Raw genomic sequence first — 111,589 nt, forward strand, 5'->3', positions numbered from 1 at the left:
TTCCTTGCCATCCCCACCGCCTCTCGCTTGCTGAGCGTTGCTTCCCAAGACCAAGGCCAGAGGGTGGAGGAGACATGAAGGCATTAGACCATTAGACAGCTCTCATCTACTGGGTGGCCTTGGGCTCCCACCCTGGCTGGTTTTACAGCTGGCTTTTCCTGGGTTTGGTCACTTTGCTTGTGTTATGGATCAATTCTGTTCTCCCAAAAGACTTTTTTTTTTTTTTTTTACAGAGTCTCACTCTGTTGCCCAGGCTGGAGTGCAGTAGCATGATCTCAGCTCACTGCACCCTCTGCCTCCCAGGTTCAAGCAATTCTTCTGCCTCAGCCTCCTGAGTAGCTGGAATTACAGGCGACTGCCACCATACCTAGGTAATTTTTTGTATTTTTAGTAGAGTTGGGGTTTGCCATGTTGGCCAGGCTGGTCTCGAACTCCTGACCTCAGGTGATCCACCCACCTTGGCCTCTCAAAATGCTGGGATTATAGGCATGAGCCACTGCGCGCAGCCCCAAAAGACATGTTGAACTCCTAGCCTCAGTACCTGTGAATGTGCCTTTATTTAGAGAAGAGCTCTTTGCAGATGTAATCAAATTAAGATGAGGTCAGACTTGGGTGTGGTGGTTCACACCTGTAATCCCATCACTTTGGGAGGCCGAGGCGGGCAGATCATTTGAGGTCAGGAGTTTGAGACCAGCCAGACCAACATGGTGAAACCCCATCTCTACTAAAAATTCAAAAATTACCCCAGTGTGATGATGGTGTGAGCCTGTAATCCTGGCTACTTGGGAGGCTGAGGCAGGAGAATCGCTTGAACCTGAGAGGCAGAGGTTGCGGTGAGCCAAGATGGTGCCACTGCACTCGAATGAGGTCATACTGGAATATGATGGGCCCTAAATCCTATGACCGGTGTCCTTACAAGGAAATTTGAAAACACAGAGGAGACACAGGTGAAATAAGGCCATGTGAAGACAGAGGCAGGGCTTGCATAAGCCAAGGAATGCCAAGGTTGGCAACCAAAGGAGTTAGAAGCAAGGAAATATTATTCCCTAGAGACTTTAAATTCCCTAGAGAACATGGCTCTGCTGACACCTTGATTTTGAACTTTGAGTCTGTAGAACTGTGAGACAAGTTTCTGTTGTTTTAAACCACCCAGTTTGTGGTAAGAAACGAATACACCCGATCCAGACCTTCCCAGCTCTGGGGATGTGTCTCTTCTGCTGCACGCTGTTATCTGGTCCCCAGGGATGCCAGCTCCAACTGCGGCTCCCAGGAGCCCAAGCAACACATACTCCTGCAATTGGGGTCCCTCACCTTTGCCGCTGGGTCCACTTGGCAGGACTTGCATTCCTCTGCCCTAAGTGGTTCAAAGAGTTTGAGTGGGTACACTGTGGTACTAGAGAAAATCTGAAGCAATTCACCTAGTTGGATGAAAAGGACTTACATACCCTTGATTTATTAAAATTCATTGTTCTTTTATATACATTTCTCTTTAAAACTCTGAAATGAACATGTTTATGCAGTATGACATGAATGATTTAATAATTTATATGACAAGCTTAATAAGGCTGACATTCAATGAACAGAAAAGTAATTTAGTAATCAGAAAAACTTTCAATCCATTTTTATCTTATTTTTAAGTGTCTGTTATTAAAGCTTGTGATTTTTATTAATGTAAATAAGCCAAAGGGTGATTGTTTTTGACACACGGCATTGTGCCATAGTGTAATGGGTAGTTTCCTTCTCAGTTAACCTTCAGTACTCTGTACACACTATTCTGAAATACTGTGGTGAAGTAAGGCCTGGCATCTTTGAGCAGGACGCTACATAAAGGAGGGTTAGCTGCATTGGAAGGGTCTTCCACATCCCAGATTTCAAGCATACTGCAACCAGGCCTGAAAAAAGATAGACATATATATCCATATTAGAAATGTATTCCTGTCTAGAGAAAATAGATACATAACACACATCTAGATTTTCAGACAAATTTATTTAATAAGTTAAATATTTTAAAGTGTCATTTCAAAAAACATAATTTCAATGTTTAGAAATTTAAAAAATAGAATGAAATTAAGTATGTTGCCTTTTCACATCTCATTTAACCAAATGAAAGACATATCCTAATAATAAAGCTTCAATATACATTCATAAATATGTATTTAAAAGCTCACTTTCAAGATGAAACAAACATAAATATACTTTCCAAGTGCCATCACCATCTAAACATAAGGCCCATTTGTAGTAAAATAAGACAAATTAAAACCTAATTCAATTCCTGATGAATTTCATATTTTTTAGCATAAACTGCCTTGGATTAGCATGAAATCATCCAAGGCAGGGAGAGGAGGCTCTTATGGCAATTTGTTTTCTTCAATTCTTTCCCATTTTGGGTGGCTCTATGACTGGGCTAAATGAGACACTATTCCTCCCTACAGAGTAATCCTGCATGGCAGTCATTAAAGGGAAGGAGTCAGACAAAATTGATTTCTAATTTTTTAACATCTATATTGAAGTATAAGTTATACACAATAAAATTTCACCTATTTTATGTGTAAAGTTTGCCAGGTATGGGCAAATGTGTATAGATGTGTAAGCACTACCACAATCATAATACAGAAAATTTCCATCACTCCCACAAGTTCCCTGTGCCCTTTTGCAATCTACCACCTTCCCCAAACATGGCCTCAGGCAACTACTGTGCTTTCTGCACTATAGTTTTGCTTTTTCTAGGATTTCATATAAATATATTATATAGTCTTTTCATTTTTGGCTTCTTTACCATAGCATGTTTTTGATATTCATATCTGAGCTGTAGTTCCTACAACTTCTGTTGTGGTTCAGTAGTTCCTTCCTTTTTGTTGCTAAATAATATTTCATTGTATATAGAGAACACAATTTGTTTATCCATTTGCAAGTTAGTGAACATTTGAGATGTTTTGAGTTTTTGGTGATCATGAACAATGCCACTATAAACATTCATGGACAAGGCTTTTTGTGGACATATGTTATCATTTCTCTTAGGGAAACACCTAGGAGTGGAATTGCTGGGTTGCATGGTTATGTATGATTAAGTGTGGATTTATCTTTATAAGCAAGTTCAAAACTGTTTTCTAGAGTAGATGCACCATTTTTCATTTCCACCAACAATGCATGAGAGTTTAAGTTGTATCAGTTTTTGTAATTTTAATCATTATAGTATGGTTATGGATGATTCAAAATATCTTCTTTGGTGGAATGTCTATTCAAATATTTTGCCAAATTTTGTGTTGTTTCTTATTGACGTGTGAGAGTTCTTTGTATATTCTGGGTAAAAGTCTGCCATATTTTTTTAGCAGATGTATTAAGGCGTAATTGTTCAATAATTACTCAATAAGCTGCACATACTTAGTATCCACTTTGATACATATTAACATATGTATACACCTGTAAAACAGCAGCCACAATAAAAATCATGAACATATCCATCTCTCCCAAAAGTTTACTTCTGCCTGCTTGTAATCCTAATTATTGCATGCTTCCTTTTTTGGCTGGCTTCTTGTCCTCAGTAGAATTATTTTGAGATCCATCCATATTGCTGTTCAATAGTTTGTTCATTTTTATTAGTGAGTAGTATTTACACTGTTTGGATATTCTAATAGTGTGTTTATACATTCATCTGTTGATAAATAAGTGGGTTGTTTCCAGTTTGGGGCTATTACAGAAAATAAGGTGCTAGGAACATTTGTGTACAATTACTGGGATGGATATATGCTTTCTTTTATCTTAATAAATATAGTAGTTGTATGTTTAACTTTTAATAAAATTGCTAAACTGTCTTGCAGAGTGGTTGTACCATATTACTTTTGGACCACTGGTGTATGAGAGTTCTAAGTCCTCCATAGTGTCAGCAACACTTGGCATGATCAGTTTTTTTTTTCAATTATAGCTATTTTATTGTTTAGTGATATCTCGCTGTAATTTGCATTTGCATTTCACAAATCACTAGTAACAGCAAGCATCTTTTTGTGTGATTATTTGCCATCTGTCCTTTTGTCTTTTGTCTTTTTTTTGAGACAAGGTCTTGCTCTGTCGCCGACTGGAGTGCAACGGCACAATCTCGGCTCACTGCAACCTCCGTCTCCTGGGTTCAAGCGATTATCCTGCCTTAGCCTCCTGAGTATCTGGGATTATATGCGCCCACCAACACGCCTGACTAACTTTTTGTATTTTTAGTAGAGATGGGGTTTCACCATGTAGGCCAGGCTGATCTCAAACTACTGACCTCAGGTGATCCACCCGCCTTGGCCTCCCAAAATCCTGGGATTACAGGTGTGAGCCACCCACTGCGCCCAGCCTATTTTGTCCATTTCTAATTGGGTTGTTTTATTATTATTGGGTTTTGAGAGTTCTTTATACATCTAGAGAAAGTCCTTTATCAGACATAGGCTTTGAAAATATTTTCTCCCAGACTGTGGTTTATCTTTTAATTCTAACACTGTTTATAAAAAAGCAGAGGTTTACAGTTATGAAGTCCTATTTATCAATGTGTTCTCTTGTGGATCATGATGATGTTACTGTATCTGAGAAATCTTATCCTAATCCAAGGTTACAATAATTTTCTTCCATATTTTCTTCCAGAAATTTTATATTCTTAGATTCTTAGTAGCAAGTTACCTTCTACTCCTAGTTTGCTGAGAGTTTTTAATCAGTTATGGATACTGAATTGTGTCAAATACTTTTTCCTGAACATACTGAGAGGATGATGCAAGATGATGCGGTCTTTCTTTTTCAGTTTGTTACTATGGTGAATTCACCTGATTGGTTTTCAAATAGTGAGACAACTTTGCATTCCTGGGATAAACTCCACTTGCACATTATGTGTTGTCTTTCTTTAATATATTGCTGGATTCATTTGTTGCAATTTTACTTAAAAATTTCACATATGTGTTCATGATAAATTTTGATTGGTTGTTTGCTTTTATTGTAATGTTTCTCTCATGTTGGTATCAGGATAATGCTGACCTCACAGAACCAGTTGGGAAGTAATCCCTCCTTTTGAATTTTCTGGAATAGTTTGTAGAACTGGAATTATTTCCAGTGAAGATACCTGTCTTAAAGTTTTCTTTGTGACAATTCTTTTTACTACAAGTATAATTTTATTAATAGATATAAGGTCATTCATAATAAGGTAATAGATATAAGATTTTCTATTTCTTAAGTGAGCTTTGGTTTTGCATCTTTCAAGGAACTTGTCCATTTTATCTATTTTGTCCTACTTAGTGGAGTAAAGTTGTTCCTAAAACTCCCTCATTATCCTTTTCATTTCTTCAGATCCTGTAGTGATAAAATCTTTCTTATTCCTGATATTAGTAATTTCTGTCTTCAATCTTTTAGTCTGGGTAGAAGTTAATCAATTCTATTAATCTTCTCAAGAATCAGTGTTTGGTTTTATTGACTTTTCCCTGTTTTGGGGGGAAATTCACACTGATTTTGATTCTAATCTTTATGCTTTCTTCTCCTTACTTTGGAGTTTACTTGTTCTTTTTTTCTAGTTCCTTAAGGTGAAGCCGAGTGACTGATAATGAGGCCTTTCTTCTTTTTCTATTATAGGCATTCAACATAAAAACAAATCTCTCTACTGCTGTATCTGCATCCCAAATAGTGGGATGGTGTTCTCATTTTCCCTTAGGTCAAAATACATTGAAACATACCCTCGTTTTGTTTCTTCTTGACCATGGATTATCTGGAAGTGTATTACTTAGTTTCTAAACATTTGAGGGAATTTCCATATAAAATTCTGTTACTGATTTCTAATTTAATTTCATTGTAGTCAGAGATTGTACTTTACATGATCTAAAGTATTTTAAATGTGTCAATACTTGTTTTGTGGCCTAGAAAATGGTCTTTTTTGATAGTCTGTGTGTGCTTGAATGTCTATTTTGCGGTTCTAGGGTGGTGTGTACTATAAATGTCAATTAGGTCATATTGGTTGATGGCGTTATTCAAGTCTTCTGTATTCTTGCTAAATTTCTTTTTATTCTACAAATTATTTAGAGAAGGCTATTAAAATTTCTAACTATATTGTAGATTTGTCTATTTTTTCATAAAGTTCTATCAGTTGTGCTTCCTATATTTGAAGCTCTGTTATGTAAGTGCATAAATGTTCAGGGTTGCTACATCCTCTTGAAATATAGATCCCTTCTTCATTTAAAAATCCTTGTTTAACCTTGATAATATTCTTAGCATTCAAATGTACTTTGATGTTATTACAGCTACACCAGCTTTCACTGACTAGTAGTAGCATCACATGCCCTTTTGCTATCTGTTAACTTTTAACCTCTTTGTTTCTTTACATTTAAATACATTTCTTGAAAGTAGCCTATAATACGGTCTTGCTTTGCTATGCAATCTGACAGTTCTTGCTTTTCATTTGTGGTGTTTAGAGCTATATTCGTTTCCTATTGCTGCTATAACAGATTACCATAAACAGTTGCTTAAAGCAACATGTATTTATTCCCTTTCAAATTTTGGAGCTCATAAGTCTAAAATCACGGTATTGGCAGGACTCCAATCCTTCAGGAGGCTCTAGAAGAAAATCCACTTCCTTGCCTTTTCCAGCCCTAGAAGCTGGCCTCATTCCTTGGCTTGTGGCCTTGTATCACTCCAACTTCTTCTACCATCACATCACCTTTTTGATCTCTTACTCTTTTGCCTCCTCCTTATAAAGACTTTGTGATTACATTTGTCCTACCTGGATAATAAGGATAATCTCCACATCTCATGAGCATTAACTTAATCACATTTGCAAATTTTCTTTTTCCATGTGAGTAACGTAATTCACAACTTCTGGGAATTAGGACACAGCCATCGTGGGGGGCTCATTATTCAGCCTACCACAAGTCCATTTACACTTAATGTGGTAATTGATATGGTTAGATTTAAGTCTGTCATCTCGGTGTTTTCTCTTTGTTCCACCTGATCTTTGTCTCCCTTTTCCACTTCTTCTGCCTTATTTTGGATTGAGTGATTTTTATAATTCCATTTTAATCTTGTTTGTTGCCTTTTGGGTTCTGTCAATTTTTGCTTCATGTATTTTGATATTCTCTTTTAAGTTCATATGCACTCAAATTATTGTATCTTTCTCCTGTACTGAACTATTTTGCCTTATAAAACATAGTCGTTTCTAGTAATATTCTTTGTCTTAACATCTATCTTATCTAATATTTTTACATTTTTCACTTCAGCTTTCTAATGTTTACTCACATGCTATCTTTTCCATTCTTTTTCCTTCAGCCAATATACATATTTGTATTTAAAATGCACCTCTTGTAGGCAGCCCATAGATAGATTTTGCTCTTGTATTCAGTTTGCCAATCTCCGCCTTTTGTTAGGAAGAATTTAGTCCTCTTTCACTTTGAAATTACTGATATGGTTTGATATAGGCTTGCTATTGTGCTTTTTTAAAAAAAAAATTATTTCAAGACATTTGGAGATCCACATTAAGTGAGAAATAATACAAGTAGCTCTTGTACAGTCTTTAGATAGTGTCCCTCGCCACGGTAACATCTTGAACATTTGTATATCACAGCCAGATAATTCACATTGATAGAATGGTGATAGAGAGCATTTCCATCACCACAGAGATCCCTTGTACAGCCACACATACTATACTTCCCCCACATTCCCACCCCACCCTAACCCCTCGCAACCACAAATCATTATCCATATCTATAATCTTGTCATTTGAAGACAGTTATATAAATGGAATCATACAGTATGTAACCTTTGGGGATTGTCTTTTCTTCATTCAAACAATTATCTGGAGATTCATGCAGGATCTTGAGTGTATCAATAGTTTGATCCTATTGCTGAGCAGTATTCCATGGTATGAATAGATCACTATTATTTAACCATTCACCTTGCGAAAAACATCTGGGTTGTTTCAGGTTTAGGCTATTACAAATAAAGCTGCTAAAGACATTTTTCTACAGAATTTTGTGTGAACACAACTTTTCACCTGTCTGCGAAAAAATGCCCAGTACAATTGCTGGGTCTTAAGTTGGTTATATGTTTAGGTGTTTTCCCCTTTTATTTTTAGTTGGCAAGTAATACTTGTACATATTTAGGGAGTATAGAGTGATATTTCAATGCATAATTACAATGTGTAATGATCAAATCAGGGTAATTAGGATATCCATCACCTCAAATGTTTACCACCTGTTTGTGCTGGGAACATTCAGAATCCTCTGTTCTGGCTTTCTTGGCATATACGATAAGTTACTGTTAACTAATATTCACTCTACAGTGCCAGAGAACACTAGAACTTATTCCTTCTATTTATCTGTAGTTTTGTATCTCTTAACCAACCTCTCCTTATCTTCTTCTCCTCCCTACTCTTCCCACTCAGCCTCTAATTACCACAATTCTGCTCTACTTCTGTGAGCTACTTCTTTGAGCTTCCACAAGAGTGACAACATGCACTATTCATCTTTCTGTGGCTGACTTATTTCACTTAATGTATCCAGGCTCATCCATGTCTAGGCTTGCCATTATGCTCTTTTTTTGTCCACTGTTTTATTTATTTTTTGAGTGGTTTTGATAGGGATGACAACAAGCATCTTTAACATATCATGATTTACTTACCATTTAAATTGCGTTATTTCTAGTAAATCATACATTTCCATTTACTCAATTTTTGTGCTATTGTCATGTGTATTTAATTTCTGTCATAAAGTAAAAAATATAATGGTATCACCTTTGCCTTAAATAATGTCTTTTAAAGCTTTTCAGAGAAGAAAAATGTATAGTGATTAATATCCACATATTTACCATTTCCAGCGCATTTCAGTATTTCTTGTATATCTGAGTTACCATCTGGCATCATTTCTCATCAGCTGACAGAACTTCTTGTCCATCCTGAAGTATAAATCTGTTACCATCAAATTATCTTATATTTTGTTGATCTGAAAAATGTATTTTTGGCCTCCATTTTAAAAAGATAATTTCATTAAATATAGAATTCTTGATTTTTCGTCTTCAGCACTTTGAATTATCATTCCAGTGTCTGTTAATTTCCACTATTTATGTTGAGAAGTCAGATGTTTATATAGCATATCATTTTTTCTCTTATTTTCAAGATTTTCTCTTAATCTTTGATTTTACCATTTTGACTACATGTGCCTTGCTTTGGTTTTCTTTGGGCTTCACCCAGTTGGATTTGTTGAGCTTAGCAGATGTCTAAGTTAGCAGCTTTTATGAAACTTGAGAAATTTTTGGCCAACATTTCTTGAATATTTTTTCTGTCATGTTCTTTTTTTCATTACATCTAATACTAAAATTATGCATGTGTTGAACTACTTAATGTTACGTAGGTCTGTGGCTTTGGTTATTTTTCAACCTTTTTGGCTCCTGTTCTTTTGATTAACTATTCTCTCTTGATCTATCTTCAAATTCACTGCATCTTCTGTTCAAATGTTCTGTTTTCATCTCAGAATTGTTGAGTACATTTAAATGATTTTCATTTCATTTATTATACTTTTCAGCTCTAGAATTCCCATGGGGGCTGGAGTGTTTCTATTTCTGCTGAGATTCCATAGCTCTTCACTCATGGATACCATGTTTTCTTTTAATTCATTGAATATATTTTTCTTAAGCCTTTGAATGTATTTGTAATAGTGGCTTTGCAGTCTTTGGCTGCTAAATCCAACATCTGGACCTACTTGAATCGGTTTCTATTAACTTATTTTTCTCAGTGTTGGTCATACTTTCTCATTTTAGTTTGCATCTCTGAAACTTTTTGCACATTGTAAATGATATACTGAAGTGACTGCAGAACCTGTTTTGTTCTTCTGATTGCCAATGTGTTGTTCTAGGAGACAATTAATGTGCCTGAATTTCTGGTCATGTGCAGCAGCTAGTATCTGTGCTTAGGAGTCTAAACAAAGGACTCAAAAGATCCATTACACATCTTAGAATTTTATGATTTTTAGAGATTCAAAATTTAGAAATTAAAAAATTTTAATTCGGAATGTTTTTCTTATTATGTCATTTTGGTTTTTGTCACTTTTAAGTCTTTTTTTTATTTATTTTATTATTATTATTCTTATACTTTAGGTTTTATGGTACATGTGCTCAATGTGCAGGTAAGTTACATATGTATACATGTGCCATGCTGGTGCGCTGCACCCACTAACTCGTCATCTAGCATTAGGTATATCTCCCAGTGCTATCCCTCCCCCCTGCCCCCACCCCACAACAGTCCCCGAAGTGTGATGTTCCCCTTCCTGTGTCCATGTGTTCTCATTGTTCAGTTCCCACCTATGAGTGAGAATATGCGGTGTTTGGTTTTTTGTTCTTGCGATAGTTTACTGAGAATGATGATTTCCAATTTCATCCATGTCCCTACAAAGGACATGAACTCATCATTTTTTATGGCTGCATAGTATTCCATGGTGTATATGTGCCACATTTTCTTAATCCAGTCTATCATTGTTGGACATTTGGGTTGGTTCCAAGTCTTTGCTATTGTGAATAATGCCGCAATAAACATAAGTGTGCATGTGTCTTTATAGCAGCATGATTTATAGTCCTTTGGGTATATACCCAGTAATGGGATGGCTGGGTCAAATGGAATTTCTAGTTCTAGATCCCTGAGGAATTGCCACACTGACTTCCACAAGGGTTGGACTAGTTTACAGTCCCACCAACAGTGTAAAAGTGTTCCTATTTCTCCACATCCTCTCCAGCACCTGTTGTTTCCTGACTTTTTAATGATTGCCACTCTAACTGGTGTGAGATGGTATCTCATTGTGGTTTTGATTTGCATTTATCTGATGGCCAGTGATGGTGAGCATTTTTTCATGTGTTTTTTGGCTGCATAAATGTCTTCTTTTGAGAAGTGTCTGTTCATGTCCTTCGCCCCCTTTTTGATGGGGTTGTTTGTTTTTTTATTGTAAATTTGTTGGAGTTCATTGTAGATTCTGGATATTAGCCCTTTGTCAGATTAGTAGGTTGCCTGTTCACTCTGATGGTAGTTTCCGTTGCTATGCAGAAGCTCTTTAGTTTAATTAGATCCCATTTGTCAATTTTGGCTTTTGTTGCCCTTGCTTTTGGTGTTTTAGACATGAAGTCCTTGCCCATGCCTATGTCCTGAATGGTATTGCCTAGGTTTTCTTCTAGGGTTTTTATGGTTTTAGGTCTAACATTTAAGTCTTTAATCCATCTTGAATTGATTTTTGTATAAGGTGTAAGGAAGGGATCCAGTTTCAGCTTTCTACATATGGCTAGCCAGTTTTCCCAGCACCATTTATTAAATAGGGAATCCTTTCCCCACTGCTTGTTTTTCTCAGGTTTGTCAAAGATCAGATAGTTGTAGATATGTGGCATTATTTCTGACTGCTCTGTTCTGTTCCATAGATCTATATCTCTGTTTTGGTACCAGTACCATGCTGTTTTGGTTACTGTAGCCTTGTAGTATAGTTTGAAGTCAGGTAGTGTGATGCCTCCAGCTTTGTTCTTTTGGCTTAGGATTGACTTGGAGATGCGGGCTCTTTTTTGGTTCCATATGAACTTTAAAGTATTTTTTTCCAATTCTGTGAAGAAAGTCATTGGTAACTTGATGGGGATGGCATTGAATCTGTAAATTACCTTGGGAAGGATGGCCATTTTCACGATGTTGATTCTTCCTACCTATGAGCATGGAATGTTCTTCCATTTGTTTGTATCCTCTTTTATTTCCTTGAGCAGTGGTTTGTAGTTCTCCTTGAAGAGGTCCTTCACATCCCTTGTAAGTTGGATTCCTAGGTATTTTATTCTCTTTGAAGCAATTGTGAATGGGAGCTCACTCATGATTTGGCTCTCTGTTTGTCTGTTATTGATGTATAAGAATGCTTGTGATTTTTGTACATTGATTTTGTATCCTGAGACTTTGCTGAAGTTGCTTATCAGCTTAAGGAGATTTTGGGCTGAGACAATGGGGTTTTCTAGATATACAATCATGTCATCTGCAAACAGGGACAATTTGACTTCCTCTTTCCCTAATTGAATACCCTTGATTTCCTTCTCCTGCCTAATTGCCCTGGCCAGAACTTCCAACACTATGTTGAATAGAAGTGGTGAGAGAGGGCATCCCTGTCTTGTGCCCGTTTTCAAAGGGAATGCTTCCAGTTTTTGCCCATTCAGTATGATATTGGCTGTGGGTTTGTCATAGATAGCTCTTATTATTTTGAGACGTCCCATCAATACCTAATTTATTGAGAGTTTTTAGCATGAAGGGTTGTTGAATTTTGTCAAAGGCCTTTTCTGCATCTATTGAGATAATCATGTGGTTTTTGTCTTTGGTTCTGTTTATATGCTGGATTACATTTATTGATTTGCGTATATTGAACCAGCCTTGCATCCCAGGGATGAAGCCCACTTGATCATGGTGGATAAGCTTTTTGATGTGCTGCTGGATTCTGTTTGCCAGTATTTCATTGAGGATTTTTGCATCAATATTCATCAAGGATATTGGTCTAAAATTCTCTTTTTTTGTTGTGTCTCTGCCAGGCTTTGGTATCAGGATGATGCTGGCCTCATAAAATGAGTTAGGGAGGATTCCCTCTTTTTCTATTGATTGGAATAGTTTCAAAAGGAATGGTACCAGCTCCTCCTTGTACCTCTGGTAGAATTCGGCTGTGAACCCATCTGGTCCTGGACTTTTTTTGGTGGTAAGCTATTGATTATTGCCACAATTTCAGCTCCTGTTATTGGTCTATTCAGAGATTCAGCTTCTTCCTGGTTTAGTCTTGGGAGGGTGTATGTGTTGAGGAATTTATCCATTTCTTCTAGATTTTCTAGTTTATTTGCGTAGAGGTGTTTGTAATATTCTCTGATGGTAGTTTGTATTTCTGTGGGATCAGTGGTGATATCCCCTTTATCATTTTTTATTGCATTTATTTGATTCTTCTCTCTTTTTTTCTTTATTAATCTTGCTAGCGGTCTATCAATTTTGTTGATCCTTTCAATAAACCAGCTCCTGGATTCATTAATTTTTTGAAGGGTTTTTTGTGTGTCTATTTCCTTCAGTTCTGCTCTGATTTTAGTTATTTCTTGCCTTCTGCTAGCTTTTGAATGTGTTTGCTCTTGCTTTTCTAGTTCTTTTAATTGTGATGTTAGGGTGTCAATTTTGGATCTTTCCTGCTTTCTCTTGTGGGCATTTAGTGCTATCAATTTCCCTCTACACACTGCTTTGAATGCATCCCAGAGATTCTGGTATGTTGTGTCTTGGTTCTCGTTGGTTTCAAAGAACATCTTTATTTCTGCCTTCACTTCGTTATGTACCCAGTAGTCATTCAGGAGCAGGTTGTTCAGTTTCCATGTAGTTGAGCGGTTTTGAGTGAGATTCTTAATCCTGAGTTCTAGCTTGATTGCACTGTGATCTGAGAGAGAGTTTGTTATAATTTCTGTTCTTTTACATTTATTGAGGAGAGCTTTACTTCCAAGTATGTGGTCAATTTTGGAATAGGTGTGGTGTGGTGCTGAAAAAAATGTATAGTCTGTTGATTTGGGGTGGAGAGTTCTGTAGATGTCTATTAGGTCTGCTTGGTGCAGAACTGAGTTCAATTCCTGGGTATCCTTGTTGACTTTCTGTCTCGTTGATCTGTTTAATGTTGACAGTGGGGTGTTAAAGTCTCCCATTATTAATGTGTGGGAGTCTGAGTCTCTTTGTAGGTCACTCAGGACTTGCTTTATGAATCTGGGTGCTCCTGTATTGGGTGCATATATATTTAGGATAGTTAGCTCTTCTTGTTGAATTAATCCCTTTACCATTATGTAATGGCCTTCTTTGTCTCTTTTGATCTTTGTTGGTTTAAAGTCTGTTTTATCAGAGACTAGGATTGCAACCCCTGCCTTTTTTTGTTTTCCATTTGCTTGGTAGATCTCACTTTTAAGCCTTACAAATCCAATATAATTCAGCTGTATAATACAGAATGTCAATATCTCACTTTGTTGTGAATTCAAATCCATATTTCAGATATCTAATAAAAATTTTCATAAATATTTCAAAAATTATGAAAAAAAACTAAGTAGAAGATGTTAAATTGAAAAATCAGGATATTAAAATATACTATAATGTTTGGAATTAAATTCTACTTCATTGATAGTATAATTTTACTCCTCTAGATGAAATAATTTAAACTAAGATACCGGGATAATATTTTAATGAATTTAAATTAAAATTTCTTAAAGAATCAGGACTACTGTAATAAAGTGAAACATCTGTTGCTTAAAAATATACCATATCAGATAGCATAGGGTTAATACTCACTTAGTTCTCACAACACACCATGCCTCTTCTAAAACACAATAATTCACATGTAACTCCAACAATTTATCTCTTACTTCTTTGGCAGATTTTCGACTATATGTAGAACAAACTATTTTTGTCTGGGCCCTTTAAATTTAAACAATAGTTTAAAAGATTTTAAAATGAATAATAGAATAGACTAAAAAAATCTTACTAGCAAATTGAAATCTCAGTACTCACTGGAAGGGACACTGATATACAGGATTCAAAACAGCATCAACTATTTTGGGGATGGCAGTTTCCACATTCCTACTTATATTTTGAATGTAATAAAACTTACAGCAATTTTAATTTTGCATATACTGCTCATTAGTATATAAAATAGTCTAAAGTTGTACTGGGTAGCAGAGAACAGCTTAGGATATAAAGTTTTCTTCTCATAATTCACAAAGTTTTCAGAGAATATATTCTGACAGAGACTGAATGTAATGAAAAAATATCTTTCAATGCTTAATTTCATCTAAAGAAGCTCTGACAAATACATGAATTGAAATTGAGTGTATCAAGTAGAACACTTAGACAATGTGCATCCAGGGTGTCAGAAGAGGTAGGAAAATCACCTTCACAGAATCTTGAGAAATGGGGATGGTCACCAAAATATGGTACAATAGGTGATTTGACCGTAGTGGGAGTTCTTACAAAATCCTGACAAGCTATCACTTATGCATTGGATGTTGCTTAGAATTTCAAGCATATGATGCTCAGTCACCACAGTGGTTTCCATGCCAGTTCACTGCAGTAGAACAGAGAGAGCATCAGGTACATTTCTAAGGTGTCTGACTCCAACCCTGGCTCCTAGACAGCAGACCTAAAACTTATAAATGATTTAAAGATTTGCCTCTAACAATAGGCCAAAAATCCACTTTAAAAAAAGATTACCCTGAAAATTACTAGAATAAGCAAAATAATTTTTTAAACCAGCCATTTAAGGAAAGCAAAACTTTTAGACATCAATGGAAACTAAAGTTCTCATAATCAGCCAGCAAAAATACTCTAAATTTTCATGAAAGCACGTAGTGTGTAATAGCAACTTTCATGTACTTTTTCTACCTGTCACAAAAAGCTAGTCATTGGCCACCAGCAAGATCTAGAAATCATTTCTTAAATCAGAGTGGGGCTTGCAGTGTAGAGCAGGGGTTGGCAAACCATGGCTGTGAGTAAAATCCATCCTACCTCCTCTTCCAATTACCTAGTAGTTTTACTGGAATACACACACACATCATAAATATGTGACACATTTGTCACTTTGGGAAAACTGGCTTTTGCATTTTTCAGTTTTCAGAGGTCTGCTTGCTCCAGAGGCAACAGGTACGTATTGTCATTTCTGGATGGTTATTGTCAATTTTTTTTTAACTTCCAGCATGAAAATGAGGACGAGTTGTGTGTGTGTATGTGTGTCTGTGTGTGTGTAAAAATTTCCCCAATTCCTAAGAATTGGGAGTCACCAAGTGAGTCTTGATGAAATACTCATCGGCCGCCAACCTCAAGTCTGCATCTTCATAATGTGAATGATTCACAATGGGATGAAGTGTAGACAGCTTGACGCTTGCCATTGTAGGCATGGCACCTGCGAAGACAGCATCTGAAAAAAAAAAGGCTATATTCTTCAATGAAATGTTTTAAAGAAAATCAGAAGTTGAACTTACCTCTAATATGTGAACCCGAATTAAGAAGGATGATGCCTATTTACATGATCATGGACCTCCTTCTCTCATTGACTCAATAGTTATTCATTGTCTACTATAATAATAGCTGACTTTTGTTAAATGCTATCTTGCTGCTAGAAATTGTGCTCCATATTTTAACAAGAAATAACTTAATTTTCACAATTCTAAGGGGTAGGTCCTCTGTTCTTTGTAGAATCTACAAACGGAGCATGTGAGGGGTCTGGGTTGTGCACTCATTAGAATCTAATGCCTGATGGTCTGAGGTGGGACAATTTCATCCAGAAACCACCCCCCACCCCCCAGTTCTGTGGAAAAAAATGGTCTTCCACGAAACCAGTCCCTGGTGCCAAAAAGGTTGGGGACTGCTGTTATAGATGATGAAGAGACACAGCCAAGTTAAGTGACTTGCCCAAGACTGCACAGCTAGGAAGTTCCAGAGCCTGCCCTTTTAGCTGCTTCACTAAAGCTTCCTGCTATGCCAGAGCACCATGCTAACAGCAGGACTACAGACACACATGAAACAAAAAGAATGTAAAATGTCATATCTGTTCCAATAATGTGAAATGCCAGGAGCTGAGAGACTGCTATGAAGGGCAAGTCTCATGGGACATTTTTTCAAATGACTTTTGTGGCTTGTGAACTGTGGTCCTGTGGATGTGCCACAAAAAAAGGAAAGCATTGTTTTCCTCCCTCAGATCATCTTTAATTAAGTTCTCAGAGTTACCATTTGACTTGACACCATTTATACATGCCATGAAATCATTTCACTACTTGCTAGTAGTACTTTTTGGTGTAATGACATGTATAAATTTGGTCATAACTAGAGATACATCAAAATGTACTATCTGGCTTCCATTTCATCTCTTGAAGCACCAGAAGACCAAATGCTTACTTCCTGGTACTTTGGTCTAAAAAACAATTATATACTTGTGAAGGTTACCATTTTTAATCAGCACAATAAAATCAGTAATAAAGACAAGACATATTATTCAGATCTACTGTAAAAAACCGTATGTTGGAGAGGAGGTGGAGCATGATGACCAAGTAGAAGCCTCCACTGTTCATCCTCCCCTCAGGAACACCAAATTTTATAATGATCTACACAAAAAGCACCTTCATAAGAACCAAAAATCAGCTTAGGTACCAGCTTGGCCGCAGTGGGGAGCAGCACCAAGCAGGCTTTTGTGGTCCCCGATTCCAGGCCTTGGCTCTTGGGTGGCATTTCTGGACCTGCCCTGGGCTGGAAGAAAGCCCACTGCCCTGAAGGGTGAGTTCCAGGCCTGGTAGCACTCACCACAAGCTGACTGAAAGGCCCTTGGGCATTAAGTGAATGTTGACGGTAGCCAGGCAGTACCTCCCATGGGCCTGTGGTAGTGGTGGAAATGAGGAGAGACCCCTCTGCCTGGGGAAAGGGGAAGGAAGGGTGGGAAGGACTTTGTCTGGTGGTTTCAGCACCAGCTCAGCTGCAATAGAATAGAGCATCAGGTAGATTTCTAAGGTGTCTGACTCCAGGCCCTGGCTCCTGGACAGCAGCATCTCTGGACCTATGACCTGGGGGATCTTGCCACTGTGACGGGAAGGTCACCAGCCTGGTTTGCTTTGCCACCTGCTGACTGTTGAGCCCTACACCTTGAGCAAACATAGGTGGTTGCCAGGCAGTAGTTACAATGAGCTTTGGGCAAGACCCAGTGCTGTGCTAGCTTCAGGTCTGACCCAACACATTCCCAGTAGTGGTGGCCACAGAGGTGCTTATGTCACCCCACCCCCAGCTCCAGGCAGCTTAGCACATAGAGAGAAAGAGAGAGAGAGAGACTCCATATGGGAGAGAGTAATGAAAGAGAACAAGAGCTTCTGCCTGCTAATCCTGAGAATTCTGGATTTTATCCAAGACCACCAAGGTAGTACCTCTAAGAGTCTTTAATAGCTTCAGCGTTACTGGGCATGGGGTGTCTCCTAGTGCAGACACAGTGACCAGAAACTTACATCACAACACCAAAGTCCCTTTGAATACCTGGAAAGCCTTTCCAACAAGGATGGGTACAAACAAGCCCAGACTGCAAAAACTACAATAAATACCTAACTCTTTAATGCCCAGACACTGACAAACATCCACAAGCATCAAGACCATCCAGGAAAACATGACCTCACCAAACAAAATAAATAAGGCACTAGGGGGCCAATCCTGGAGAGACAGAGATATGCGGCCTTTCAGACAGAGAATTCAAAATAGCTGTGCTGAGGAAAGTCAATGAAATTCAAGATAACACAGAGAAGGAATTGGTAATCCTATCAGATAAAGTTAACAAATAAATTGAAATAATTAAAAAGAATCAAGCAGAAATTCTGGAGCTGAAAAATGCAACTGCCATACTGAAGAATGCATCAGTCTCTTAATAGCAGAATTGATGAAGCAGAAGAAAAGAATTAGTGAGCTTGAAGACAAGGAATTAGACAGAGAGATAGCAGTAGGAAGTTTATTCAAAAGTATAACAGAGAATTTCTCAAAGCTAGAGAAAATATCAATATTCAAGGTTCTAGAACACCAAGCAGATTTAACCCAAAGGCTAACTCAAGTCATTTAATATCAGACTTCCAAAGTTCAAGGATAAAGAAAGGATCCTAAAAGCAGCAAGAGAAAAGAAACAAATAACATACAATGGCGCTCTAAGACATCTGGCAGCAGACTCTTCAGTGGAAACCTTACAGGCCAGGAGAGCATGCCATGACATATTTAAAGTGAAGGCAAAAACCTTTTACCTGAGAGTAGTGTATCCGGAGAAAATGTCCTTCAAACCTAAAGGAGAAGACTTTCCCAGACAAACAAAACTGTGAAGTTTGATCAACACCAGACCTATCCTATAAGAAATGCTAAAGGAATTTCTTCAATCTGAAATAAAAGGACATTAATGAGGAAGAAATAATCGGAAGGTACAAAACTCACTGGTAATAGCAAGTACACAGAGAAACACAGAATATTATAGCAGTGTCATTATGGTATATGAACTACTTATATATGACAAGTAGAAAGACAGATGAACCAATAAAAAATACTACAATAACTTTTCAACAGACAGAGAGTACAATAAGATATAAATAGAAACAACAAAAAGGTAAAAAGTGGGAAGATGAAGTTAAAGTTTAGAATTTTTATTAGCTTTCTTCCTTTGGCTTATTTGTTTGTTTATGCAATCAGTGTTGTCATCAGTTTAAAATAATGGGTTATAAGATATTATTTGCAAGCCTCATGGTAACCTCAAGTATAAAAACATACAATGGATATACAAAAAATAAAAAGCAATAAGTTAAAACACACCACCAGAGAAAATCACCTTCAATGAAAGAAAAAGAGGAAGGAAGAGAAGACCACAAAACAATGAGAAAACAAATAACGAAATGGCAGGGGTAAGTCTGTATCAATAATAACACTGAATGTAAATGGACTAAACTCTCCAATCAAAAGACAAAGAGTGGCTGAATAAGAAAACAAAACCCTAAGAATCTGTTACCTACAAGAAACACACTTTACTTGTAAAGGCAAATATAAATGGAAAACAAAGGGATGGAAAATTATATTCCATGCAGAGGGAAACCATCAAAGAGCAGGAATAGCCATACTTATATCAGACACAATAGATTACAAGACAAAAACTATAAAAAGAGACAAAGAAGGTCATTATGTAATGATAAAGGGGTTAATTCAGCAAGGGTATATAACAATTGTAAATATATATACACCCAATACTGGAGCACCCAGATACATAAAGCAAATATTATCAGAGCTAAAGAGAGAGACAGAGAGAGACAGATCCCAATACAATCATAGCCTGAGACTTCAACACCCCACCTTCAGCAGTGGACAGGTCATCTAGACAGAAAATCAACAAAGAAACACTGAACTTAATCTGCACTATAGATCAAAAGGACCTAATAGATACTTACAGAACACTTCACCCAACAGCTACAGAATACACATCCTTCTCCTCAGCACATGGATCATTCCTCAAGGATAGACCACAAAACAAGGATAGGCTACAAAACAAGTCTTAAAACATTTTTTAAAAATTGAAACAATATCATGTATCTTCTCTGACCACAATGGAAAAAAAAACTAGAAATCAGTTGCAAAAGGAATTTTGGAAACTCTACAAACATAGAAATTAAAGAATATGCTCTTGAATGACCAGTGGATTAATAAAGAAATTAAGTCTAACATTTAAGTCTTTAATCCATCTTGAATTGATTTTTGTATAAGGTGTAAGGAAGGGATCCAGTTTCAGCTTTCTACATATGGCTAGCCAGTTTTCCCGGCACCATTTATTAAATAGGGAATCCTTTCCCCATTTCTTGTTTTTGTCAGGTTTGTCAAAGATCAGATAGTTGTAGATATGTGGCATTATTTCTGACGGCTCTGTTCTGTTCCATTGATCTATATCTCTGTTTTGGTACCAGTACCATGCTGTTTTGGTTACTGCAGCCTTGTAGTATAGTTTGAAGTCAGGTAGTGTGATGCCTCCAGCTTTGTTCTTTTGGCTTAGGATTGACTTGGAGATGCGGGCTCTTTTTTGGTTCCATATGAACTTTAAAGTATTTTTTTCCAATTCTGTGAAGAAAGTCATTGGTAGCTTGATGGGGATGGCATTGAATCTGTAAATTACCTTGGGAAGGATGGCCATTTTCATGATATGAGATACCATCTCACACCAGTTAGAATGGCAATCATTAAAAAGTCAGGAAACAACAGGTGCTGGAGAGGATGTGGAGAAATAGGAAGACTTTTACACTGTTGGTGGGACTGTAAACTAGTTCAACCCTTGTGGAAGTCAGTGTGGCAATTCCTCAGGGATCTAGAACTAGAAATTCCATTTGACCCAGCCATCCCATTACTGGGTATATACCCAAAGGACTATAAATCATGCTGCTATAAAGACACATGCACACGTATGTTTATTGCGGCATTATTCACAATAGCAAAGACTTGGAACCAACCCAAATGTCCAACAATGATAGACTGGATTAAGAAAATGTGGCACATATACACCATGGAATACTATGCAGCCATAAAAAATGATGAGTTCATGTCCTTTGTAGGGACATGGATGAAATTGGAAATCATCATTCTCAGTAAACTATCGCAAGAACAAAAAACCAAACACCGCATATTCTCACTCATAGGTGGGAATTGAACAATGAGAACACATGGACACAGGAAGGGGAACATCACACTCTGGGGACTGTTGTGGGGTGGGGGGACGGGGGGAGGGATAGCATTGGGAGATATACATAATGCTAGATGACGAGTTGGTGGGTGCAGCGCACCAGCATGGCACATGTATACATATGTAACTTACCTGCACATTGTGCACATGTACCATAAAACCTAACGTATAATAATAATAATAATAAAAGAAAAAAAAAAGAAATTAAGAAGGAAATTGAAAATTTTCTGGAAACAAATGATAATGAAAAACACAACATATCAAAACCTATGGGATACAGCGAAAGCAGTATTAAGAGGGAAGTCTATAGCTGTAAGTGCCTACATCAAAAAAGAAGAAAAACTTCAAATTAACAACCCAATGATGCATCTTAAAAAACTAGAAAAGGGCAAACAGAACCCAAAGTTAGTAGGAGAAATGAAATAATAAAGATCAGAGCAGAAATAAGTGAAATTGCAATGAAGAAAACAATATAAAAGATCAACTGGTTTTCTGAAAAGATAAAATTAACAAACCTTTAGCCAGACTAAGAAAAAAAGACAGAAGGCCCAAATAAATAAAATCAGAGATAAAAAAAGGAGACATCACAACCATATCGCATAGATTAAAGGATCATTAGAGACTACCATGAGCAACTGTATGCCAATAATTGGAAAACTTAGAAATGGATAAATCCCTAGATACACAAAACCTACCAAGATTGAACTATATAGAAATCCAAAACCTGAACAGACCAATCACAGGTAATGAGATCAAATCTCTAATGAAAAGTCTCTCAGCAAAAAAAAGCCCAGGACCTGATGGCTTCACTGCTGAATTTTATCAAACATTTAAAGAGAACTAATATAAATCCCACTCTAACGATTCCATGAAATAGAGGAGGAGGGAATACTTCGAAACCCGTTGTATGAGACCAATATCACTTTAATACCAAAACCGTACAAAGACCCATCAAAAAAAGAAAACTATGGGCCAAAATCTCTGATTAATGTTAATGCAAAAATCCTCAACAAAATACTAGCAAACTGAATTCAGTAACATATTAAAAAGATTATTCATCATGACAAAATAGGATTTATCTCAGGGACACAAAGATGGTTCAACACAGCAAATCAACGTGATATGTCATATCAACACAATGAAGGGGAATAAATCATATGATCATCTCATCTCCATAGATGCAGAAAAATCATTTGATAAAATTCAACACCCTTTCATGATAAAAACCTTAAAAAAAAACTGGGTATAGAAGGAACATTAATGAACATAATAGAAACCATATACAGCAAACGCACAGCTAGTATCATACTGAGTGAGGAAACTGAAAGCCTTTCTTCTAAGATCTGGGACATGACAAGGATGCTCACTTTTTACCACATTATTCAATATAGTACTGGAAATCCTAACTAGAGCAATCAGACAAGAGAAAGAAATAAAGGGCATCCAAATTTGAAAGGAAGATGTCAAATTATCATTGTTTGCAGATGATATGATCTTATATTTAGAAAAACCTAAAGTCTCCACCAAAAAAAAACTATTAGAACTGATAAATTCAGTAATGTTGTAGGATACAAAATCATACAAAAATCATTAACATTTCTATATGCCAACAGAGAACAACCTGAAAAAGAAAATTTAAAAAGTAATTCCATTTACAGTAGCCACACATAAAATTAAATATCTAGAAATCAACCAAAGAAATGAAAGATCTCTAGAATGAAAGCTATACAAAACTGAAGAAAGAAATTGAAGAAGACACAAAAAAATGGAAAGCTATTCCATGTTCAAGCATTGGAAGAATCACTATTGCTAAAATGTCCATATTATTCAAAGCAATCTACAGATTCAATGCAATTCCCATCAAACTACTAATGATATTCCTCACAGAAATAGAAAAAACAATGTTTAATTATATGAAAACACAAAAGACCTAGAATAGCCAAAGCTACCCTGAGCAAGAAGAACAAAACTGAAGGAATCACAATACCTGACTTCAATTATACTACAAAAGTATAGTAACCAAAACATCACGGTATTGCCATAAAAACAGACACACAGACCAGTGGAACAGAATGGAGAACCCAGAAAGAAATCCATACATCTACAGTAAACTCATTTTTTACAGCAATCTCAAAAACTACATTGGGGAAAGGGCAATCTCTTCAATAAACGGTGCTGCGAAAACGGGATATCCTTATGTGGAAGAATGAATCTACACCCCTATCTCTTGCCATATACAAAACTCAAATCCAAATGGATTAAAGACTTAAATCTAAGACCTCAAACTCTGAAATTACTACAAGAAAACTTTGGGGAAACCCTCCAGGACTTTGGATTGGGCAAAGATTTCTCGAGTAAATGCCCGGGAAGCACAGGCAACCAAAGCAAAAATGAACAAAAGGGATGACATCAAGTATAAAAGCTTCTGCACAGCAAAGGAAACAATCAGCATGGAGTATTGGGTTCGTGGAAATTCTCTCTACTGTCTTCACAATTTTTCTATAAATCTAAAACTATTCTATAAAGTAGAAGTCACAAAATAAAATCAAATATTCTACTTACAAATATAAAATGTAACTTGAAAACTACTATTAGGTACTTACTATGCTCACTACCTGGGTACAATATACCCATGTAACAAGCTTGTACATGTGCCCCCTGCATCTAAAATAAAAGTTGAACACTAAAAAACCTGTCATTTGAGATCATATTTCCCTCAGAAGGAAATTTTCATCACAATTTACTTCTTGGGTCCTATAGCAATTTACTTATGTGTGACTGATATGATAACATTTTGCTGGCATCTGCTTATGCTAGTGACATTACTAAAACCATCCAGAAATCTTATACGATAAATAGTTTTAACAATAAGTTTGGAAAAAAATTTATAAATATTCAGAAACACAAATAATTATACCCCCTCTGAAAGTTAAAAAAGAGAGAAAAAGAAAAGCCTGACCAACATGGTGAAACCCCCTCTCTACAAAAAAAATACAAAAACTAGCTGGGCATGGTGATGCACACCTGTAGTCCCAGCTGCTTGGCAGAGCTGAGATGAGATGATCGCGTGAGCCCAGGATGTCCAGGCAGCAGTGAGCAGAGATCATGCCACTGCACTCCAGCCTGGGTGACAGAGCAAGACTCTGTCAAAAGAAAGAAAAAAAAGAAAAGAAAAGAGAAAAGAAAGGCAAGGCAAGGCAAGACAGAGACAGAGAAGGAAGGAAGGCAGGAAGGAAGGGTGGGGGGGAGGAATTCCAAAAATAAATCTTTAGCTTACTGACTTTAAATTCTAATGATAAATTATAATTTATCAATTTAAACTTTGAGTTAGTTCACAAATATAAATATCTCCAAAACAAGTCCAAATACATATAAGAAATCTGTAAGAATAATATTTTTAAGAAAACATCTGCTTGGTTCATATCTCCTGTCTTAATCATAATGCTAAAGTTTAATGCATATTCATTTGAAAAATTAATATTACAGTAAGTTATTTAATAATTGAATACAGTATGTTTTAAAAATGATGATATAATTACCTTAGATAAGTGTTTGTAGCTAAAACACATGAAATATCACGAACAGTCTGTGAATAGAATCAAATCAATGAAACTTTTCTAAGGAATACTGCAATATTTAAAATGCTCTGATTCATTAATGTAAACACTCCGCCAAGGAAAGAAGTATTTTTTAATGTTTAAGGGAGTCCTCAGGAACAGGACGATCATACTATATATGCCTTCCTTTTCTCCCTCCAAGAAGTGACTTCACATCATTGAAAACTAAATGACCATTAAAGCAGCAAGGAAGGAGTGAAACTTGGCTGGCTGCAGGGATGAGAGAGAGACAGAGAGAGAGAGGTGTGTGTGTGTGTGTGTGTGTGTGTGTGTGTGTGTGTGTGTGTGTATGAAACTTGGCCGGCTAGAGGGATTAGTGTGTGTGTATGAAACTTGGCTGGCTGCAGGGATGAGTGTGTGTGTGTGTGTGCGCGCACATTTGTGTATGTGTGTATGAAACTTGGCTAGCTGCAGGGATGTTTGTATGTGTGTGTGCGTGTGTGTGTGTGTATGAAACTTGGTTCGCTGCAGGGACGTGTGTGTGTATGTGCGCATGTGTGTGTGTACGCACATGCCCCTGCTAGTGCACATGCATAGTTCAGGTTGTGGTGTGTTTGGAGACTAGTAATGTGTTTATAAATCTTGGATCTTAATTTTTTAAAATACAGCAGTTGCAGAGCTAGCTATCAGTTTCTCCCACATTGGCTGACTCTCCGCTGAATAGTTAATTCATGCATTGGCCCCTCTAAGTGGAGCCTTATAAGGATAACTTGACATTTTGCCTTGATGGAAAAGAAACAGGCCAGTAGAGAAAATCTTCATTCTAGGCCAGCATGGGCCGAAAGGATGCAGAGCAGTAAACCTGCTCACATTTTACTCATGTTTCCTGGTTTCCTTTATCCTGACCCTTTCCACGTGGTCCCCAGGGAACTGGATCAAGGGTGAAACAACAGAGATGTCGAGGGAGATACCTTTCTCACTCTTAAATTACTCACATCTCTGTGTAAACAAAGGAGTGAGAAGTGTGGCAACTAAAACTACATAGAGAAGATACGCAATTTGACTTTAAATACAGAAAACTCCTTTCAACGAGAACACAACTGGTACGGTGGTAGGGAAATCGCATTATTGTTATCTGCTTAAAAGTATACAATAAATACATACTGGCTTAAGACTTGATAGCTCGTAAATAATATAAATAAAGATGGCTCAAGACTGCTAAAAAAAAAAAAAAAACCCACTGTCTTTAACCATGCTTTTAGATAAACTCCACCCAGACCAAGAAAACCTGCCCAGTGGTATTTTAAGGATTGTTTCTTTCATTGAGATATTATTTTCTTCTGTCATGAAAACAGTGAACATGTAGAAAACAAGAACATTTTTTAATTAGCTATACAGATTTCTTCTACGCAGGCCCACTCAAAATAGATCAAGACTTCACCGTGCTTTATATTTGAAAGATACTAACATTGTTGTCACTGGACTTTTCTTTCATAGCACCTATAAAAATTTTAATTCTTCAGACATGTGTGCGATTATTTGCTTCATGTTTGCACCCCCACCCCCCAATAATCCAGGATTCTAAGTTCCAAGACAGGAGTGGCCACGTTTTATTTGTCTGGGTGTACCTACAATGTTAATGTAGTCCTTGATACACAGTTGGTGACCGGTATATATTTTTTGAAAGAAAAAAAAAGAATACCTTTTATCATGGCTTTTTATAAAAAGATCGATAATGAAAGATCTAAATGAAAAGCAAACTTTTAGAGAGAGAAAGAGTTCATCCTAAAAATAACATGGAATTCTGAGCAATTTGCATTATTATAGTCCTTATATTGATGCCAAAAACAAATAATAATTTGTTTAAAAATACCTTTTTAAAGATAAAACATGTAATCACCATAACAACTGGAAGCAATAATGTCTTTGTGTATCTCAGCGGAGTCTGAAATATACCAAATTATTCAAAATAGTTACTTACGATTTTTACATTAAATTAGTAAACATCTATGTCAAACTAAGTGCCATGATAACATTCCTTAAAAGTAAAAGGTAAAATTTCTTTGTCATCAGCAGAATATATATTTATTGTCTTCCATGCCTTAATGAAATAATTAAAATTATAAAAATAGTTATAAAAAGTATTCCAAAAATTTAATGAAAAATTTATTACTTTAATAAAACTAGAATTGCTATATCTATTATGTTTTTATTTTCTTTTATTTACATAATACTAAGTTTTAAAATGTGTGTTTACCGATTCCTGGGTCCTACATTATAATTTTCTGTACTACATAGCTCCATTATTTTCATTAGTGAAAGTAGAGCTAAAAAGAAAGCAAGCTAACCAAAGTTAATTACTAAAACTATGAATAAGTACAGAAATAACATTGGCTAACTAATTCTGATGACCTGTTATTGTGATAAGGAGTAATTTGCCATGTAACTAAATTATACATTTCTTAAAAGCAAGAAACCAGTTCATTTTCCTCTTTGTCGTGCTACAGCAAACTGCCTCATGGATAACTGTAGTCAATAATAGTTTTTGAATGAATGGATGATTGGTTGGATGGATAAGAGAAGAATGTAAAATTTTATTATTTACCACTAATGCAGAATTCATAATAATTACACAAGAAATAATCAATCCAGTAGCAACTTTGTTATGTTCTATGAAAAAAATTAAGCTACAAATAGAGGAAAGCCCTGGATTGAGAGTTCTAGAATCCATTAGAATCCATGTCCTGATCTTGGCTTGTGTGTGCTTTAGGCAAATCTCTTCAACTTTTCTTTATCTGCAAATGAAAGAACTATATGGCATGGTCTCTAAGAGCCCTTCCTGATCTTATGTTCCATGACTCTACAAAGAAGCCAATTTTTTTTTTCTTTTTTTGATACAGAGTCTCACTCTTTCGCCCAGGCTGAAGTGCACTGGTGCGATCTCAGCTCACTGCAATCTCCGCCTCCAGGGTTCAAGCAATTCTCCTGCCTCAGCTTCCTACTCAGGCTGGGACTACAGGCATGCATCAACATGCCTGGCTAATTTTTGTATTTTTAGTAGAGATGGGGTTACCACGATGTTGGCCAGGCTCGTCTCAAACTCCTGACCTCACGTGATCCACCTGCCTCAGCCTCCAAAAGTGCTGGGATTACAGGGATGAACCACCACGCCCAGCCTATGTTTTAAAGCTTTATAGCATGAACTTTTTAAAAAGAATAATACCTTGCATTTGTATAATTTAAAATGAATTTTTATATGTTCATTAAAACTCATCAGTAGCATACCTTTCTTGGTAACACCTTGTTAAAAATGTTATAATATTTGGGGTGTTAACTGTAATAAAACTGAATTTCTTAAAAACAGAAACAAGAATTTAGACTTTTTCCTGAATGGTCCCATATTTCCAAGTGACCTAGATTATTAAAAGTAGTTGATTGGTAATAATAATTATTATGGGTCATATAGTATGTTAAACACTCTTCTCAGATTATCTCATTTAACCATCATCAATAACTCTATAAGATATGAGGCTATCTTTTAATTTTACAGATAAAAAAACAAGTGAGGAACATGGATTAGCAAGTTACAGTAAAAAAATATAAAATAAGTTGACTGTTTCTGAGTAAAAATTTTGAGTTTCAGATTAAAAAAAAACTAGAGCAAAAACTCATATTAGTAGAGAAGGAAAAAAGAAACATTCATACTGCTTTTTCCATGAAGTCAAATTTGGGAGCACAGGTGTATATTAAAGTATCAAAATCTGTATACCTTAAGATTCTGGCTGCTGTAAGATCACTCAGGCGAATCTGGGAGAAAATAAAGTAAAATGAATTAAAATTACACAAATGATTATAGCCTATAGCCAGTAATACTTTATTGATGTAAGAATAACAGTTTATAGAGCAGATAAATCCAATGTATTTAGACATCCCTCTAAGAAAACAAAAAACTACAGTGAACCAAATATACGATGTGCTGACTTCTCAAGATAACTGAAAATTAAGAGAAATATCATGAAAAATGAAAAGTAGAAAGAAGTCAGAAAAAAATAAAGAGAAGATGATAAAGAGTGAGCTAAAATCAATATCTGCTGAGAAGAAACCACCATGTAGTTAATTACATTTTATAATAAGACAATTTATCATGAAAAACTATTTTACTTAACCTCTTTCAACATACATTGTAGGTCATAAGCTTTCTGTGCATTGTCAATTTCACAAAGCCTCACAGACTGATTACAATATTTGGTATTTCTTGATGTTTTACAGACATATATTCAAACCACTGAATATGAGATCTGATCCTCATAAGAATTACAACAATCATACATACCACTTAGATCTTCGATTTAGCTATTTGATCTCCAAGGCTAAAAATAGATACTAACAACCAAATCCAATGCAGAACTTCTATTTTTCTACTGATTATTTACAACCTGCTCTTGGTGAGACAATTATTTTTCCACAGCATCCTCAGAAGGCCAGAAAAAGGAAAATATCTGGCAAGTAAACTCTTAATTTAAATTATTTTATAGGGAAAGAAATTATCTTATAGGGACAGAAATTATCTTATAACAAATTTGATGATTATAAGTGGTTTTCATTCAATTATTTTTCCTAATCTACCAGTACTCAAGGATAATTTAGAGTTGCATTTTATTTTTCTAATTTAGAGTAGGCCTGGTGACTAACACTAATTTAACCAAACCACTATAATTTCAGGTCTTCCTCATAACTGTCACATAAAGGAAGTCACTCAGGACTACCAACGAAGTGTGTTTGTATTTTTTGTTTGTTTTTTAAGATTTGTAGGGTAGACATGGTGGTTCACACCTGTAATCCCCGCACTTTGGGAGGCCAAGGCAGGTGGATCACTTGAGGTCAGGAGTTTGAGACCAGGCTGGCCAACATGCTGGAATCCCATCTCTACTAATAATACAAAAATTAGCCAGGCGTGGTGGCACGTGCCTATAATCTCAGCTACTCAGGAAGCTGAGGCACGAGAATTGCTTGAACCCAGGAGGTGGAGGTTGCAGTGACCCAAGATTGGCCACTGCACTCCAGCCTGGGTCACAGAGTGAGACTGTGTTTCAAAAAAAAAAAAAAATTTTGTAAAGAGCTGGGGGTCAATGTGAAGTAAGGCAAGAAACATAATCATAAACAAACTTAACAGATAAATAACTTAGAAGGTCTAAATAAAATTTATCATAAGACATATATAATAAAGTTAAAAACAATAAAAAGGAAAGGAGAATGGGGAAATGTGTCAGACATACCAGAGAACAGCAGCAACAAATAAACTAATAAACCACCACGCAAAGCTAGCAATAAATGGCAAACGCTTACATTTAGAAATTTTATTTAATATAAACATGTTGTATGTTATATTGCATAGAGATAGCATTTGACCTTTTAGAGAAGTAATACTATAACCCCTTGTCAAAGTACAAAATTTCAGCAGCAAACAGGGCCCTAACTGGATAGCATTAAATGAGGTAAATTTCAAAATTGGTTATTGTATGATATACTCATGTATGCTTATTTCTAAACAGAAAGTGCTAGAAATAAAAAGCAGATTCATGCATTATTTTCTATTCCCTAAACCAGTTAGTTAAGCAGGGACTTAGGCCTTGAAGAGGGCTACTCTTTAAGACATTAACAAACAGAAATACCACGAGAGATAAATGCTCTGCATGTATTTCCTAGAAAATGAAAAGATCAAAATTTTTTAACATTCTCTTTTTATATAACGAGAAAGGCCTTAAAACATCAAATCATACATTGACTTTAGTCCATAGTTATAAATAAATAAAACAATACTGAGATTTTAAGAGTTCTGTATTTTCAAAGCTGAGGACAGCCTCCCATATGTTAATATCTGCAATAAATGGATAATTTATGACGTAAACAACTAATTATTTGTATTTTAACTGAAATATAAACAAATAATTACTTAACAAACTTTTTAAAAGTTAGTTAAAATAAAAAACAAAGTTTTTTTTTTTCCTAAAAGGCCAAGTCAGCCTTCACAAATATTCTTTCTTTTTAGTGGGTTGCAATGATCACTGAACTGGAAGACTTTATTATTGATTCTGCCAATAACTTGTCTAGAGACCTTAAAGAAGGCACTTAACTTCTGTAAAATGAGATAAGAATAGATGGTTTCAAAGTTTTCATTCAGCTACATATTTATAAGAACTTTTATGTTTTAACTAAAAAGTACTTACGTGGTCTGAAACACCTAAGATTTTAGATGTCAGAAATTTCAAAATGATTGTTCCACACCACCAGGCACTACCTTGAATTAGCTAGAAAATAAAATAGAAGTCCAGTATTCAAAACTACAAATCACCCAGTTAAAGTATTCAATTACATCTATAAATGACATAGAAAAATTTTAATTATGTGAGGTATAAATGGTGAGGTTTTTTAAAAAAGTTCCTTTAGAAAATCTTGTTTAAAAGCTAAGAATTAAAACTGATGACACTGGTATAAAATACATAGCAACACTAGAATTCTACATATCCTAAATCTCTTTTTTTTTTTTTGTCTTAAGGAGTGAAAAGGTTAATAGGCAAGAAAGAAAGAAGGAAGAAGAAAACATCTCCCCATACAGAGACAGAGGGAGGGGGGATATGAACAAGGAGAAAACCCTGTGTGCGTCAGAAAAGTGGCTGCTCATACATATCCTAATATAAAGGAAGTTTTAAAAGTTACTTCTTTTTTATTTCTGTTAAGAAAAGGGAGTGTTTATGGGTTTGTTTCCAAATATTACTTCTCAGCCGAAAATCCATTTTTCAAAACACTACCTTAAAAGTTCTTCTACCACTCCTGTGGAAATATATGAGCCCATCTTCAAGAAATAAGTTTGAAATGTGAAAACTTAAGGTTTCCTTTAAGAAAGAGGAATATGAACTAGAACTGGCAATGAGGCTTCTGTTTTGTTGTTGTTGTTGTTGATTTTTTGACTAGCCTTGATTAAAAAGGGAACAATTGTGTACTTCTGGTTAGCCTGGGGAAAGTTACAGCAACCTAAATTCAAATCTCTGCATATATCAACCAACAAGTAGAACAATACAATCACATATATGGAAAAAAGGTAACAGCACAAACTTCAAATTACCTATGAATCGAAAAGGAGGCAACAAATATATAGAGTTATACCTCGTCCCTGACCTAAGCCTTTGCAGAGAATGAGGGGAGACCCATAAAAGGATAAAGAAGAAAAGGAAAGACAGGGGTCAAAATTGGAACTAAAATAACCCAAGAAAGAGAAAAGTCCATCCTATATGTAAAAAGAGCCCTGGGAGATTGGTAAATGGGAGTACAGAGCAGGGCCTAACAGTGAGTAGAGACAAAAACACTGTTGTCAGAAAGGCATCATTTCTGGAAAGAAAGGAGGATAAAAAGGGGAGTGCAAGAAGGAAAAAGTATCCAGCAGGAAAAATGAGAACCCAAACCAAAAGACTATCCATCACTACTGCTATCAAGCACAAAAAAAGAAAAAATTATTCACAGAAAAAAATCACACTATGCTACATTTTCAGAAGAGGTTTGCACTTGGACTAGAAAACACAAAATAATTAATAGATGAAAAAACGCCTATATAAATATCCAAAGCTTCTTTAAGAAGTTAACAAACATGAAAGTCAAATATTTCAGCTAATGAAATCCACACCACTGAATGACAAAATCTCACAAAGCAGAAGAAAATTATGCAGAATTAAAAGTTGAATTAAATATCCTCAAACGAGCATTCAGAAATATTAAAAAAGCAATTTAAACAAGAAATTCAAAAACCAAGAACAGAAATGGGGAAAAAATCAGAAAGAAATAAAGAGTTTATTAGGCATAGAAAGGGAATGGAAGAAACGGAGAATATTATCAAAAATAAAAATGAAATCACAAGATGATTAAAAGAAAAGAAATTCAAATAAGTTAATGAAGGAATTGAAGTAAAGGCACTAAAACAATGATGAATGAAAATGATACCAGAGAAAGAAGTGAGAAGTATCAGAGAAAGTGGTAGAAATGGAAGAAAGGCACATAATTATAACTGGAGTGCCTGAAAAAAAAACCCACAGCAATGAATCAAAACTAGTGTTTAAATTATAATCCAAGAAAACTTTCCAGAAATAAAAGGAATCGGGATTTGGAAAGGATCTAGGGGATACTGGAAAAAAATTAATCTGGTATGGTAAACTAACTCAAGACATCCTTCAGTAGAACTATGAAAAATGAAGAAAAATTTCTCAGAATTTATAAGGGACAGAATAATTTGGCTAGCATCAGACTTGTTAAAAGAAACATACAAACCAAAGCAGTGGTGTAGATGCATTTTTAAGAAACTTTAAAAAGTGAGAACCAAGGATTTTATATCTAGCCAATCTGTCATTCAAGTATAGACGTTATAAAAAAAGTTTCAAATATGCAATAATTGAGGAAATAATAGTAACCTTCCTAAATTCAAAAAGTTTTAAAGAGAATCATATACAGAAACAAAGCAAATATAGCCAAATACACATAAAACTTACAACAAAGGTTTTCACATTATCTCACAAAGCAAAGACAGACTCAACTTATGCTACATAGGGAAGACAAATAAAAACAGATTCAGAAAGGTGAAAAATAGAATGATGGCAGCAAGCATGGCAGGCAAATACCATTTCCATATGGAAACTAAGGAAGACATTTAAAGCAAGGATAAGAAGCAAATTCATGGCCTCAAAAGCTTTATCAATAAAAATGAGTGAAAATAAATGAATTAAATCCTTGACTTAAAAATCTAAATAAAGAATAACAAAATAAAGAAAAAAAGTACACAAAAGGAAATACTCATGAGAAGAATAGTCTATTATATCAACCCCTCTGTGTATCTATTTTGCTGTTTTATATTTCTTCCCTATATTCTAGGATTCTTTCATTTTCTTTTTGTTTTCAGAAGTTTTTAAATTTTAAGTTCGGGGTACATGTGCAGGATGTGCAGGTTTGTTACATAGGTAAATGTGTGCCATGGTTGTTTGCTGCACCTATCAACCCATTACCTAGGTATTAAGCCCAGCATGCATTAGCTATTTTTCCTGATGCTCTCCCTCCCCATACCCTCCCCTGACAAGCCCGTGTGTGTTGTTCCCCTCCCTGTGTCCATCTGTTCTCACTGTTCAGCTCCCACTTATAAGTAAGAATATGTAGTGTTTGGTTTTCTGTTCGTGCATTAGTTTGCTGAGGATAATGGCTTCCAGCTCTATCCATGGCCCTGCCAAGGACATGATCTCATTTCTTTTATGACTGCATAATATTCCATGGTGTATATGTACCACATTTTCTTTATCCAGTCTATCATTCATGGGCATTTGGGTTGATTCCACGCTATCAAAAAAGAGCTCATATAGCCAAGACAATCCTAAGCAAAAAGAACAAAGCTGGAGGCCTCAGGCTACCTGACTTCAAACTATATTACAAGGCTACAATAACCAAAACAGCATGGTCCTGGTACAAAAACAGGCACACAGACCAATGGAACAGAATAGAGAATTCAGAAATAAAACCACGTATCTACAACTATCTGGTCTTCAACAAACCTGACAAAAGAACTTCAATTAACCATTCTTTAAGGTTCTCTGCTAGCCACAAATTATCTTAATTTTCCTTGATTGGAGAATGTCTATTTCCCCTTCATTCCTAAAGGAAACATCCACTGGATATGTAATTCATCTTGACAAATGTTCTGCCACAACCTTCTGGCTTCCTTACTTTCACATGAGAAGTCTGCTACAATTTAAGTCAGTTTTGCCCCGTAGGTGATGTGTCATTTCTCTGTACCTGCTTTCAAGATTTTTTTCTTTTAGTTTTAAAAGTTAACTTATAATGCATCTTGGCATGGATTTCTCTGGGTTTGTCTTACTTGGGAATCGCTCAGGGTCTTCAGTCTGCAGGTGTGTCTTTCACCAAATTTGGGGTGGTTTTAGCAATTACTTCTTAAAATACTATTCAGCCCCACTCTCTTTTTCCATTCCTTCTGAAATTTTGATGATACAAATATTAGATCTTTTGTTACTACACCATAGGTCATGGAGGTTCTGTCCTTTTTCCTGTGATTTTTCTCTCAATTTAGATTGGGAGATTTCTATTGTTCTATCTTCAAGAGCACTGACTGCTTCCTCTGTAATATTCACTCCACTACCAAGTCCAGTTACTGAATTTTAATTTCAGTTATTGTATTTTTCAGTTCTATAATCACCAAGTTGTTCTTTAAAAAAAAAATTCTTTGGTGAGATTTTATAGCCTTTTCATTTGCTTCCAGAGTATTTAAAACTGCTCACTGAAGTGTTTTTATGATGACTGCTTTAAAATCCTTGTCAAATAATCCCCACATCCTATTCATCTCAGTGTTGACATCTGTTGATTGTCTTTTCTCATTCAAGTTGTTATTTTCTCCATTCTTGCTATGATGAGTGGTTTTTCTATTGTGTCCAGCACATTTTTCATATTATGTTAGAGACTGTGGATCCTATTTTAAATTTCTATTTCAGCAGACAGTCACTTTGTTTTTAGGTTTATCACGCAAGTCCTGGCCTACTTCTGTGTGCTATAGTTACAATGACAGTTTAGTTTTCAGAGTCTTTGCAGTGCTAGTGCTATTCTGGTCAGCTTGATTCATCTTGTGCCCTTGTGCTCCATCTCTGCCCCAAATCATGCTGCCGATGCAGGAAGAATGTACTTCCCATGTCCTGTTGCCATGAGGTGGAGGGTGAAAGATACCAGGATTGTGGGGTGGGGGTCTGCAGAGAGCAGAGGGCTCTTTCCTGGGCTGCCTAGTCCTAGCAGGGCACCTGTTAGATCCCTGCTGCTGCTACCTGCATGGGCAGCCTCCCTGGAGGGAATAGTAGATACCAGACCCACAGGATGGACAGCATTTCCCTGGACCCTCTTTCTGAGTGTCTTCTGCCACTGGATGGAGTTTCAGGAGATGGCAGCCTGTGGTGTTTTTCTGTGAGTTCTGAGGTACCTAACTAGTCTGCCTTTCTATAGCATTGGGCGGGGATTGGAGCTATAGTTATGAAATCATGATTTCATACACACACACACACGTGTGCACATACGTGCAGTGAAAGGGCCTAGAAACAAGGACACACTGGTAGTAATGAGTGCACATACCACTCAGGTCTTGGTTTCCAAATACCATTCTCCTCTAAAAGGAACCAGGGCTCCTTGGAAAAAAATGGCTGATTCCAAGGCTAGCACAAGGAAAATCAAGAAAAGCCTGGAGCACTATAAATTTATAAAGACATGTCAAAAAGACATCCAGCTTAGGAACATTCAAAACGGCTAGGCCTGGAACTGATATTTGTGTATAACATACGGTTTTTCTCATATAGATAGACTATTCCAGCATCATTTAGTGAAAAGTGACCTGCAAGACAACCTTGCTGAAATTGCTTTGAATCTGAACATCAACTGGGGAGAACTGCATTACATGAACCTTCATACACATAAATGTGTTTTATTTTTCTATTTATGTCTTAGAATTATTAAAATAAATTTTCATACAAATACTATATATATTTTGTTAGATTCATTCAGATCCTATGCATTTTTCTTCCTAATACATAAGGCATATTTTAAAAAAATATGTTTTCTGTTTGTTGCCAAAGAATAGAAATGCAATTGATTTTTGAAAATCAAACTTATATCTACCCATGGTATTGAATTCTTCTAATTCCTAATAATTTGTCAATTATTTTATTCTTTCTAGGTAAATATTGATACTATAATAAATTTTCCTTCTGTTTCTTTCCTTTTCCTATTATTTACTTTTCTTGCATTACTAGGCTAGTTTGGACTTTAATAAAATGTGAAAAAGCACATTTATCTTTATCTTGATTTTAAACAGAACACTCTAAATACTATCAGTAAGACTAATGACTACTGAAGAATTTTACTGGGTTGAGAAAAATGTTATTTCTATTGTGTTACACGTTTTCATTATAAATGGGTGTTCAATTTTACCAATTTTATTTTCTGCTTCTAATGGGATGATCATAAGATATTTTTCTCTTTTAATCTGTTACTGTGATAACTTACATTTTTGGATTTTCCAGAAACATCTTTGGATTCCTAGAATAAGCCAGAATTATCACAAGTAGATTATCTTTATCACATATATGGCTGTTCTTGAGTTACTAATCTTTTATACTTTCGTGTGTAAGGAATGTTTTTAATCTAGGTGAAATTTTGAATCTATGCTCACAAGTAAGAATATCCTTTCTCAAACTATCCTTATCTGGCCTTAGTACTGAGCTTTAGATTATCTTGGAGGTTCCATTTCCCTTCTTGTAATGATTCTTATGCCTCATGGCACACACAAAGTTCCCCTTTGTAAATTTCATATGAGCTCAATTCAATAATTACTTTGCCACCAAAAACTGGAATCTCCCATTAAACAGTGAATTTGCTTCTATTGATGTTAAACTCTAAAGTGAATCACTTAGAACTAAAAATACCTTGTTCAGGTTGTGTGTAATAAATACTTACCTTTGCCAAAGATATACAGAGCTAAAAACAGAAAATAATACCTAGGGAGGCTTAAAAAACATGTAAGCTGAACATTTGGTTAAATCTCAACTTTTCTCTCCTTAGATTTTTTGTTTCTTTGATATCCTTGAATTTAAAACTTACTCAATTCATGTTCTTTCCAGTCTACTACTGAAAATATTATTGAAAATGAAGACAGTAAATTTTCCTTAGAGTGCAGCCTTGGCAGAATTTTTTTGATGTTTATGGACACTCTTCTGTTTACTGTCATTTTTCAATAGTTTGCAACTGAAATTCTGATCTTCTTTTGAGTTATTAAATTGCTCAATTTTTCTGAAGTGAAAGAATTATATATTACAAGTATAATGTCAATATGTGAATTTCTACAAAGTCTGCATGCCTAAAGACAGGTGGCCTGGGTAGAGTCAAATTCGTAGAACCAATAAAGAATAACAGACAAAAAAAGCATAATGTCATTCATTCGACAACTTAGTGGACAAATCTTTCTATATTTTCACCATAAAGGATGGGAGAATGCCTCCAACAAGAAGAAAATAGCAACTCCTTCCATTTTGTTCTCTTGTATTGTGGGTAGGAACCTACCTCCACAACTTGTAACATTTCCAGACTTATCCTCTCAATATATAACATGAAAACATACAGTTCATTTCTTCTGTCACCCAGGGTGAAGTGCAGTGGGGTGATCATGGCTCACTGTAACCTTCCTGGGCTCAAGCAATCCTCCCACCTCAGCCTCCTGAGTAGTTGGGATCACAGGCTCATGCCACCATGCCCAACTAGTTTTTCTATTTTTTGTAGAGACAGGGTTTTGCCATGTTGCCCAGGCTGGTCTCAAACTCCTGGGCTGAAGCCCTCTGTTCGTGTTGGCCTCCCAAAGTGCTGTGATTACAGGCGTGAACCACTGTGTGTGGCCCAGGGTTTATTTTTTAATAGAAGTACATCACAGACCTGAGAAAAAGAATATCATCTGTCTCATATTAAGAGAATTTAGGAGTTGCACTACCTGCCTAATAACTTATTTTACTAGGAAACCATGGAGGTAATACGGGTCATCCATCTGCATATTTGGGAAGAAGCCAAACAAAGATTAGGTAGTGGCTGAGTTCAAATTAGAAGGGGCTGGGAGACTGTAAGGAAAATGTTAAAAGGACAAAAGTAATAGAGTCTAAAGTTGGAAGCAGAAGGAAAGAGAGATAGATGATGGATAGATGCAGAGGAAAGAAAGGAGAAAGCTGGAAAGAAACTACAAACTTGAGTTATGTTGAAGGGAAGGTTAACTGAAGCTAAAGAGAGAAACTCGAGACAAACAAATTTTAAAAAGCAAGGCTGTATGGATATAGCAGAATGAAACATAGAGGAAGAGTGGCCTGAAAGTTAGTTGTGAAATACGTGAGCTAACTTCTTGAAAATGATTTCTAGTCTTTGCTAAGGACTATTTCCTTACATATCTATCTACCCTAGATAGTAGCTATTTTTAAGACAGTAGCTATTTATTAACTATAAGTCATTAGCATTTTAAAGCATATTAACTGTGTTTAGTTTATAGAAATAAAAAGTAGAATTTAAATAAACTGCATTAAAAACACTGAATCTTACCCAAAAGTTGAGTTCAGATATTCCGTTTTTAAATTTTATTTCCTTTAGAATTATTGCCTAAAATGCACATAAGGGAAAATGAAACAATTCAATTCAATTAACATTTATATTTTGTATAAATGGTACATTCCAAAAATTACATAGTCACCCTGTTCCATCTCAGCTATCACCAGCCATTTTCCTCCTTAACTGTTATTTTTCAAATTCTGGACACAGCAAATTTCCTTGAGGTGAGAGTTAAATGGTTTATGTGTCAAAAAGCTGCCTCTTGAATCAAGTTATTTCCTCACTTAGACAACCTGGCCATCCATGCAAGTCTGTATGTGAGTTATCCAGCAACATTAGTGAACTAAACTAACATGAAAATCCTTCCTCTCCAAACTGCCAAATAAAATATTTAAACATGTTTAAAAAATGTATACTCATGTGAAAGAGAAGGAACTTCTGATGCTAGAAAAAAGATGAATTTTTAAAAATACAATATTAATTAGCAGAGAGCCACCACCCCTGGCAGTCTTTATAAAGGCCTGTAGAATAAGGTCACAATTATAGGCTTGTATTGTAAAGGGAGGGCAGCAGAAGAGGCCTTGGGTCTATGCAAGGTAAGAAGTTGGAATTAAGACTAATACATAAAGCTAGGGTCCTCAAAAACTGTACCTGCAGTGCTATGGACTGAGTATTTGTGTCTACCTCAAATTCATAGACTGAATCTTTAATCCCCAGTCTGATGGTGTTTGGAGGGTGGTGTTTGAGTCATGAGGGTGAAACCCTCATGAATGGGATTAGTGTGTCCATATTATAAGAGACTAGAGAGTTGATGTCTCTCTCTACCATGTGAGGACACAGAAAAAGACTTCTGTCTGCAAACCACAAAAAGGGCTTTCACCAAGAACCAAATCAGCTAGGACCTTGATTTTGAACTGCTCAGCCTCCAGAACTGTGAGAAATAAATTCCTGTTGTTTAAGCCATCCTGTCTGTGGTACTTTTGTTATAACAGCCCAAACTGACTAAGACACACAGTGACTAAGAATACTTCACCTACCATCTCTACAAGTTGATAGGTTGTTTATTCCCAAGTTTGGGGTGAAAATAGTGCTCACATGAGAAACTGAATTCTTGGACTTGTATATTATTTAGACTTGGATTCGAATTTTGTGTCATTTAGTTGGTGTAGAAATTCCCAAAGTGAGCCAGGATTACTAAACTTCCAATAGGAAAATATAATGTATCAGATTATTTATTGCAACATTGTTTGTAAATGCAGAAGTTAGGCAACAACCTAAATGCCCAGACATAGGAGAGTGACTGAATTACAGTAAATCCACAGTAGAACACTAGGAAACTACCAGAAAGAATGAGGAAAATCTCTACGAACTGATATCCAGAATAGGTTGTTAAATGAAAAAAAAGTGCAAAAGACTATCTTTAATACAAGAAGAGGAGATATAAAAAATATACATGTAACAGTTATTAGTACTCAAAAAAGCCCAACTAAATGGGTCAACCAAAAAACTAGTAAGATTTCTTACCTACAGGGAATAGGCAGTAACAGGGTGAAAAGAAAGGTGGAAAGAATGGGCTGGAAGGAAAAGTGGGGAATATTTTCTGAGTATAATTTTATATATATATATATATATTTCTTAGTGGGGAATATTTTCTGAGTATAATTTATATATATATATATATATATATTTCTTCCTCATTGAAACATGGTAATGTTTCACCCAAAGTAACTAAAATCCATCAGAATGAAACTTTAGCTTCTGTCCAAGTTTGTATAACAGGAACCACATTTACTTTCTCACCCTAAAAAACTAAAATACCAAGCAAAATAGATTATAGAGACAGCTATGAAGAATTATATGCCAACAAATTAGATAATTTATAAGAAATAAATTTCTAGAAACATACAACCTACCAAGAGTAAATTATGAAAACACAAAAAAACTCAACAGACCTATAACTAAAGAGATTAAATCAGTAATAAAAATTTTCTCAACAAAAGAAAACCTCAAACCAGATGGCTTCACTGGAGAATTCTATGAAACATTTAAATAAGAATTAACACCAATCCTTCTCAAGCTCTTCCAAAAAACTGGAGAACACTTCTATACACATTTTATGAGGCCAGCATTACTCTGATACCAAATCCAGAAAAAGATACTACAAGAAAACTACAGGCCAGTATCTCTGATGAATATAGCAAAAACAAAACAAAACAAAACAAATATTTCTATTAAAAATGAGCAAAGGACTTGAATAAACATTTCCCCCAAGAATAAATACAAATGTCCAACAGGTATTTAAAATGATGTTCAACATCACTTATCATCAGGGAAATGTAAATCAAAACCACAATGAGATACCACCTCAAACCTGTTAGGATGGCCATTATAAAACAAAACAAACAAAAACTAAACCAGAAGTAACAAGTCTTGGCAAAAATGTAGAAAAATTGGAATGCTTATGCACTGTTGGTGGGAATGTAAAATAGTGCAGCCAAAGGGCACACCAGGTAGTCTACAGAGAAGAGTTTGTTTCAGAGTGCAGCAATATTAGCCATAAACTAACCACTACTTTAATTCCAGCTAACAGATCTTAAAAGCAAGACCCGAAAAGATCAGCCTATGTTCAAGTAACTTAACTGCATCACAGAAAAAAGCTCAAGAATATCTATCAGAATAAGAAAATATCCAGCAGCTAAGAAGGTAAAATTCACAAACAATTAATTGAAACTGACACAGATGACAGAATTAGCAGGTGGAGGCACTGGGGCAGTTACTGTAACTGTATTACACATGGTGAAGAAGTGGTAACAGAGAGAGAACACGTTAACTAGAGACAAAAAATACTTCAAAGATACAAAATGAACTTTTAGATATGAAAACTACAATGACTTAAATGAGAAATACACTGGATGTGATTAACAACAGGTTAGATACAGCAGAAAAACAACCAGTGAACTCCTGAAGACACAGCAATAATAACTATCCAAAATTAAATAAATAACAAAAATAAACATAGGCTCCATGAACCACTGAATATTTTCAAGCAGCCCAATATGCATGTAATGAGAGTCCCCTAAATGAAAGTGAGGTGGGGAGGCAGAAAAATGTTTGAAGAAATAATGGCCAAAATTTTTCCAAATTTCATAAAAATTGTAAACCTAAAGATCTAATGATTTAGGATTCATTTCAATGAATGAATCCTAAATACAAGAAAGATAAAGAAAGCTATAGTAAGGCACATTATATAAACAAACTGCTCAAAATCAGTGGTAAACAGAAAATCTTATCTCTAGCTGGGAACAGCTAGAGAAGTAACATATTATTTACAGAGGAAAGCATAGGGATGTCAACAGATTTCATAAGAAAAAAATGCAAACAACAAGACAAGTCAAGCAGCATCTTTTAAATTCTTAAAGAAAATTGCTGTTAACCTGCAATTCTACACCCAGGAAACATACCTTTCAAAAATGAAGGCAAAATAAAGACTTCATGACCAGGTGATTTGCACTAAAAGAAATGTTAAAGGAGGTCTTTCAGACAGCAGGAACACAGTAGGTCAATCTGGCTGTACACAAGTAAAGGGCACTGAAAATTGTAACTACGGGGTAAATATATAACATTTTAAAAATTTAAAATATTTTTAAAAGGTAATTTACCGTTTAAATAAAAACAAAAATTTATTGAGATTTCTATATCATATGTTTAAGTAAAATGTATGATAATAACATGAAATAAATTTAAAAATGCACTTTATCAAAATATGTGGGATGCTGATAAAGCAGTACTTTGAGAAAAGTTTATAGCACTAAACACCTGTGTTTAAAAAAAAAAAAGAAACAAGAAAGGTCTCAAGTCAATGACTTTGCTTTATACCTTTTTTAAAAAAAAACCTAGAAAAAAAGGAGATCAAAACCCAAAGTAAGCAGAAGAAATGAGGTAATAAAGATTGAGTAGAAATCAATGAAACAGAAAACAAAAACAACAGAGCAAATCAATGAAACCAAAAGTTGGTTCCTTGAGAAAATTAATAAAATTGATATACCTCTAACCAGACTGATCAGAAAAAAAAATAGAACACAAACATCTAATACCAGGAATGAAAGAGGAACTATCACTACAGATACTATAGATACATAAAGAAAGAAAATATTATGCCTTTGACATCATAAATAAAATTTAAAAATTCCTCGAAAGATACAACCAAAGTTCACTCAAGAGGAAATGGATAACACAAATAGCCTTATATCTTATTAATGAAACGGAACAAAGCTTTACTAACTTTTTATGTTTTTAAGGAAGCTATGTTTGGGACCTAAGCCAAAAACAAAATTGCAAGAATATAAAATTTCAGTTAGAGTGTCATATTCAGGCAAAATGCTAAAAATCTCATGTCTGAGAAAGAAAAGGCAGTTTTAAAAGTAGTAATAATAAGTAAAACATAAAAACAAAAGTTTTAGACAGTAAAACACATATACAGTCTAGTTGAAAGTATAATCTGTTATAATATGACATCTATAATATACATTTCCAGTTTTCCTTCTGGATATCACCAATACCATATGTATTAAATATTACCAAAGAGGAGGTACCCTATAAAACAGAATCACTTCAATTTTATAAACTCTGAGAACCTATCTTAATATTTGACTTATATAAATTAAAAATGTTACCATGTTCAGATAAATGATCTTCCGAAATTTGCTTGGTTTAATGTATCCCACAACATACATGGGAAATAATGATGCTATCTGAAATAATATAAAAAAGCAAAAGTGAAAAAATACAGAAAACTAACACTTTACTATTCACAGGGAAAGTACATATAAGAGGAGGGCTACAGTTCTAGTAATGGTAAGCAAAGGAATTTGAACCAACCTTCCCACTAAGAACTAGAATGGCTAGGAAAAATATAAATATATAAATAAAAATATTTTAAAAATATGTATAAAAGCCACAGACTATTAACAAAGCAAATGAGGAATTAAAAAGATAGATGGCAATCTATATCAATGAGCATGACATTTTGGGCCACTTTTCTCCCAGAGGTATCTGCCAATTTCAACAGAGGCAGATGCCTGCCAGCTGAGAGGCAGTTGGGAGACCAACAAGCTGAGCAGGCATTTCAGCAGATTCAGCAGTCAGAGTGCACCAAGAAGGGTGCTTTAGTTTGGAGTTTCAAAAGGCCATGCTATAATAGTGAACCAGAAATCAAGCAGCCCTGAGAAAGACTGAAACCCATCTACGGATCATCTCAATCTGATTGCATGAAGGTGGTTCAAGATTTATTAGTGCTTTTTACTTGCCTCTCCAATTTTTCATGTGTAATGTCCAGCACCAAATCAAAAATAACCCAGCATAGATGGAGATAAGACACTATCACTAACACAATAGAAACAGATCCACAGAAGATTTAGATCAGGGATTAGCACATTTGTTATATAAAAGGCCAGATAATAAATATGTTATGCTTTGTTGGTCACATACAGTCTCTTGTATATTCTTTTTCTATTTTTGTTCTATAACCCTTTAAATATATAAAAACTATTCTTAGCTTGGAGATCACTCAAACACTTGCCTGACATAATCAGATATGTCTTTAGTTTTGCTTCAAATGCTCAAGGAAATAACTGATAGGATTGAAAATTCCAGGAGAGCATAGAAGTCATAAAAAAAAAATTGGGCCAGGCATGGTGGCTCACGCCTATAATCCCAGCATTTTGGGAGGCCAAGATAGGAGGACTGCTTGAACCCAGGAGTTCAAGAGCAGCCTGGGCAAGATGGTGATACCTCATCTCTAGAAAAAATTTAAAAATTAGCCAGGTGTGGTGGCACAATGAACTAATTTTAACCTTAATCTATGAAAAACACAATTAAGAATAAAATCTTAAAGTACTCTCAGAAAATAACATTGAATTATTCCTCTGTAAGCATGAAATGCACACATACAAACAAAACTATATACATTAGTAAAGAAAAATAAAAGCCTAGTATATATCCAGAGAATGGCTAGAAAATCATCACAACAATATCAAACTTACCCAATAGCTTCTTCTTCTTCTTTTTTTTTTTTTAACTGAGTCTCGCTCTGTCACCCAGGCTGGAGTGCAGTGGTGCGATCTTGGTACATTGCAACCTCCGCCTCCCCCTGGGTTCAGGCAATTCTCTGCCTCAGCCTCCCGAGTAGCTGAGATTACAGGTGCCCGCCACCATGCCCGGCTAATTTTTTTGTATTTTTAGTAAAGACAGGGTTTCACCATCTTGGCCAGGCTAGTCTTGAACTCCTGACCTTGTGATCCACCTGCCTCAGCCTCCCAAAGTGCAAGAATTACAGGCGTGAGCCATCGAGCCTGACCCCAAAGAGTGTCTTAGTTTCATCAGTACCACTGGATTAATAAATTTGCTTGCAATGAAGTGATGCTCATTAAAAATCTATTCTACTCTGTTGGCATGTGCAAATAATGAAAACCATAGAATAATGTCTGTGTTATAACCTGAAAGGGGCCAACTATCATGAAGTAAAACAGAGGGAATACTTTAAACATGCAGCACCAATTGAGCTGGGGTTATAATTTCGTTCTTTGTAGGCTATTGGCAGCATGAGACTTCTTGGCAGAATTTCTCACTTCCAATATAGAATATTATTATTATCATCAGCATTTGTTATGCAGGCAGGAGCTCTGATGGAAAATCTTAGTATCATGAAATTTCATCAAAATTCTCCATTTACTCTCTGCTTCCCCAATTCAGTTTCTTGGTACTAGTTACGTAGTTGCTTTGGAAACAGGATATAGGCTCAGCTCACTTAAGCAATGATGAGCTTTATGATTAAAGCTCACAGAAATGGTGCCAGGTAAAATTCTGCTCCACAGACAAAACAGCCAACATTTAGCTGGATTAGACACAGAACATCCTGCTGTGAAGAGTAGGATTGGCCCTTAGCATGCTGTGTAGCTTGGCACCCAGAATGATTCCCAGGACAAAAGGAAAATCTATAGGTAGATATATACAGATATTATCTCAAACACCAAAAATAACATTTGTGAATAAAAATAACAGAAAAACTCTTTCACATGTCGAGCCTTAAAATCTGTCAAACTAGTCAATACAGTAAAAAAATGTGGAATTATATTATTTCATAAAAATAATACCTTTAAGTAAACTTTATTCCCTATTTTGAAAATCTTTTAGGGCATAAATGTAATCATATTTAAAAATTTCTAAGGGAACAACCAAGTGCATCTTGCATTCAACTTAATTAATATATGCAAAGGAATATAAATCATTCTATTACAAAGACACGTGCACCCATGTCTTCACTGCAGCACTATTCACAATAGCAAAGACATGGAATTAACCCAAATGCCTATCAGTGATAGACTGGATAAAGAAAATGTGGGACATATACACCATGGAACACTACACAGCCATAAAAAGGAATGAGATCAGGTCCTTTGCAGGGACATGGATGGAGCTGAAGGCCATTATCCTCAGCAACAGGAACAGAAAACCAAACACCACATGTTCTCACTTATAAGTGGTTGCTGAACAATGAGAATACATGGACACAGGGAGGGGAACAACACACACTGGGGCCTGTCGGGGGATGGGGTGGGGAGAGCATTATGCAAAATAGCTAATGCATGCTGGGCTTAATATCTAGGTGATGGGTTGATAGGTGCAAAAACCACCATGGCATACATTTACCTACATAACAAAGCTGTACATCCTGCACATGTACTCCAGAACTTAAAATAAACATAAAAATGAATTTAAAAAATCATCTTACCTGTGTAAAACGTATAAACTGAGCAAATTGCCAGGGAAGCATAAAAGCAACATTGGAAAGACAGAGTGCAATGAAGGGCCTTCTATCGTTGCTCGAGGTCCTTAATAGAATTGATACCAATAAGTTTCACCCTAAAAAAACAGTCTGTCACTGAAAAGAAAGACTAATTGCAAAATGATAAAATCTAAATTATTCCATTACCTTTACTATAATACAACAAAATATAGTTAACTTTTTAAAGTATACTAAAAAGAAATTCAAATATTTCATGGTTTGCATGAAGCAATCAAAATTAGAGTTTTAAAAATAACATTGTAATTTACCATTAAATATTTTAAATACAAAAGCTCCTTTTCCTCTACATATGCATGACATTAGAAATTTAATACTCCAGCAAGGAGGTCAGAAAACAGGACACAGCGCTGCCCCTGCACACCTCAATATGCTTCTCCTGTATGTGTAGCAACAACTTTTATATAACAGCACTCTTCTGTTTCAAGAAACATTGAAGAGAAATGTAAGTGCTGACAAAGTCATAAGTTAACAACTATGGGAAAAATTTAAAGAAAAAGAATCTTAAAAAATTAAAAAATCATTCTAGAATTCAGCTGAAGCATGTGGAAGTTTAAATTGTCCATTCTGCATTACTGAGATGTATTGGGAACCAATACCTTTTACCACAGAGAATTATAGTAACTTTTAGATAAGAAAAAAGACCACACAAACATTTTACCTAAATAATAAAACTGTAACTGCTCCTTTTATAAATGCTGTGTTGGATTTTGATGAATCTTTGTACAATCGCATATAAATTTTCAAAAACAAAATTCTAAATGTTCATATTGTTTATTAATGTTATCATAAAACTCATTATGTACTTTGTAATATTTTTCAAACAAAAATTACTTTTGACTAATATACAGAGTATAGCACATGCACTGAATGATACAACCCTAAATGTTCTCATTAAGACATTTTATTCCATGAAACCCATGACTGACGAGACTGGTATCACCTCAAAAAAAAAAAAATAACCCACCTTCCTAGGGATTAAACTGGGAATGAATAGCAAGGGGTGATGAAGAATAGGCAGCTTCCATCACCTAATCTTTGAGAGAAGGCAAAGTGTAGAGCAAAGATATAGAAATCTGAATGAGGAGGAGGTTCCTAAATCCAAATTCAACCCCAGAATATACTTGTCAGGTTGGTAAGAAATCAGAAGTTAGCCTGCTCCATTCTCAAGGTTTGTGCCACCCCAGTACACTACTATTTACCACTCTTCAATTAGCTTTATCTGAGTGCCACAAATATTTGCATGGACGTGTGCAGTGTTCTGTGGTTAAAGAGATAAATATGGCATGGTCCCTGTTTCCAGTGGTACTTTTAAATACATATAATTGGCTGGGCACAGTGGCTCACACCTGTAATCCCAGCATTTTGGGAGGCTGAAGCGGGCAGATCACTTGAAGTCAGGAGTTCAAGACCAGCCTGGACAACATGGCAAAACCCTGCCTCTACCAAAAATACAAAAACTAGGTAGGGGTGGTGGTGTGCTTCTGTAATCCCAGCTACTTGGGAGGCTGAGGCAGGAGAATCGCTTGAACCCGGGAAGCAGAGGTTGCAGTGAGCCGATCGTACCACTGCACTCCAGCCTGGGTGACAGAGCAAGACTTCATCTCTAAAGAAATAAATAAATAAAAATTTGTGTATGTGTGGATGATTCATAAATTTACTGTTTTAAAAAACAAGGAAGAAAAACAAATGATTTTTATATATGGCAGAATCTGCCAGGGACTAGTAGGTGAAGAATGGGGTCCTCTGGGAGTTTGGAGGAGATAGTGATCCTTATTTCATTCAGTGAGAGTTCTCATTAGTATTCTATCAAACTTATTTCTCTGATAAGGCTATTTATACTATTCTACCACATATGGTTTTTTTTTGTTCATTTCTCAGACCTCTTAAATATCTAAAATGCTTATAAACGTAATCCCTACAAAAAAAGTGTATCCAAAAAAAAAAGTTTGAAATGAAACTGGTTGTCCTGTTATAAACATTGGTTGTTCAGAAATGCTTCATAAATACGTGAATATATGTACTCTTTATCCATCTTACTCCGCATTTCCCAAATTCATTTGCACACAGAACACTTTTTTCATGGCACATTCATCAAAACCACAGGTTAGAAAACAATGTCAGAGTACCTAAACTTTGAAGAGAAAATGTAATTGTTTCTCAAAAACTTTTGAATCTTGGCAAACTATATACAAACACATACCTTTTGGTTTATTAAAATATTGTAGTTATCTAAAACCTGTAGCCTACACTCTTAAATGGAGAGCAATTTTTACATAGGAATTTTGAATTATTTTCTTAACTCTATACTCAATTTACTTTTAAAATAACTAAAAAATGGTCTAAATTTGGTAATTACAACTTCATAGGTTGAAGTATATATATAAAATATATATATTTACATATTTTTTTTTAGAGGGAGTCTCACTCTGTTGCCCACGCTGGAGTGCAGTGGCACAATCTTGGCTCACTGCAACCTCCGCCTCCCGGGTTCAAGCAATTCTCCTGCCTCAGCCTCCCAAGTAGCTGGGATTACAGATGCACACCACCAGGCCTGGCTAACTTTTGTATTTTAGTAGAGACAGGGTTTCACCATGTTGGCCAGGCTGGTCTCGAACTCCTGACCTCAAGTGATCCGCCCACCTCAGCCTCCCAAAGTGCTGAATTGAAGCATATTTTAAGAAACTTGGGGGGAGGAGCCAAGATGGCCGAATAGGAACAGCTCCGGTCTACAGCTCCCAGCGCGAGCGACGCAGAAGACGGGTGATTTCTGCATTTCCATCTGAGGTACCGTGTTCATCTCACTAGGGAGTGCCAGACAGTGGGCGCAGGTCAGTGGGTGAGTGCACCGTGCGCCAGCCGAAGCAGGGGCGAGGCATTGCCTCACTCGGGAAGCGCAAGGGGTCAGGGAGTTCCATTTCCAGGGGTGACAGACAGCACCTGGAAAATCAGGACACTCCCACCCGAATACTGTGCCTTTCCGACGGGCTTAGGAAACGGTGCCCCAGGAGAGTATAGCCCACACCTGGCTCAGAGGGTCCTACGCCCACGGAGTCTCGCTGATTGCTAGCACAGCAGTCTGAGATCAAACAGCAAGTTGGCAGCGAGGCTGGGGGAGGGGCGCCCGCCATTGCCCAGGCTCGCTTAGGTAAACAAAGCAGCCTGGAAGCTTGAACTGGGCGGAGCCCACCACAGCTCAAGGAGGCCTGCCTGCCTCTGTAGGCTCCACCTCTGGGGGCAGGGCACAGACAAACAAAAAGACAGCAGTAACCTCTGCAGACTTAAATGTCCCTGTCTGACAGCTTTGAGGAGAGCAGTGGTTCTCCCAGCACGCAGCTGGAGATCTGAGAACAGGCTGACTGCCTCCTCAAGTGGGTCCCTGACCCCTGACCCCCGAGCAGCCTAACTGGGAGGCACCCCCCCGCAGGGGCAGACTGACACCTCACACGGCCGGCCAGGTACTCCAACAGACCTGCAGCTGAGGGTCCTTTCTGTTAGAAGGAAAACTAACAGAAAGGACATCCACACCAAAAACCCATCTGTACATCACCATCATCAAGACCAAAAGTAGATAAAACCACAAAGATGGGGAAAAAACAGAGCAGAAAAACTGGAAACTCTAAAAAGCAGAGTACCTCTCCTCCTCCAAAGGAACGCAGTTCCTCACCAGCAACGGAACAAAGCTGGACGGAGAATGACTTAGACGAGCTGAGAGAAGAAGGCTTCAGACGATCAAATTACTCCGAGCTACAGGAGGATATTCAAACCAAAGGCAAAGAAGTTGAAAACTTTGAAAAAAATTTAGAAGAATGTATAACTAGAATAACCAATACAGAGAAGTGCTTAAAGGAGCTGATGGAGCTGAAAACCAAGGCTCGAGAACTACGTTAAGAATGCAGAAGCCTAAGGAGCCGATGCGATGAAATGGAAGAAAGGGTATCAGCCCTGGAAGATGAAATGAATGAAATGAAGCGAGAAGGGAAGTTTAGAGAAAAAAGAATAAAAAGAAACGAGCAAAGCCTCCAAGAACTGTGGGACTATGTGAAAAGACCAAACCTACATCTGATTGGTGTACCTGAAAGTGACGAGGAGAATGGAAACAAGTTGGAAAACACTCTGCAGGATATTATCCAGGAGAACTTCCCCAATCTAGCAAGGCAGGCCAACATTCAGATTCAGGAAATACAGAGAACGCCACAAAGATACTCCTTGAGAAGAGCAACTCCAAGACACATAATTGTCAGATTCACCAAAGTTGAAATGAAGGAAAAAATGTTAAGGGCAGCCAGAGAGAAAGGTCGGGTTACCATCAAAGGGAAGCCCATCAGACTAACAGCGGATCTCTTGGCAGAAACCCTACAAGCCAGAAGAGAGTGGCGGCCAATATTCAACATTCTTAAAGAAAAGAATTTTCAACCCAGAATTTCATATCCTGCCAAACTAAGCTTCATAAGTGAAGGAGAAATAAAATACTTTATAGACAAGCAAATGCTGAGAGATTTTGTCACCACCAGGCCTGCCCTAAAAGAGCTCCTGAAGGAAGCACTAAACATGGAAGGCACAACTGGTAGCAGCCACTGCAAAATCATACCGAAATGTAAAGACCATCGAGACTAGGAAGAGACTGCATCAACTAATGAGCAAAATAACCAGCTAACATCATAATGACAGGATCAGATTCACACATAACAATATTAACTTTAAATGTAAATGGACTAAATGCTCCAATTAAAAGACACAGACTGGCAAATTGGATAAAGACTCAAGACCCATCAGTGTGCTGTATTCAGGAAACCCATCTCACATGCAGAGACACACATAGGCTCAAAATAAAAGGATGGAGGAAGATCTACCAAGCAAATGGAAAACAAAAAAAGGCAGGGGTTGCAATCCTAGTCTCTGATAAAACAGACTTTAAACCAACAAAGATCAAAAGAGACAAAGAATGCCATTACATAATGGTAAAGGGATTAATTCAACAAGAAGAGCTAACTATCCTAAATATATATGCACCCAATACAGGAGCACCCAGATTCATAAAGCAAGTCCTGAGTGACCTACAAAGAGACTTAGACTCCCACACATTAATAATGGGAGACTTTAACACCCCACTGTCAACATTAGACAGATCAACGAGACAGAAAGTCAACAAGGATACCCAGGAATTGAACTCAGCTCTGCACCAAGCGGACCTAATAGACATCTACAGAACTCTCCACCCCAAATCAACAGAATATACATTTTTTTCAGCACCACACCACACCTATTCCAAAATTGACCATATACTTGGAAATAAAGCTCTCCTCAATAAATGTAAAAGAACAGAAATTATAACAAACTCTCTCTCAGATCACAGTGCAATCAAGCTAGAACTCAGGATTAAGAATCTCACTCAAAACCGCTCAACTACATGGAAACTGAATAACCTGCTCCTGAATGACTACTGGGTACGTAACGAAATGAAGGCAGAAATAAAGATGTTCTTTGAAACCAACGAGAACCAAGACACAACATACCAGAATCTCTGGGATGCATTCAAAGCAGTGTGTAGAGGGAAATAGATAGCACTAAATGCCCACAAGAGAAAGCAGGAAAGATCCAAAATTGACACCCTAACATCACAATTAAAAGAACTAGAAAAGCAAGAGCAAACACATTCAAAAGCTAGCAGAAGGCAAGAAATAACTAAAATCAGAGCAGAACTGAAGGAAATAGAGACACATAAAACCCTTCAAAAAATTAATGAATCCAGGAGCTGGTTTTTTGAAAGGATCAACAAAATTGATAGACCGCTAGCAAGACTAATAAAGAAAAAAAGAGAGAAGAATCAAATAGATGCAATAAAAAATGATAAAGGGGATATCACCACCAATCCCACAGAAATACAAACTACCATCAGAGAATATTACAAGCACCTCTACGCAAATAAACTAGAAAATCTAGAAGAAATGGATAAATTCCTGGACACATACACCCTCCCAAGACTAAACCAAGAAGAAGTTGAATCTCTGAACAGACCAATAACAGGAGCTGAAATTGTGGCAATAATCAATAGCTTACCAACCAAAAAAAGTCCAGGACCAGATGGGTTCACAGCCGAATTCTACCAGAGGTACAAGGAGGAGCTGGTACCATTCCTTCTGAAACTATTCCAATCAATAGAAAAAGAGGGAATCCTCCCTAACTCATTTTATGAGGCCAACATCATCCTGATACCAAAGCCTGGCAGAGACACAACAAAAAAAGAGAATTTTAGACCAATATCCTTGATGAACATTGATGCAAAAATCCTCAATGAAATACTGGCAAACAGAATCCAGCAGCACATCAAAAAGCTTATCCACCATGATCAAGTGGGCTTCATCCCTGGGATGCAAGGCTGGTTCAATATACGCAAATCAATAAATGTAATCCAGCATATAAACAGAACCAAAGACAAAAACCACATGATTATCTCAATAGATGCAGAAAAGGCCTTTGACAAAATTCAACAACCCTTCATGCTAAAAACTCTCAATAAATTAGGTATTGATGGGACGTATCTCAAAATAATAAGAGCTATTTATGACAAACCCACAGCCAATATCATACTGAATGGGCAAAAACTGGAAGCATTCCCTTTGAAAACTGGCACAAGACAGGGATGCCCTCTCTCACCACTTCTATTCAACATAGTGTTGGAAGTTCTGGCCAGGGCAATTAGGCAGGAGAAGGAAATCAAGGGTATTCAAGTAGGAAAAGAGGAAGTCAAATTGTCCCTGTTTGCAGATGACATGATAGTATATCTAGAAAACCCCATCGTCTCAGCCCAAAATCTCCTTAAGCTGATAAGCAACTTCAGCAAAGTCTCAGGATACAAAATCAATGTGCAAAAATCACAAGCATTCTTATACATCAATAACAGACAAACAGAGAGCCAAATCATGAGTGAACTCCCATTCACAATTGCTTCAAAGAGAATAAAATACCTAGGAATCCAACTTACAAGGGATGTGAAGGACCTCTTCAAGGAGAACTACAAACCACTGCTCAAGGAAATAAAAGAGGATACAAACAAATGGAAGAACATTCCATGCTCATGGGTAGGAAGAATCAATAGCATGAAAATGGCCATCCTTCCCAAGGTAATTTACAGATTCAATGCCATCCCCATCAAGTTACCAATGACTTTCTTCACAGAATTGGAAAAAACTACTTTAAAGTTCATATGGAACCAAAAAAGAGCCCGCATCGCCAAGTCAATCCTAAGCCAAAAGAACAAAGCTGGAGGCATCACACTACCTGACTTCAAACTATACTACAAGGCTACAGTAACCAAAACAGCATGGTACTGGTACCAAAACAGAGATATAGATCAATGGAACAGAACAGAGCCGTCAGAAATAATGCCACATATCTACAACTATCTGATCTTTGACAAACCTGACAAAAACAAGAAATGGGGAAAGGATTCCCTATTTAATAAATGGTGCTGGGAAAACTGGCTAGCCATATGTAGAAAGCTGAAACTGGATCCCTTCCTTACACCTTATACAAAAATCAATTCAAGATGGATTAAAGACTTAAATGTTAGACCTAAAACCATAAAAACCCTAGAAGAAAACCTAGGCATTACCATTCAGGACATAGGCATGGGCAAGGACTTCATGTCTAAAACACCAAAAGCAATGGCAACAAAAGCCAAAATTGACAAATGGGATCTAATTAAACTCAAGAGCTTCTGCACAGCAAAGGAAACTACCATCAGAGTGAACAGGCAACCTACAAAATGGGAGAAAATTTTCGCAACCTACTCGTCTGACAAAGGGCTAATATCCAGAATCTACAATGAACTCCAACAAATTTACAAGAAAAAAAACAAACAACCCCATCAAAAAGTGGGCAAAGGACATGAACAGACACTTCTCAAAAGAAGACATTTATGCAGCCAAAAAACACATGAAAAAATGCTCAACATCACTGGCCATCAGAGAAATGCAAATCAAAACCACAATGAGATACCATCTCACACCAGTTAGAATGGCAATCATTAAAAAGTCAGGAAACAACAGATGCTGGAGAGGATGTGGAGAAATAGGAACACTTTTACACTGTTGGTGGGACTGTAAACTAGTTCAATCCTTGTGGAAGTCAGTGTGGCGATTCCTCAGGGATCTAGAACTAGAAATTCCATTTGACCCAGCCATCCCATTACTGGGTATATACCCAAAGGACGATAAATCATGCTGCTATAAAGACACATGCACACGTATGTTTATTGCAGCATTATTCACAATAGCAAAGACTTGGAACCAACCCAAATGTCCAACAATGATAGACTGGATTAAGAAAATGTGGCACATATACACCATGGAATACTATGCAGCCATAAAAAATGATGAGTTCACGTCCTTTGTAGGGACATGGATGAAATTGGAAATCATCATTCTCAGTAAACTATCGCAAGAACAAAAAACCAAACACCGCATATTCTCACTCATAGGTGGGAACTGAACAATGAAAACACATGGACACAGGAAGGGGAACATCACACTCTGGGGACTGTTGTGGGGTGGGGGGAGGGGGGAGGGATAGCATTGGGAGATATACCTAATGCTAGATGACGAGTTGGTGGGTGCAGCGCACCAGCATGGCACATGTATACATATGTAACTTACCTGCACGTTGCGCACATGTACCATAGAGCCTAAAGTATAATAATAATAATAGTAATAATAATAATAAATAAAAAATAAAATAAAAAAAAAAGAAACTTAAATTATAATTTATTTGCCTTTGTTTTATCAATCGAAGTTACCTGAGAATCAAAGTTAAAGTATACATCTGAAGTACAAGGAATGGACAGGAAAAACTTTCACGGAGAGGTGGTGTCCACATCACACGGGTGGCCTGAAATCAACAAAATGCCCACTTTACATCATGTTTACTACAACAAACATATTTAAAAACCAGGAGTGAGTTTATTTTAGTAATTTCAATACTAGGCTCACTAGACCCATTTCTGAGTGTCTGGCATAGCTTCTCAGTTTCTGAAGCTCTCTTAACTCATGAGGCCATTATGTAGAGAGCAATTAACTACCATGTCCAGAAACCAGCAACAGATATATCAGACCGAACAAAAGGAAACCCAAGGGACAAACAAGATTGTACGTATAAGAGCTGTGAGAATTCTGGGACTGACCAACTAGATCCGCAGCCCAGCCCTGCAGTATGATCCTGGCATATGATCCTGGCATCCCAGGCTTTGGGATATATGCATGCCGAGACAAATACCTAAACACATGTCACCTAGGTCATTCACAAGCACGAAGAGAGTTTCTACATAACAAGTATGAATGAATATAAATACACACTCTCAATAGCTAAGATTGCCTCAGATTTTGTAAAATGTACCTTAAAAAAGGTTAAGTATATATTTTAAAAACAACTAGAAGTATTTGGGAACTACAAATGTGATGCATGTAATGAAAGTATTAAATTTTCATACAAACTTTAAAATTACTTCTAAGACATATGGGTCAGAGTATTAGAAAAATTTTCCATCAAAAATTCTGAAATTCTAGAAAGAATGTGAACTCTTATTACTTTGCAAGAGTCTTAAAAGTTATTGCTCCCCTTCCAAGATACCAAAATTGTAAATGTTGGAAGAGGAATTATGATGCATAAAAGAAAGTCAACTTATAGCAACAGTTGTCTGGCACATTCAAAGAAAAAGCTTTGTCTTTATATCAGCACATTGTTGAATGTCAATGCATTTGTTTGCTTTAAAATAATATATATGGCTTTTATGTATAATTTTTATGATTCCTTTATCTAACTGATTTTTAAAAATTAACCCAACAGCAATGGATAAAAGTACTTCTACCCTGGCTGGGCGTGGTGGCTCACGCCTGTAATCCCCAGTACTTTGGGAGGCCAAGGCGGGTGGATCACGAGGTCAGGAGTTCGAGACCAGCCTGGCCAACATGTTGAAACCCCATCTCTACTAAAAATACAAAAATTTAGCTAAGCATGGTGGCACATGCCTGTAATCCCAGCTACTCAGGAGGCTGAGGCAGGAGAACTGCTTGAACCCGGGAGGCAGAGGTTGCAGTGAGCCAAGATCACGCCATGGCACTCCAGCCTGGGCGACAAAACAAGACTCCATCTTGAAAAAAAAAAAAAAGTACTTCTACCCTATGAAACCTGTGTCATAACATATTAAATATTTTGCTCCCAAGAGCTAGGAGTCAGAATCTCTCTCTTTTTCATTGCCACATCCTCAGCATCTAACAGAGCATGGACATGGTATGTAACAATATTTTGTTGAATGTATCCATCATATTTGAAATAAGCTTCTATGAGCTCTATTTTAGGTGGACTGTTTCATTGGGATGAATCAGTAAGTTAATGTCTATTTTGAATTCAGCATTTTGCACTATTGAACAGACAGCATGATGTAACAAAGAAGTGAGGGAGCAGGTGGCAGTGTCTTAACTGTGTCCCTGCTGTCAGGCCTGAGGCCTCTTTCATTGTTGTTAAGGGGAGTGCAATGTATACAAAGTTTCAGTTAGGCAAGATGAATAAGTTCTAGAGATCTGCTATACAACGTTGTGTTAATACTGTATTGTACACTTACAAATCTGTTAAGAGGGCATATCTCATGTTATTTATTCTTACCATAATAAAAAAGTTGAATATATATGTTACATATATAAAATATATAAAAGTTTTTATAAAATATAACTATAATTTTATAATTAATAAAATATAAATTAATATATATGTGAGGTTTTAGAGGCAGACAGACATAGAATAGGAAACCCAGCTTCATCACGTAGTAAATGTGGAATGTGGAAAAGAAACTTAATTTTCTCTAAATTTAAATTTAATAACTTGTATGGTGAGGCTACTACCACCCATAAAAAAAGTTTAGTGGGAATATATCAGATAATGTGCATGACGTGATTCAACTGAACAAGTACAGTATTTCCTTTTCCCTACAGAATATATGTATATATTTACTAAATAAGGCAAGAGATTTCATGTTTGAAATTCTAGCTATTTAAACATTTCGATCAGCATGATTAAAATATCAACTTATAACACAAGGGTCTTTAAAATATTGTGAAGTCCTAAGTAGTACACAATTACATATTGTTTTGATGAGTATATTTCCTTGTTCCTCTATAACCCCTTCTATTTCTTAAAAATTGCTTTCTAGAAAACAAACCTCTCCATGGTTGAAAAAGCAGCACAGTGCTGTAATAAGACCTCCTAGTTGAGTCCCACTGTAAAAAATAATAAGAGTATACAATCAAAATTCATGTAAAATATAGTGAGTTTTTCACAAAATTACCTCAGAATTTAAAACCATAGTTTAAATCTTATTTAAAACATAATAGTACTAAACCATACCCATGTGGTTGATGTTTAAATCCTGAATGTACAATTCTAAAAAGTGTACATATAAATTAATCTCAATTTTATAATGTATCATAGCTAAAATACTTTCTAAATAAAATACATAAGGTGTGAACATATATATATATTTTTTTTTTGAGATGGGGTCTTGCTGTGTCACCCAGGCTGGAGTACAGTGGCAAAATCTTGGCTCACTGCAACCTCCGCCTCCTGGGTTCCAACGATTCTCCTGCCTCAGGTTCCTGAGTAGCTGAGATTACAGGCATGTGCCACTATGCCCGGCTAATTTTTTACTTTTAGTAGAGATGGGGATTCACCATGTTGGCCAAGCTGGTCTCAAACTCCTGACCTCGTGATCCACCCGCCTCAGCCTCCCAAAGTGCTGGGATTACAGGTGTGAGCCACCGCGCCCCACCACACAAAATAATTTTTAAGAAACAGGCTAGTACTTTAGAGTCCAGATCACATCCTTTGAATAACCTGAATAAAGGCAAATTTTTATCTTTTGAAATTGGATTTAAGGGATTGAGAGATGAAGACAAGATTCAAACAGTTTCATGTAGCATTAACTTAGAACTGTCTAAACTACTGCAAATATTCTTTACTTGAGTCCCAGAGAAGTAATAATGCAGAATACAAAAATCAGATGAAAGATAAAAACCATTTTTTTGTTGTTGTCTTTTTTGTTTGTTTGTTTGTTTGTTTGAGAAGGAGTCTCGCTCTGTCACGCAGGCTTGAGTGCAGTGGCGCGATCTCGGCTCACTGCAACCTCCGCCTCCCCGGTTGAAGCCGATTCTTCTGCCTCAGCCTCCCGAGTAGCTGGGATTACAGGCGCCCGCCACCATGCCCGGCTAATTTTTTTTTGTATTTTTAGTAGAGACGGGGTTTCGCCATGTTAGCCAGGATGGTCTCAATCTCCTGACCTCATGATCCGCCCGCCTCAGCCTCCCAAAGTGCTGGGATTACAGGCGTGAGCCACTGCGCCTGGCCCAAAAACAGAACTTTTTTTAAAAAAATAGAACATTTTTCAACCTGCCCGAACAATCTCAAAGCAATCCTTTTCCCTCAAAATACTTCAATGAGCTTATATTTTTCTATACGGCATATAGAAAAGTGCATAAAATTTCTAGCTTATAGAACTATTGTAAAGGGAATGTCCATGTAGTCACCATATAATTAATTGAAATAGAGAAATGATTATACTCAGTCTTCACTTGCCAGCCTCCAAGGTAAGAATCAGCTACTGACCTGATTTTTGAGATTATCAACATAACTCTTTCTATACACATATCAAACTATGATTTACTTTAATCTGTTTTTAAACAACATACAAATGGAAGAACACATTATTTTTTAAAATTTTGTACCTGGATTCACTCATTCAAAACTATAGTTGTTAGATTCAACCATGTTTTATGTAGCTGTACAGTTCATTCATTCTCATTATTGTATACTGTTCCACCATGTTAATAAACCAAAATGTATTCATTTCTCTGTTAATGGATATTTGGGTTGTTTCCAGTTTGAAGCTATTGCAAATAATGCTACTATATCATTGCATGTACTTCCTAGTACACATGTGCAATACTTTTTTGGGAATATATACGTTAAATTAGAATTGCTGAGTTATAAGGTATCTATACCTTCAACTTTACCAGATAATATACACTGTTTACCAAAATAGTTGTACCAATTTATATGTCCACCTGTGGTGGATGAAAGCTCCTTTATCAATCTATTAGATGTGGGTTGGTGTTTCACTGTGGTCTGAATTTGTATGTTCTTTATGACAAATGATGGTGGTCAACTTTACATATGTTTATTGACCATTTGGTGTTCTTCTGGGAAATATCAGTTCATAAACATTTTGTCCATTTTTCTATCAGGTTGTCTTTCTTCTTTGTCTTTATCTTCCCACTCTAATATAAACTTCACAAGGACAGAGATTTCTGTATTCCAAGCACCTAGAACAGTGCTCCTGGTCACACAAAAGGCTTTCAATAAATATTTATCAAATTAATGAATGGAATTTCTGGATAGTAGGTGGGGTATATACTTTGTAAATATCTTCACTCACTTTCAGGTTTTTTTTTATCCTACAGTTCTTTTGAGGTAAAATTGATAAATTCATCAAATTTATCAGTTTCTCTTCATGGCTGGATTTTTGTATCTTGTTTAAGAAATCATTTCTTATTCCAAGTGACTTTTTCTATATTATATGCTGAACACTTTTATAAATTTGTCTTTCATATTTGAGTGTTTAATCCAGCTTGGATTTATTATTTATATAGTTCCAAGTTCTCTTTGTTCCATATGATTTCCCAATTATTCCAGCACTATTTATTAAAATGCCTGTCCTTACCCACCAATCTGCAACACCCACTCTTCCATATATCAAATGCCTTTAAATGTACATTTCTGCTTCTGGGCTCTATTCTATTTCAGTTATCTATTTGTCTATTCCTGTGCCAATATCATAGCGTCTTTTTACATTAGCTTTATAATATAGCAACAATTGATAGTGCAAATCCTCCTTTTTCAAGAATACCTTGACTGTATTTGGCCCTTTGCATTTCTGAATAACTTTTAAATCAGCTCATCAAAGTCAACAAAAAATATGTTGGAATTTTGACTGGTAGAGCATTGAATCTATAAATCTTTTTAATATCAAGTTTTCAATCAATCAATGTGGACTATCCCTCCACTTAGCTTTTCCTAGACATATCTCAGGAATGTTTTAATCATTTTCCCATAGCTGTCATATATATCTTTTGTTGGATTTATTCTGAGGAACGTCATGCTTTTAATGCTATTCTAAATAGCATCCTTTCAAAATTTCATTTTCTATTTGATCCTAAAGTATAAAATTTATAATTTTGAATTTTAGTATTAATGTTTACATCTAGTAACATTGTACATTTTCTTATTGCAAATACTGTATCCATAAACTTGTAAAATTTTTCTAGATATACGATGTAATCTACTTTTAAGAACACTTCTTTCTTTTTTTTTTTTTTCAAGTTTTCCAATCCTTATACTTATTACTACTTTTCTTTTTATGTACTGTGCTGGGTAGTATCTCTGGTACAACACTGACTATGTTACTAGTTTTCATTGATTCTATGCTAGTCTTTTTTATGCTGAAAACTTCCTAAAACAAAGAGTGTGTATATTTACTAATCTCTATATTGACATAAGCCCTATGAAAACTCAACAAATATTTGTTGAAAGAGTAAAGCTATTAATTAATTTTAATTTTAAATGTTGTACATGACAAGAATAACATTGTAAAGAAATCTGATGATTCAGCTAGGAATATGTTCCACTGAAAGAAACAGAAAACCTAACAAAAGTAGCTTACACAATAAGGATGTTGTTCATTATATCATTCAACAAGAAAATGAAAGATAAGTATCTGTTGGCATTGGTTCAGCAGCAGAAGGATGGTAGGCCGGATATATCTGCTATTTTTATGGCCTTTCCCTTATGGTCACAAGATGACTGCTACAGTTCTGGGCATGACATCCTAGTGTAATAAAACAGGAAGAAACAGAGAAGGGGCAGCTAAGTCTGTCCTTTTGTGAGAAAGGCAGATACTTTCCTAGATGTAACCAAAACTGACTTCACCTTAGTTTTCATTGACAAAAACTTGCTGATTTGGCTATCTCAGGGAGCAATTAAGTGTGGGAGCAAAACACATGACTGCTGAAATTAATTTCAACTTATCACCTGAGACCGGTCTCACTGCTTCTTCATTGTGGTACTCTTATCAAGATAGGCAGGCCAGCAGATGTAAGTGCCTGCCACATGTGATACACAGTTTTTCCTACTGCTTTCTTAATTTCATCCTTAGAGAATACAATTAGAAATAAGCTGCTGTTACTGCTAACCAAAGATCTCCTCCAATGTTTTATTAATTTTACACATGAACTAGGACATATTCCATTAAAGCCTTTGTTAGGAAATCTTAATTAGTTAAAAAAAAATCCTTACAGGATAAAAGGGATGCCTTTGAGATAGAATTTTAGTGACATCTCCAGTTTCTGGTTACATGATATTGGTTAAGCTTCTGAAAAAATCAAATAAATCCACAAACTTTCCTGATATGAATCTAATCTCGTTAATTTTCCTTTCCATTCAATCAAAAAATATCAGCCAGTCTGTATAAGCCCACTGAAAGGTCTCTTAATTCAGTAGTAGTCTTACCTCAGGTATGCTCCATACATGAAGAACAATCCCATCATTAGTCCATTTAAAATAAAGACTACACCAACATAAAAGCAAGCAGGATCTCCCAATCCTTTGAAAAGATACAGATAATCAGTGTTTAATGAATATATGACTCGAAAGCAATTGGGCATAATTATCTCAGTGCTTTGCAATCAAGAGCTCATGAATTTGCTGAAAGCATTTGCTTTCTAGATTGCTGCTGTGTTTAATTCTTTACTCTTATAAGAGTTTGTGTGTGTGTGTATGCAGACACATATGTGTGTGTGTATATGTGTGTATATATATGTGTGTATATATGCACATACACATATGTAAGCTCACCCTTAATGAGCAATTATATAGTTACACTTATACTTTATACTTTTTATAACTGCATTTGTACTTTCCTCTGATGAATTACTATTATACTGTAATGATTTGTTGGGGATTCACATTTATTTAGGTGATGCTGCTAGTGTTCAGTGTCTGGAACTGTCTGTAGAACCACTTAATGAATACAAAAGAAAATCCATTGCATTATTTTTATCTTTTGCTAGGCTCTAGGAAGAGTTAAGATACGGTTTTGACTTCAGGGTACAGCTTTAGTCTATACAAAATGATCCAGTCATTTGATCCATTATTATGTATAGCTAGAATCTTAGTATATTCCATATAGATCACACATGTGTGTGGCAAGATGTACTTTACAATCATCCAACATTTTTCTCAGAACAAGTTTATGATATTAGCTGGTATAAAAATACTTTTCTTATGATTAAGAAAACAGAACACAGAATATTCAACTTGTCAAAGGTTACTTCACTTTAACTGGCTGGAGCCAAGGTCTGAAGGCTGGCCTTCTGATTCCCCCTGCCTCTCTGGTCACTCCTTTCAATCAGTTCCAGTAACTTCTCTTGTTTTATGTACCACTCTTTAATACTGGACCACCTTGGGCTCTGTCATATGCCCCCTTCATTTCTCCATCTGCACATTCTCCATAAGGAAATCCTTCCACATCCATGACTCCAATGATCTATATACAGATGACTCCAACTCTACATTTAATCCAGAACTTGCTCCTTATTCTTATACCCAGATGGCCACTTGATGTCCCCACTCTGAGGTCTCTCAAGTACCTCAAATTCATGCATACACAATGAAACATAACAATACAAACCTGCTGCTGTTCAAATGTTTCCTACCATTCAAAGGAGCTCAGTTACTTAAGCTAGAAACCAAACTGTGTTTCACATGATTCTTCACTCACCTTCCCCTCTCTTAACAAACAATTACCAAGTTTTGTCCATTCTACTTCCAAAATCTCTCTCAAACCCAGGCATTTGCACATTATCTTTCCTGCAATCACTTGCTGAGAATATAATAGTCTCCTACCTGGCCTCCCTGAACCTAGTTTTGTCCCTTTACTAATATTCTTTCCATACCATTGACTAAATAATGTTTTAAAATGAAACTCTGTTAAAATTCTTCAATGGATAAAGTATAAAATCCTTCACCAGTGCACCCCTTTCATGATCTGATCCTTGCTTATATTCCCAGCACCATTTCACATCATTTTTCTTCTCCATTGCTTCCAGGAATTCTAGCCTTCTTTCAGTTCTCTCTTGCTTCAGGATATTTGAATATGTTATTCTCTATTCTTAAAATACTTATCCTCTCTTAATCCTAATGTCGGTAATCTTATTTTCTTATTTGTAATATCCATCACAGTTGTAACTGCTAACAGCCCCCTTACAGCATAAACTCTATGAGGGTAAGGTCCCATGTCTAGCTGGTTCATCTCTGTGTCCCAAGTGCCAAACACTAACTTATCACTTATTGGGAATGTAATTAATACCATATTTAGGTGATCATTTTCACCACTCAGACAGGGTCACACCTTCTAGCTGATTGACTCATTGAAAAGCATCTCATTTTATGAGGCATTTTCTCCAATCCTTTACATTGTACACAAAAAAGTATAACTGCCCATCAAACATCCTCATCAATTCTATTTTTACTGAGGGAATCAGTAAAAAATGTAAGGAAAATAGATTTAGTTTATATTCCAAGAGTTGAATGTTGTTACAAACAAGTCTAAAAATTTATTCATAAAATATAATAAGTCATGTTGTTAAGAATTTGAAGAAATGTAGAAAAAACAACAGTGCTAGTGTTATGAAAAGAGATACCTGTGGCTCTGAACGAGAGTCTCAAGGGACAGCACCATACTTGAATTGTAAAAGTGCTGAAATGCAAACATCTTAAATGGAAGTGACCACTATGTATCCTGGAAAGCTGTTAGATGATTCCAAAAGCGGTTCTTTGACAAAGAAACCAACGTAGAAGATAAATAGGAAGAGTTTTATTAATACTACTCATGGACTATGAGCATATATAAAAAAGTAATGTTTCTAAATCCATCTATTATTGCATATCCTATTGTTAAATATGTATGCATAATTAAATTTATACATTAGCTATTACAAATAGATATCTGACTAATCTATCCTCTAAATTTATATATTGAAGCTACCCCAAAAAACATCTTTCTGTATCTTCACATTCTGAAATAGAAGATTAACTTATAGTCAAGATTGCCTTACAATGGGATATGTTAATACTCAAATTCCAAAATTTATACTCAAATTTGTAAGTACACAGTCTTCTCAGAAAACTACTTTAAAATGTAAAATACTCATTGAGGTGAGTCAGTTCTAATTTGTTTTAAATCAACAACAGTATTTTACAATAATTCTTAATATTATTAAATCATAATATTATTAAATGTTTATGAATGTTTACAAATGACAACATTTTTGGAAGAAACATGCCTTCACAGCTTTGAACTTCATTAAGAGGTTCTATTCTGGTGACATTCCAGCAGGTCTTAGTTTCTAGTCCAAATATAAATTCATTATTCCCATGGATGTGCAATACCAGGTGGCTATGATTACCTTCAAAAAGATCAAAACAAAGAGATAATGGAGGAAAATATATTCTCTTCATAATAATAATCTTTCCAAAATACCATTTTGTGATGGTTGCCTTAGACATTATAAACTCTGACAAATTTATTTAGATCATTTCACTTAGGAATCAGTCACTTCAAAATTATACATTATGCCTCTACATAGAAAAATATATATGTGGTAACCAATTCTGTAATATAAATAATAGTAAGTCAATATAAAAGTATATAATTAAAATATGGTGATTAATAGAAAAATACAAAGATTTATAGAAACATTTCATAATTCACTTCATTTAGATCCTTGAATTTATTCCTTCATAAAATATATAAAATATATTATAAAAACTGGAACAGAATGGAATAATAGCACCTGTGCCCGTTACAATTTTAACCAAGCAGAAGATTTAATTGACCAATTGTTTCCAATCTGCAAGCTATTTTTAAAAGTTCAAAGACAAAGAAAAAATAACAACAGAAAAAAATTTCCAACAGAATGTTCATGTCTCAGAGGTTTTTTGAAAATAACACTATACATTCTGGGAAACTAATGTGAAATCACTGGGGGGAAAAAGTCAAAAAATAAAGAGTTGAAAAGAGAAAGTAAGCACCTCTTAGAGCTAACCATTTTAAATATTTTGGTGATTGGCCACGTGCGGTGGCTCACGCCTGTAATCCCAGCACTTTGGGAGGCCAAGGCGGGCAGAACACAAGGTCAGGAGTTCGAGGCCAGCCTTGCCAACATGGTGAAACCCCATCTCTACTAAAAATACAAAAATTAGCTGGGCATGGTGGCAGGCGCCTGTGATGCCAGCTACTCAGGAGGTTGAGGCAGAAGAATCACTTGAAATCGGAAGGCAGAGGCTGCAGTGAGCCAAGATCACCCCACTACACTCTGGCCTGGGCGACAAGAGCGAAACTCCATCTCAAAAAAAAAAGAAAATGTTGGTGATTATCTCTCCAGTCCTCCCCCTAGGCATTTAAAACATGAAATTAGAGTTACTCAATACTACCTAATGAGATCATATTATCAATACTAATGTAATATGCATCACTAAACATCAGAAACATCTTTCCACGTCTCACAAGTGTAGTTTTATTATGCAGGTTGACATAGTAGGCAAAGCATAGCTTTGATGTCAGAATTGAACTCAAATTCTGACTCTGCAAGTTATAGTTTCCATGGTCTCAAGTAATCCTTCAACGGCTGTCAATCACTTCACCTCTCAAATGAGTTTAATAATAACCATTCTACAAGAGAAGTGAGATAAGCGCTCACATATACTGTCCTATATGTCCTAAGTATAGTGCTGGCATATAATATGCAGTGAATGCTTTTACCTTTTTAAAACATTCTGTTCTAAACTTACATTTTTATTTGTAAATGAGAAATTAATCCCCTCTGAAATTAATCTCGCAGGGGGAGCGAAGCGACGGTTGCCGGGAAGCGCCGCGCCACCCCTCCCTCCCATTCTTCGTCCTCCCCTCGCGCGCCACCCGTTTTTCCTCTTTCTCCGTTAATAACAGCTGGGTGGCTGCGGAGAAGGGAAGGTGGCTCCCGGCGGAGTCTGGGCGGGCGCCTCCCACTCAGCCTCCAGTCGCCGTGGGAGCCGGAGGATGGCGGCGGTAGCAGCGGCTGCCCGAGAGGAGGCAGTGCCGAGGCCCGGGGCGCCAAGCGCGGCGGCAGAAAGCGGCAGCGGCCCGTCGTGGCGCACCAGAACCAAAACCAGCGGCAGTCGCACGGCCCCCTGAGCCGCCCCTTCCTGCTGGAGCCAGCGAGGGGTGCCTGCAGCCGGGACACCTTCCTCTCCGCGTCTCCTCGTCTCCCGCGCCCGCGTCAGGTCGCCAGCCTTGCCACCGCCCCGAGAAGAGCGCGCGGGCGCCGACTGCCCCTCGGGGCGCCGGGCGGCGGCCCTGGACGTGACGGGGCCTCTCTGGGCCGGCCGCGGCGCCTCGGCCCTGCCCTCCAGCTCCCGCGTTCGCTCCTGCCTTCTCGGCCCTCGGGGCGCAGCGCGCGGCCCGGTCCGGGGTAGGGCGGACATAAGCGCCAAGCAGAGCGGCCTGGCCGCCGCTAACGGCGCACGCGCGCGTACTCGGCTCGGATCTACCTTCCAGTAGCAGCGGAGGGGCCAATGGGACCGGGACCGGGGCCGGGAGCCCAGTGCCGGGGGCCGCCGCCGCCGCGGGGAGGTTGCCGGCTCAGGTGCCTAGCGCGCAGCAGCCCAGCGCCTCGGGCGGCGCCGCAGCGGCCTCGGCAGTACCGTGCAGCTGTTTCCTCGGGGGGGCGTGGCGTCGGGGACCCCCGCGGCGCAGTCCGCCTTCAGCATCCCGAACAGCAGCAGAGGCCCGTACGGCTCGCAGGACTCGGTGCACAGCAGCCCTGAGGATGGCGGCGGCGGCCGGCACCCGCTGGTGGGCGGGAGCCACGGCGGGCCGCGCCTGGTGATCGGCTACTTACCAGCTCACCTCTCACCGCACGTGTTTGGAGGTACGGACCCCTCTGCACGCGCCCGCGCTGGGTCCTCCAGCGGCTGCACGTGGGGCGTGGCCGCCGGCTATTTTTACCCTTATCCTTTTCTCCTTCTGCCAGGGCGCCGGGGTCTGCTTCGCCCGCGCCGGTCTCCATCCTGGGAAGAAACCCGGCACTTAACACTGCGGTGTCGCTACCGCGTAGACACGTGGTTTTGTTTTTAAACATCGTGAGCACCCACACCTCAGCGGCTGCACAGTAGAGATAGTCTATTTTCCAGTGAGTTGACTGGAGCAAATGTTGTTTTACAGCAAACCCACGAAACAGCCCTTGTGGTTGTGGCTTTTAGTACCAGGAAGTCAGGAGGAGACCCGTTGCTAAATGTAGTTCTATCTGGGGACTCGAGTGGGGAACAATTGTTAAAAGCCAAAAGTCAAAGGGTCTCAAATGAACTCTGAGTTCATCTTTGGACCGACTTTTAATATAAAGCTGTAATCCTTAAATCTGTGTCAGCAGTCCCACTTACTATGTCACTTTAATTGGATGAATGCGTTAATGAAAAGTTTGTTTTTAAACGTCACTAAACTGCTACTTAAGATCACAGTTAATGTGCGTCCTGCTTAATTTGGAAACCATTTAAAAAATGGAAAAGTTTCTTAGGGAAGTAAAAATTTTGCAACTCTGCCTACAAGGTACAGTAATTGGCTAGGTTCTTTTGAAGAGCAGTGTTGACTAGAGTTGAGGAAAAGTCAGTTGTGAAAAATGGACATTTTTAATAGCAAAATGATGTGCTTTACTATAGAAACAGGAGGAAGGGTGCATTATCCTGGGGAAAATGAATTCTTCTTCAGTTATGTTTTATGCTGATCTACTTTATTGCAAAACACTAATAGTAAATGAATCAAGACCACCTCCCCTCCCCGCTTTATGAAAATAAATAGAAGTATAGAAGATAAGCATTCCCATTTCATTGCATTATGTATCTCATATTAGAAGAATTCGGTACTGAGCACAGATGAGCAGCGAAAACACCATTCCCTACATTTTTGTGCCTCTTTTACTTATATATTTGTAAACGTAGGAACTTTGAGTGGAGACTTAGTAAAGTGGAATACGTAGTAATTTATCTGTTCTGATGTTCTGTACTATCAGCATACACGCCAGCATAAATTAAAAATAGGAATGTCATGTTTAGTTTTTCCCATCTTTTTAGTAACGCTTTGTACATTCAATATGGAATGACGCTTGACTTTTAATTAGCTACCTTGTTTTAAAGTAATTTTTGCTTCTTAAAAATATTCATCCCTCTTAAAATTGGGCCATTTTAAATCATTTGCTTTTGGGTAAAAGAACTCTACTGGTGTCCTTAAAGTGATTTGATCACAACTAACCTAACAGTTGAAGTTGCTGTAGTCCATACTGAAGAATATAAAAGGCAGTTTTTGAGAATTGGTGATTAGTGCGAGAATGAAGGGCAAACTGGTTTTTAGTCTTTATCTTTTTAAAGTGAAAATTTGCATTTAGCAGTTATCAAAAGATGAATATTTAAGTTTGCTGAAGAAGGGTGAATAGGAAAAGCCTTGTCAAGTTAATAGTTAATATTTATTTGATATGCTGATTTTTAAAAATTCATTTTCTAAGAGCTGATAATTCCCTTTGAGAAACATTATATTTCTGTGGGTTTGTTAAGTAAATGCATTCTATTCAGAGCAAGAGACAGTTGAGCCCCATGCTATTCCTAGTAAGTAAAAATACCTAGTTGCTTAAAGTTGGAGATAAAGCATTTATCTTTTTTCTTATCTAAATTCTAGATTTGTTCACTCATTATAGTTCTTTTAGTGCTGTTGGGGTTGGGTGACTGGGGCCTAGTAGTACAGTGACACTTTCTGAGGAACTTAGAGCAGCCTTTCTCACCCGGCTTTCTGGAGAGAATTGTGCCATAGTGTGCAATGAATTTTAACTTTTAGCACCAGTGCATTTAAGACGGTTTTAGTTATGTATCATTCTTGGAACAATTGAGAAAGGTCACTGAAATAATTTCCTGTGTTTGGTGATTCAGATGAGGAACCTCAGTTGAGAATTGCTGGAAAGGGATCAGAGAAATTACCTGTTCTTATTATATGACAGGATCAGATGAAAGTGCCACATCCTGAAATCTCTGTTGAGGCAGGGAGATGGAATACACTTATGTAAAAACCCATCTTAGTGGCATTGCCTTACTGAGATTTTTACCTATATTTTAGTGGATGGGTTATTAGGAAAACAATAGAAGCATGTTTCTCATCATCTTGAGATTTAGGGAGCTAGATGAAGAATCTTATGATTAAAAAGATTAGACTTGACTATACATCACATTTACTTAATTTTTTAGTATCTATTATGGCATTGTGTTTATTCAGTTACAAATTGTATAAATGGTTATATACAAATAACTCCATCTGAAAATTGGTAAAAGGATTATTTCAGAATTAATGGAAAGTTCATATTGTTTCTTGTAAAACTGTTGTTTTAATTGTTGTTTATATTATTAACGTCTCCTAATAAGAAAATATGGTACTAGTAAGATTCAAAATTATTCTCTTGTGAGCTCTCATGTAATTTATAGAAAATGAAAAACAGTCCCCCGCCTTTTATTTTTAACACTTAAGAGTCTAGCAAGTGGAATTGTTAGTAGTTCCCTCATAATGAATTGCCACATTGAACGAGGAAGTTTTCTGTGTTGGTTTTATGTTTTGCTGTCTTTTGGACATCTATTTTGGCTATATACACTCTTATTCTCTCTAGAGAACTGGAAGAGAAATGCCTAATCCAGATATTTCAGTGTGTAGAAATTTCCTAGAATTGAGTGGCCGGACATCAGAATGTGATTATATTTATATAGGAGTTTTTAGGTGAAGTAAATCTTGTCCTTGTTATTCTTTTCAGACTGAGGAGTGTTAAAGTGAACAGACGCTTTCTTGACTACTGCTAGTGTTGTCCATCACCTTTGTTTTAAAACAGGTCTTAAGGGTATTTCCTAATATTTAAAAATCTTGATGATATCTTAGAGAGGGTTTGTTTGGCTTTAATTTACGTCTATGTTTTTTTCCACTGTCAAGTAGCTACTCATAAGAGCATAAAATGAGTTGTAAAATAGCCTTTAATGATGCAGCAAGGATGGGGTAGATGAATTGGGCTATAGAAATGTACCAATACATGGAGATTATTTCCAGAGAAATCATGTGGACTTCTATAATGTATCCTTGAGTCCGGAAGTGAAAATGTAAAATGACTTAATCTAAGACAACCAGTGGTGCTGGGTTGCTTTTGGCCTCCTGATTTTCTTGAGCTTTTTTGGGTGTGGCTTGCTCATGAGTATTTCAGTAGTCTGATTGTAATTCAGGTGCCTTGCTACTTGTGAAACATGTTTTCTTATATTGAAGGAGTGTGGGTTATCTCTTAAAACTGAATATGTTGAATAAGACCTGTATTTCTAGGAAGATTTCTCTTAATTTTTAAGGCAGATGTGAAGTTTTATGGTGTTAGGTTATCTTCATTAATTAACCATTATGGAATCGGTCTCAGTTATCACTTCTTACCAATATCAAGTGCCAAAATGTTTGAATTTGGGATACTGTAATTAATCTACTTCCTATTCCTGAATGTTATTTTGTGCCATTGAAGGCTTTTATGGGGAGTGGCAGAAGAGGAATGTTTGCCTCTTTCTAAGAAAAATGAGCCTTCTAACCACAACCCTGCCACTCCTGAAGTAATAAGAATTTTGGTGGTTATTGTTTCTCACTTGTAATTTCATACCTTTGTGTTATATGTTTTGCTGTGTGTAAGTGTGGCCTGTGTCATGGAAGTTTCTGCTTTGGGAATTTTTTGGAACTATTGTTGACTGCAAGGTGGGGAGGATTGGTGAGTTGCACAGGGCGTCACCTGATCTGAGAGCAGCGGGACCTAAGAACCTGGTATTTTGATGCTTTGCTGGCTGGTGCAGTGCCTGAGGGAGTAAGAGCCCTGTTGTTGTAAGACAGTGTCTTACTCCCTCAGGCACATCTCCAACAAGTCTCTTGCTCTCCTCCAATTTGATTGCTTTGCCTGGCAACCAGTAATTAAGTTCTTCTGATTACCAAATATCATTGATTAGATATCAACTTTTAAACTATTTATTATTATTTGGGTTTGTAAGAAGAATTGCCCTAATATTAAACTGATTACATGTACTAGGTATTATGTACAATTGGGTATATTGGCAAATGTGTTAAAAGAGAGTGTAGGAACTGCTTTATGTAGCAAATTACTTCCTAAGTTTTACCTTATGTAAATATTCTTAAGAACTATTGTTTATTTGAAATGTTAGTCTGTGTTTCAATTTTGCATATACATGACATTTATTTGTTTAGAAATTGGACAAAACATAGGCCTTTTTTGAACAAAGGGTTCAGAAATACCTTAGGTTCTGATTTTATTCATTTTCTTTTTTTTTTATTTTATTCGTGTTCTAAGCTGCTTATTCACAAATGACTACAAATTTAGCTGTTCTAAGCAACACATTTATTACCTCGCAATTTCTATGGGTCAAGAGGCTGGGCACAACTTAGCTGTGTCCTCTGTAAGACTGCAGTCAAAGTGTTGGCCAGGGCTGGGTTGTTATCTAGAGACTCAACTGGGGAAAGGTCTGCCCTCAGACTTCCTTGGGTTATTGGCTGAATTTATTTCCTTGTGTCTGTTAGGTTCAGAGCAGCTTGATTCTTCAAAATCAGCAAAGGAAGAGAGTCTATCAAAGGTGAACTGGTGCTATGTTCTTACATAATCGTGTACATGTAATCACATACAACTCATTGCCTTTGCTGTATTTCATTGATTAGAAGCAAGTCATAGGTCCAGTTCACGTGCAAGGGGAGGGAATTATACAAAGGTTTAAACACCAGGAAGTGTAGGAATCAAGAATAGTCACATCAGTTCTGTCTGCCACATGGATTATAGACTTAGATTGACAGCTGAACATGTAACTTTTTTTTTAAACTCAGTTTTTATTTACTTTTAAAAAGTTGTACTAATGCATATGGTAAGTATAGTATTAATAAACATGAATTGAGCCCCTTTTAGGGGCTGGGCATTGTAGATATTCAGGGTTCAGATGTGGGGCTTCTTTATGCACTGCTCAACTCTCCATTGAATTTGAGAGATGGATATATGTGATCATTATACAGTGCAACAAATTCTGTAATAGAACTGTTAACAAAATGCTTAGTGAAGTATCTTTGTCTAGGCTGGTCAAAAAATGCTTCACAGAGGAGGGTATGTTTGAACTGTAGTTTGAAGGCTTTAGAAGTTTTATGGAGAGAGGACACTATAGACTAAAGAAAAATCCACAAAAGTGTGGGTTTTGATTGGGCATACTGAAAAGTTAAATATGTCTGGATTGTAGGGTGCATAGAGGAATGATGAGAACCTGAAGCTAGAAAAATAGAAAGTGGAGCCAGTTGAAGGATTTTATAGTGCTGTAGGTTTATCTAATGAAGTTTGAAAGCAGGGGGAGTATCATGATTAGGTCATTGGGCACAATTAACACTCATAGTTTATGTGGATGGTGACCTTCTCTAATGGTGCAGACTTCAGGCTGTATGCAGCAACCCTGATCAGGATTCAGTTTTCAAGGAGGAGAGTGTGATAGCAGGAGAATAAGTTAGGATTCTTTTAAAATATAACTGATAGAAGATGCCTATGTTGAAAACATGGCATTGGTGAGGGAGAAGAAAAGTTAGATTTGATTGAGATTTCTAAGGTAGAACTGATAGAATTGAGAACCTGGGTACATGGTGATGTCTTTAACCAATATTAAAGATGAAAAGAGCAAGTTTTAGGAAATGATAATGAGTTCCTTTTAGGCCTGTTAAATTTGAGTGGCTATAGGATTTTCATCTGGATAGAAGTATACTTTAAGTGGTTGGAAACATGAGTCTCTAATTCAGGATATTACAAAAAACTGAGAAATCAATTTGCACGATATAAATGATTCCAGAAAGTGGATAAGATTACTAAGGGATGAATATAGACTGACGAAGGACAAGGATGGACTCCAGAGGAGCAAGTATTTTAAGAGACAGGTGGAGGAAGAGGCCAGCAGTTAGAATTCAACCAAGGGAAAGGAAGTTTTTTAAAACCTTTTTTTTTTTTAAATTATAAAAATAATACCTGTTCACTAGAGAAAAACTAACATACAGAAAAGCAGTGGCTCACGCCTGTAATCCCAGCACTTTGGGAGGCCGAGGCGGGCAGATCACGAGGTCAGGAGATCTAGACCATCCTGGCTAACACGGTGAAACCCCATCTCTACTAAAAATACAAAAAAGTAGCCAGGCGTGGTGATGGGCGCCGTAGTCCCAGCTGCTTGGGAGGCTGAGGCAGGAGAATAGCGTGAACCTGGGAGGTGGAGCTTGCAGTGAGCCGAGATGGTGCCACTGCACTCCAGCCTGACTGACAGAGTGAGACTCCGTCTCAAAAAAAAAATCGCAAATCGCTTGCCACTAGAAATAACCACTAGAAATCTTACCACTAGAAATAACCAGAAAAAAGTGTTAATGTCTTTCATATATGTATTTGTTTTAGACACAAAATTTGGAACATTCATTTTTATATTGTTTTGATTTTAACCTTTCTGATGTTCTAATACAAAGTTTTAAAGCTACAAATTTTCCTCCAAGAATTACTTTACCTGAATCCCACTGATTTTGAAGTGTTCTTGTTAACATTCAGTGAAAAATGTATTTTAATTTCCCATATGATTTCTTCTTGATCCATAGGTTACATATTCTTTGATAACATGCTCTTTCCATTTCCACCAGTTTCTAACATCACATTAAAATTTTTTATAACATGATTTAAAATTATTACCCAGTATTCCAAAAATCACTCAAATATTTAATGAGGACCCGCTCTTCCAAACACTATTCTGGGGATACAGCAGTGAATAAATAAGATAAAAATCCCTGCTTTTAGGGGCCTTATTATTCTATTTGGGAGAGATAGTAAACAAACAAGTAAAATACATAGTGTGTTAGGGCATTGAGTGTAATGGAAAAAAATGGAGTGCAAAGGCTGATAGAGATTCTGGGGTGGAGCCCTGTCTATAGTTGCTATTTTAAATCGGGTTTTAAGGATGACCTCACTGACAAGGTGACAATTCAAGCCTCATAACCACTGACCTGTGGTTTCTGGCTTTTGTTTTAAAGAGGGATGGGGAGACACTGGAGTATTTTTGTGCAGAAGATTGACATAATCTGACTTGGGTTTTAAAGGATTACTCTGGCTATTGTGTGAGGTGGCAAGAGTCAGCAAGAAGGCAAAAATCCAGATGAAAGATAACAGTGGCTTGGACTAGGGTGGCAGTGCTGGAGGTGCTAAGCAGTGGCCAGATTCTGGATATCCCATGTTTTGAAGATAGAGCCACCTGGATTAGATGTGGAGGTATGAGAGAAAATGAAGAGTCTAGGATTTATTTGGTTGTTCCTTATGGTTGAGCATTTAGTTTGTTTGCAGTTTGGTACAGTTGTAATAAAATACTGTTGCCGTGAACACCCTGGTAAGCAAATTTTTACAGTTTTTTTTTTTTTTTGGATGGAGTCTCGCTCTGTCGCCCAGGCTAGAGTGCAGTAGTGTGATCTTGACTCACTGCAACCTCTGCCTCCCAGGTTCAAGCGATTCTTGTGCCTCAGCCTCCCAAGTAGCTGTGATTACAGGTGTGCACCACCATGCCTGGCTAATTTCTTTATTTTTAGTAGAGACTGGGTTTTGCCATGTTGGCCAGGCGAGTCTCAAACTCTTGGCCTCAAGTGATTCGCCCACCTCAGCCTCCCAAAGCGCTGGGATTACAGGCGTGAGTGCCCGGCCAGTTCTTAGAAATTTGTCAGTGACATGGGATTGTCAGCAACAAAGATATGCTTTTGTTCAAGGCATTTGATCTTTATTGCCAAATTGCTCGTTAGAAACAGAAACAGCTTCTAGCAAGGTATAATCTTTAGGACTATGTAAAATTTTTTAACCAATAAAAACTTGTGAGATTTTTGATATTTATAAGTGCAGATTGGTAGATATATTTCGAGTAATATCACCTGTCAGAGTCATTATTTCATTCAGGGCTCTTTTTTTTAGCCACGAAAAGATTTAGTGTGTCAGAAAATTATAGGTATATTTAGTCATTTGAATTTCATAAGTTCTGACCATGTGGAATATCCTAATTTTTGCTTGAATTGTGATTAGTGTGTAATAGTTCTTTAATTTACCTATTTATATATGAGCTGAGGAAAAAAAAAAAGAAGAAGCCATATATACATAATGGGTTATTTATTATGTATAATATGTTTCAGAGAGCCAGTGCTCAGTTGAACAATAAATTTTGCTATTTTTGTTGGTTTTTAGTTTTTTTCTACTGTTACCTCTATTCTGTTCTTTCTCATTTTGTAAAGTTAATTTTGTTCTTTCTCCTAGCTTCTTAGTTCTTTTATTTTTTATCTATTATTTTTTAACAATAAAAGTATTTAAGGCTGTGTTTACTTCCCATAGCTTTGGATACTTACCATTTTCATTATCATTGAATACACATTTTTTTTCTTTTAAAAGTCAGTTCTATCGAGGAATAATCATGTTAACTGCATTTTGATATTTTCTTTATTATTATTATTATTATTATTATTATATTATTATTATACTTTAGGTTTTATGGTACATGTGCGCAATGTGCAGGTAAGTTACATATGTATACATGTGCCATGCTAGTGCGCTGCACCCACCAACTCGTCATCTAGCATTAGGTATATCTCCCAATGCTATCCCTCCCCCCTCCCCCCACCCCACAACAGTCCCCGAAGTGTGATGTTCCCCTTCCTGTGTCCATGTGTTCTCATTGTTCAATTCCCACCTATGAGTGAGAATATGCGGTGTTTGGTTTTTTGTTCTTGCGATAGTTTACTGAGAATGATGATTTCCAATTTCATCCATGTCCCTACAAAGGACATGAACTCATCATTTTTTATGGCTGCATAGTATTCCATGGTGTATATGTGCCACATTTTCTTAATCCAGTCTATCATTGTTGGACATTTGGGTTGGTTCCAAGTCTTTGCTATTGTGAATAATGCGGCAATAAACATACGTGTGCATGTGTCTTTATAGCAGCATGATTTATAGTCCTTTGGGTATATACCCAGTAATGGGATGGCTGGGTCGAATGGAATTTCTTGTTCTAGATCCCTGAGGAATCGCCACACTGACTTCCACAAGGGTTGAACTAGTTTACAATCCCACCAACAGTGTAAAAGTGTTCCTATTTCTCCACATCCTCTCCAGCACCTGTTGTTTCCTGACTTTTTAATGATTGCCATTCTAACTGGTGTGAGATGGTATCTCATTGTGGTTTTGATTTGCATTTCTCTGATGGCCAGTGATGGTGAGCATTTTTTCATGTGTCTTTTGGCTGCATAAATGTCTTCTTTTGAGAAGTGTCTGTTCATGTCCTTCGCCCACTTTTTGATGGGGTTGTTTGTTTTTTTCTTGTAAATTTGTTGGAGTTCATTGTAGATTCTGGATATTAGCCCTTTGTCAGATGAGTAGGTTGCGAAAATTTTCTCCCATTCTGTAGGTTGCCTGTTCACTCTGATGGTAGTTTCTTTTGCTGTGCAGAAGCTCTTGAGTTTAATTAGATCCCATTTGTCAATTTTGGCTTTTGTTGCCATTGCTTTTGGTGTTTTAGACATGAAGTCCTTGCGCATGCCTATGTCCTGAATGGTAATGCCTAGGTTTTCTTCTAGGGTTTTTATGGTTTCAGGTCTAACATTTAAGTCTTTAATCCATCTTGAATTGATTTTTGTATAAGGTGTAAGGAAGGGATCCAGTTTCAGCTTTCTACATATGGCTAGCCAGTTTTCCCAGCACCATTTATTAAATAGGGAATCCTTTCCCCATTTCTTGTTTTTCTCAGGTTTGTCAAAGATCAGATAGTTGTAGATATGTGGCATTATTTCTGAGGGCTGTGTTCTGTTCCATTGATCTATATCTCTGTTTTGGTACCAGTACCATGCTGTTTTGGTTACTGTAGCCTTGTAGTATAGTTTGAAGTCAGGTAGTGTGATGCCTCCAGCTTTGTTCTTTTGGCTTAGGATTGACTTGGCCATGCGGGCTCTTTTTTGGTTCCATATGAACTTTAAAGTAGTTTTTTCCAATTCTGTGAAGAAAGTCATTGGTAGCTTGATGGGGATGGCATTGAATCTGTAAATTACCTTGGGAAGGATGGCCATTTTCATGATATTGATTCTTCCTACCCATGAGCATGGAATGTTCTTCCATTTGTTTGTATCCTCTTTTATTTCCTTGAGCAGTGGTTTGTAGTTCTCCTTGAAGAGGTCTTTCACATCCCTTGTAAGTTGGATTCCTAGGTATTTTATTCTCTTTGAAGCAATTGTGAATGGGAGTTCACTCATGATTTGGCTCTCTGTCTGTCTGTTATTGATGTATAAGAATGCTTGTGATTTTTGCACATTGATTTTGTATCCTGAGACTTTGCTGAAGTTGCTTATCAGCTTAAGGAGATTTTGGGCTGAGACAATGGGGTTTTCTAGATATACTATCATGTCATCTGCAAACAGGGACAATTTGACTTCCTCTTTTCCTAATTGAATACCCTTGATTTCCTTCTCCTGCCTAATTGCCCTGGCCAGAACTTCCAACACTATGTTGAATAGAAGTGGTGAGAGAGGGCATCCCTGTCTTGTGCCAGTTTTCAAAGGGAATGCTTCCAGTTTTTGCCCATTCAGTATGATATTGGCTGTGGGTTTGTCATAAATAGCTCTTATTATTTTGAGATACGTCCCATCAATTCCTAATTTATTGAGAGTTTTTAGCATGAAGGGTTGTTGAATTTTGTCAAAGGCCTTTTCTGCATCTATTGAGATAATCATGTGGTTTTTGTCTTTGGTTCTGTTTATATGCTGGATTACATTTATTGATTTGCGTATATTGAACCAGCCTTGCATCCCAGGGATGAAGCCCACTTGATCATGGTGGATAAACTTTTTGATGTGCTGCTGGATTCTGTTTGCCAGTATTTTATTGAGGATTTTTGCATCAATGTTCATCAAGGATATTGGTCTAAAATTCTCTTTTTTTGTTGTGTCTCTGCCAGGCTTTGGTATCAGGATGATGCTGGCCTCATAAAATGAGTTAGGGAGGATTCCCTCTTTTTCTATTGATTGGAATAGTTTCAGAAGGAATGGTACCAGCTCCTCCTTGTACCTCTGGTAGAATTCGGCTGTGAACCCATCTGGTCCTGGACTTTTTTTGGTTGGTAAGCTATTGATTATTGCCACAATTTCAGCTCCTGTTATTGGTCTATTCAGAGATTCAACTTCTTCCTGGTTTAGTCTTGGAAGGGTGTATGTGTTGAGGAATTTATCCATTTCTTCTAGATTTTCTAGTTTATTTGCATAGAGGTGTTTGTAATATTCTCTGATGGTAGTTTGTATTTCTGTGGGATCAGTGGTGATATCCCCTTTATCATTTTTTATTGCATCTATTTGATTCTTCTCTCTTTTTTTCTTTATTAATCTTGCTAGCGGTCTATCAATTTTGTTGATCCTTTCAAAAAACCAGCTCCTGGATTCATTTATTTTTTGAAGGGTTTTTTGTGTCTCTATTTCCTTCAGTTCTGCTCTGATTTTAGTTATTTCTTGCCTTCTGCTAGCTTTTGAATGTGTTTGCTCTTGCTTTTCTTGTTCTTTTAATTGTGATGTTAGGGTGTCAATTTTGGATCTTTCCTGCTTTCTCTTGTGGGCATTTAGTGCTATAAATTTCCCTCTACACACTGCTTTGAATGCATCCCAGAGATTCTGGTATGTTGTGTCTTGGTTCTCGTTGGTTTCAAAGAACATCTTTATTTCTGCCTTCATTTCATTATGTACCCAGTAGTCATTCAGGAGCAGGTTGTTCAGTTTCCACGTAGTTGAGCGGTTTTGAGTGAGATTCTTAATCCTGAGTTCTAGCTTGATTGCACTGTGATCTGAGAGACAGTTTGTTACAATTTCTGTTCTTTTACATTTATTGAGGAGAGCTTTACTTCCAAGTATATGGTCAATTTTGGAATAGGTGTGGTGTGGTGCTGAAAAAAATGTATATTCTGTTGATTTGGGGTGGAGAGTTCTGTAGATGTCTATTAGGTCCGCTTGGTGCAGAGCTGAGTTCAATTCCTGGGTATCCTTGTTGACTTTCTGTCTCGTTGATCTGTCTAATGTTGACAGTGGGGTGTTAAAGTCTCCCATTATTAATGTGTGGGAGTCTAAGTCTCTTTGTAGGTCACTCAGGACTTGCTTTATGAATCTGGGTGCTCCTGTATTGGGTGCATATATATTTAGGATAGTTAGCTCTTCTTGTTGAATTAATCCCTTTACCATTATGTAATGACCTTCTTTGTCTCTTTTGATCTTTGTTGGTTTAAAGTCTGTTTTATCAGAGACTAGGATTGCAACCCCTGCCTTTTTTTGTTTTCCATTTGCTTGGTAGATCTTCCTCCATCCTTTTATTTTGAGCCTATGTGTGTCTCTGCACGTGAGATGGGTTTCCTGAATACAGCACACTGATGGGTCTTGAGTCTTTATCCAATTTGCCAGTCTGTGTCTTTTAATTGGAGCATTTAGTCCATTGACATTTAAAGTTAATATTGTTATGTGTGAATTTGATCCTGTCATTATGATGTTAGCTGGATATTTTGCTCGTTAGTTGATGCAGTCTCTTCCTAGTCTCGATGGTCTTTACATTTCGGTATGATTTTGCAGTGGCTGGTACCGGTTGTGCCTTTCCATGTTTAGCGCTTCCTTCAGGAGCTCTTTTAGGGCAGGCCTGGTGGTGACAAAATCTCTCAGCATTTGCTTGTCCGTAAAGTATTTTATTTCTCCTTCACTTATGAAGCTTAGTTTGGCAGGATATGAAATTCTGGGTTGAAAATTCTTTTCTTTAAGAATGTTGAATATTGGCCCCCACTCTCTTCTGGCTTGTAGGGTTTCTGCCGAGAGATCCGCTGTTAGTCTGATGGGCTTCCCTTTGATGGTAACCCGACCTTTCTCTCTGGCTGCCCTTAACATTTTTTCCTTCATTTCAACTTTGGTGAATCTGACAATTATGTGTCTTGGAGTTGCTCTTCTCGAGGAGTATCTTTGTGGCATTCTCTGTATTTCCTGAATCTGAATGTTGGCCCACCTTGCTAGATTGGGGAAGTTCTCCTGGATAATATCCTGCAGAGTGTTTTCCAACTTGTTTCCATTCTCCCCGTCACTTTCAGGTACACCAATCAGACGTAGATTTGGTCTTTTCACATAGTCCCACATTTCTTGGAGGCTTTGCTCGTTTCTTTTTATTCTTTTTTCTCTAAACTTCCCTTCTCGCTTCATTTCATTCATTTCATCTTCCAGGGCTGATACCCTTTCTTCCATTTGATCGCATCGGCTCCTGAGGCTTCTGCATTCTTCACGTAGTTCTCGAGCCTTGGTTTTCAGCTCCATCAGCTCCTTTAAGCACTTCTCTGTATTGATTATTCTAGTTATACATTCTTCTAAATTTTTTTCAAAGTTTTCAACTTCTTTGCCTTTGGTTTGAATATCGTCCCGTAGCTCGGAGTAATTTGATCGTCTGAAGCCTTCTTCTCTCAGCTCGTCAAAGTCATTCTCCGTCCAGCTTTGTTCCGTTGCTGGTGAGGAACTGCGTTCCTTTGGAGGAGGAGAGGTACTCTGGTTTTTAGAGTTTCCAGTTTTTCTGCTCTGTTTTTTCCCCATCTTTGTGGTTTTATCTACTTTTGGTCTTTGATGATGGTGATGTACAGATGGGTTTTTGGTGTGGATGTCCTTTCTGTTAGTTTTCCTTCTAACAGACAGAACCCTCAGCTGCAGGTCTGTGTGAGGTGTCAGTCTGCCCCTGCTGGGGGGTGCCTCCCAGTTAGGCTGCTCGGGGGTCAGGGGTCAGGGACCCACTTGAGGAGGCAGTCTGCCCGTTCTCAGATCTCCAGCTGCGTGCTGGGAGAACCACTGCTCTCCTCACAGCTGTCAGACAGGGACATTTAAGTCTGCAGAGGTTACTGCTGTCTTTTTGTTTGTCTGTGCCCTGCCCCCAGAGGTGGAGCCTACAGAGGCAGGCAGGCCTCCTTGAGCTGTGGTGGGCTCCACCCAGTTCAAGCTTCCAGGCTGCTTTGTTTACCTAAGGGAGCCTGGGCAATGGCGGGCGCCCCTCCCCCAGCCTCCCTGCCGACTTGCTGTTTGATCTCAGACTGCTGTGCTAGCAATCAGCGAGACTCCGTGGGCGTAGGACCCTGTGAGCCAGGTGCGGGCTATACTCTCCTGGGGCACCGTTTCCTAAGCCCGTCGGAAAAGCACAGTATTCGGGTGGGAGTGTCCCGATTTTCCAGGTGCCGTCTGTCACCCCTGGAAAGGGAACTCCCTGACCCCTTGCGCTTCCCGAGTGAGGCAATGCCTCGCCCCTGCTTCGGCTGGCGCACGGTGCGCTCACCCACTGACCTGCGCCCACTGTCTGGCACTCCCTAGTGAGATGAACACGGTACCTCAGATGGAAATGCAGAAATCACCCGTCTTCTGCGTCGCTCGCGCTGGGAGCTGTAGACCGGAGCTGTTCCTATTCGGCCATCTTGGCTCCTCCCCCCGATATTTTCTTTTACTTGGAAGTTATTTTAAAGTGTGGCTTTATTGTGGTTATCCTTACTACTACCTGTCGTTACTTCTAGTGTTCATTTAGAAATATTGCACCGTGGCTGGGCACGTGGCTCACGCCTGTAATCCCAGCACTTTGCCAGGCCAAGGTGGGTGGATCATCTGAGGTCAGGAGTTCGAGACCAGCCTGGACAACATGGCGAAACCCCATCTCTACTAAAAATACAAAAATCAGCCGGGCATGGTGGCAGGTGCCTGTAATCCCAGCTTATCAGGGGGTGCTGAGGCAGGAGAATTGCTTGAACCTGGGAGGCGGAGGTTGCAGTGAGCCGAGATCACGCCACTGTACTCCAGCCTGGGTGACAGAGCAAGACCCTGTCTCAAAAAATATAAAAGTATTGCACCATGGTCAGAGAATCTTAAGTCTTTCAGTTGTAAAGGATAGAAGCATAACTCAAAATAGCATTAGGTGGAAAAACTATATATTGTTTCAAATTATTGAAAAGGATCCTAGGGTAACTTAGAGAATTGAAGGAACAAATGCAGGACCCAAGGCCCCTGGAGCTGAAATTTAGAGAGGGAGAGAGGGGGAGAAAAAGAGGGAGGGAGGGGGAGAGAGAGAGAGAGAGAGAAAGAGTGAGTGTGTGTGTGTGTGTGTGCGTGTATGTCTGGGATTGCAGGTGTCAGCCACTGCCCCCAGGCAGTATGGACCTTCTTTAAGCTGGGGCCTTGAGACTCTCTGTACTTGCAACTACATGCGATCTTACAGGCCTGAAAGGAGTACCTTTCTCTACCTCCAGCAGAAAGGACTCAGATTAGCTCAGTTTGAGTTCTGCGTCTGTCCATAAATTACAAAAGCAGAGATGGGATGCACTTTTATGTCCAGGCTGTATTCTGTTATTGTGGGGAAGAGTTTAAGTCTTCAAGTCATGTTTCTTTTTTTTTTTTTTTCCTTTATTATTATTATTATTATTATACTTTAGACTCTATGGTACATGTGCGCAACGTGCAAGTAAGTTACATATGTATACATGTGCCATGCTGGTGCGCTGCACCCACCAACTCGTCATCTAGCATTAGGTATATCTCCCAATGCTATCCCTCCCCCCTCCCCCCACCCCACAACAGTCCCCGAAGTGTGATGTTCCCCTTCCTGTGTCCATGTGTTATCATTGTTCAATTCCCACCTATGAGTGAGAATATGCGGTGTTTGGTTTTTTGTTCTTGCGATAGTTTACTGAGAATGATGATTTCCAGTTTCATCCATGTCCCTACAAAGGACATGAACTCATCATTTTTTATGGCTGCATAGTATTCCATGGTGTATATGTGCCACATTTTCTTAATCCAGTCTATCATTGTTGGACATTTGACTAGTTCAACCCTTGTGGAAGTCAGTGTGGCGATTCCTCAGGGATCTAGAACTAGAAATTCCATTTGACCCAGCCATCCCATTACTGGGTATGTACCCAAAGGACTATAAATCATGCTGCTATAAAGACACATGCACACGTATGTTTATTGCAGCATTATTCACAATAAGTCATGTTTCTTGGGCTGACCTTAAGCAAGTTGCTTAGTTCCTCTGTACCCCCATTTTCTCATCTCTAGAATCAGACCAGGTGCATTGGCTTGCACCTGTAACCCCAGCACTCTGGGAGGCCCGGGGGGCAATCGCTTGAGCTCAGGAATTTGAGGTCAGCCTGGGCAACATGGTGAAACCCAGGTTATAGCAAAAATACAAAAATTAGCCAGGTGTGGTGGTGCGTGCCTGTAGTCCCAGCTACTCCAGAGGCTGAAGCAGGAGGATCACTTGAACCCAGAAGGCTGAGGTTGCGGTGAGCCAGGATTGCACCACTGCACTCCAGCCTGGGCGACAGAATGAGACTCTGTCTCAAAACAAAACAAAAACCTGCTTTTGTAGTATTGTGAGGGTTAAAGTAGTCCACATACTTCATACCTCTGTACTTTTAACTATTGAACGAACCTCTTCAATGAATGAAAAAATTAAAACATCCAAGATTTATGCCCCACTTCCAGTCTCACCCTCCTCAGAATGACCATGTGCTTTACTCTGATACTGTATTCGTTTCTCTTCCCAACTGATCAGACTTTGCAAAAACAATCCAATTTTCATTATTTTTATAATGTATCTTCCTTATATTTACAAAATTCTCCCCTGAACATTTGAATTGAGTTTTTCAGCACATTTACTATGCCAAACACATGGTAAAAACTTTGTAAATATTGAATGTTTCCCAAAATGTATTTGATAACTACATTATTATGTTTTAAGATAAGATTATTATTAGAATTATTGCTGTGTTTATGTATAAAAATGTATTGCTCTAGAAAGAAGTGGTAGGCTATGATTTTATTTGTATAATGTAAATATAGGTAAATTAATTTTTGAACCAAATAGTTATAATGTAGATTATACAAATGGAGGCAGTTATAAAATTGCCTTAGAAGTAAAATTATACTGTGCTTATAGCTCTTTTATAACCATTTGAACGTGTTACAAAGTGTTATCAATGTGAGTGTGTTTTGTGGGCGGTTGGAGATGGTTGGAAGGATGGTTGATAAGGTAGGTCAGTGTTTTCATTAAGTGTGTGCTGCTGCTTCAGGGCAGAGGCTGAAAAACTTAGATTTTTTTTAGTTACATGATTTACTACATCTCAGGCAACCTGGGTGACATGGCATTTACTAAAGCAATTCACTGCTTTGCTGGTGCTTCAGCACCCTTTAGTCTGACAGCCCTGAAGTCTTGATTTGTAATTCTCCATATTTCCTGTCTATCATAGCACTTCTTCAAAAACAGTGTATGTGGTCACCTTGAAATGTCAGTTCCTTAATAACTCCTTTTGCCCACTCTTCCTCCACATTACCATATACAGAGTTCTTTGGAGGATTGCCATTAGTTTCTTTAAAACAGAATAACTAAAATTAAGAATATTTAATATTATTCGCCACTTTAAGTGTCTTTATAAATATTGAACTAATACAGTTACTTTCATATAGTAATTTATGTGTTAGGAAACTTACTTCATAAGCACTATCTCTTTTGAGTCTATGTCATAAGAAGTCGGTGGTAGAGTAGATAATTTCTTTAGCTATTATCTGGAGATGAGACTTAGAAGTTAGAGCAACCACTTGTAGTATTTTAAGTGTGAGTTATTCTGTATTCTAGTTGTGAAGTGTACAGAATCTAATTAGCTTTTAATAATTCAGAGTCCTTTTCACACTTGGCTGCTTTTCTTTTCCTGTACAATTTTGTGTTTTCTCTTTTGTCTTTTAAAAATTTGTTAGTTAAAAAAAATTGTTTAGTTTTACAACCCTCCCTCATTTGTATAAATCTCCTCTCAGATTATTCATATGAGTATTGCCTGAATTTCATTTTCTTGTTAAAGTCTCTTTTGAGACCCTCTGACCTACCCTGTTCTGAAATGATTATCCTATGAGATCCCTCTTTGTTCATCATCATCTTGGAAATTGCATTTGCCTGCCTCTCTCTTAAGTTCAGTTTCCTGGTTCCTTGAATTTATGTGTCTTCTTTCTTGATGTTCTCCATGGTTTTTAGTTGATATAATCTCGTAGTTCCTACTGAGAAAGAATATGTGTAAGGTAAAATTTTTTTGAGGCTTCCATTCCTGAAAATATTTTATTTCTGCCCTCATTTTTGATTAGTACTTTGACTTGATATAGAATGCTAGGTTGAAGTTATTTTCCCTGAGAATTTAAAATGTGTTGCCTTGTTGCCTTCTGGCTTCTAGTGTTGCTGTTGAGCACATAGATGTCATTATGGTTTTTGATGCTTTGTATGAAAATTTCATTATTACATGCCTTGGGAGGGAACTGTTTTCATTCATTGTGCAACATATTTGGTAGGCTTTTTGAGTCAGCTGCTTTCTGTGATTTTTTTTTTTTGCCATTTTTTTCTCTGATGATTTAGATGTTGTACACCTAGAGTAATCCTTTGCTTTTTCTTTTTTCTCTTCAATTTTTTTATGTCTTTGGTTTTTGTTCTTTTTTTCTTTTGAGGGATTTATTTATTTATTTAAAGACAAGGTCTCGAGGCTCTGTCACCTAGGTTGGAGTGTAGTCGTGTGATCCTAGCTCACTGCAGCCTTGAACTCCTGGGCTCAAGTGCGCCTCCTGCCTCAGCCTCTTGAGTAGTTGGGACTACAGGTGCATGCCACGATGCCCAGATAGGGACTTTTAAAAATGTGATCTTATAACTGTTTTGTCAGTTTTTATTTGTTTGTGTAATTTTAATTTTTAACTTACTTTTTAATGTTTTTTAAAATTTCTGAGGTCTTTAAAAAATAATGTTTTTTCATATATTCCATTTTTGTTTTGTGGGTACAATATCTTTTTCTAAGAATAATTACTGATATTATTTACATGTGCATCTGTTTGTGTATATGTGTATATATGTATGTGTATGTATATATATGTATGTGTATGCTTTGTTCCCTTTCCTAAGTACTCAGTTTCTTCCCACTTGCTTTTTCTGTTTGTTTGGCTTCATCCTTTTGTTAGATATTTTCTTTAAATGTTTGGTGATCTTTGGCTAACTCCTGATACTTTTAAAGTGGGGGGCACTAAAAAGCAAATTGGAAGCTCTCTGTGCATGTAGTGTCCTCTATCTGGGCCATTTTCTTAGGAATATTACTGTCTTTTCTCTTGGGCTGGTCATATTTTCCAGAAATGGCTTTTCTTGTCTGGAAGACATGATTGTTTATGCTAGTGGTCTAGGAGCAGAGTGAGAATAAGATTGAGCGTCTTAATACTCAAAATGATACTTTCATTTAATCTCCATATTTAGTATCAATACAGGACCTCTGCCTTCAGCTAGTCCTGTTGTCTGCAAGTCTAGCAACTTTTCCCTCTCCAAATAACAAACCTGTAGTGTAGTGCCAGGGTTGGGGTTGCTTAGCTGCTGCAAGTCAGGGAGGACAATTGGGAGATCTCACAGCTCCTTACACAGACTGACAATGAATCTTTCTCTTTTAGGCCTGCCTTCACCCCTGCTTCCAGGGATATCTTGTGCTTGCCAATTCTTGTGCCTGCTGTAAATCAGTTTGCTTCTCTGCTTTCCTAGTTCTGCAGTGAAAATTATTACTCATTAATTTTCTTTCCAGAGTCTAAAGGTACTGCTTTTTATTTCATCTTCTTGATTTTTTATAGGTGTATTCCCTTTAAAAATTACATTTTTATCATTTTAGTAGGATGTTTGGACTGAGCAGAAACTAATGAATGTGTACAACTAGTTATCTTTACTTAGAAGTTCTCTTTTTTTAATTGCAGAAGAAATAAGAATCCACTTCTATAAAAATTTAGATGATGCCCCTGGGCGTGGTGGCTCACGCCTGTAATCCCAGCACTTTGGGAGGCCGAGGCGGGTGGATCACCTCAGGTCAGGAGTTTGAGACCAGCCGGACTAACATGGTGAAACCCTGTCTCTACAAAAATTAGCCGAGCATAGTGAAGCATGCCTGTAATTCCAGCGACTCGGGAGGCTGAGGCAGGAGAGTTGCTTGAACCTGGGAAGCGGAGGTTGCAGTGAGCTGAAATCGCACCATGGCACTCCAGCCTGGGCAACAAGAGCGAAACTATGTCTCAAAAAAAAAAAAAAAAAAAATTCAGATGATGCAAAAAAAGTGAAAGTCACTTTCAGATGTTCAACTAGTCCTCTAATGAATCTAATGGTTTTCAAACTTTTTTTTACTTTTTTTTTTTTTTTTTTGAGACAGTCTCACTCTGTTGCCCGGGCTAGAGTGCAGTGGCACCATCTCGGCTCACTGCAAACTGTCTCCTGGGTTCAAGCAATTCTCCTGTCTCAGCCCCCCAAGTGGCTGAGATTACAGGTGTGTACCACCGTGCCCGGCTAATTTTTGTATTTTTAGTAGAGACGGGGTTTTACCATGTTGGCCAGGCTGGTCTCGAACTCCTGACCTCAGGTGATCTGCCTGCCTTGGCCTCCCAAAGTGCTGGAATAAAGGAACTGTGTATTAACATGTTAACAATTCATAACTGCACTTTTTATGACATTTTGAAAGTCTATGTATAGTTACAGAACAATGGGTTTTGTTAAACTGTATCACATTTATACTTGCAGAAATTATTTCATTGTTATTAGTAGTAATTTTATTGGTTCAATAAAATTGGCAAAACTGAAAAAAAATAGAAATTTATATCTCACAATTCTGGAGTCTAAGAATTCTGGAGTCCAAGAAAGTCCAAAATCAAGGCACCAGCAGATTTAGTGTCTGGTGAAGACTGCTCTCCACTTCCAAGATGGTGCCTTGATGTTGCATCTTCTGAAGGAGAGGAACACTGTGTCCTCACATGGCAGATAGTAGGAGAGTAAGAAAGCTTTAGTCTCACTCATGAGGGGGGAGTCTTCATGGCCTAATCACCTCTTGCAGGTCCCATCTCTTAATACTATCACATTGGCCATTAAGTTTCAACACCTGAATTTTGGAGGGGACACATTCAAACCATAGCAGTGCCCATTGGCATTTCTGGATTGCCAGCCTCTTTAACTCCAAATCTGAGAAAATGAGGCACAAAGAGAGCCCATGGAACTCATAACCATGTTGTTCTTTGGGTCTCAAGTCTGTCTTCTCTCTACTTTTCAGAGTCTTCTTATGTTTGATTTGTATATAACTCAAAGGGTTTTCAGTTGTACTTCAAGGGAGTAATCAGGAAAAGTACATCCACTCCGTCTTCCCAATAGCAAACATTTGTATTACTTAAATATTTATATATTGTATAGGCAAGAGAGAAGGCAGTGCTGTGAGGGAAATGTATGGCACTAAAATGAATATGTTAGAAAAGAGGAAAAAAATCAATAATCTAAGCTTCCAGTTAGGAACCTAGGAAAAAAAAGAGCAAAATAAACTGAAAGCCAGTAGAATCAAGGAAATAATAAAGAGTAGAAATCAATGAAATTGAAAATAGAAAAATAATAGAGAAAGCTGTATTAGTCTTTTTTACATTGCTATAAAGAAATACCTGAGGACTGGGTAGTTTAGAAAGAAAAGAGGTTTATTTTTGCTCGTGATTCTGCAGACCGTACAAGAAGCATGCATGGTACCAGCATCTGCTTCTGGTGAAGACCTTAGGAAGCTTATAATCATGGTGGAAGGCGAAGGGGGAGCAAACGAGAGAGAAAGGTTCCAGTGGGGTGGGGGCAGGTCAAGACAGAGGGAGCAAGAGAGAGACGAGTGAGGTCCCAGATTCTCTTAACAATCAGATCTCACATAAACTTACAGAGGGACAACTCCCTTATTACTGTGGGGCGGGAACCACGTCATTCTGAGGGTTCCACCCCCATGACCCAAACACCTCCCACTAGATCCCACCTCCAACACTAGAGATCACTTTTCAACATGAGATTTGGAGGGAACAAATATCTAACTATATGAAAAGCCAAGGGAAAAAAGGAGCTGGTTCTTCAAAAAGGTCAATAAAGTTGACAAACCTCTAGCAAGACGGACAAAAGAAAAAGAGAAGACACAAATTATCCATATCCATATCAATGAAACAGGGGCTATCACTGCAGACTCTGCATACATCAAAAAGATAATAAGGGAATACTGTAAACAACTCTACACACTTAAATTTGTCAATTTAGATGGAATATACCAATTCCTTGAAAAACTCAAACTATTGCTGTAAATAAAATCAATATAAAATAGATCATTTAAATATTTCTATAACTATTAAGAACTTGAATTCAAATGTAGAAATTCTTCAAAAAGAAATCTCTAGACCCAGGTATTTTCACTAGAGACTTCTGCTAGAGGTTTAGGAAAGCATTAACATGAATTCTATACAATCTCTTCTGGAAAGGAGAAGAGGAAACTTTTCCCAATTCTTTACCTCAAACTAGTATTACCTTGATACTAAAACCAACAAAGTACCAACAGTATCAAAGCAAAGTAAACTTCAGACTAATATTCCTTGAGAATATAAACACAAAATTCCCAAACAAAATTGCAAAAATAGATTTCAATAATATATTAATTATATACCATGACCAAATAAGGTTTTCTTCCAGGGATGCAAGGCTGTTTCAATATTCAAATACATCATATTACATGTTAACAGGCAAAATAAGAAAAATCACATAATCATATAAATTGGTACAGAAAAAAAATTTGAAAGAATTCAATACCCATTCATGGTAAGAACTCTCAGAAAAAAAAAGAAATAAAAGGGAGATTTCCTCAGCTGTGTAAAAATCACGTGCAAAGAACTTGTGGCTAACATTATGCTTAATGATTAAATACTGATGCTTTCTCCTAAGGCTGACAACAAGGCATGTATGTTCACATTCACCACTTATTAAACACAGTGCTAAAAGTTTTAGTGCAAAAGGCAAATAATGGAAATAAAAAGCATACAGATTAAAAAGTAAGAAATAAAACTGTCCCTATTTGCACATGCCAGAACTATGTAAAAAATCCCAACAAATCTAAAACAACAACAAAAAGATAACCACAACAAAACTCCTAGAACAAGTGAGTTCAGCAAAGTTGCATGATAAAAGATAAACATAAAAAAAGTATTTTATGTGCTAATGATGGACACCAAAATTAAAATTATAATTCTATTACATGAAAAACTTAAATGTATATCTAGCAAAATACATATAAGACTTAGATGATCAAAACTATACAATGCTGATGAAAGAAATCAAAGGTGATCTAAATAAATGGAGACATACCATGTTCATAAACTGGAAGGTTCAGTAAAGATGTCAGTTCTTCCAAAATTGATTTACAGATTTAATGCAATTCTTATCAAAGTCCCAACAAGATTTTTGTAGATATAGCATGTTATAAAATATATATGAAAAGGCAAAAAAGAAAAAAAGAACTAGCCAAACCAATTTTGAAAAGAATAAAGTAGGAGGAATCAGGCTACTTGCTTCTAAGACTTACTACATAGATGCATTAATTAAGACTACTGTCCAGACACAGTGGCTCACACCTGTAATCCCAGCACTTTGGGAGGCTGATGTGGGCGGATCACTTGAGGGCAGATGTTCAAGACCACATTGGCCAACATGGTGAAACCCAATTTCTACTAAAAATAAAAAATTAGCTGGGCATGGTGGCATGTGCCTGTAATCCCAGCTACTCAGGTGGCTGAGGCATGAGAATTGTTTGAACCCAGGAGACAGAGGCTGCAGTGTGCTGAGATCATGCCACTGCACTCCAGCGTGGGCAACAGAGTGAGACTCATTCTAAACAACAACAACAACAAAAACCTATATGGTATTGGCAGAGGGGTAGATGCATAAATCAGTGGAAGAGAACAGAGAACCCAGAAATAGACCCATACAAAATATGTCCAATTGACATATTTGGCAAAGGCACAAAAGCAATTCAGTGAAGGAAAGAAAGGAAAGATCCACTTTCAACAAATGGTGCTGGAGTAATGAACATCCATATGCAAACAAACAAACAAACAGAATCTTGACCTAAATTTCATTCAGAATGGATCAGTTAGATATAAAACGCAAAACTCTTAACCTTTACAAAAAATACAGGAGAAAATCTTTATCTCTAGGGCTAGGCAAAGAATCCTTAGACTTGACACCAAAAGCACAATCAATAGGAGAAAAATGGACATACTGGACTTCATAAAAATTTTAAAATTTTTCTATGCAAAAGACCCTGTTTAAGAGAATGAAAAGGCAAGCTACAGACTGGGAAAATATATTTGCAAGCCATATATGAAAAGTAATTAGCGTCTACAATATACAAAGAACACCCTAAGATCCAAAATTCATAAAACAAACAATTCAAATAGAAATGGAGCAAAATACATAAAGACACGTTTCACATACAGATGGCAAATAAGCACAAAAAGATGTACATCATCATTAGCCAATAGGGAAATGTAAATTAAAACCATAATGATATATCACTACATATGTGTAAGAATGAGTAACATAAAAAATAGTGACAATACCAAATGCAGTTAAGGATACAGATAAACCTAATTTTGGTTGTGCTTAGGTTGTATCCATTGACTACTGAGTATGTAGCACAAGAAAATTTGCATAGTTTCATTCATTCAACAAATATGATATTGAATCAACTCCATATTCCAGGAAGTAGGCACCTGGGATACAGCTAGGAAATACATAATGGGCACGGGAAAACAGTAGAAAACAAGGTCTTCGCTGAGAGTGAAAGGGGGAGAGGAGGTTTGGGATAACTGGAGAGAGAAGATATGAAACAGGCGTCAAGGGGTTAGCAAAAGTAAGGCTCAAGGACTAAATCAGGATCTGTGGCCTATTTTTGTACCAGTAATGTGAAAAGGACAGTGTTTGTTACCTTTCCCCCAGCAGTTTAAGCTAAGAGAGTTTAAGACTTACAGGGGAGATAAGGAAGAGGTGGGTGGGTGGGTTTCATGCCTTTCTCTAAGTGGCTCCTGTTCTCCAGGCTTTACCATGGAGGATGCTTTCTGAGCACTCTTGCTAATCTTTTATCAGCACCTTATGAGCTCTGTGTCAAAATGTCTGTAAGTAATTGCAAATTCTCTTACTAACCCATACTAGGCATTTACCGACTGACTGGTGAACAATTTGAGCTGAATTCTTTACCATTGTGTCTAGTGGCATGGCCCGTGCAATTAAATGCTTGTTTCTGTTCTCCTTGCACATGGTTTTTCTTTTTAATTTATTTTGGGTTATTTGATTGCCCTGTGTCCTCAGCTCCGTGACTGCTTCAGGAAAAGTTGTAAATTTGAAGACTGTTTGGCTTTTGTTGTTGTTGCTGCTGACGTTGGTGGAAGGCCACGAGCAATGTTCTTTTTGGCTTTCTACATCCAAGGGAAAGCTGACCCAACATAATTAAATCCAATTCTCCATTTTCTCCGTGTTTATACTTGGGAATCTGATTATAGCTGGAGAAGCACAATTCTCTGTTGGCTGGTTTTGTTCTCAGTTCAAGACCATCAACCTCAAATTAAGCCCTTGGTGCTGTCCAAGAAACTCACATTATATCCCTAGTCTATTCATTCTCCTAGATAAGAGGTCAGCAAGCTTTTCCTATAAAGAGCCAGACGATAAGTATTTTAGGCTTTGTGAGATAGTCTCTGTCTCATACTCTGTAATGTGTTTACATTTACCCCTAGGTTTGTATATGCATGTTTGGTTTGTTTATCTATTCATTCATGCATTTGTTTGGTATTTATCCTTTTTGATGTTCTCTGAGTTTCTTGGATCTGTGGTGTGGTATCTGTCACTAATTTTGGAAAATTCTCAGTCATTTATTTTTCAAATGTTTATTCTTCCTCATCCTTTCCTCTCCCACCGGGATTCTAATTATGCATATATTAGAATATTTGATATGGTGTCACAGCTCTTAGATGCTCTATCGTTTCCTTCCTCCACTTTTTTTTCTCTTTGCATTCCTGTTGACCTATCTTCAAACTCACTGATTATTTCTTCTGCTGTGTTGTGTCTGTTGATGAGCCCATCTAAGGCATTTTTTACTTCCTTTTTTTATTTCTAGCATTTCCCTTCGATTCTTATAGTGTCCATCTCTCTGCTAAAATTATCTATCTGATCTTGTGTATCATCTGTCTTTTCCATTTGGGTCTTTAAAATATTAATTATAGTTACTTAAATCTCCTGTCCAGTTGTTCCAGTATCTGTATCTTCTTTGGGTCTGGCTGATGATTGCTCTGTCTCTTCGGACTGTGCTTTTTATTACCTTTAGGTATGCCTCATAATTTTTGCTGAAAGTTAGACATGTTGTATAAGACAGTAGACATAGAGGTCGGTATTTTTATGCTTGAAAATACGAACATCTTTCTTACTGTTAGGTCTTTATCGTAGGGATTTGTGTTAATCTAGTTGGGGGGGGGGGCTGGATTTGAAGTTTGTAATTGCTATAGTTACCAAAGCTGGAGTTTGTTGCTGCTATGGACACTAGCGATTTCAAATTCCTCTAGTGGTACCTTGTTCTGAACTTGGTTTTGGGTTGTCCTTTGTGCTGCTCCCTAGAAAGAAAATGCCTTGCAAAACTCACTCAGTCACATTCCACTGTGATTTTTACAAAAGGCTTGTTAATGTAATGGGGGAAGAGTGACAGGTTTTCTGATGATCCAGTTAAGCCTCAATCTTAGACAGGTACTGTGAATTTGGGATTTGGGGGCTGTACCCTTCATAAGTGTTCCCTTCTCAAGGAATATGATTGTTTTTTAACATTTAGGTTTGTTTTTTTTTCCTGCCTGTTCTCTTTCACCAGCTTCACTGGATACCCACCAGTGTCCTCAGACAATGGGTTTGATACTGTTCTCCCCAAAGATCATGGCTTTCTTTTCCTTAGGAGAGATTTCACAACATGGGTGTGAGCAGAGTCTGAGAAATGATTGCTTTTCCTGTCCCCTAGCCAGCACCATAGGGAAAGCTTTCTCTAAATACTTCCCCAATCTTCCCTGACAGAGCCTGCTCACCTTCACATTTCATGCCAGCTCACACTAAGCCTGTAGAAGTTCATTAAAAATTTCTGGTTTAATCTTTCTACCAGCTTATATGGCATTCAAAAGCATCTATCTCAGTCAAGCAGTTCCTATTCCAGAATGCTCAGTTCCTATTGCTTTCTGCAGGCACCTGTCCTTAAAATTTTGCATTGGTTGTCCTCTGACCTCAGTTTTCTGAAGGGTTCAAGAAAAGGTGTTATCTTGCAGTTTGTCCAGCTATTTTCCTTGTTGTAGGAATGAGAGTGTCATCATTCCAGCTCTCTTCATCACCAAACTGACACCCTGAAGCCTCCAGAAGCTAAATATATAAAGAATTAAGAGTTATTTATATATTAGGTGTATTAGCCCTTTATCTGTGAGGTATATTACAAATATTTTCTCCTGGCCGGGCATGGTGGCTCACACCTTAATCCCAGCACTTTGGGAGGCCGAGGCAGGGGGATCACTGGAGGCCAGGAGTTTGAGAGCAGCCTGGCTAACATAGTGAAACTCCGTTTGTACTAAAAATACAAAAATTAGCCAGGCGTGGTGGCACGCATCTGTAATCCCAGCTATTCGGAGGCTGAGGCTGGAGAATCGCTTGAACCCGGGAGGCAGAGGCTGCAGGGAGCCGAGATCACGCCACTGCACTTCAAGCTGGGCGATGAAGTGAGACTGTGTCTCAAAACAAACAAACAAACAAAAAGAAACCAAACAAATATCTTCTCCCAGTTTGTCGACTGTCTTTTGATTTTGTTTATTTCTTTTCTTTTTTAAACTCTGCCCGGTTTTCCCTTTCCCATAGAAACCCCAATAAAAGCGATGGCCTAGGCTTCACCCTCAGTACTGCTTCCGCCTGACCAAACTGTCTCTCTCCTGTGGCTCTGTGTGATGTGACTTGTCCTCTTCTCCAAGGAAGTATTACTCATAAATTCTTCTTTCAGCGGCACCGATCTATCTGTGTCATCACTCAGTCAACTGCATACATTAAGACCTAGGCACAGAACAACTCTGTTTCTATTTCTATAAAATTCTAGAAAATGCACACTAAACCATAATGACAAAAAGAATATTAGTGGTTTCCTAGGGATGGGATGTGGGCAAAGAGAGACGAAGGAAGGAGGGATTACCAAGGAGCACAGGGAAACTTTGGGATGAGGGATATGCTCATTGTTTTGACTGTGGTGATGGTTTTACAGGTGGGCCAAAACTAATCAAACTTTACACTTCATCTATATGACCATAATATGGTCATATATGACACTTCATCTAATTGGCCATGTGTCAATTATACCTCAATAAAGCTGTTTTAAAAACATTTAGGGTATATCTACTGGAAAGTAAAACTATTTTTAATTACAGACTATATCATCATGTGCATAGAAAAATCCAAAGAATTCTACAAACAAGCTACTAGAACCGCTGACTTCATCAAGATGCAGGTACAAAGTTAATATTCACAATCAACTATATTTCTATACAAAAGCAAGAAAAAATGGAAAAATAAAAAATTTTAAAATAATACCATTTATAACAAAAGAGTACTGAGGAAGACTGTACATTGAAAAATACAAAACATTGCTGAGCCAAATTAAAAATAATCAACAAAATGGAGATCTATACCATGATCGTGGATTGGAAAATTCAATATTATTAAGATGTCAATTCTTCCCAAATACATGTACAAATCCAACATAATCCCAACCAAAATCCCAGCAGGTTTTTTTTTTTGAGAAATTAATACGCTGACCCTAACATTTAGATAGAATGCAATTTTAAAAAGGAAAAACAAAGTTGGAGAACTATCTACTTTCAAGATTTATTGTAAAGCTACAGTAATCAAGACAGTGTGGCACTGGCATAATTATAGATCTAGAGAATAATAGAGTCCAGAAACAGATTCACATATAATGTGGTCAATCAATTTTCAACGAACGTACTGAGACAATTAATTCAGTGGGGGAAAAGACAGTTACCACAATGGAGCATTTTTTGGCATTCTGAAAATGTTTTGTAACTCAATTGTGGTGATGGATATACAGCTTCATACATTTGTCAAAACTCAGAAAATGGTACACTCAAAATTGGCACATTTTATTACATGTAAGTCATACCTCAAAAAAGCTGATTTGGTGATAAAGATTTATATATGTTGTTGATAGAAGAAAAAATCCAAATGCTTATTAAACATGGTAATATATTTATCCCCATAAATAATAAGGGAAGAACAAATTAAAACAAAAAAGCATATCACAGCCATCATAAGAGTAAAAATCACAGGGTCTGACAATTCAAACTCTAATGAGGATATGAGAAAATTCTAGACAGCAGTGTGAACTGCTACATTTGCTTCAGACAGCAATTTAGCAATATCTGGTAAAGCTGAAAAAGCACACACTCTATAACAGCAATTCCACTTCTAGGTATATATCCTAGACAAAATATTGCACATATACAGAAGAAAACCTTACAAAAGTGTACATTTTAGATTACATTGCTTGTAATTGAAAAATTGGAAATAATATATTAAGGTGGGGAAATACATAAACTTTAGAATTTATAAAATGGTTAAAATTAAAGAAATATATATATACAGATAGTTCAAAAATACAATTTTGAAGAAAAAATCCTACAGTGACACATACAGTATGAGATCATTTATGTGGACTTAAAGCACATCAAACAATCTGAAAACAGAGATTGGATGAATACACACACCAAATTTTAATAAAGGTATAAGTTGGACTAGAAGCAGAACAAAGGTGATTTTAACTGTATTTATAATATTTTAATTATTTTAAAATAGCTGATGCAAAAATGACAAAGATTAGCATTTATTTATTCTAGATGGTTGGTCACACATATTTGAATATTATTTTCTAAGTCTAGTTTTAAGCATTTCAAAATCTAAAGAATAATTTTTAAAAGCTATAAAAATATGAATAAAGGACTAGAAATCAGTAACTTTTAATTAATATGCTGGATTCTCAGACAACTTTAAACTCAACAGTAGTATTTACCATGGTGTCAAATTTAGCATTTATCTTGAGTTCACAAACTTGAGTTCACTAATTTTGTCTCCGTTTTTCAAATTTCTAGCGTTTACAGACTACTATAACAACCATACTCTTTTAGGCTAAGTGTTGGAAGATAGTAATAGATTTCTGGCTGAAAAAGAAATCTTACTTTACTAACATAACTCCAATATCACTATTCAAGCCCATCATTCTCACCGTCCCTTCACGTGGTCATCATGCCCACCTACGAGGTATCCAAAGCCAAAAGCCCATCCCCATTTAGAACCGTTTTGGCTCCCATGACTCTCTTTTCCATTTGGCTTGTCTATTACCCTGGCCATTATTTACACACTAAGGTTCATTCTTCGAGTTCATGAGAGAACAGTTTCTGGGGTCTTTAAATTTTAAGAGAAGAACTTATGATATTCTGCTCAACTATAAGGATACACACAACTAATAAACCTGAAAGGTCCCCTTCCTTTCTTTTCAACAAGATTGTGCTTACTATTTTTATCTGATAAAAAGGATCACTCTACAAATATTATTTGTCTCAAATTATGACTCACCTCTGGATAAAGATGGAAGCGTTTTACTGTATTAATTACAAGAGGATATTCAGTAAGCCTGTCATTCATAATCATCCACAGTCCTTCCAAAAATGAAGGTGCTTCAATATTGGTCTTGAAGTAGGAATAATAAAGTCCCTTTTCTTTTTTAAAAAAAAGGCACATATTGTCAATGTAATTAAAACTTTAAAATATTTATTTTTATCACTTCTTTAGAACATTTTTTTTTCTGAAAAAAAAGGTCAATAATAAGACTTCCTAATTACTCCTCGATATTTTGCATTCTTGGACTTTAAAAAGCACGTATTTTCAGGTGATCGCTGTACTATTCTTTCAAATTGCCTGTAGGTTTTCAAACTGAAGAGTTGGAGGGATGGTCCAACGATTTAAAGAGTTTCTCTAATATTGTCTTAAAATGTGTAGACAGTATATGTTTAATTTTACCAAATGTGGTTGTATCCCCCACATTTGAGATGCTTGAAGGTTGACCTCTGATTAATTCTATCATAAACAGGGATGCCTTCATGCCTCTGTACAACTTTGCATATAGAAAATTACTTCTTTTTTTCCCATGCTCTTAGGAAATAAAATATAATGACCATAAGCGTCATGGGCAAGGAATCCAATGCTTCTAGCTTACTTCATAGCTCCATCTAATCCTCTGTACAAAGCGAAAGCTCAATGTTGATTAACTATTGTTGCTCACAAATGCTATATACTAAAAAGCAGATTATTTTAGTGTCTTACACTTCAGCATATAAAATAAAGTCTTCATTAGGATAGTAAAAGTGCTGTTGAGTTAAAATTCATGGATTAATCTCAAGGATCTAGAACTAGAAATAGCGTTTGACCCAGGCATCCCATTACTGGGTATATACCCAAAGGATTATAAATCATGCTGCTATAAAGATACATGCACACGTATGTTTATTGCAGCACTATTCACAGTAGCAAAGACTTGGAACCAACCCAAATGTCCATCAGTGATAGACTGGATTAAGAAAATGTGGCACATATACACCATGGAATACTATGCAGCCATAAAAAGGATGAGTTCATGTCCTTTGTAGGGACATGAATGAAGCCAGAAACCATCATTCTCAGCAAACTATTGCAAGGACAAAAAAACCAAACACCGCATGTTCTCACTCATAGGTGGGAATTGAACAATGAGAACACTTGGACACAGGAAGGGGAACATCACACACTGGGGCCTGTCATGGGGTGGCGGGGGCGGGGATAGCATTAGGAGATATACCTAATATAAATGACGAGTTAATGGGTGCAGCACACCAACATGGCGCATGTATACATATGTAACAAACCTGCACGTTGTGCACATGTACCCTAGAACTTAAAGTATAATTTAAAAAAAATTCGTGGATTAACAACAGCATGTTGTGTTTTATTTCCCCACCAATTTCTTGTTTTCATTCCTAAAATCTAAAAGCAAAAAAGGGCCACATTGTTTAAAATGCACTCTCCCTAAAAAAGGCTATATGCTATAATCATATCTGCCTCATCCAACACGAGTAACTACTAAATTAAAGATTTGTTTTAGCTGATGTCTGAAAGGCCATTACCTCATAGTTGATTGGCAAAATATGAGTTCATAAAGAATTTTCCTTTCTGCTTAGGAGGATAACAAAGCAATACAGTAATTAAAGGATATCTAATATGCAAAAGTCTATATGTAAGGAAATATTAAATATATAAATAAGTTACTAATAACAGCTATTGTTTTGTGTTAAGTATTCACTATGTGTTGCCATTCATTATCTCCCTTCATTTTCCCTAAACCCCTCTAAGGTTGGCATTATTCTACTGAGCAGATGAGATTACTGAGAATCTGAGAGGTGACCTGACTAGCCATCATACAATAAAGCACAGAACTGCTATTAGAATCCAGCAATCTGTCACCAAAGTCCAGACCCTGCCACAGTTACACTCTTTATTTAATACTATTTTATATTCTGTCTTTGGAAATACCTTTAAAATGTTCAGATGTCATACATATGTTAATGTATCCAATGCTTTGAAACTTATAGGGGCAATATAGGGATGAAAATTAAAAAGCAGTGACTGAGGGGCCTGGCATAGGCAAAATCATAGAGACAGAAAATAGAGCTGGGTGTGATTAGTGTTTAGTGGGTGGAGTTTCTGTTTGGGATAGCAAAAAGTTCTGGATGTGGACAGTGGTAATAGTTGTAAGACAACACGAATGTACTTAATGTCACTGAATTGTATGCTTAAATGATAAACGTATTGAAATTTTTTTATTAGAAATTTAAATCTAAATTTTACCACAATTTAAACAAAAAGCAATGGTTAGAGTGAGGAGAGCCAGTTTCAATGCTTCACTAGGCCCCCAACCAGCTGCGAGCAGATCTGGAAGATGGACGGTTGTGGTGTCTTCTAAATGTAAAACTGCAATTTTGGCATTCACTATCCCACTTACTCCTCACAATAATTATGTGAGATGTGTACGGCAGAAAACTCCATTTTAAAGATTAAGTATCGAAAAACAGAAAATTATTTTAAAATTATATCAAAAATTATCTCTTAAAAGAGATTATCTTGAAATCAAAAGAGAGCCAAATCATAATCATCAGTAAAAGACCCAGGTAAAACATGGGATCTCCCAACTATAGCCAAAAAGAAAGCAATTTCTGATAACATCTCATTTCATTCCCCTTTATCACTTCTTCAGTGCTTTCTTTGTCCTCCTTCCTCAGCTATTATAATTCATCTTTATTATCTTAAAAAGAAGTCTGCATTAGGAAAGGGTGAGAGATAATGAAATGAGTAACAGAAAAATAATCTGAAACACTTTACTATTTAAATAATAAAGCTGGGTTATAGCTTACGAAACAGTGCAGTTCACCAAAAGCTGGTTTCAGTTCCTAATACATTTCTACCTCATAGTCTCAATATTCTTAAACCACAGATTAATTCGTTAGAAGAAGAAATCTAACCATTTCAGTGCGAAAAGTCATCTCCCATTCCAAAGATGAGAGGTGAGAGAAATGACGATCATTTTCAGTGTTACTAAATTAACCTAGAAAAAAAATGAAGTATCATATTACAGTGAGAACAAGTTTCAAAACCAACACTAAAATAAGCAATAAGCAAAGTAAGAAAGCCATAAAAAGAAAATAATAAATTGTTATAATACTAATTTTATAATTTGCTTACTAACTTGTATGTTTTTAGGGATTTATAGTCCAGTATGGCACACACCTGAAATTCCTTAACTCAGTGGTTTTTAAACTTAATTGTGGTGGGGTGCATTGGCTCACGCCAGTAATCCCAGCACTTTGGGAGCCCGAGGCAGGCAGATCACTTGAGGTGAGGAGTTTGAGACCAGCCTGGCCAACATGGTGAAACCCCGTCTCTACTAAAAATACAAAAATTAGCCAGCCATGGTAGTGCACATCTGTAATCCTGGCTACTAGGGAGGTTGAGGCAGGAGAATTGCTTGAACCCAGGGGGCAGACGTTGCAGTGAGCAGAGATCATGCCACTGCACTCCAGCCTGGGCAACAGAGTGAGACTCTGTCACAAAAAAAAATAAAATAAAATAAAACAATTTAATTGTATATCTAAAATTCTTGTGGCTTTTCTCACCTTTCCTTCCATCCCAGGCCTCTAAATCAGAACAGAAGCAGGTTAGTGTTTGTTTTTAAGTTTCAAGTGATTCTAATGTACCAGCCTTGGGAAATACCTCCATAACTGTTGAAAAGGGTTCAGAATATAATTTTAAATAAAATTATAGATCAAAGCAGACTTACAATAAGTATAATATCACATAAGGGATCAACTTTCAAGTGCCAAAGAATACAGGTGTGTACTTGAAGACCTTTTCGTAGTGAAACTCAACAGCTGTAGGCAGTGAAGAAAGGAGCATATGTGATAAACAAAATTAGCTATGGTCAACAATTATGCTATAGCTAATTTATGTAGTCAGTACTTTCCAGTGAAGTTGAAAATAAAGCAAAGTTCCATATATTAACCCTGTTTTCCACTAACCCTTCTTTACATGTAGGCCATATGCCAGGGTACCAAAAACTGCAGGAATATTCCCTACCATTGCAGCCTCAGTTCTAATATCAAAATCTCCCTGCAGACTAAATGTCTAGAGCAGCACTGTGTCAACAGAACATAGGGGCAGATCTCATACCTCCCAAGGGTAGAAATTGCTGAGCACAGGTAAAAATAAAATATTGCAGAGGGAAATATTATTTTACAAATTTTTATAAACACTTTTGTAAAATAATGTACACAGGCTTGCACACTGAAAGGCTCAAAGCCATTTAATTCTGTATAACCACTGCAGAATCTTTGTCTTCTTTTTTACCTGATTTCCAATTGGCAGGTGTTACTAAAACTTTATCACCAAAGTTTTTTTTTTGAGATGGAGTCTCGCTCTGTTGCCCAGGCTGGAGCTCAGTGGTGCGATCTGGGCTCACTGCAGGCTCCGCCTCCCAGGTTCACACCATTCTCCTGACTCAGCCCCCAAGTAGCTGGGACTACAGACGCCCACTACCACACCCGGCTAATTTTTTGTATTTTTAGTACAGACGGGGTTTCACCGTGTTAGCCAGGATGGTCTCGACCTCCTAACCTTGTGATCCGCCCGCCTTGGCCTCCTAAAGTGCTGGGATTACAGGCGTGAGCCACCGTGCCCAGCCATCACCAAAGTTATTTCACTGGCTGGGTGTGGTGGCTCATGCCTGTAATCCCAACACTTTGGGAGGCCAAGGCAGGTGGATCATTTGAGGCCAGGAGTTTGACACCAGCCTGGCCAACATGGTGAAACCTCGTCTCCACTAAAGATACAACAAATTGGCTGGGTGTGGTGGTGCACACCTGTAATCCCAGCTATTCAGAAGGCTGAGGCATGAGAATCACTTGAGCCTGGGAGGCAGTGAGTCAAGATTGTGCCACTGCACTCCAGCCTGAGAGACAGAGCAAGACTCTGTCTCAAAAAAAAAAGAAAAAAAAAAGTTATTTCACTAACAACATATAATTACCATAAAGTAAAGGAGGGTTTTAAATGAACTACACATGCAAAATACACTAGAAAAGCTAGATATTTAAAGAAACGTGTAGTGAATTATTTGGTAAAGCAAAACTATTTTAATTCATAAGTTATTATTCCCCTAATGCATCTATTTTGTAAATGCTGCTTCACATATGAGGTTTGTAAAAAAGCAAAATATACATATAAATTGGTACACATAAAGATGTTCTACAAATATAGCCAGAAGTTATTGTTTTACTGTATGCAAAGAGTGATGGCAATTTTTAATTCAAATGTTTTTAAATATTTCAAACTGAAACTAAATCTTACCAATGTAAAATTGCCACAAAGACGGCTGGAATCAAGAAAAAAAGAAAAGTTATTAAAAGCTGCTTTATTATAAAATACCGTTAAAACAAGTATTTCAAATGTATTATTTTACATGTCTAGAAAAGATAGCACACAAAGCCAGACGGCCAGCTAATCCTGTCTCTAAGAGCATAGGAAAAAATCCAGGACACAAAGCAAATTCTGAACAGAGCTTACCTCTCTGCAGCGGGGCTTGACAAGCAAAGGGAGAGACTTGAGAGAGTTTTTTTACTTCAGGTAATTGGTAAGAGTGATGGAATTATGGAAGATTGTGACCTTTTTTTTTCAGTATTATTTTCTATTCCTTTATATGAAATTTTTTAAAGAAGTAAATATATACAGTATGCTTCAGCTAGTTCTAACCAAGAGGAGCCACTCTAGATCAGTTTTTCTAGCATTCATCAGAAGACGATTAATGCAGGCAATCACTTCCTCAGCAGCACATCTAAAAGCCCCATTGTGCAGCTCAACCCTTGATGAATTGCAAGCTCTTTGCAAGCGCCGAGACCTAGGAGCTACTAGATGGCCTAAGAGACTAATCTGGAGTCACCTGTGCCAGCGCCCCATGTATACATAAGACTTCACCAGGGAGCTGGGAGACACTGCTCTGGGTATGGAGCTTTTACAGGAGCTGCAAATGCAGCCTGTGCCCCTGTTTGGCTGGGGAATTGCTTGTTTTCAAGGATACCATGGAGCTGGGGAGAGAAGAGTGGGGAATAGAACAAGTTAAAGCACCACAAACTTTGCTGTTCTTATAGAAGTTCAGCAGCTTTTCTTGAATTAATGTCCTTTAGATTGTTGTAAACCTTCGGTTAATTTCCGGAGTTTTGAAGAAAATGATTTTGATAATTTTCCAAGTATTTTCACTGTCGTCATGGAGGAGTGCATTTCCTTGGCTATTCGAGAAGTCCTACCTCCCTTCTGAGATCTTATAATGGTATTTCTTATGTTTATCCCAAATATACTTGGCAAGTCGTCTTATAAACCACCAATAATAGCCTCTTAAAAATTCAAAAATTACTCCACTTGGCTAACAAAATAAATGCAAATTAATTCAATAATTATTGAAGAAATTAAATTTTTAAAAATTAAAAAATTGCAATGTTGAAATTCTCAACCATTCTTATCCAGATCTTTTCCTATATTACTAACTGTCCTGGGCTTATCTTAAATACTTCTCAGAAGATTTACTTGTTTTATACCAGGATAGGCAAAGTATGGCCCATGGTGTGTTTTTGGACTGTCCGCAAGCACAGTTGCTATAATTTTTAAAAGGTTGAAAATTTTAAAAGGTTGTAAAGATGCTCATTAACTGTTTATTAGGCTTCATTAATTTTAAAATATAAAGACTATCCTATTCAACTACATTGTATCCTATTTCTAATTCTCCTAACAACTATATACACTGGCAAAAACTCTTCAAATGATATATAAGGAAAAGGTCAAATATACTTCCAAATTCATCCAGCTTTCCAAAGATGCTCAGAATCTTTCTGTGTCTCTCCTTCCCTCCCTTAACCCACATACCACATCTGAAAAAAAAAATGATATGGTGTAATGATGACAGTATTCTAAATGCTTGAAGGGCTTATCACATGCCCTTTCCAAGCTGTGACAGAAGCATGTCCCCTGGACCCCGACATCCTGTCAATCTCACCTCGGAAGGTGACCCAGCCTCATACTTCACTGAAACAAAGACCATTAGACGCCAGCACTCTCAACTTCTTTTATCTCCACTTTAACATTTCTCCATATAGTGATCCTCGCTTTTCTACTCCCTGCCATCTCAGAAAAGGAATTCTCTCTCCTCTTTCCCACAGTTAGCTTCTCAAATTTGTGCCTTTAATTCTACCCCTCCCAAATATTCCAAGACTTGCTCCACTAATTATTTCCTCTCTTGGAATCTTAATCTCATCCTCTTCCCTTGATCCTTCCCCTCAGCCTTTAAGACTCCTAGACCTTAAAACACTCTCTGCGATCTGACAGCCCTTCAAACCAATATACTCCCTATCTCTCTCTCTCCCCCAGTTCAATGACAAGATCTTTGACCAACTTCTTTCTACTAAGTTCCCGTAAGTTTTTTTTTTTAATGACCAACAACCTTTTAGTTATCACAATTCTTTTGCATCTTTCTGTAGCATTTGGTTAGATTCTTGGATCTCTTCCCCTCTCATCTTTCATCACACCAACTTTCCCAGCTCTATTTCTGTGACTACTCTGATTTTATCTGGTTTTTCCTTTTCCTCTCATCTCTTAAAACCAAAAGTTTTCCCCAAGTATCTGTCCTTTGCCGACTTTTCTCTCTTGGCAGTTTCACTCATTCTTAAAGTTTCGGTGCTCACGTCTACAGAGATAACTCCCAAATCCAAAACCTTCATTCCTGAACTTTCTCCCTTCCCAGGCTCCTCTTCTACCAGGCCACCCATCCAGTCCTGTCAAATGTCTCCATCAGCTCTCACCTGTCCCCTCCTCTCCATGTCTGCTGTGGCTACCCTCGTGAAGACTATTATTGCCTGGATTCTAGTGCTAGTTTTCCAATTATTCTTTCTGCTCCCTTTCTCAGTCTCTCTTACACACTGCTGCCAAGTTAATCTCTGAAGCTCACTTCTGATCATGTCACTCTATTTAAAAATCGTTTGGTGTCAATACTGGGAATGTACTATATGCCACTGAACTGTTCACTTTAAAAGGATTAATCTTATGTTATGTGATTTCATCTCATTAAAAAAAATTTTAAAGAAAAGAATTAACGCCTTCCTACAGATGAAGTTCAAATGCCTTACACCTAACCTTGAATTAGACTCTCCAAGGCTGGTCTCAATCAACCTTCTCAACTTATTTCCTACTACTTTCTCGTGCCCTTCATTTCAGCCTACTTGGCTTTCATGTTTTCTGCCTCCTATGACTTTGATCATGCTGTTCTGCCAGCCTCTGACACTTATTGATCTCAGCTCCACATATCCAAATATAAGCCTTTTGTCACAATTCGAATCTCACCTTTTCCTAAAAGTCTTCCCTGATCTCATTTCCCATTTCCCATCCTAAAGCATTTGTTCACACTTCTGAACTCCCATAACACTCATGATAGTCACGCATTATTTCACCCAACCCTAGGGTTCCTTCAATGCATGAGACCTTGGTGCACTGGAGCTTGTGTTGGGGATGGCAATACAGCTTGGTTTCCAGGACCACGTTGATTCCGGATGTGGGATGTGTTCACTGGCATAATTAGATACCTGATAAAATCCAAGTCTGAACCTCCATCATTCCTCAAATACTGTTAACACTTCAAGTGTGGGGACACATTCAACTTTGACATCAACAGTCAACTTACAGTGAGAAAATTACAATAATTGACATTAAGAGACATTTATCTATGACAGTTTATATCAGCAGCCAGTCTGACTTAGGGCCAGGCTCAAAACTGATTCTATACCAACAGCAACAACATTTAAGCTCCCTCTTATGCTACAGAAAATGAAGCGAATGAGGGAAAGGGAATGGGGGGAAGAAAAACCCTTCAAGTGCATAAATAAGGAAATCTCCCAATTGTAGGCACTGAAGCTCCACAGCAAGATGGAAGTCAATCGGGCAATATATATCTACTTTGGCCCTATTTCCATTATAAATGTTCTCAACTAATTTTTTTTTACTCCATTTTATTCTGCTTTCAGGTGCTGAGAAACATAATGTCTGTTCCCCAAGAGCCAGCTAATCATTTTTACTAACTACGATAATTGGCTGCCCTGATTCAGATAACATTTCCTTATTGTGACATAGGGGTGATTACTGTCAGAAAACCCTGAAAATGTTTTAAAGCAAGAACTAATGGGGCTTGGCGATTCTTGCCACGCTTTTCCAGAGCTCAGACCTTGCTATTATTTGCTACTAGGCACCCACAAACCCTTGCTTGTTAAACTGATCTCCTTCAAGACTCAAGAAAAGCGCCATGCAGCTCCCTCCTAGGGCTCTCCTGACCTTTCCTCACCAATGCCGAGAGTGGTCCTGCTGGAGAACCGACGCATCTGCAGTTCGTGCACCTTTTCCCGGAGCTGCGCCAGGAAATTATGGATCAACTGGAAGCAGCCAAGAAGAAGCGTCTTGGCGATCACGTCCAGCTGTTTAGCTATCTCAGACTGCGGACCTCCGCGCGCCCCCTGGCAGGTTCCCTCCGCCTAGAGTCGAAAGCTGCAGAGGCAACCCCAACTCTTCCACCTCCTCCTCCATCTCTGGCTCCCAGGCTTGGGAGGCCCCGCACCACCGCTTTGACCGGCTGGGGTGGGAAGATTGAAATGGCTCTTGAGACTCTGCTTTTGAGCTTACTCCTCGTTTGCCAGACTATTTTCTCATAGTCCCTATTCTGGTCAATTTCCGGTGCAGCCCAGCTTGAAACTGCTGTTGAGCCTCCGATTTTGAGCTTACTCCTGGTTTGCCCGACTATTTTCTCATAGTCCCTGTTCCGGTCAGTTTCCGGCACAGCCCAGCTTGAAACAGCTCTTGAGCCTCCACTTTTGAGCTTACCCCTCCTTTGCCTGACTCTTTTCTCATAGTCCCTGTTCCAGTCAATTTCCAGTGCAGCCCAGCTTGAAATGGCTCTTGAGCCTACGCTTTTGAGCTTAGTTCTCATTTATCCGACTATTTTCTCATAGTTCCTTTTCCGGTCAATTTCCAGCGCAGCACAGCGGAGTTGAGCGAGGTCTGGAAAGGCCTGACTCGCCTCAGCCTCAATGACTTGTACCTGCTGCTTTTGCAGACCTCCCGTTCCTCAGGGCAACTGTGAAATGTGGGGTGGGGGCGTACGGTGGAAGCCATTCGTGCAGGCAGTCCCTGCGTGTCCCCCCACGTGCTCCCCAGCGCACGCAGCACCCCAAGCTCCACGCTTTTGGAAGCAGCCCAGAAGGGCCTTGGCGATCACGTCCAGCTGTAAGCCGTTTCGTGGTCTCAGATTGCGGACCTCCACGCGCCCCCTGGCAGGTTCCCTCCCCCTAGGGTCCAAAGCTGCAGAGGCAGTCTGGACTCTTCCACCTCCTCCTCCATCTCCGGCTCCCGGGCTTGGGAGGCCCTGTGCCACTGCTTCGACTGGCTGGGGTGGGAAGATTGAAATGGCTCTTGAGACTCCACCTTTGAGCTTACTCTTCCTTTGCTCGACTATTTTCTCTTTTTTTTTCTTTTTTTTTTATTATTATATTACTTTAAGTTTTAAGGTACATGTGCACAATGCGCAGGTTAGTTACATATGTATACATGTGCCATGCTGGTGTGCTGCACCCATTAACTCGTCATTTAGCATTAGGTATATCTCCTAATGCTATCCCTCCCCCCTCCCCCCACCCCACAACAGTCCCCAGAGTGTGATGTTCCCCTTCCTGTGTCCATGTGTTCTCATTGTTCAATTCCCATCTGTGAGTGAGAACATGCGGTGTTTGGTTTTTTTGTCCTTGCAATAGTTTACTGAGAATGATGATTTCCAATTTCATCCATGTCCCTACAAAGGACATGAACTCATCATTTTTTATGGCTGCATAGTATTCCATAGTATATATATGCCACATTTTCTTAATCCAGTCTATCGTTGTTGGACATTTGGATTGGTTCCAAGTCTTTGCTATTGTGAATAGTGCCGCAATAAACATACATGTGCATGTGTCTTTATAGCAGCATGATTTATAGTCCTTTGGGTATATACCCAGTAATGGGATGGCTGGGTCAAATGGTGTTTCTAGTTCTAGATCCCTGAGGAATCGCCATACTGACTTCCACAATGGTTGAACTAGTTTACAGTCCCACCAACAGTGTAAAAGTGTTCCTATTTCTCCACATCCTCTCCAGCTGACCTGTTGTTTCCTGACTTTTTAATGATGGCCATTCTAACTGGTGTGAGATGATATCTCATTGTGGTTTTGATTTGCATTTCTCTGATGGCCAGTGATGAGCATTTTTTTCATGTGTCTTTTGGCTGCATAAATGGCTTCTTTTGAGAAGTGTCTGTTCATATCCTTCACCCACTTTTAATGGGGTTGTTTGTTTTTTTCTTGTAAATTTGTTGGAGTTCATTGTAGATTCTGGATATTAGCCCTTTGTCAGATGAGTAGGTTGCGAAAATTTTCTCCCGTTTTGTAGGTTGCCTGTTCACTCTGATGGTAGTTTCTTTTGCTGTGCAGAAGCTCTTTAGTGTAATTAGATCCCGTTTGTCAATTTTGGCTTTTGTTGCCATTGCTTTTGGTGTTTTAGACATGAAGTCCTTGCCCATGCCTATGTCCTGAATGGTAATGCCTAGGTTTTCTTCTAGGGTTTTTATGGTTTTCGGTCTAACGTTTAAGTCTTTAATCCATCTTGAATTAATTTTTGTATAAGGTGTAAGGAAGGGATCCAGTTTCAGCTTTCTACATATGGCTAGCCAGTTTTCCCAGCACCATTTATTAAATAGGGAATCCTTTCCCCATTGCTTGTTTTTCTCAGGTTTGTCAAAGATCAGATAGTTGTAGATATGCGGTGTTATTTCTGAGGGCTGTGTTCTGTTCCATTGATCTATATCTCTGTTTTGGTACCAGTACCATGCTGTTTTGGTTACTGTAGCCTTGTAGTATAGTTTGAAGTCAGGTAGTGTGATGCCTCCAGCTTTGTTCTTTTGGCTTAGGATTGACTTGGCAATGCAGGCTCTTTTTTGTTTCCATATGAACTTTAAAGTAGTTTTTTCCAATTCTGTGAAGAAAGTCATTGGTAGCTTGATGGGGATGGCATTGAATCTATAAATTACCTTGGGCAGTATGGCCATTTTCACAATATTGATTCTTCGTACCCATGAGCATGGAATGTTCTTCCATTTGTTTGTATCCTCTTTTATTTCCTTGAGCAGTGGTTTGTAGTTGTCCTTGAAGAGGTCCTTCACATCCCTTGTAAGTTGGATTCCTAGGTATTTTATTCTCTTTGATGCAATTGTGAATGGGAGTTCACTCATGATTTGGCTCTCTGTTTGTCTGTTATTGGTGTATAAGAATGCTTGTGATTTTTGTACATTGATTTTGTATCCTGAGACTTTGCTGAAGTTGCTTATCAGCTTAAGGAGATTTTGGGCTGAGACGATGGGGTTTTCTAGATATACAATCACGTCATCTGCAAACAGGGACAATTTGACTTCCTCTGTTCCTAATTGAATACCCTTTATTTCCCCTTCTCCTGCCTGATTGCCCTGGCCAGAACTTCCAACACTATGTTGAATAGGAGTGATGAGAGAGGGCATCCCTGTCTTGTGCCCGTTTTCAAAGGGAATGCTTCCAGTTTTTGCCCATTCAGTATGATATTGGCTGTGGGTTTGTCATAGATAGCTCTTATTATTTTGAGATACGTCCCATCAATACCTAATTTATTGAGAGTTTTTAGCATGAAGGGTTGTTGAATTTTGTCAAAGGCCTTTTCTGCATCTATTGAGATAATCATGTGGTTTTTGTCTTTGGTTCTGTTTATATGCTGGATTACATTTATTGATTTGCGTATATTGAACCAGCCTTGCATCCCAGGGATGAAGCCCACTTGATCATGGTGGATAAGCTTTTTGATGCACTGCTGGATTCGGTTTGCCAGTATTTCATTGAGGATTTTTGCATC

The 111,589-nt window shown here is 37.4% G+C and overlaps 1 protein-coding gene and 1 pseudogene across 1 annotated transcript; one reads left to right on the top strand and one right to left on the bottom strand.

Annotated features, from left to right (window-relative positions):
- Positions 1 to 235: 235 nt before the first annotated feature.
- On the bottom strand, positions 236 to 65,344 carry LOC100450355 (probable C-mannosyltransferase DPY19L2). Its single transcript, XM_054560769.1, is given in 15 exon segments — positions 236 to 1,892; positions 14,285 to 14,410; positions 15,806 to 15,905; positions 17,221 to 17,392; positions 28,469 to 28,570; positions 30,991 to 31,071; positions 36,848 to 36,880; positions 38,915 to 38,971; positions 43,594 to 43,671; positions 46,710 to 46,809; positions 55,579 to 55,670; positions 57,994 to 58,051; positions 62,391 to 62,484; positions 65,225 to 65,297; positions 65,300 to 65,344. Coding segments are annotated over 15 exon segments (1,335 nt in total). The 5' UTR covers positions 65,318 to 65,344; the 3' UTR covers positions 236 to 1,741.
- A 1,769-nt stretch (positions 65,345 to 67,113) lies between these two features.
- LOC129060718 (E3 ubiquitin-protein ligase ZNRF2-like) lies at positions 67,114 to 109,636 on the top strand (annotated as a pseudogene).
- The last annotated feature ends 1,953 nt before the right edge of the window (positions 109,637 to 111,589 follow it).

This window comes from Pongo abelii, chromosome 6 (assembly GCF_028885655.2).
Source record: "Pongo abelii isolate AG06213 chromosome 6, NHGRI_mPonAbe1-v2.0_pri, whole genome shotgun sequence".
Classification (NCBI taxonomy): domain Eukaryota; kingdom Metazoa; phylum Chordata; class Mammalia; order Primates; family Hominidae; genus Pongo; species Pongo abelii.